This window comes from Scyliorhinus canicula, chromosome 21 (assembly GCF_902713615.1).
Source record: "Scyliorhinus canicula chromosome 21, sScyCan1.1, whole genome shotgun sequence".
NCBI lineage: Eukaryota > Metazoa > Chordata > Chondrichthyes > Carcharhiniformes > Scyliorhinidae > Scyliorhinus > Scyliorhinus canicula.
Genome location: NC_052166.1, coordinates 66564863 through 66702988, shown reverse-complemented (window position 1 = coordinate 66702988; position 138126 = coordinate 66564863). Strand labels below are relative to the sequence as shown.

General features: G+C 46.7%; 4 protein-coding genes across 4 annotated transcripts in view; 2 read left to right on the top strand and 2 right to left on the bottom strand.

Annotated features, from left to right (window-relative positions):
* Positions 1-6296, bottom strand: part of tbc1d13 (TBC1 domain family, member 13) — a 59225-nt gene extending 52929 nt beyond the window's left edge. The window contains 2 exon segments of the mRNA XM_038781788.1: positions 3716-3789; positions 6146-6296. Of these exon segments, the coding sequence (XP_038637716.1) occupies positions 3716-3789; positions 6146-6168 (97 nt within the window). The 5' untranslated portion in view covers positions 6169-6296.
* Positions 6297-6500: 204 nt separating this feature from the next.
* Positions 6501-39334, top strand: zer1 (zyg-11 related, cell cycle regulator). The gene is made up of 16 exons (XM_038781787.1): positions 6501-6704; positions 11990-12228; positions 14873-15032; positions 15870-16312; positions 17807-17983; positions 20166-20280; positions 20824-20970; positions 23176-23349; positions 23766-23981; positions 26545-26586; positions 28773-28892; positions 29730-29845; positions 31483-31671; positions 34572-34669; positions 37417-37519; positions 38740-39334. Exons 2-16 carry the CDS (start codon positions 12071-12073, stop codon positions 38795-38797), a joined length of 2316 nt encoding a protein of 771 aa, XP_038637715.1. The 5' UTR covers positions 6501-6704; positions 11990-12070; the 3' UTR covers positions 38798-39334.
* Positions 39335-66081: 26747 nt separating this feature from the next.
* On the top strand, positions 66082-78597 carry zdhhc12a (zinc finger DHHC-type palmitoyltransferase 12a). Its single transcript, XM_038782157.1, has 5 exons — positions 66082-66358; positions 70623-70759; positions 71165-71272; positions 72653-72819; positions 77469-78597. The coding sequence occupies exons 1-5, from the start codon at positions 66262-66264 to the stop codon at positions 77782-77784; spliced, it is 825 nt and encodes a 274-aa protein (XP_038638085.1). The 5' UTR covers positions 66082-66261; the 3' UTR covers positions 77785-78597.
* A 3525-nt stretch (positions 78598-82122) lies between these two features.
* On the bottom strand, positions 82123-137202 carry LOC119955565 (serine/threonine-protein kinase N2-like). Its single transcript, XM_038781883.1, has 22 exons — positions 137010-137202; positions 132356-132656; positions 130291-130445; positions 126102-126231; positions 124724-124863; positions 122045-122252; positions 120278-120460; positions 119588-119697; positions 112615-112758; positions 111249-111324; positions 110866-111052; positions 108903-109014; positions 108228-108313; positions 107085-107151; positions 100043-100134; positions 96289-96465; positions 93102-93164; positions 92425-92501; positions 89413-89555; positions 85510-85617; positions 85308-85388; positions 82123-85186 (listed from the first exon to the last, which is right to left on the bottom strand). The coding sequence occupies exons 1-22, from the start codon at positions 137028-137030 to the stop codon at positions 84986-84988; spliced, it is 2862 nt and encodes a 953-aa protein (XP_038637811.1). The 5' UTR covers positions 137031-137202; the 3' UTR covers positions 82123-84985.
* Between the last annotated feature and the right edge of the window lie 924 nt (positions 137203-138126).

Genomic DNA, 138126 nt, shown 5'->3' with positions numbered 1-138126 from the left:
CAACGAAGGGCAATTTATCATGGCCAATCCACCTAACGTGCACATCTTTGGATGGTGGGAGGAAACCGGAGCACCCGGAGGAAACCCACACACACATGGGGAGGATGTGCAGACTCCGCACAGACAATGGCCCAAGCCGGAATCGAACCTGGGACCCTGGAGCTGTGAAGCAATTGTGCTATCCACAATGCTACCGTGCTGCCCACTTTCTTGGTGGTGACTATGGCATCCCCAAGGTCAGCAGGAATTTCTTCCCTGTCCCAGATTTTCAGCAACAGCTGATGGAGATGACCAGGGATCCCTTCTCCTCCAAGTTTGAAAATCTCCGCTGATATCCCATCCATGTATTTAATGGGGGCTTCAATGTCATCTACGCTTGGTAGGAGTTGGAGGATTTCCTCAAACACGTCCTCATCTATGGCTGTATAGCTCAAGAGTGCTTTGAAGAGCTCTCTCCAGTGAAGGTTTGTGTGTCAAGAGGGTCCCGCCCTTACTCCATACCGGTTTGAGATCCAGGGTATTGGGTCCATATGTTGCCTTGGTGGCATTGAAGCAGCTCCGGTTGTCAATGAGGAGTTGCAGCTCCTTAGCTTTCAGTCCACCATTGGGTCATGATTTCCCGAGTTGTTCTTTGTACCTCCGCCGTAACCGATTGATGAGCTCTCCTTTTTGCCTTGCTCTTTGTCATTTTGTCAGGTGCAGAGAGCGTTCCTCTCGTCGAACCAGTATTAGTGCGTCGTGGTCTTACAGCCAATGGTTTCTTCACAGTTTGAGATGATGGTCGTCTTCAGCTCCACTCCACTGGAATGGACACTTTTGGCGATTTTGGTGAAGACATTGTTGGAGGTTCATCAGCATGCTTGGCTCTTGAAGCCGCTCAACGTTAATCTTTTTTATGAGCCGTTTCTTCATCTTCCGCTGCTTCTGTTAAGAGTTTGATGGACATGGAGGAGAGGATAAGCCGCTGGTCTGTCCAGGAGTCACCTGCCCCACTCATCGCTTTGGTGGTGAGAGCATCCTTCTGGTCTCGGGATCGGATGATGAAGTTGATCATGTGCCAGTGCCTCGATTGTGGATGCCTCCAGGAAGTGTTGAACTTGTCTTTTTGGCAGAACAGTATGTCAGTGATGGCAATCTGGTGTTCCACGCACTTGTCAAGCAGGAGAACCGGGTTGGAGGTGCAATTCCCATCTTCTTCCTTTCCGATCATTCCTTTCCAGATTTGTGAGTCCTTTCCAACCCTGGCATTGAGGTCCCCAAGGAGGATGATTTTACGTTCCTTCGGAATGTTGGAGAGTCTGGTGTCCAGGGTGGAGTAGAAGACTTCTTTGGACTCATCATTGGCATAGAGTGTTGGGGCGTAGGCACCCACGACCATTGCCTGCTGGTTCTTGGCAAGTTGTAGACGGAGGGTCATGAGAGCCTCGTTGATTCCAACAGGGAGCTCAGACAGTCAGGTGACGAGTTTGTTACAGATGGCAAAACCAATTCCATGCCTCTTAGACATAGACAGAGATGATTCTCAGGTTTTCCTCTCCAGAAGGTGTAATCACCCCCATCTCCCCTCAGCTGCTTGCACTTCGCATCTCTTACAGAGCAGCGATGTCAATGTTGAAGTGTCCGGGATCACAGGCAACAAGGGTACATTCCAGGATACAAAATTCAATTTAACTTTGATTTTCTGACCACAGGGAGATGAGCTGCTGGATGCAGTTTGCCAGCCAGGTCGGGGACAGAAGAGACTAGTTTTAGGACAACTTTTCTACCCTTACACACAGCTTGAAAGGGAAAAGAATGGATCCGGGGGCAACCATGTGGGCATGAAAGCTGAGCTGACTGCAGACAACTGGGATACGAGGCTGGGAGATACACCAGAAGAGAAGCAGAGGCAGACATTCATGGGGATATTTAAGAATACTCATTGGTTAATTCCTACAATAAAGGAAAATTCTAAGGGGAGGACACACCATTCGTGGGTAACTAAAGTTAAGGAAAGCATCAAACTTAATTTTAAAAAGCATATAACTGAGCATAGATGAGTGGAAGGACAGATGATCGGAATATAAAGAACTGCAGAGAATTGCCAAAAGGTGAAATGAGGAGAAAGAAATTAGAGGACGAGAGGAAGCTAGCTAGAAATGTAAACACAGACAGCAAGAGTTTCTACAGGTATCGAAAAAGGAAAAGTGAGAGTTGGTGTACTAGAGTGTGATAATGGGGAGTTAATAGTTAGTAAGGAAATGGCAGATGAGAGGAACAAATTTTTTGCTTGTCTTCACTATAGAGACGACAAAAAATATTCCAGTAATAGCTATGGATCAAGAGGTGGAAGGGAGGGGGGGGAATTTGGTGCAATTGCAGTCACTGGGGAAGCTGTACTAAGGAAACTGATAGAGCTGTGGGCCAGGCCCTGATGGACTCCATCCGAGGGTCTTAAAAAGAAGTGGGTAATGAGGACGATGTATTGGGATTTTGGAAAAGTTTCATCAGACTGGAAAGTAGCAATAGTAACCCCTCTATTCAAGGAGGGAGGCAGGCAGAAAACAGGAATCTGTAGGCCAGTTAGCTTGATCTTTATCTTGGGGAAGATGTTAAAATCGATCACGAAGGAGGTTATTGCTGGGCATGTGGCGAAAGTGACGGTAATTGAGAAGAGTCAGCATGGCTGTATGAAAGGGAGATCATGTTTAACTAATTTATTGGCGTTCGTTACAGGAGGAACATGTGCTGTGGATAGAAGGGAGCCAATAGACTTGTTGTGCTTGGATTTCCAGAAGTTATTTGATAAGGGTGCCACATCGAAGATTATTGCAGAAAATAAAAGCTCATGGTTAGAAGACTGGCAGGCAGGCAGCAAGCAGAGTATGCAGGGGACAGTGTCTGGGGCCTGCCTCAACTTTTTACTTGGATGAGGAGAGTGAAGGCATGGCAGCGAAATTTGCAGATGACACAAAGATCGGTAGGATTATGCTGGGAAGAGGTCATAAGAAGGTTGCAGATGGATACAGATAGACTGAGTGGGCAACAGTGCGGCAAGTGGAGTTTAACGTGGGAAGATGCGAAGATGTTAACTTTGGCAGGAAGAATTTTTGAAAAGTATGAATTAAACAGAATAAAATTTGGAGGTGCAGAGGGATCTAGGTGTTCTAGTGCAGAAGTCACCGAACTTGGTATGCAGGCATGAGGCCAATGGAACACTACCCGTTATGAGGGGATTAAGGATGTTATATTTCAATTATACAGGGCATTGGGGCCACCCTTTTAGCGCTGAGATGAGACGTTTTATTTTCCTCAGAGGGTTGTGCTACTCAGGAGGCCGGGTCATGGAATGGGTTACATTTGAAAGAAAATACTAGAAGCTGTGAGAGTCAATGAGAAATAAAAGCATCAGATTAGTTTATACATTCTAAATTATTCCGATGGGTAACTGACCCGTTTAGATAGAGCATTTGACAGTAGGAGTTGTGCATTATATTTTCATGCTTTTAAAATTCACATTCTTATATGATTTTTAAATTTTATATTCAGAATTCTGTGTTCTCACAGAAACGGCTTCCTGAGCTTAGTGCCAATCTTCCATGTTGTGGTGAAAACAGTTCCTTTCAAAACTGAAGACCAATTAGTGTTGGTTCTATTCATTCAGCAGAATCATTTACCCAGGCACCTCATCACCTGCTATATATAATCCGACTGAAAGGATAACCTTTCTCCTTACCACTGAAACAAAGTTCCTGTAGTTTGGTGAGGCTGATCTTGGGTTCATTCAGAGCAACTTTGAACTCTGCAATCCTAGCAACAGAAAATACGATTCTATCAGTAACAGTCATTTCAAACAGAGGCCCTCAATACCAGCCCCATCCACAAAGCTACTTTCTCCCCACACCCACTCTCTCAACTCCCTTCCTCCAACCCACCCTCGACACTCTCTCTCCAACCCCCCTCCACTCACTCTCTCTTCCCTCCGACACCCCCCAACCACTCTCTCCCTCCGACCCCCCCTCCACTGTCCCTCTCTGACCCCCCCATCCTCACTTCCGCACCATTCTCTTCCTCCGTCCACTCTCTCCGACCCCCCCTCCACTGTCCCTCTCCGACCCCCCCTCCACTGTCCCTCTCCGACCCCCCCCACTCTGTCCCTCTCCGACCACCCCCCAACTCTGTCCTGCTCCGACCCCCCCTCCACACTCTTCCTCCATCTACTCTCCGACCCCCCCTCCACACTCTTCATCTACTCTCCAACCCCCCCCCCCTCCACTCTGTCCCTCTCCGACTCCCCCTCCAACCCCCCCTCCTCCACTGTCCCTCCGGCCCCCCCCTCCTCCACTGTCCCTCCGGCCCGCCCCCTCCTCCACTGTCCCTCCGGCCCAACCTCCTCCCCTGTCCCTCCGGCCCCCACCTCCTCCCCTGTCCCGCCGGCCCAACCTCCTCCCCTGTCCCTCCGCCCCCCCCCTCCTCCCCTGTCCCTCCGACCCCCCCCCCTCCCCTGTCCCTCCGACCCCCCCCTCCCTCCACCACCCCCCTCCCCTCTCCCTCCAACCACCCCCCTCCCCCTCCCTCCAACCCCCCCCCCTCCCTCCCCACCACCCCCCCCTCCCCTCTCCCTCCACCACCACCCCCCTCCCCCCCCCCCTCTCCCTCCAACCACCACCCCCTCCCCTCCCCCCCTCCAACCACACCCCCTCCCCCCAACCACCACTCCCCCCCAACCACCATTCCCCTCCCTCCGACCACCCCCCCTCCCCCTCCCTCCGACCACCCCCCTCCCCTCTCCCTCCGACCACCCCCCTCTCCCTCCGACCACCCCCCTCTCCCTCCGACCACCACCCCCCCCCCCCTCTCCCCTCCCCCCACCACCCCCCTCTCCCTCCGACCACCCCCCCCCCCTCCCCCCCTCCCCTCCCCTCCACCACCCCCCCTCTCCCTCCACCCCACCCCCCCCTCCCCCCTCTCCCTCCCCTCCGACCACCCCCCTCTCCCTCCGACCACCACCCCCCCCTCCCCCCCCCTCCCTCCCCTCCGACCACCCCCCTCTCCCTCCGACCACCCCCCCCCCCCTCCCCCCCCCCCCCCCCCTCCACCACCACCCCCCCTCCCTCCCACCACCCACCCCCCCCCCCCCTCCGACCACCCACCCCCCCTCCCCGACCACCCCCCCCCCCTCCCTCCGACCACCCATCCCCCCTCCCTCCAACCACCCCATCCCCCCTCCCTCCAACCACCACCCACCCCCCCCTCCCTCCACCCACCGACCACCCACCCCCCCTCCGACCACCCACCCCCCTCTCCCTCCGACCACCCCCTCTCCCTCCGACCACCCCCCCCCCCTCTCCCTCCGACCACCCACCCCCCCCCCGACCACCCACCCCCCCTCCGACCACCCCCACCACCCCCTCCGACCACCCACCCCCTCTCCCTCCGACCACCCACCCCCTCTCCCTCCGACCACCCACCCCTCTCCCTCCGACCACCCACCCCCTCTCCCTCCGACCACCCCCCCCCTCTCCCTCCGACCACCCCCACCCCCTCTCCCTCCGACCACCCACCCCCTCTCCCTCCGACCACCCACCCCCTCCCCCCGACCACCACCACCCCCACCCCCTCTCCCTCCCACCACCACCACCCCCTCTCCCTCCGCCCACCACCCCCCCCTCTCCCTCCGACCACCACCCCCCCCCCTCTCCCTCCGACCACCACCCCCCCCTCTCCCTCCGACCACACACCCCCCCCCTGTCCTTCTCCTTCCAAGCCCCATACCCCGGGGCAGTCCTACCCTTGTCGCAACTCCATAATCTGCGTAATGGTTAAGAATTTTGGCCGGGTTTTTTTTGGGGGGGGGGGGGTGAATCTCTCCGGGGCCCCCGCCGCCGCCCCGGGCCGGTCTCCCGGGGCCCCCGCTGCCACCTCTCCGGGGCCCCCGCTGCCGCCCCGGGCCGGTCTCCGGGGCCCCCGCTGCCGCCTCTCCGGGGCCCCCGCTGCCGCCTCTCCGGGGCCCCCGCTGCCGCCTCTCCGGGGCCCCCGCTGCCGCCTCTCCGGGGCCCCCGCCGCCGCCCCGGGCCGGTCTCCCGGGGCCCTCGCTGCCGCCTCTCCGGGGCCCCCGCCGCCGCCCCGGGCCGGTCTCCCGGGCCCCCAGCTGCCGCCTCATTACCTGTTCTTGTAGAGCGTCGACATGTTGACTTCCTATTTCCCGGGAGGCAGCGCGCCACAGGAAGCGGGTGCGTCAAGAAATCAGTCCTACCGGAAGCTGAGATCACGTGATTGTCCGCCCGCAGCGGGTTAAAAAAAACACCTTCCGCAAACCCCCAGCCCCTCCAGCTGCTATTTAACCCTTAATATCTTTCCTTCCGGATTAGTGAATCGGCTGATTTAAAGAGATGTCTGCAAATTAAAAATTTTGTTCGGGTTGACAAAGGCAATCGCTAATCACATAATAGGAGGGTGACTAAATCCGCAGTTTCATCAATTACGGATATAAAGGATTAATCAGAGCGATGTTGTAGGGCCTGTGACGGATATTTTCTGTCGGGTTTTGTTTCTACCGGATGTTGTCAGGGACGGACCGGGGTCCCCCGGAAGTGGTTGCTGATTGACGGACCGGTTCCGGTGACCCGGAATTGGAGCCCGGGTTTGTTGACAGCCGCCGAACGGGTTCAATTCGGGGAATTAAAATAAAGGAATCGGAGCGACGGCGGGAGCGGGAGGAGCAGGTGGGCCCCGGGAGAACAGGGGGGTCCGCGGAACAGGGGGCCCCGGTGAAAACCTGGGGGCCATCACCTGATGTGCTGTCCGCTCCCATCATCCCCTCCCCCCATCATCCCTCCATCACCCCCTCCCCCCATCACCCCCTCCGCATCATCCCTCCATCACCCCTTCCCCCATCATCACCCCCTCCCCCATCATCACCCCCTCCCCCATCATCACCCCCTCCCCATCATCACCCCCCTCCCCCCATCATCCCCTCCTCCCCCACCCCCTCCATCATCCCCCTCCCCCATCACCCCCTCCCCCATCACCCCCTCCCCCATCACCCCCTCCCCCCCATCATCCCCTCCCCCCCATCCCCTCCCCATCATCCCCTCCCCCATCATCCCCTCCCCCATCACCCCCCCCCCCATCACCCCCCCTCCCCCCATCACCCCCTCCCCCCCCCCCCCCTCCCCCCCACCCCCCCCCCCTCCCCCCTCATCCCCTCCCCCCATCATCCCCCTCCCCATCATCCCCCTCACCCCCCTCCCCCACCACCCCCTCCCCCAATTACCCCTTCCCCATTACCCCTCCCCATTACACCTTCCCCATTACCCCCTCCCCATTACACCTTCCCCATTACACCCTCCCCCCTCATCCCCCTCCCCATCATCCCCCTCCCCATCATCCCCCTCCCCATCATCCCCCTCCCCATCATCCCCCTCACCCCCTCCCCATCACCCCCTCCCCCATCACCCCTCCACCCATTACACCCTCCCCATTACACCCTCCCCCCATCATCCCCCTCCCCCCATCATCCCCCCCTCCCCACCATCCCCATCACCCCCCTCCCCACCATCCCCATCACCCCCTTCTCCCCATCACCCCCTCCCACAATGTCTTTTCCCCCCACGATCCCTTTAACCCCACGATCCCTTTAACCCCACGATCCCTTTAACCCCACGATCCCTTTAACCCCACGATCCCTTTAACCCCACGATCCCTTTAACCCCACGATCCCTTTAACCCCACGATCCCTTTAACCCCACGATCCCTTTAACCCCACGATCCCTTTAACCCCACGATCCCTTTAACCCCCACGATCCCTTAACCCCACGATCCCTTTAACCCCACGATCCTTTAACCCCACGATCCCTTTAACCCCACGATCCCTTTAACCCCACGATCCCTTTAACCCCACGATCCCTTTAACCCCACGATCCCTTCCCCCCCACGATTTCTTCCCCTCCCCCACGATTCCCCCCCACGATTTCTTTCCCCCCCCCACGATTTCTTCCCCCCCCACGACCTCTTTTCCCCCCCCCCACGACCTCTTTCCCCCCCCCCGCCCTCTTTCCCCCCCCACGCCCTCTTTCCCCCCCCACGACCTCTTTCCCCCCCCCACGACCTCTTTCCCCCCCCACGACCTCTTCCCCCCCCCCACGACCTCTTCCCCCCCCCCACGACCTCTTCCCCCCCACCACGACCTCTTCCCCCCACGGTCTCTTTCCCCCCCCCCCCCCAGGATCTCTTCCCCCCCCCCACGATCTCTCTCCCCCCACGTCTTTCTCCCCCCCACGATTCTCTCCCACCCCACGATCTCTCTCCTTCCCCGCCCCCCACGATCTCTCTTCCCCCCCCCACGACCTCTATTCCCCCCCACGATCTATCTTCCCCCCCCACGATCTCTCTTCTTCCCCCCCACGATCCTCTCTTCCCCCCCCAACGATCTCTCTTCCCCCCCACGATCTCTCTCTTTCCCCCCCCACGATCTCATCTTCCCCCCCCACGATCTCTCCCCCCCCCCCCACGATCTCTCTCCCCACCCCCACGATCTCTCTCCACCCCCACGATCTCTCTTCCCCCCCCACGATCTCTCTTCCCCCCCCACGATCTCTTCCCCCCCCCACGATCTCTTCCCCCCCCCACGATCTCTTCCCCCCCCACGATCTCTTCCCCCCCCCCACGATCTCTTCCCCCCCCCCCACGATCTCTTCCCCCCCCCCCACGATCTCTTCCCCCCCCCACGATCTCTTCCCCCCCCACGACCTCGTCCCCCCCCACAACCTCTTCCCCCCCCACGACCTCTTCCCCCCCCACGACCTCTTCCCCCCCCACGACCTCTTCCCCCCCCACGACCTCTTCCCCCCCCACGACCTCTTCCCCCCCCACGACCTCTTCCCCCCCCCCCACGACCTCTTCCCCCCCCAGGATCTCTTCCCCCCCCCCCCCACGATCTCTTTCCCCCCCCCCCCACGATCTCTTTCCCCCCCCCAGGATCTCTTCCCCCCCACAATTTCTCTTCCCCCCCCCCCACGATCTCTTTTCCCGACCGATATCTTCCTTCCCAGCAATCTCTTATCCCACTGAGCTGATCTCTTCTCCTTCTCTCACCCCCCCCCCCCCCCCCCTCATCTCTCCCTTCTCTACCCCATTTCCTATTAAATGCAACTCAATGTTTAAAAAATAAACTTTCCTCTCTACCCCTCTGGCTCCCTCATCAGTTATTGAAAACTGTGTCTTTTGGCTACTAACCAGTGGAAAATGTCTTAATTAACTCGCATAATTTTGACCCTGTATTAATTCACCTCTATAACCTTTTGTAAATTAAATGAATACTTCCAGCATATTGGGCAGTATTTATCAGGGTACAGTATTATGATTCAAGTTATAACATGTGTTGTTGAATGGTGTTGTACAGTATGTCCAGGAACTTGATGTCTCTGCTTGTTCACTTTGTCCATTACAGCTCAGTCAGTAGTTTGAAGTTGTTCTAATAGTAAATAATGAAAGCCAATTAGATCAAACCCATCTAAATTAATGTTGGGTTAAATAAATACAATGCAACATCTTTCATTCAGCAATTTCCAAATGGATTGAATTATCAAGACAGCGAGTTCGTAGCTCACGTTAGGAGAGTCAGGGGCAACATCAATTCAAGAGAGCTGAGTGGGCTTTGGGGCAGTGATTTATCAGAACTGTCAAAGGGCAATGGTGGTTTAATGGGAGCCAAGAGGGAATGATTGTCGGAAGGTTGGGAGACAATAATTGGGTGGGAGAATTGGGGGAAGGGGACAATGATTAGTCAGAAGAGTCGAAAGATTTAACAGTACAGGGAGTCGGGAAGCAGTGTTGGGTGGGCAGGTCAGGTGCAGTTATTGATCAGGAGAAATGGGGGGCAGAGGTTGGTGGGGCAGCACGGTAGCACAGTGGTTAGCACTGTTGCTTCACAGCTCCAGGGTCGATTCCTGGCTTGGGTCACTGTCTGTGCGGAGTCTGCATGTTTTCCCCGTGTCTGCGTGGGTTTCCTCCGGTTGCTACGGTTTCCTCCCACAGTTCAAAGATGTGCAGGTTAAGTGGATTGACCATGATAAATTGCCCTTAGTGTCCAAAAAGGTTAGGTGGGGTTACTGAGTTACAGGGATAGGGTGGAAGCATGGGCTTAAGTAGGGTGCTCTTTCCAAGGGCTGGTGCAGACTCGCTGGGCCGAATGGCCTCCTTCTGCACTGTAAATTCTATGATTAAAAAGTAGAAAATGCTCACCAGCTCTGGCAGAATTTGTAGAGAGAAACAGAATTAACTGTCCAGGTCCATTATCTTTCTTTTGATGTGTGGCCACCAACCTGAAACATTAACACGGTTTCTGTCTCCACAGATGCGACTTAACCTGCTGAGTATTTCCAGCGTTTTCTGCTTCTATTTTGGATTACCAGCATCTGCAGTATTTTACTTTGGGATTAGTTGGAAGAGTCATGTTGGTAGTGATTGGTCGGGCTGCACAGTAGCAGAGTGGTTAGCACTGTTGCTTCACAGCGCGACGGTCTCAGGTTCGATTCCCGGCTTGGGTCACTGTCTGTGCGGAGTCTGCAAGTTCTCCCAGTGTCTGCGTGGGTTTCTTCCGGGTGCTCCGGTTTCCTCCCACAAGTCCCGAAAGACGTGCTTATTAGGTGAATTGGGACATTCTGAATTCTCCCTCTGGGTAGCCGAACAGGCGCCGGAATGTGGCGACTAGGGGCTTTTCACAGTAACGTCATTGCAGTGTTAATGTAAGCCTACTTGTGACAATAAAGATGATTAAGATTGGTTGGGAAAGCCCTGCAGGCAGTGATCGGTTGGGAAGAAGCTGTGATTGGTTGGAAGAGTGAGCCTGGAGAGTAACTGATGACCCAGATCCCATTCCGAGAATTCCTTTACCAATTCAATTCCCAAGGGCAGGGAGGAGGCATGAGCTTCAATGCGATGAATAGTGTTGTCTCTTCTCCAGTCATGTTCTCAAGTCCTGGACGATTGCTGGTGTTGGTTCCATGGGCAGCAAACGCTCAGTGTGGTCCCTCGCACCAGCAGCCGCGATTCATGCAGGGGCTTGACAGCAGAGATTTACTCACAGGATCAGAGCTTCACTGGTCTTATTAAGCCAGACAATATAAATGAGATGGTACCACTTTCAAAGAGGGTGGAGGCAGACGGGATTCTTGACATTTTAAATGGAGATGCAGAGTACAATAGCAAGAAAGTTATGCTCAACGTGACAGATCACTGGTCAGAGCTCACCTGGAGTCTTATATCCAGGTTTGGGCACCACACTTTGTCAAGGCCCTAAAGAAGGTGCAGAGGAGGTTTACTGCATTGGCGTAAGGAATGAGGGACTTCAGTTAATGTGGAGAGAACACAGAAGCTGGAGTTGTTCATCTTAGAGCAGAGAAAGTTAATGGGAGGTTTAATAGCGTATTGAAGATTATGAATCATAGAATCACTACAGAGCAAAAGGAGGCTGTTCGGCCCATCGGGCCTGCACCGGCCCTCTGAAAGAGCTCCCTATCCAGGTCCACTCCCCCGTCCACACTGTCCTATCCTCGTAACCTAACCTGCACACCCCTGGACACTAAGGGGCAATTTAGCATGGCCAATCCATCTAACCTGGGAGGAAAGCGGAGTGCCCAGAGGAAAACCACGCAGACATGGGAACGGTGTGCAAACTCCACACAGACAGCCACCCAAGCCGGTATCGAACCCGGGTCATGGCGCTGTGAGCACTGTGGCATCATGCTGTTTTGATAGAGTAAATGAGGAGTAACAGTTTCCACTGGCAGGGGAGCCAATTACCAGAGATCCCAGAATTGGGATAATTATGAAAAGAACCAGTGAGGGCGAAATGAGGAGAAATATTTTACACAGTAAGATGTTGTAATCTGGAATGTGTTGCCTGAATGTACGGTGGTAGCAAGTTGAATAATAATGTTCATTTGATCTAAAATTGCTAATCAGCAAGACTTTATGGAAATTGCCTGGTTTCCCTTCATTTCCACAGCTCTCTGTCAATGTCCATGTAGTTCCGGGCGGTATCTCACTGCTCAGCCAGCTGTGAAGGAGGCAAAGGGGGCTCCCAGACATGGCGTCGTACAGCCCCGAATCACTGATGACTCTATGCACCAAGTACTGCCTGCATAACCTGGAGGGAACCCTGTGCTACATGCAAGACAATGAGACGCTGAGACTCCACCCTGACGTCTTCCTTCCCAGCGAGATCTGTGACTGTCTCGTCAACATGTGAGTCCCAAGCACAATGTGGAAGTGGGGGGAGGAGAGGGAGGCAGAGTGACGAAAAGGCCATTCAGAGACTGATGTCCGAAAGCTCTTCATGCAAAGGATAGTTGAAATCCACAACACCCTGTTTGAGGGAGCTTGCAGTGTGTAAATTGGGCTGATGCTCTTATATTATATTCCTATAGCAACGGTACTTCAAAATTATTTAATTGGCTGTAAATCCCTTTGGGATGTCTTTGCTATATAAAGTCAGGTCCAGGGCAGCATGGTGGCACGGTGGTTAGCACTGCTGCCTCACAGTGCTGAGGACCCGGGTTCAATTCTGACTCCGGTCTGTGTGCAGTTTGCACATTCTCCCGTGTCTGGGTGGGTTTCACCTCTATAGATAGTCAACATCTTTTCCCAAAGGTAGGGGAGTCTAAAACTAGAGGGCATAGGTTTAAGGGGAGAGATACTAAAGGGTCCACAGGGTGGTGAGTGTCTGGAACAAGCTGTCAGACGCAGTAGTAGTGGCAGGTACAATTTTGTCTTTTATAAAGCATTTAGACAGTTATATGGGTAAGATGGGTAGAGACAGATATGGGCCGGATATGATTAGCACTGCTGCCTCACGGCGCCGAGGTCCCAGGTTCGATCCCGGCTCTGGGTCACTGTCCATGTGGAGTTTGCACATTCTCCCCGTGTTTGCGTGGGTTTCGCCCCCACAACCCAAAGATGTGCAGAGTAGGTGGATTGGCCACACTAAATTGCTCCTTAATTGGAAAAAATGAATTGGGTACTCTAAATTTATTTTTAAAAATAAGATAAAATAAAAAAATCTAAAGACAAGTCTTTCCCTTCCCCATCACCAAAAAGCTGTCGAGACTAGTGGTCAATGGTTAATTGCAAAATTGAGATTGAAATGTTTTGGGGCATTAAAGGTTAAAGAACCAATGCAGCTGGATGAAGTTAAGATACACATCAGCCATGATCTGAGTGAACAGCGGCAGAACAAAATCGAGAGTCTGAATGTCCGCCTGCTGTTAATATGGTTTCAGAAATTGGAAATGGTTCAACAGTGCATTGTGGCTGAGAATGCACGAGATACTTGTGGACAGGGAGGGCTGTAACTTGGTTTGCATTGCCTTGAGTTTGGAAGATTGAGGGGTGGTCTGATCAAGGTATTTAAAATGACTTTGCTCGGGTAGGCACAAATTTTCCGATCCATCCCACTGCGGGATCCCACTTGAAATGCCATGGCATACAATACGTGCTAAGTGTTGGAAACTGGGATTACAGTAGATAGGTGCTTGATGGCAGGCACAGACACGATGGGCCGAAGGGTCTCTCTCTGTGCTGTAAAACCCTATGACTGGGCGCCACTGGTAAGGCCGGCATTAATTACCATCCCAAACATTTCAGAGGAGCAATTAGGAGCAAGCAACTTTGCTGTGGATTAGGAGTCACATGTAGGCCAGACCAGGTAAGGACGGCAGATTTCCCTCCTTGAAGGACATTAGTGAACCAGATGGGTTTTCACAAACTGAGACTAGCTTTCAATTCCAGATTTACTAATTGAATTTAAAGTCCGCCAGTAGGACGACATGGTGGCGCAGTGGTTAGCACTGCTGCCTCACGGCGCCGAGGACGCTTTACTTAATGATCTGTTGAGCTGGCCGCAGAAAAATACTTTTAGCTGTACCTTGCTACACGTGCAATAAACAAATCCAATCCAACCCGGGTTCGATCTCGGCCCCGGGTCACTGTCCGTGTGCAGCTTGCACATTCTCCCCGTGTCTGCATGGGTCTGGCCCCCACACCCCAAAGGATGTGCAGGATAGGTGGATTGGCCACGCTAAATTGCCACTTCATGAAATAAAAATGAATTGGGTACTCTAAATTTATTTTTAAAATAAATAATTAAAATAAATTCCCCTGTTGCGTTGATGGGATTTGAAACCATGTCCCCAGAGTATGGGTCTCTGAATTACTCATCCAGTAACATTAAGACTGCACCACCATCTCTCCCATTCACTTCGCTCATCACTGGGATGAGGGGCCTATCTTATGAAGAAAGGTTCAACAGGTTGAGTGGGCCTCTACCCGGTCCTGACAGATCCCAGGAGGATGTTTCCTCTAAGGAGAGAGAGTAGAACTATGGGTGATAGTTTTTAGTCTCCCTTTTAAAACGGAGATGAGGAGAATTCTTTTCTCTCAGAGGGTTGTCAGTCTGCGGAATTCTCTTCCCTAGAGAGTGTGGGGGGGTGGGGGAGGGGGGGGGGGAGGGGGAGGGGGGGAGGAGGAAGGAGGGGAGGAGGAAGGAGAGGCTGGGTCATTGAATATCTTCAAGGCCAAGTTAGACAGATTTCTGATAGACGAGAGAGATAAGGGCTACGGGGGCCGGGCAGGAAGGAGGAGTTGCGACCACTACAAGATCAGCCATGATTGTATTGAATGGCGGAGCAAGCTCAAAGGTCCAAATGGCCTACTCCTGCTCCAAAGTCTTAACAATCAGGAAACACTTCTTAACACAAAGTGTAGTGGAAATCCGGAATACTTTGTCTTTTTGCTTTTCTGTCACCCCATTCCCCTTGCGATTCATTCTTCCCGCAGTCTTTTATCTGTGTCAGTTTAAAAAGACTCATCCCTCTATATGTGCATGTTCCAGGTACATGGAGCTGGTGAACACAGACAACAGCTTCCAGCCGCACGAGAGCTTCTTCAGCTTGTTCTCAGACCATCGGAGCACTCGACTGACTCACATACACCTGAGAGGGATTCAGGAGGATATCGTGCAGGACCAGGACTTGGTGGCCTTTTCGAAACAGGTATGAGTGCCATTACTCTTTTTAATACTCTTCCGTTATTCTGTCACCCTCGCTCCCCAGACTTTCACCTCCCAGTTAGTTGCCCAGTTGAAGTCTGTCACCTCTGTTCTCTGTCACAGTTACTGTGAGCTGAGAGACCATTAGATGGCTAGAAGATTTTTTCAACATTTAGAGTGCCCAATTCTTTTTTTTCCAATTAAGGGGCAATTTAGAGTGGCCAATTCACCTTTTTGGGGTTGTTAAGGTGAGACCCACACAGACACGGGGAGAATGTGCAAACTCCACACAGACAGTGACCCGGGGTCGGGATTGAACCCGGGTCCTTGGCGCCGTGAGGCAGCAGTGCTAATCAATGTGTCGCCATGCTGCCCTATGGCTGGAGGATTTGCATCTTATGAAGTTAATTGCCCCTTAATTGGGGAAAAAAAGAATTGGGCACTCTAAATTTATATTTAAAAAAAAAAGAGAGCAGGTTCCCTACTAATCCCAGCTTTTTATTTCAAGATTTCCTTTTAAACCAAATTCAGATTCTCAAACTGTCCCTGGATTTGTGTTCGCTAGGTTACTAATCTAGGCCTCGTGACATAGGAGGAGGCCATTCAGCCCATCAAGCTTGCTCCACCATTCAATATGATCGTGGCAAATCTACTTCAATGCCTATCCCTATATTCCTTTATGTCATTGGTATTTAGAATTACTCTGGATTACTAGCCCAATAACTATGGTGCGTTGTTTGCTGTTTGCAAGTTGTAAGGTCAGAGATCACAATGTGTCTTGTTGCTTGGTAACCCACTGCCTGTTTCTCTGGCGACTACCAAGTGTGCTTGTGTTCTTCAGGATCTGGTTGAACTACGCCTGGTTAACTGCGAAAAGCTGTCGGCCAAGAGCCTGCAGACTCTAAATAACTTCCGCAGCACCTTGGTTTCCCTCAGCCTGTTTGGCTGCAAGAACATTTTTTATGAGGAAGAGAACCCTGGCGGTTGTGAAGGGGACAATGAAAGCCTGGTGAATCCCACCCGGCAGGTCCTGGTCAGAGACTTCACCTTCACCGGTTTCCACCGTCTCTGCTTCCTCAACCTGGGCCACCTGACCGACGGAGTCAACGTAGAGCGACTCCTGCGGCCGCTGACCTCCCTCACCTCGCTCGACCTCTCCGGGATCCAGATCAACGACATCCAGTTCCTGCTACAGTGGCAGAAGCGGCTTGGGTCACTGGTGCTGTACAACATGGACCTCTCTGAGGAACACATCTGGGCCCTCCTGCAGCTCACTCACCTCAGGTAGGGGGAATGTACGCCTCGGTCAGGATCGTGTGGCAACTCAAGGTTCAGAATCTTAATTTCTTTTTCCCCACGCTTGTTCCCTCCCCACCACCGCATCTCAGTCGCAACAACTTGTGCCTTTAATAGAGTAAAATGTCCCAAGGTGCCTCACAGGAGCATTTTGAGACCAATTTTGCCACTGGGCCACATATAGAGATACGAGGACAGGAGACCAAATGGTTTGTCAAAGGAGTAGGTTTTATGGAGCGTTTAAAGGAAGAGGGAGAGATGGAGTGGCTTAGGGAGGGAATTCCAGACCTTGGGGCTCAGGCATCTGGAGGCATGGCTTTTGATAGTGAAGCCATTAGAATTGGGGATATGAGGGGCGGCACGGTGGCGCAGTGGGTTAGCACTGCAGCCTCAGGGTGCCGAGGTCCCAGGTTCGAATCCCGGCCCTGGGTCACTGTCCGTGTGGAGTTTGCACATTCTCCTCGTGTCTGCGTGGGTTTCGCCCCCACAACCCAAAGATGTGCAGGGTAGGTGGATTGGCCACGCTAAATTGCCCCTTAATTGGGGAAAAAAGAATTGGGTACTCTAACTTCACATTTAAAAAGAATCGGAGATTTGCACGAGGCCAGATTTAGAGTAAGACATGTGTCTCAGAGGATCGCAGGGCTGAAAGAGGTTACAGAGGTATAGAGGGGCGAATCCGTGGAGGAATTTGAAAACACAGACGAGAGTTTTAACATGGAAGTGTTGCCAGGCAGTGAGTTAATGTGGGTGGAGTGGGCACAGGGTTACTGGATGGAAGGAGCTCCATGCAAACTTTCCCCTGATGAAAATGTCGCAGTAATTCCACCGGGTTTCCGCTGATCCCCAGTGAGTGAGACTCGGGGCTGGATATTCCGAACCTCCCCAGCGGCAGGATGTTCCGGTCCCATCGAAGTTTAACCCCCTCCCGTTCAGCGGGACTGGTGAGCGACCATTCGGCCCATCGAGCCTGTTCTTCCCCATTCAGTTCAATCCAGGCTGATCTTGGGCTTCAACTCCATTTTCCTGCCCACTCCCCATATCCCTTAATTCCCTGAGAGACCAAAAATCTGTCTGTCCCAGGCTTTAAATCCACAACCAACATCCACAACCCTCTAGGGTAGAGAATGCCAGAGATTCACAATCCCTCTGAGTGAAGTAATTTCATCTCCTCTCAGTCCCAAATGATTGGCCCTCCTTCCTGAGACAGTTCGCACTCTGCCAGACCCCCCTCAGAATTTTGTGGGTTTCGAAAAGATTCCTGTGCTGTAATTTTCTTTGTTCTTTTCCCTGGAAGGGTTGGGGGTTGTAGTTCAGATGGGCAGCATGGTCGGCACAGGCTTGGAGGGCCGAAGGGCCTGTTCCTGTGCTATAATTGTCTTTGTTCTTTGAGATCATCTGCTGTTTATGTTGTAACCTGAATACATCCAGCTCAAAGTCTTGCTGTACTGTTACCCTCTACATATTGTTTATCTTCCACAGACATTTGGACATTTCCCGTGACAGAACTTCCAGTTTTTATAAATTCAAGCTGACCCGGAAAGTTCTCACTGCCTTTGCACAGAACCTTAAAAACCTCGTCTCACTGGATATCTCAGGTCACCTGATGTTGGACAACTCTGCAATCTCAAGCCACGATGAAGCCCTGGGCCCTGCAAGGTGAGATCTGAGACTGAGCCAAATATCTAAATCTAAAAGTACTTATACTGGTCGTAGTTTATACGTTTTGATTCGGACCAAGTCGCTTTCATTCTTATCAAGTTTTCAGAATGTTTCACAGCCTATATGCAGAGCCAGACCTCATATACCACAATGAGGTGAATGACCAGTTTGATGGGTTTTTGATGGTGTCTGTTTAGAGAGGAATTAGACATCCGGCGCACTCCCTGCCCCTCTTTGAATAAGGCTCCCATCTCTGAAACCGAGGGTTGTGAGTTCAACTTCACTCCAGGACTTGAGTGCATAATCTCAGCTGACACTCTACTGCGGCACCGAGGCATTATTCTATTGACAGAGGTGCTGTCCTTTGGATACAAGGTTAAAATGAGGCCCAGGTGGCCTGCTGTAGTGGTTCAGGTGCATGTTGAAGATCCCATGATACTCCTGGAAGAATTGCAGGGAGGGCTCTCCCAGTTTCCCAGTGAACACTCATCTTTTAATCAATAAATCCATTTAATTAGTCATGCATCCCTCTGGGAACTTAAGATAACAAGAATTTCCATAAATATTGTGCCTTTATCTCAGTGAAATATCTCAAGGTACTTCACAAGAGTATAAACGGACAAATATTGACACCAAGCCAAAGACGGAGATATTAGGACAGGTGACCAAAACCTCGGTCAAAGAGATGGGTTTGAAGGAGCGTTGTACAGCAGGAGAGAGGTAGACTATATTAGCGAGGGAATTCCAAAATTCAATGTCTAGATGGCTAAAGGCATGGCTACGAATGATGGGGCACAAAGTGGGCACAATTTTACGAAAAGGGAACAAAGTCCCATAGCGAGCGCGTTTAGCCGCATGTTTCCGGGTGCTCGCAGCGCCGAGAAATAAATGGCGCTGAGAAATAAATGGCTATAAAATGCCACTTGCGTTAGATAAGGGGCCACCGGGGGTAACCCGCAGCAGAGAACGTGAATACCCTGTTTCCTACACTGAGGAGCTCCGCTCGCAGGAACCCCTCAGTATAGCGAGAGATCGGGACCCCATTTTTAAATGCGTCCCAACATTTGAGGCCCTTAACATGACTCCTTTGAGGCCCCTGAAGCGAACCCCAAGCCCCAATGCACTAAGGGAGGGACCCAGGCCCTGCCCATACCTACCCCCCAACACCTGCACAGGGCACCCCCGGCTGATGAAATGAAAAATTAAATAAAAATCGCTTATTGTCACGAGTAGACTTCAATTAAATTACTGTGAAAAGCCCCTAGTCGCCACATTCCGGCGCCTGTTCGGGAAGGCTGTTACGGGAATCGAACCGTGCTGCTGGCCTGCCTTGGTCTGCTTTCAAAGCCAGCGATTTAGCCCAGTGCTAAACAGCCCCAGATGATTGTCAGCACACAAAAAATGCTGACCTGTCACCCTGGCAGTGCTACCTGGGCACTTCGGCAGTGGCAGGCTGGCATCCAGGTGGCACTGCCAGGGTGCCTGGGTAGCACCAGCAGTGCAAGTTTACCACGCTGCCTGCCCAGAGGGCAAGCACCTTGGGGCCTCCAATCCCCTGAGAGAACCCCATGAGTGCGTTTCCAGTCTGGTCCCCCTTTGTGGAGACCAGCACGAACGGCGCTCGCCCGAGGTCCATGGATGTGTGAGAGTTTCAAACAGGGCTAAATCGCTGGCTTTGAAAGCAGACCCAGGCAGGCCAGCAGCAAGGTTCAATTCCCGTACCAACCTCCCTGAACAGGCGCCGGAATGTGGCGACTAGGGGCTTTTCACAGTAACTTCATTGAAGCCTACTCGTGACAATAAGCGATTTTCATTTTTCATTTTCAGGTCTCTGAGGCGAAGGAGATTGATCCCCCCCGCTTTGGGTAACGGGAATCTGCACATTAAAGTGAGACTAGCTGTCTCCTTTTAATATGCGGATATGCCTAAAAGTGACCCCACCCATTTACATTGGAACGTTTTACGGGAGATCGCGTTGGATGTCGGGAGGCGGTGCGAACCGGGTTGACCCCGGGATTCTGTCGGCCACGTTGCACCGCAGCGAGCTGCTTTTCTTGCGCAGCGTGGCCATTTGATTGTGCCCAGTATATCATTGTGTGGGAAGTGCCTGGTGATGTTTCTGAGAGATGCGATGGGAATCCGTTACTGCACTAATTTGCCTCCCTTTTTTTGTGTTCAGCACTGAGCCACAGAAGAGCAGCATTGAACCTTTCCGCGCACTGAAGAGATCCTTTCAGTTCCTGGGACTGTTTGACACCACACTGTGTAATCTAACTCATATTCCTGCCTATAAGGTATGTGAGATGGGCCATTCCTCACAATTAGTCTTTATAAATTATTTACGATGCGCGTGTATATCTGTGCATGCATTTGTCCATGTGTGCATGTGTTTCCAGGTGTGTGCACTGCATCTGTTCATTCATGTAAGTCTTTGGGCATGTGTGTCCCCATGGTTCCCATGCACACGTATGTGTTTGTTATCTGCTATAATTGCTTGAGCACAGGCAGCACGGCGGTTAGCACTGCTGCCTCACAGCGGCAAAGACCCAGGTTCAATCCTGGGCCCGGGTCACTGTCCGTGTGGAGTTTGCACATTCTCCCCGTGTCTGCGTGGGTCTGACCCCCCGCACAACCCAAAGATGAGCAGGGTCGGTGGATTGGCCACGCTAAATTGCCCCTTCATTGGAAAACAAACCGAATTGGGCACTTAAAATTTTTTTTTAATTGCTTGGAGCTAGAAGAGGTCCCTACTAAGAATTTTCATGCCTGTGTGTGGGGTTTGTGTTTTTCTCTGGCTGATCTGTAGTCTGATTTACAGATTGTGCTTCTGTTGCTAGATAACTGGTGAAGCAAATGAGGATCAAATCCTGAACGCCATTGAAGCTTACACTGAATATCGACCAGAGATTGCATCACGCGCAATAAACCACCTCTTCGATATCGCACGGATCGAACAGTGTGACCAACCATTGCGTGCTCTACAGGTGAGGTTCAACGGTTAAGTTCAGTGACTGGGACTTGACAATTTTAAAATGGTATTGAGGCATGCTTTAATAATGTCAGTGACAAGATAACTGCTTCCTCCGGGCGAGGTTCTAAACTTAGTTAATCTGATCCACTTTGTGACATTTCCCTTTTTAGCACCAAGGTTGTCTTCCCTTCTAAAGATAAGAATTTTATTATTTCTTTGTCAGTTATTTGTTCCTTCTACAAGAGTTTACAATAATAACATAAGCTTCCTCCCGGCGTCGAGGTCCCAGGTTCGATCCCGGCTCTGGGTCACTGTCCGTGTGGAGTTTGCACATTCTCCCCGTGTCTGGGTGGGTTTCTGCCCCACAACCCAAAGATGTGCAGGGTAGGTGGATTGGCCACGCTAAATTGCCCCTTAATTGGAAAAAATTAATTGGACACTCTCAATTTATTTTAAAAAAGAACACAAGCTTATTGCAAGGAGACAGTTGGCCAGATGAAGTAATAAGAAACTAAGGAGCGGAAAAATGGCCCCTCCTCTCCCCCCTCCAAAAATGAAACTGAGGAATTCACCTGAGGAAGGAGCTGCGCTCCGAAAGCTAGTGTTTGAAACAAACATGTTGGACTTTAACCTGGTGTTGTGAGACTTCTTACTGTCCAAAAATAGATTGTGAGAAAACGATGGAGTTAGGAAACAGCCGCATGTTGCAAAGGGAAGACGGTGTAATTAGTACTCTGGAAGGATGTAATCAAAACACTTTGTCCACACCCTGCTTTGGGAGTTTGTGACGGTGCCAAACTTAAGAAGAGAAAGTGTGGTGAATGGGGAAGGAGTGATTAGGTGACAAAGCTTTTAACATCCTGTGATTAGTGGTTTCCATTTGTGGAAGATTGTTAGCCTGGAGATAGTTGGCTTAATCTCAGAAAGAATGAAACAAATAAACGATGAAACCTAAATCAGTTAGTGTGTTCTGGAATTCCCTCCCTAAATCTCTCCACTCGGTGCTCATAGAATCCCCACAATGCACAAGGAGACCATTCGCCCCATCGAGTACCAACCCTCCGAAAGAGCACCCTGGCCCACTCCCCCGCCCTGACAACACAACCCTGTAACCCCACCTAACCGTTGCACACTAAGAAGGATATTTCAGCATGGCCAATGTACCTAATCGGCACATCTTTGGACGGTATCGGCACATCTTTGGACGGTGGGAGGACACTGGGAGAGTGTGTAAACTCCACACATAGCCCCCCAAGGTCGGAATCGAACCTGGCTCCCTGGCACTTCGCCATCTTTCCTCCTTTAAGGTTTTGGCCACCTGTCTAATATGTATCCAATTTTATTTGATGACACTCCTGTGAAGAACATTGGGAAGTTAAAGATGTGACAAGAGTTGGCCCAGGATCTTGTTGGAATATACAGGAGGGAGGGAGGGAAGTAACTTATTCCAGGATTGTGAAACCCAAGGAAATATTGAGTTAGTGTTGGAGATACAAACATGAGAAAAGCTGAACTGTCAATCTATCTTGTACTTAGCACGGTAGCACAGTGTTTAGCACTGTTGCTTCACAGCTCCAGAGTCCCAGGTTCGATTCCTTGCTGGGTCACTGTCTGTGTGGAGTCTGCATGTTCTTCCTGTGTCTGCGTGGGTTTCCTCCGTGTGCTCCGTTTTCCTCTCACAGTCCAAAGATGTGCAGGTTAGTTGCATTGGCCATGCTAAATTGCCCTGAGTGTCCAAAAAGAGTTAGGTGGGGTTAGGGTGGAGGTGTGGGCTTGGGTGGGGTGCTCTTTCCAAGGGCCGGTGCAGACCCGATGGGCTGAATGGCCTCCTTCTGCACTGTAAATTCTATGATCGTGATGAAAACAAACTCCAACATCCCTACAGCCCCACCCTCGCACAGTCAAACAATGCCCTGGAAAAACAGGATTAAAGCCAATTTAGGGGGAAAAACTTTTGCAAGTTCCTCTGCAACCCTGAAAGGTGCTCAGACTGCGCAGGATTGCAGTAATAATGTGATGCAGGGGGATCTCAGTGCAGACTGGCATAGAGGGAAATACAGTGATGTCGCGAGGATGAGGGTGGTGCAGGGAAGAAGAGGTGATGGGATGGTTATTTGCAGAGAGCAGTGTTTTGAGATTGGCTTCCTACGTTGATATCGATAAAATAGAGAGATGGGGACCTGTTTGTTTCAAAATCTTTCCTGTTTCCTTGTTGCAGCTGGTGATCTCTGCGCTGAAGTATCACAAATTTGACAAAAGTGTCCAGGTGACAGGCAGTGCGGCTCTCTTCTACCTGACTGGCTCAGATTACCGGCATGAACAGAGCATCAAACTCCGCCGGCAGGTCATTCAGGTGGTGCTGAATGGTATGGAGTCCTACCAAGAGGTGACGGTACGAATATATCCATTCAATCCATAAACGTCTACTCGAAACGGAGTGCTTTGTATTTTGAAGGCTGCTCTCTTCACCGTTCTGTTCACCATAAATATTGTTTCTCCGTCACTGAAGACTTGTGCTAGATGCAGACTGGTGGCTGCTGTGATGTTCTGCTAGCGATGGCCCTGCCTTAACGCCTTTTGCTGCTCACCCCCACATTCACCATCCCGCTAGCTTCTGCTGATTCAAACTGCACTCGGTATCCTCACTCACATTAGGTGAATTGGACATTCTGAATTCTCCCTCTGTCTGGGCTCTTCCCTCTCACTCACTCCCAACACTGACAATCTCCTCGCCATTTGATTTTTATTGTGCGCTCAGTAATACTTTTTCTTCTGAATCTCACTCTCGGTTCCTTCCTGGCGACACAGGTACAACGGAACTGCTGCTTGACGCTCTGTAACTTCAGCATCCCGGAAGAGCTGGAGTTCCAGTACCGGCGAGTCAATGAGCTGCTTCTCAGTATCCTCAACCAGACCCGGCAGGACGAGTCCATCCAGCGCATAGCGGTCCACCTTTGCAACGCACTGGTCTGCCAAGTTGACAATGATCACAAGGAAGCAGTGGGGAAAATGGGGTTTGTCACGGTAAGTATGGTGATGCTGAGGTGATGCTGGTTATTATCAAACTCTGGGTCGCGACCCACGGCTTTTAATAATGCCGGCTGCGAGTGGTCTTCAAAATGGCCAGGAACTGATAAAAAAAAATTCGCCCGCACTGGAAAAAAAAGGCTGCGACCATATTAAAAAAATTGCCCGCCCTGCGCATGCGTGCGCGATGGCACTGATGATCGGGGACGCATGCGCAGTGCGGCCACATTTGTTTTTATATGATCGCAGCCTCTTTTTTTCAAGTTCGGGGGCCAAAGGGACCATTGGGGCCAAAGGGACCCAAAACCATTTCCTCAATTTTTGTCAGCAACAAACAAGGTACGAGAAAATGGTGGGTCGCGCAGGTCGGCCGGCGTGGGTCGCGCAGGTCGGCCGGCGTGGGTCGCGCAGGTCGGCCGGCGTGGGTCGCGAAGGTCGGCCGGCGTGGGTCGCGAAGGTCGGCCGGCGTGGGTCGCGAAGGTCGGCCGGCGTGGGTCGCGTAGGTCGGCCGGCGTGGGTCGCGAAGGTCGGCCGGCGTGGGTCGCGAAGGTCGGCCGGCGTGGGTCGCGAAGGTCGGCCGGCGTGGGTCAAGAAGGTCGGCCGGGTTGGGTCGCGAAGGTCGGCCGGGTTGGGTCGCGAAAGTTGGCCAGTTGGTAAAAACGGGTCCCCGGAAAAAAAGTTTGAAAAGCACTGGGCTATTGTATCATTGTCATTGTAACATGCTTCAAAAACTACTCATGACCTTAGTGTGGAGAAACGGATCCATTTGGCATATTCCAAAACGGCCCCTGCATTTATTCACCCTTCATAAACCCAACATAAGTACATGAAGAAAGACTTGCAAGTGTCTCAGCACTTCCCAAAGCGCTTTACAAAGTGAAGTCATTGTTTTAGTGTACGAGACGCAGCAGCAAATATGCACACAGCAAGATCCCGCAAACAGCAACGTGATAATCTGTTTTAATAACATTGGTTGAAGGTTAAACTTTGGCCGGTATAACAGGGATAACTCCCCTGTTTTTCTTCCAGACTACTGTGGGACCTTTTACATCTACCCAAGCGGGCAGACGGAGCCTTGTCTTAATGTTTCACCTGAAAGATGCAACCTCTGACAGCACATAGTCCTCTCAGCAGCTACACTAGGAGTAGAAACCTGGATTTAATGCTCAAGGCCCTGCAGTGAAATGAAGCTCACGGCCTTGACTAGAAGACAGTAAGAAGTCTTACAACACCAGGTTAAAGTCCAACAGGTTTGTTTCAAACACTAGCTTTCGGAGCACTGCTCCTTCCTCAGGATTCACCTCAGGATTCACCTGAGGAAGGAGCAGTGCTCCGAAAGCTAGTGTTTGAAACACACCTGTTGGACTTTAACCTGGTGTTGTAAGACTTCTTACTGTGCCCACCCCAGTCCAACGCCGGCATCTCCACATCTTGACTAGAAGAGGAAGTTAATTTGGCAAATCCCAACTCATTCATCTTGAAAGACTTTAAAAAATTTTTTTTTTCGATAATCCAATTAATTGTTCTCCAATTAAGGGGCAATTTAGCATGGCTAATCTATCGAATATGCACATCTTTAGGTTGTGGGGGTGAGATCCATGCAGACACGGGGAGAATGTGTAAACCCCACACAGGCAGTGACCCGGGGCCGGGATTCGAACATTGGTCCTCAGCGCCGTAGGCAGCAGTGCTAACCACTACGCCACCGTGCTGCCCCTATTCATCCTGAAAGGCTACTATCTAACTGTTTCTGAAATTAGTCCAAGATTCTTGCGCTCACTGTTCTTTTTTTTTAATAAATTTAGAGTACCCAATTATTTTTTCCAATTAAGGGGCAATTTAGAGTGGCCAATCTACCTACCCTGCACATCTTTGGGTTGTGGGGGTGAAACCCACGCAGACACGGGGAGAATGTGCAAACTCCACACGGACAGTGACCCAGGGCCGGGATTCGAACCCGGGTCCTCAGCGCCGTAGGCAGCAATGCTAACCACTGTGCCACCGTGCTGCCCTTGCGCTCACTGTTCTGCATGTTGATCACTTTATATGGCAAACCTCTTGATGTCAGTCCTATATCTGTCTTTGAGAACTTTGAATCTGTCCCCTTATCCTTTAGTTCCAGTCTAATTGAAGTAGCGTGTTGGATTTACCTTCTCCATATGCTTTTACTACCTTCTGCCAGGGCACCTCTCTCTTGCCCCTCTTTAATACTGCTAACAGTTGGTGCTTGAGGCCACAAGACCTAACGGAAAGGTTAAGTGTGGATGGCCTTGCCCTTTTTGTACATTTGTTTGGTCAAATAGCCAAAAGCTTCGAGAGACATTCCCCATTACCCGCGAGAGGTCAACATCCTTCGAAACAGCTTTTTACCGTTTTCTTCAGCCCGTCCTTCACCAACAAACTATTTGAACAGTAATTACACTGGATGCTCCTGGTGGTCATATCCGCTGAACAGCTGGGTCTGGGGACGCGTGAGGTGGGTTTGATTGGAAAACATCTGCAACAATATCTGTTATAGAGACGATGCTGCTGACCTGTTTTAACCTTTGTTTTATTCCAGACAATGTTGAAGTTGATTCAGAAGAAATTGACGGACAAAGTGGTAAGTTTAAAAAAAAAAGAAGAACCTTCATTTACATGGCGCCTGTCACGACCTCCGGATGTCTTTAACCACTTCACAAATAATGACGGACTTATGAAATGTAGACTCTGTTGTAATGTAGGAAACGCAGGTACCAATTTGTGATCAACAAATCCCACAAACATATTATTACCTATTATTTGTTATTTTACATTTTATTTGTTTTAGTGATGTCTGTTGAAGGGTCAATGTTGGGGATTGGATACTCTCAGTCGGCTGGGCAGCTGGTTCGTGGTGCAGAGCGAGGCCAGCAGTGTGGGTTCAATCCCCATACCGACTGAGGTTATTCTGAACCTTGCCCCTCGCCTGAGGTATGGTGACCCTCCAGTTAAATCACCATCTGTCAGCTCTCCCCCTCAAAGGGGAAAGCAGCCTGTGTTCCTCTGGGACTATGGCTACTTTACATTTACAATATTGTCCAGGACATGGAGGAGAACTCCCCTTTGCTTCTTCGCAACAATGGCCATGGAATTTTTTAATGTCCATCTCAGTTTAAAGTCTCATCCACAAAAATAATCGTACCTCCAACAGCGCAGCACCCCCTCGGTCCCACAATGTTAGGAATGGGTTAACAGACCTTCCAATTAAATACTAATTTGATGTCAATGATCCAATAGAAGTCACTGATATATAAAGGGGTTCCAGGTGGCATTGTCTGTTGGTGGAGATCTGTGTGTGAAGTTGGATCAAAGAAATGAAGGTGTTTTGTGGAGAAGCAGAACTTTACAGCAACCCAGAAAGTTAAACACACAATGGAATGTCAGCCTCAATTTTGTGCTTTTGTCTCTAGAGTGGGGCTTGAACCCACAGCCACCTGACTGGCAGGTGGAAGAATGCTATCCACTGAGCTAGAGCTTTCCTTCACCTGCGAGCTCGGGAATTAATGTGTGGGAGGGTTACCCAGTGCTGACTGTGTGGGTAAATGCATTGTTGAACTCAGCTGTAAGCCACACAGACCAAAAGGTCGCAAGTTCCAACTTCTTCCATCGGGCAGGAGATACGAAAGTCTGAGAACATGCAGTAACAGGTTCAAAAAGAGCTTCTTCCCTACTGTTACCAGACTGCTGAATGACCCTCTTAAGGATTGAACTGATCTCTTCATACACTTCTCTACTGAGTAGTACTACACTCCGAATGCTTCACCGATGCCTGTGCCTATGTATTTACATTGTGTATTTATGTATGTCCTATGTTTTTTCATGTATGGTACAATCTGTCGGACTGTACGCAGAACAATGCTTTTCACTGTACCTTGGTACATGTGACAAATCAAATCAATCAGTTCATTCCTCAGATTGCATGGTGCTCGCTGTTCTGAGCCAGGACCGGAGTTCCTGCTGGTGAAATCCAGAGTGGAAAGTTTTACATTGTCCCTGTTCCTGATTCCCACCGTAACGTGCACATTTGTAGCAAAAATTGGATGAAGACAAGATGGGGTTCAACTCCACACAGTTCAGTGGCGCAGTGGGTTAGCCCTGCTGCCTCACGGCGCCGAGGTCCCAGGTTCGATCCCGGCTCTGGGTCACTGTCCGTGTGGAGTTTGCACATTCTCCCCGCGTTTGCGTGGGTTTCGCCCCCACAACCCAAAGATGTGCAGGCTAGGTGGATTGGACATACTAAATTGCCCCTTAATTGGAAAAATTAATTGAGTGTTCTAAATTTATTTTTAAAAACTCCCCACAGTTCAGACTTAGTGCCAAGGATCGTATATACGTCACAAATTTGTGAGACATTTGGGGTCAAAATGATTGTTTCCACTAAGTTTTTCTGAGAATTTATTTTGCTTTCACCTCCCGAGCCCAGTACTCAAATCATAAGCAATCCGTTTGCTTCTGTCTTAAAAGCAGAAAATGCTGCAAATGTTCAGCAGGTCTGTTAGCATCTGTAAAGGGAGAAACAGAGTTAAGGTTTTGATGAAACGTCATTGGCTGAAATGTTAATTTTATTTCTCTCTCGGTCGCTGCTGCCTGACATGCAGACTATTTCCAATATTCCCTGTTTTTATTGAAGATTCCAGTAGCCGCAGTATTATGCTTTCATTGCTGTCCTATATTGGTCCATCTAACAGATTCTTCAGGGCATCTGTGAGCTTGAGTGGGAAACATTTCGACCATCTCCCTTGACCCCTTCTTTCTTTTTCTGGACAGTGTGACCAGGTTATGGAGTTTTCGTGGAGTGCCCTATGGAATATTACAGATGAGACTCCCGATAACTGTGAAATGTTCCTAAACTGCAATGGGATGAAGCTGTTCCTCGAGTGTTTGAATGTAAGTTTCTCCTTGGAGCATGTGACCCTGTGTTTACAAATAAGGTATGCATTTAGGGGGGGGGGAAATAATTGAATTGTTTCTCTGTTGTGTCTTGGCTGGTATCATGGCTCTCTGGATAGTCAGAGGTGACTGATGGTTCCTTCTACAGTTCTCACCTGTAGACTGTGAGAGCCTGGCCGTGAATGGTGGAGGATATGGTGGCCCAGCTGTGATTGGCTGTGAGGACCCTGTTGTCATTGGCCGTGGGGTCCCAGCTGTGATTGGCTGTGGGGTCCCAGCTGTGATTGGCCGTGGGGACCTTGTTGTGATTGGCCGTGGGGACCCAGCTGTGACTGGCTGTGGGGGCCCAGCTGTGATTGGCCGTGGGGTGACTGGCTGTGGGGACCCAGCTGTGATTGGCCGTGGGGGCCCAGCTGTGACTGGCTGTGGGGGCCCAGCTGTGATTGGCCGTGGGGACCCAACTGTGATTGGCCGTGGGGGCCCAGCTGTGATTGGCTGTGGGGGCCCAGCTGTGATTGGCTGTGGGGGCCCAGCTGTGATTGGCTGTGGGGGCCCAGCTGTGATTTGCTGTGGGGTCCCAGCTGCGATTGGCTGATGGGCCCAGCTTTGATTTGCCGTGGGGTCCCAGCTGTGATTGGCCCTGGGGTGACTGGCTGTGGGGACCCAGCTGTGATTGGCTGTGGGGGCCCAGCTGTGATTGGCTGCTGGGCCCAGCTGCGATAGGTACAGGGTATGGGAGCAGGTTACAGTTCCCTGAAAACTCGTGATTAACCGTACTCTGTATCCTGTTTTTCTTTTTGCTCCTACCATTCCTTTATCCTCCCATAATCCTAGGAATTCCAAGGAAAGCAAGAATTACACAGGAACATGTTGGGACTGCTGGGAAATGTGGCTGAGGTCAAGCATTTACGGCCACACTTGATGACCACACAATTCATCAGTGTCTTCAGGTTGGAGCCTTTATTTCCAGGGGACAAATTCCCTGTACATAACGCATTTAAAAATAATAATTTTCCCTTTCACCCCATGCAGCTCCGTTCCAATCACTGTTTTTACAGTAGTCAGATTAACATCAAACTATTTCTTTTATATTTCACCCAATTATTCTCGCTATAATGTCATCTTTCAGAGACTTGTAGGTAGACATAGAACATAGAACGATACAGCGCAGTACAGGCCCTTCGGCCCTCGATGTTGCACCGACATGGGAAGTCCAAAAACTAAAGGCCATCTAACCTACACTATGCCCTTATCATCCATATGCTTATCCAATAAACTTTTAAATGCCCTCAATGTTGGCGAGTTCACTACTGTTGCAGGTAGGGCATTCCACGGCCTCACCACTCTTTGCGTAAAAAAACCACCTCCGACCTCTGTCCTATATCTATTACCCCTCAATTTAAGGCTATGTCCCCTCGTGCTAGCCACCTCCATCCGCGGGAGAAGGTTCTCACTGTCCACCCTACCTAACCCTCTGATCATTTTGTATGCCTCTATTAAGTCACCTCTTAACCTTCTTCTCTCTAACGAAAACAACCTCACGTCCATCAGCCTTTCCTCATAAGATTTTCCCTCCATACCAGGCAACATCCTGGTAAATCTCCCCTGCACCCGTTCCAAAGCTTCCACGTCCTTCCTATAATGAGGCGACCAGAACTGTACGCAATTCTCCAAATGCGGCCGTACAAGAGTTTTGTACAACTGCAACATGACCTCATGGCTCCGGAACTCAATCCCTCTACCAATAAAGGCCAACAAACCATAGGCCTTCTTCACAACCCTGTCAACCTGGGTGGCAACTTTCAGGGATCTATGTACATGGACACCGAGATCCCTCTGCTCATCCACACTACCAAGAATTTTACCATTAGCCAAATATTCCGCATTCCTGTTATTCTTTCCAAAGTGAATCACCTCACACTTCTCCACATTAAACTCCATTTGCCACCTCTCAGCCCAGCTCTGCAGCTTATCTATGTCCCTCTGTAACCTGCAACATCCTTCCGCACTGTCTACAACTCCACCGACTTTAGTGTCGTCTGCAAATTTATTCACCCATCCTTCTGCGCCCTCCTCTAGGTCATTTATAAGACGATAGAGGAAATCAACTGCCTGTTTAACGCTGCACCCCCTTTGACTTTCCTGATCCAAACCCATCAATTATGTGCCATCAGTTGCCAGATGGGTGACAATCGCTTATTCTGCATCATTTTGCTCCATTATAAATGTGTCTTACAATTGTCCATGCACTGACAAAATCTAAAGCTATGTGACCATAATTCCCAGTAATCAGTGTTCACATTTTTTTTTTTTAATTTAGAGTACCCAATTCATTTTTTCACAATTAAGGGGCAATTTAGCGTGGCCAAACCACCTACCCTGCACATTTTTGGGTTGTGGAGGCGAAACCCTCGCAAACACGGGGAGAATGTGCAAACTCCACATGGATAGTGACCCAGAGCCGGGATCGAACCGGGGACCTCGGTGCCGTGAGGCAGCAGTGCTAACCACTGCGCCACCGTGCCGAAACAGAAAGTCACCATCCTCGCTCCAACCCCCAGCATTTTATCACATGTTTCCCTTACAGCCGTCTCTTAGAAAGCAACGCAGATGGGATTGAGGTGTCGTACAATGCCTGTGGAGTTCTGTCTCACATTATATTTGATGGGGATGAGGCCTGGGCTATCGCAGAACCACGGCGTGTGGAAGTGATGGATCGAATGTGGCGAGCAATTTCCAGCTGGGATGAAAATTCAAGAAGAAACATTAATTATAGGTGAGCAGCAGAATCATTCCCAGTGGCAGAGTTTTCTGGACGGTGGCTAGTGTGTTTTAAGTTTTAAATTATTTTGTCCAGTAGCAGCATGTCTTGGCCAGTGGCTGTGTATCTTGGCCAGTGGCTGTGTATCTTGGCCAGTGACAGCGAGCGTGTTTTGGCCAGTGGCTGTGTAACTTTGTACGTTTGCCAGTGGCTGTTTACCTTGGTCAGTGGCAGGGTTTCTTTTTTTTAAAATAAATTTAGAGTACTAATTATCTTTTCCAATTAAGGGGTAATTTAGCATGACCAATCCACCTACCCTGCACATCTTTGGGTTGTGGGGGTGAAACCCACACAGACCGGGGGAGAATGTGCAAACTCCACACCGACAGTGACCCGGGGCTGGGATCGAACACGGGTCCTTGGTGCCGTGAGGCAGCAGTGCTAACCACTGCGCCGCCTTGCTGCCCTTGGCAGGGTTTCTTGACCAATGGTGTGATGGCATGGCCAGTGGCGGGAGCGTCTTGGCCAGTGATGGGGGGGTTTTGGCGAGTGATGGGGGGCTCTGGCGAGTGATGGGGGGGTTTTGGCCAGTGATGGGGGGTTTTGGCCAGTGATGGGGAGTTTTGGCCAGTGATGGGGGGTTTTGGCCAGTGATGATGGGGTTTTGGCCAGTGATGGGGGGGTTTTGGACAGTGATGGGGTTTTGGCCAGTGATGGGGGGGGGGGGGGGGGTTTGGCCAGTGATGGGGGTTTTTGGCCAGTGATGGGGGTTTTTGGCCAGTGATGGGGGTTTTTGGCCAGTGATGGGGGTTTTTGGCCAGTGATGGGGGTTTTTGGCCAGTGATGGGGGTTTTTGGCCAGTGATGGGGGGTTTTGGCCATTGATGGGGGGTTTTGGCCATTGATGGGGGGTTTTGGCCAGTGACGGGGGGTTTATGGCCAGTGACGGGGGGTTTTGGCAAGTGACGGGGTTTTTTGGCCAGTGATGGGGGGTTTTGGCCAGTGAAGGGGTGTTTATGGCAAGTTATGGGGTTTTTTGGCCAGTGAAGGGGTTTTTTTGGCCAGTGATGGGGGTTTTTTTTTGGCCAGAGATGGGGGGTTTTGGCCAGTGATGGGGGGGGGGGGGGGGGGTGTTTGGCCAGTGATTGGGGGATTTGGCCAGTGATGGGGGGATTTGGCCAGTGATCGGGGGGATTTTGGCCAGTGATCGGGGGGGTTTTGGCCAGTGATCGGGGGGGTTTTGGCCAGTGATTGGGGGGGGGGGGCTTGGCCAGTGATGGGGGGGGGGGGGGCTTGGCCAGTGATGGGGGTTTTTGGCCAGTGATGGGGGTTTTTGGCCAGTGATGGGGGTTTTTGGCAAGTGATGGGGTTTTTTGGCCAGTGAAGGGTTTTTTTTTGGCCAGTGATGGGGGTTTTTGGCCAGTGATGGGGGTTTTTGGCCAGTGATGGGGGTTTTTGGCCAGTGATGGGGGTTTTTGGCCAGTGATGGGGGTTTTTGGCCAGTGATGGGGGGTTTTGGCCAGTGATGGGGGGATTTTGGCCAGTGATGGGGGTTTCTGGCCAGTGATGGGGGGGTTTTGGCCAGTGATGGGGGGTTTTGGCCAGTGATGGGGGTTTTTGGCCAGTGATGGGGGTTTTTGGCCAATGATGGGGGTTTTTGGCAAGTGATGGGTTTTTTTGGCCAGTGAAAGGGTGTTTTTGGCAAGTGATGGGTTTTTTTGGCCAGTGAAAGGGTGTTTTTGGCCAGTGAAGGGTTTTTTTTGGTCAGTGATGGGGATTTCGGGCCAGTGATGGGGTTTTTTTTTGTCCAGTGATTGGCGTTTGGGGCCAATGATGGGGTTTTTAGCCAGGAGGAGGGTTTTGTGGCCAGTGATGGAGGGTTTTGGGCCAGTGATGGAGGGTTTTTTGGCAAGTGATGGGGTTTTTTGGCCAGTGAAGGGGTTTTTTTGGCCAGTGATGGGGGGTTTTGGCCAGTGATGGGGGTTTGGGGCCAGTGATGGGGGTTTGGGGCCAGTGATGGGGGGTTTTGGCCAGTGATGGGGGTTTGGGGCTAGTGATGGGGTTTTTTGGCCAGTGATGGGGGGTTTTGGCCAGTGATGGGGGTTTGGCCAGTGGTGGGGGGGGGGGGGGGTTTGGGGCCAGTGATGGGGGTTTGGGGCCAGTGATGGGGGTTTGGGGCCAGTGATGGGGGTTTGGGGCCAGTGATGGGGGTTTGGGGCCAGTGATGGGGGTTTGGGGCCAGTGATGGGGGTTTGGGGCCAGTGATGGGGATTTGGGACCAGTGATGGGGGTTTGGGACCAGTGATGGGGGTTTGGGACCAGTGATGGGGGTTTGGGACCAGTGATGGGGGTTTGGGACCAGTGATGGAGGTTTTGGCCAGTGGTGGGGGTTTTATGGTCAGTGATGGGGGTTTGGGGCCAATGATGGGGGTTTGGGGCCAGTGATGGGGGTTTGGGGCCAGTGATGGGGTTTTATGGTCAGTGATGGGGGTTTCTTTGACCAGTGATGGGGGTTTGGGACCAGTGATGGGGGTTTGGGACCAGTGATGGGGGTTTGGGACCAGTGATGGGGGTTTGGGACCAGTGATGGGGGTTTTGGCCAGTGGTGGGGGTTTTATGGTCAGTGATGGGGGTTTCTTTGGCCAGTGATGGGGGTTTTTGGCAAGTGATGGGGTTTTGGCCAGTGGTGGGGGGGGGGGGGGGGGGGGGGGGGGGGTTGTGGCCAGTGTTGGGGTTTTTTTTTGGGCCAGTGGTGGGGGTTTTATGGTCAATGATGGGGGTTTTTATTGCCAGTGATGGGGTTTTTTTTGGCCAGTGATGGGGGTTTTTATGGCCAGTGATGGGGGTTTTGGGCCAGGGAGAGGGTGAAATAAGCATTGAGGTCAGTTTGAATTGAGGATTCCTTCCTTTCTGTAGGTCTTTTGAGCCAATCCTGCGCCTTCTTCCTCAGCGAGTGGCTCCAGTCAGCCAGCATTGGGCTACATGGGCGCTGTTTAACCTCACGTCTGTCTATCGTAAGTACCGAATAATAATCTACCTCTTAATCTGTAACATAGAGTGCACGTCGTGGGAAACAGAGGACTGGTTCAGCAAGGAACATACAGGCCTGTCACAAGCATCTTATTGTCTGTGTGTGCCTAAGATTGACAGCACAGTGCATCATTCTGTTAATGAATTCTGTTCGATAATAACTGGCCTTTGGCCAAATCATTGCTTCCAATGCTTTCTCATTTCAATTCCTCTATGTCTCCTCCTTGCACAGACCCCTACCCATTCACCCTCTGTGTGACTGTGTGAATGTCTGACTATGGTGCTCAATGTGTCCTGTGGATTAGGAAGTTCCCAGATTCACTGCCTCTGCCTGAAATGGGCTGAATGTCTTTCGGCCTGGTTGTGATTAGGGCTGTCTTATTGGCCTTGGAAAGTGTGGGACATAATTAGCTTTGATTCCCACTCCTCATGGTACAGCTCCTCATGGTCACTGTTACTGATCAGAGCTTTTAACTTCCAGGCTTTTTTTCATGGAATGCAGATTCTCAAGCTCTCTTGTGGTGGGATTTAAACTTGCGTTTTCTACAATGATCTGTTGAGCTACTTGCAGAAAAATACTATTCACTGCACCTTGGTACACATGACAATAAACAAATCCAAATCCAATCCATTGGCAGTTCAGGAATGTAACTTCAAAGAACATCACCCTCGCCCCCTTAACTTTCTTAAGCCCTGAAACCCTCTGGCAATAGCTGCAATCCTCCAGTTCTAGTCTCCTGCACTTCCCCAATTTCCATCGCTCCACCATTCATAGAATCATAGGATTTACAGTGCAGAAGAAGGCCATTCGGCCCATCAAGTCCGCGCCAGCCCTTGGAAAGAGCGCCTACCCAAGCCCATACCTCCACCCAGTAACCCCAGCTAACCTTTTTGGACCCTAAGGGCAATTTATCATGGCCAATCCACCTAACCTGCACATCTTTGGACCGTGGGAGGAAACCGGAGCACCCGGAGGAAACCCACGCACACACGGGGAGGATGTGCAGACTCCGCACAGACAGTGACCCAAGCCGGGAATCGAACCTGGGACCCTGGCGCTGTGAAGCAACTGTGCTAACCACTGTGCTACAGTGCTGCCCACTATGGTCATGTGCTATGGTCATGCTTCAGCTGACTGGGCCCTAAGCTCTGGAGTTCCCTCCCTAACTATTTCTCCCCATCTCTGTCCCCTCAATTAATGCACACCTGAAATTTAACCCTGGAATGTTTGAGGTGATGCATTTTGGAAGGGCTAACAAGGCAGGGGAATATACAATGAACAGTAGGACATGAGGAAGTACAGAGGATCAGAGGGACCTTGGTGTACATGTCCATAGATCCCTGAAGGCAGCAGGACAGGTAGATAAAGTGGTTAAGAAGGCATATGGGATACTTGCCTTTATTAGCCGAGGCACAGAATATATGAGCAGGGAGGTTGTGACGGAGCCGTGTAAATCGCTGGTTAGGTCACAGCTAGAGAACTGTGTGCAGTGCCGATTGCCGCACTATATGAAGGATTTGGTTTCACTAGAGAGGGTGCCAAAGAGATTCACCAGGATGTTGCCTTGGGCTGGAGCGTTTCAGCTATGTTGGGAGGCTGGTTAGGTTGGGGTTGTTTTCCTTTGAGGGTGAGGGAGTGGGGGCGGGGGGGGGGGGGGGCATGATTGATGTACAAAATTATGAGGGACATAGATAGCACTTAAAATGCCACAGGGGGCAGCACGGTGGCACAGTGGGTTAGCCCTGCTGCCTCACGGTGCCAAGGTCCCAGGTTCGATCCCGGCTCTGGGTCACTGTCCGTGTGGAGTTTGCACATTCTCCCTGTTCGCGTGGGTTTCGCCCCCACAACCCAAAAATGTGCAGAATAAGTGGATTGGCCACGTTAAATTGCCCCTTAATTGGAAAAAAAATAATTGGGTACTCTAAATTTAAAAAAAAAATGCCACAGGATACAAAGCTCTAGAAAATGGGATTAGAATACATAGCTGCTTGAAAGCCGGCACAGGTACAATGGGCTGAATGGCCTCTTTTTGTGCTTTGAAGCTCTATGACTCTATTAACTCTTTGACAAAGCTATTGTTCAGCTGTCCTAATATCTCCGTACTAGGCAAGGTGTGAAATCTTGTATGATTTATGCTCCTGGGAAGCAATTTAGGATGTTTTATTATGTTAGAAGCACTAGATAAATGCAATTTGTTGTTTAAGAGTTAACCACATGGTCTGGGCAGCAGTCACATATACCAGATCTGGTGGGGGCGGCAGAGTCCCGATCCTGAAAGACATTCACAGAATGATACAGCACAGGAGGACATTGCGGCCAATGTTCCTGCACTGGGATTAGTGAACTTGTTGGGTTTTCATGGCAGGATTTGAACTTGCAACCTTTGAATCACCAGCTCAATACTATAACCACCAACGCTAGAATACCCTGTGCTGGGGAATTTCAGTCTACGTTGTGTCCAATCCTGACACATGATGGCCCAAATGGCCTCCATTTCTACCATAAATATTCTGTGTTTCTGTGACATGTACCCATGAGGAATAGCGAAACCGATTCCCTGTACAACGCCCTGAACCCCAAATGTTGAATTTCAAGCACCGGGTTTGCAGAAAGGATTGAAATTGCGGTTGGGTGTAAAATGTTGCATTATAAAGTTCAGCGCTGTTTCAAATGTCGCACCTGATCTGAAGCGCTTTTGTGAACCTGCCGTTTAATGGTTTAAATCCTTAGCTGAGAAATATTGCCCGTTGCTGATAAAAGAGAACGGGATTGAACTGCTGAAAGGAGTGATCGAGAGCGATGCAGCTAGACCGGAGACCAAAGCAATGGCAAGGTACGTGAAGCACTCAAACTCATAATTGTCTGGCACGTCCCATTCAGGAAGCATCAAGCCAGCAGTCATAGGGCAGACATGGTTCGGTCCAATCCCTTAACCACTGATGCCTTGGTTTCAATCCAAACCAGATTTACGGTACTGATCTCTCAAGGTCCAAACTCTAAGAAGTGAAGCTCTGAAAATTGCCCTCAAATTGGCAGTTCCATTTGCACTAGAAGCCAGTTGAAGCTGCATTCACAGGGCTGGGGGAGCGTCCCAATCCCGAGAAATCCCATCTTTGAAACCCAGGGAACTCGGTCCTTTTTGTGTTGAATAATGCTTACTCACCTGGGTTTGCCCCATTGAATTTCCTGAACATATGGGTTTGGAAAAGGGCCGTTCCCACTACTGTTTTCCCATTAGCAGATAAATCCTAAATCAGAACACTGAGACGTGTGAAAATCATTCGCTTGGGATATGTGCAGATTAATGGGGGCAAGGATTCCCCCAGGCAAACATTTTATCATATGTACCTATTCAGCTTTGGTAATAAATGAAGGGATATTCCTGGATTAGTTAACTGGTGAGAGAAATGGAAATGTTGCTCATCCATAACAGAAGCATTTCTGAGATTGAATCTGCACAAACACGTTAATACACACGTGTGTGCGTGTGTTCTCTGTGCTGCGGTGACCTGGGACTTGCAGTCTCTGCTTTCAATAAGCGGCATGGTGGGACAGGGGCGGCACGGTGGCACAGTGGTTAGCACTGCTGCCCCACAGCTTCAGAGACCCGGCTTCAATTCCGGCCTCGGGTCACTGTCTGTGCGGAGTTTACACGTTCTCCCTGTGTCTGTGTGGGTTTCCTCCGGGTACTCCGGTTTCCTCCCACAGCCCAAAGATGTGCGGGTTAGGTGGATTGGCCATGCTAAATTGCCACTTGATGTCCAAAAGGTTAGTTGGGGTTATGGGGTGGAAGCGTGGGTTTAAGTAGGATGTTCTTTCAGTGTGTCGGTGCAGACTTGATGGGCCGAATGGTCTCCTTCTGCACTGTAAATTCGATGAAGTAGAGGCGAAATAAAACTCCTTTTGATGAGCAGCAACATTCAAACGCACTTGACAAATATTATTCAGACTATTCTAGAACTACAGAACAAAAACAAATATTAATGTGTAATTGAGGCTGTTCACTAAACTGTTTGAAGCCGCTCGTTGTTCTTCTGTTTCTCTATTCAACAGCCAGGTCATCAGTTTTTGCAAGAACTTTCGAGAGGAGCGGATGGACACATCCAGATAAAGGCTGAGGACGAGTTGTCACCGACTCTCAATACTTCCTGTCATGCGTGGCATCTATGTAAATAATGAGGAACCTTCTGTACTGCTACACAACAATGCATCAGATGCATCGTATGGAGGAGCCTCTGTGTGTGACACACTGTTTCAAGATGACACGCAGGGGAAACATTTGGTGTTGCACAAGAAAATGTTAATTCACATCATTTTTATTGAATGAGGCATTAACGTTTTCTCCCTCTCGCTCTTTTCCTCTCACTCTTTTGACTTCCTTTATCCTCTGTCATTTTTCCTTATCTCCATAGTTTCTCAATCTCTTTTCTTTTTTTTTCCCTTCCAACCTGTCTCCCTCCCACTCTCTCTTGCCCTTCATTTCCTCACGATCTCTCCGTCAATTGTGCTTCCATGGTTTGTCTTGAATCTTTTTGATTGTGAAACCCCTCAGATTGTGCCAGTTACTCAAATGTCAACGGTTATAAACTTTTAGGAGAAAGACAAACCGAATAATTAATAAATGACTTGTTGTTCAGGCACCTGTTAACTGTACACTTGCGTGGGGCGAGGTGTTTGGTTATTCAGTTCCTGTTGGTGGGCTGGTAACCAGCAGAGCAACTGAAGATACAGTATTTATCCAATTCTCTCGATAGGATTTGTTACGCTCAATGTTAATTACACGCCAGAATCTCACTGAAAGTACTCCGGCTATAAGTCAACCTGCAGAATTAATTCAATATATTTGATTCTTTAAATAATACATTGGCCTCAAAAGAGAAACTGAAGTTTCACCCTGGCTGAGAGTTAAACCGACTGCTTTGGGTTCACAGTCGGCGTGCTGGTTGTTACAATGGTGTGTAAGGAGCTGTCAATCACTTGGTTTAAACGCGTGCTTTACTGCTGCATTCTACCAATATTAGCTAATTGCTCTATTCTTAGGAGATGTTTGTTTTTGCCTCTTGATGCTTTCTGCCTGTCTCCCACTCCACAATTTCTCTATTCCCCCCTGCTCCCCTCAAATCTATTCACTATCTTCTGGATCTTATTTGAACAGTCAGTGAGGTCCAGTTCTTCCTTCACTTGCTGGAGCAGGTCCCACGGGCATGTTTCTGTGGCGTCCTGACTCGTCCCATGGAACTGCTGCAACGGCACTTTACACATCCTGTGGAACTGCAGTTCCAGTTTTGGCTGATTTCCCACGCAGCAGAGTGCTGAGCCAGTGCTGTTCTTGTTAATCCCTGTCCGTATCAGTCAGAGGCAGCAGAGTGCTGAGCCAGTGCTGTTCTTGTTAATCCATGTCCGTATCAGTCAGAGGCAGCAGAGTGCTGAGCCAGTGCTGTTCTTGTTAATCCATGTCCGTATCAGTCAGAGGCAGCAGAGTGCTGAGCCAGTGCTGTTCTTGTTAATCCATGTCCGTATCAGTCAGACAGCAGAGTTAAACAAGCTTGATAGTACCACTCATTCAGCGCCTAGTCAATGGACCAACTCTACCTTTGCCTAACTGAGTGACGTGATAGTTCCTTACCTTCAGGTTTGCTCTGTTCCTGCGCAGCCGAGAGTCTAAACACACTGAGAAGGCCATTCTCAACATGGAACATATGAACTGCTGCAGTCTGAGGATCTTTTTGCAACTCGGCAGGAAACTGCTGGCTTTCAGCCTTCAGATTGAGGGGGAGGCTGGAGGAGGTCAGAATCCATCAGCTGCATCTCACAATGGAGGTTTTGGTAGCATTGCACCCAGACACTCTTCTTAAAACTGGAGTCTCACTGACCAGGGCAGAGGTAGGGAAGTCCTATTTAACTTCCATTTGCCAAAATAACTAATCCAGCAGACCACTTCCCCATGGGACAGGATACACCCTGATAATATGGTCCTGCCTCTCAGCGGAATTGAAGACATGAGGGTGCACAGGAAATCTGACCAGTGCAAACCTCTGTTTACACTAGAAGAGCTGCCCACACCGTGGTGGGACTTCCTTTATTTTGAGAAAATAACATTTTCTACTTCATTGGCAGTGAAGTGCTTTTGGACACCATGGGGGGGGGGGGGGGGGGGGGGGGGGGGGGGGGGGGGTTGGGGGGGGGGGGGGGGGGGGGGGGAGAGAGATGGGGGGGGGACACTACTGTAACATGGGATGAGTCAGGACGACACAGAAGAGTTCCTCCTTTCTTAAAAGGCGAAGAAAGGAGATGAGTAGAAAAGGGCCGATATTGCCGACAGGGGTGAGTTAAGTGCTGTAGAACAGGCAACTTGTAGAACAGCCAATGAGCATTGAGAGCACAAGAATGGAGAGGTCAGATGCCACAGTTCAGAGGTGCTGCGTCTCTTTTTATTCATTGGTGGGATGTGGGCATCTCTGGCTCGAGCAGCATCTGTTGCCCACTGCTACTGGCCCTCAAGCAGGTGGTGGTGCGCTGCCTTCTTGAGGCACTGCAGTCCATGAGGTGTCGTTACATCCACAGAGCTGTTAGGGAGGAAGTTCCAGTGGGTCTGACCCAGCAACAGTGAAGGAACAGCGATATATTTCCAAGTCAGGATAATGAGTGGCTTGGAGGGGGAACCTCCAGGTGGTGGGGTTCCCATGCGTCTGCTGTCCTTGTCCTTCTAACGGTAGTGGTCGTGCATTTGGAAGGTGCTGTCCAGTGAGTGTTGATGAGTTCTTGTAGTCTTCTGCGACTGTTTGCCGGTAGAGGGAGTGGATGTTTGTGAACGAGATGCCGATCAAGCAGACTGCTTTGTCCTGCATGGTGTCAAACCTCTTGCCTGTTGGGAGGTTTTGACTCTTGCTGGACAGACATACAGGGATGTCATGGTACCCAACCGACCCAGCTGCCAATCCTCAACCTGGGCACCTGGTGTCTGTAGGATATAGAGAGCCACACAGCTCAGTTGACCTCACCCAGTCCACATGCTGAAGCTTTTTAATGATTAACGTGCAGGGGCCATGGCTCATTTCCCACTTTGCTCTCCCTGCTCCTCTCCCTTTTGTCCTTCCTCCCCTATGCCCCTTTTTTCCCCTTTTTTTAAAGAAATTTAGAGTAACCTTTTCTTTTCTTTTCCAATTAAGGGGCAATTTAGCGTGGCCTAAACCAGCACATCTTTGGGTTGTGGGGGTGAAACCCACGCAGACATCTCTGCCCCCTTCTCTCTCCTCTCAGCCGCCCTTCTCTTCTTCTCTGCCCTCTTCTTCTGCCTCTTCTCTTCCCCGTCTCTTCTGCCTCCTCCTCTTCTCTGCCCCTCTCCCTGGCCAGGCGCACTGAAACCAATCGAGGACTCGAGCTGAAAGCATCTGACTCAGTACACCAGAGAAGATCTGTGGATACTCTTCGTGATGTAGTTGAATGTGTCACAGGGAAATGTCCTAATCCACAGAGCCATCTAACAGCTGCAGGATGTGCTCAAACCAAGACTTTTCTGAGTTGCTGATGGAGATAATACCCGAAGACTAGGTTTCTTTCTAAGGGTGCAAGTATTTTAACATTTTATGTAATGTTTTTATGCATCTAGACCATAGGGGAAAGGTGAGACAACCGATCGTGCACGAATCCCGATCTTGTGTCTTTATAAATGTTAAATAGAGAGAGAGAGAGGACAGTGTCCATGCGTTTGAACTGTGGAGTACATACAAGCTTTTTCACATTTCTTTATCCTGAAGTAAGGTGTGATGTGCAGCTGTGAATTGCGGGGATGTTTGATACAAGATACATTCGACACCTCGGACACTCAAACTCTGCTCTCCCCCCTCAAATACAAAGCAGAGCTACAAAGAAATTCTCCAGCTGCAATCTCTCCCCGATGCAGCCTCTCCAACATTGGGGCTTCCTCCGAAGCTTCCTTCAGAAAGGACAAAGACAATTCTCCAACGTTAATCACGCTTGAACAAAAAGACCTTCCAGCCTTAAAAATCAAAGATAAGTTATTGGTTTTTTAAAAAAGGGCCAAATATTTAACAAGGACATTTGGAATGACAAAACTGAAGGGGTGTTAGGGTCCCTGTATCAGAGGTTAGCATCAGAGAGCATCAGGAAACAGAACCCCTCCCAATATCAGCTCAATCGGTGATGCGTAACCCAGGCTGGTGAGTGGGCCGCATGAGTGACCCTCCTATTTCTCAGTGGGCCTCAAGATTGAAATCGGGCTTATTTACTAACTGTGAATAAGATTGAATACATTTAATACACGCCAAATATTTCATATATAACAAGTTATAGAAAATGCTTAATCATTCATATATTAATAGAACTGTCATCAACTCCAAATGGTAAATATTTACGCTTGATTGGGCCAGAAGGAGCGCAGGGCTCTCACGGTCAATATTGTGAGCAATCGGCACGCACCTCTCTCCACATGCTCGCTTTATGTGCAGCTCATTTCAGTCACAGCGGTAGGAAAAATAGCCACACTGATGGAAACTAGGGGAATGTGGCCACCCTGGGCAATGATCAACAAAATGTCTCCTGGGCCGTATTTGGGCTGCGGGTGGCCGAGCACTGAGCTGAATCAATACAGCATTGGGCCACGTTCCAATCTGTACCCATCTCTTCACTCTATATGTGTTGTGTGCTTCGTTGAACAGCTCGGATGTACTGTTATTTCTGGAGCTCTTCTGCGTTTTAATGGATAAGCGGGCATCAGAGCTGTTCCAGTTCCTCTACATCAGCGGAGAACCTCCTCACTTTACCTCGTGGTCCAGGAATCACCTGCAGACTATTGTGTGGGTTTCAGCAGATGATAAGACCACAGGAGGTCCTTGTTAATTCTGTTGTGTAGGTTGCAATACTCATCCCTATGCCACATGGGAATCGATAAAGAAACAAATAACTGAAAATAGTCAGCAAGTCCAGATTTTCTATAAATTTCAGATTCCCAGCATGCACAGTGATTTTATTTTATTTTGGAATTGATTCAGAATTTAACTTCTATTCCCCCCCCCCCCCCCCCCCCCCCCCCCCCCCCCCCCCCCACATCTTAATTTATTTTCTCCCCCATTGAAACTCCACCTGACACAGGGCTACTGTCTGACCCACTGTGTCACCTATCCAAGGCACCTCCATCACACAACAGTCCTTTGTTCTTTCACCGTCACTTGATGCTCTACTGGGAAACATCTTGTCTGGATTGTTCCTTCGTCTACACAGACCATACTGCAAATGAAGCCAGCTACAGGAATCTAGTGGTGCTTAAGGAAAATAGTGAGCTTAGCCTTAGTCTTGCGGTTCAGTCTATCCCTCAAACCGGTCTTTTCCCTGCCCCGATGAGATATCGCAGATCACACATTGAGCAAAGTTGCATTTGGCCCAAAGCCAGAACAGCAAGACTACATTTGGTCTTTGAAATTATAGAACCTCTGGCTTGGGGGGGGGGGGGATGGAGAGGGAGACTTGGGATGGTTTCAAAAGAGAATGCTGGAAATTCAAAATGATATCACAGAAGCCTGCAGATCCTGATAGAGAGGAGGCAAGTTTTCAGGGACCCTGTTTTGTACAGAAATCAACAGCTCAGAACCATTAAGTCCCTCTTTAATCTTCAGACACTGATTGCATGTTCTCAGTTTGAGGGGAGGGGTCTGTCGCTTGAATCTACACTTGTCCACTGAACATGTGCTGTTGCGTAATGAGCCCATGGATATTGGCTGGTGTATTCTACAGTATCAATTGCCTTTACAATGTATCTTCAGGCTGCCCTTACCTATAGCCTTTGCATCTTACCTCCTTGATTTCACTGTTTTTTGTTTGAGTTGATTTATCCTTGTCTTTTTTGGAAAGTGCATGAGAAACTTGAATGAAGGGACAGGGTGGTGGTTTTTACTGTACAAAGCATTGAGCTCAATGAAATCTGAATTCAAATAGTTCCTACTCTGACTCCATGTAAAGTACCACACACGGATACATCTATATGGCGGATGCAGACAATTAAAACAAATACAAGAGACAAAGCAGAATTAGATTTGAGTTGTTTTGAAAGCCGTTGACTTGTTGATATCTGTTGTACGAACGGAAAAGAAAATCTTTATAGTTTTACATTGCCAAAGGGGATGTTGGAACTTCACCTTGTGTCAGTGCTGACTTACCTCTGGGTCAGGTGTTTGACCGATCGGAGGCATTGAAGGGGAGCTCAGCGGGAAGCAGCCTCTCACCTGAATCAGATATCATGGGTTCAAGTCCCCACTCCAGAAAATTGAGCACATAATCCAGGCCGACACTCCCAGTGCATTACTGAATGAATGCTGCGCTGCCAGAGGTGCCATTTTTCAGATGAGACATTAAACTTGGGCCCAGCCTGCCCTCTCAGGTGGACAAAAACGTTGCCTCTGGCACTGTTTCAAAGAAGTGCCCAGGCCAATATAAATCCCACAACCAACACCAGCAGAAACAGCTCAACCAGTGATTCATTCATTGGTTCTTTGTGGGAGCTTACTCAGCATTGAGGTTCCCAGTTTTGCAACGATGACAATACTTTTTTTTATTGTTTTTAAAATTTGGAGTATCCAATTATTATTTAGTGGGTTGTAGGGGTGAAACCCAGGCAGACACGGGGAGAATGTGCAAACTCCACACAGACAGTGACCCAGGGCCGGGATTCGAACCCGGGTCCTCAGCGCCGTAGTCCCAGGGCTATCCACTGTGCCACCGTGCTGCCCTGATGATGACACTTTTAAAGAACTCGGCTGCAAAGTACTTTCCTTGAGATGTTGTAAGTCTTTTTTTGGTGCAGGCCAGGAATCTGCCCTCCTCTGTCCCCAACCAAAGCTTAGTTGTTTAAGCTGCCAAGGACATTCTGTTGGTGCATTAATGAGGGAGTGCTGCACCTTCACAGATGCTGCCTGTTGGATGAAACATTCAGCTGAGACCCTATCTACTTTCAGTTGGCGGTGAAAGATCTCATGGATAACTTTCAAAGAACAGAGCGTACTCCCTGGTGTTCTGGTCAATATTTTGTCTCAACCAACATCCCAAAAACAAACTGGTTAGCATCATGTTGTTTGTGAGACAGTGCTGTCTGCAAATTGGTTGCCTTGTTTCTTGCATTATTACAGAGACTACACTTCAAAAGTACTAAATTGGCTGTAAAGTGCTTCGGAATGTTCTGAAATTTGAAAGGTGCTGTATAAATATAAATTTATTTCCTCCTTCTTCACTTGTTGCCAAATATATTATTATGTTGTTGGGTAGTTTCAATAACTCCTGAAGACTGACAGCTGCAAACACACTCACTTTATTCTAGTGTATTTACAGTTGTTATTATTTTTTAATTTAGCGTACCCAATTCATTTTTTCCAATTAAGGGACAATTTAGCGTGGCCAATCCACCTACCCGGCACATCTTTGGGTTGGAGGGGCGAAACCCACGCAGACACGGGGAGAATGTGCAAACTCCACACGGATAGTGACCCAGAGCCGGGATCGAACCTGGGACCTCAGCTCCATGAGGCAACAGGACTAACCCACTGTGCTGCCTGTGTAGCTACAATTATGAGAACTTTTCCGTACACTAGCTTTTTTCCATGCTGCTTTCTCCTAGATTCTCAGGTCTCATGAATATATGTCACTTCTATGACACTGCAGATCCGAGGCAGACTTTTGGGACCCTGAGCTCTCCCTTTTTGTGGGGCCCCCACATCTGGTGACCTGGCAGCCCGCCCCAAATGACATCAAGCACCTCCCATGATGTCAATGTCCTCCTTAACCTACACACCCTCAGCTCACCCAATGCAAGCCGCAAAAAAAAAAAATCACTGCTTAACTGCGTTAGTGCTCTTTAACTTATGAGAACAAGCCTGTATCTGGTAAATTGAAATCCACAATGTAAGCCATAACAACCCCAAAGTCAAGCCTCGATGACCACATGTGCTCCTGGCTGGCTGCTGGCTTTATCTGGCCTTCCCTGCCCACACTCCCTCCTCAACTATGGCCTGGAGGTGAAGAGTTGCCCCGTTTCTTCTGAAAAAATATATTTTATTTGTAAAATATCTGAAAGAACACAAAAAATATTTCAAAATGGCCATCACACAAAGTGCAATAATATTCAGGTTCTCTATGAACGTCATGTCTGTCAAATAAACATTCCAGACATTTCAAAATGGTCATTACAGAAAGTGCAATGGTATTTAAGTTGTCTACCTTATCAAGTTGCACTTTGAGGTGCTTCAATACAATTGTGATACATGTATTCACTGTATACATTCAATGTGAGTTATTCGAGGGAATTCCGTACAATGTCCCTCCACTCGGTTGACTGGCTGAAAGAACTTAGACAACAACCTTTCCCCATTGCACCTCCACAGCAGTTGACCCAAGCATCCTTTGTTGCTGCCAACAGCATCGCCAATACTGTGGGTATTTCTATTTATCTTACTGAACCACAAGCCTGCCCTTATATCGATCAAATGACCACACAACCAGTTAGTTCAAAAGATGGTTTATTTACACACACAAGAGTTATCTCAACATGCAAACACAATATCTACTACTAGTTAAACTACACCTATCAGCTACAATAACCTATGCTTAACTTCAGGGCAACCGGCACTGTGCAAATGGATAAGGCCATTATCTGGATTTCACTTGGCTGGTTTAAAGAAAGCGGCTCTGTCTCTGCTGGGCTCATCCGTCAGTTAGCAATCATTGGTCTTGAACTTGGCTAGCCGTTGCTGCTACAATTAGGTTGGCACAGGCCGGATCCAAAAGAGACAGAACACATGGCTGTGTCCTCTTTTATCCCTCTGGGATTTCGCGTTCTTTGGGGTGGTCCTTAACCTTGGACCAATAGTTCGACAGGGCTCTGATCACTGATCATCTGATCGATTTCGGCCAATAAAGGGGAGGGTGGCTGGGAGGGTCCTTAGCGGTCATTGACCTTGGCAGTTGTGCTTTCTGAGGAAGGGGGATGGCGCCGATCAGTCTGTGGCTGTACCAGTTGCTTGATTGGAGTTCTATTATCCTGGGAAAATGGGCCATTAAAATGCAAACTAGCGGGGGTTTCAATCAGGTCTGGTTAACTGTGTTTTAGATACACATAGGCTGTCTGAGTCCTGGGTTGGCCATAATTCCTATGGTCCTTTGCAGGTGGCCATCTTAGATGGCTACACCTTTAACACATAGTCATGGACTTTGGAATGTGCCAGTGTGCAACATTGGCCAGGGACAATTCTGCGCTGGTAGACCAACAAGGTTCGGGCAGACCAAAAAGTGCCTTTCACCAAGTTGATGATCTTCCAGCAACAGCTGGAGTTTGTCTCAATCTGCATGCCTGGGAACAGCTCAAAAAGCGCGGACTCCTGGATCACGGAGCTGCTTGGGATAAACCTCAATGAAAACCGCCCCATCTGTCTCCAGACTTTCTTTGCAAAGGCACGTTCCACCAAGAGGTGTGCAGCAGTCTCTTTCCCCCCCCCCCCCCCCCCCCCCCCCTCCCCCCCACAGTCACCTCAAGGACAACATGCGGATGGGGTGAGACGCTGGGCCTGTAGGAAGGATCTGACCGGAAGGGCCTTTCTCACCTCCATTCAAGCTAGATCTTGGTGCTTGTTTGAATGTTCTGCCGATGAGGCATTCTGCTCAGGGAACCATCCGACAGGATCCACCATCTCCTTTTCCTGAAGGGCCGTGAGGACGTTGTGGGCAGCCCACTGACTGATGGACTCGTGGTCAAAGGAGTTTCTCAGCATAAATGCCTCCATGAGGGACAGATGGTACGATATGGTCTAACTCAGGGGTGGCCCGTGGGCCGCATGCGGCCCGACAAAGGTTTTTATGCGGCCCGCCAATGAGGTGCCCGGAATCATAACCGGCATTTTTGAAAAGCCGCTGAAGTAAATGTGCTTATTCAATAAGTGCATTTACTTCAGCGGCTTTTCCCCGGCGGCTTTTCAAAAATGCCGGTTATGATTCCGGGCACCTCATTGGCGGGCCGCATAAAAACGCGCGTAGTGGGGTGGATGAGTGGGGCTGTCTCATTGGTCGGTTTAGTTGGGTGTGCGACCAATAGGAGTCCAGGTTACAAACAATAAGCCTTATTATTGTTTGTAACCTGGACTCCTATTGGTCGCACACCCAACTAAACCGACCAATGAGGCAGCCCCACTCATCCACCCCACTACGCGCGTTTTTATCGTTGACTCGGCCGGGCTGTGCTTCTGTCAGTGTTAAGGATCAGCACAAGCAACTTGACACCTGATTTCAACAAACTGGTAAATGACTGCAGTCAGATGCATCATTCTCATTGACATTGTTCTGTTACTTACTGAGTTACTCTGTTTTTCAAATAAATGTGCTTTTTTTTCTTTAAAGACCTTTTATTTTGGCTATTTAAAATATTAATTATTTTACTTAATATACTATGTGGCCCTTTAAAATTGTGAATTTCTGAATGTGGCCCTTGCACGGAAAAGTTTGCCTGGTCTAACTACTTGGAGCATTGCCCGGCAACGCAGCCAAACTATTCTTCACAACACTGGGGACATGTAGAACCTCAGCATGTCGTGACACGGTGTTTGTGTACTGAGGATTCAAGCATAATTTGATGCAGCCACACACAAAGGTGGCCACCAGGGTTAGAGCGATGTTGGGCACATTCTTTCCCCTTTAGAGGTTTGTACATCTCGCCCCGTCAAACCCGGTCCATTTTTGACACCCAGATGAATCTGAAAATGGCTCAGGTAACTGCACAGGAGTGAGGATTGGGTCAGACCAGGGCCAAGTACAGCAACACCAAGAGTGCCGCCCACCTGATGATCAGGTTCTTACCTGCGACTGGGAGGGACCGTTGCTCCCACATACTCAGTTTTTGATTCATTATATTTACTCGCTCTTTCCGCATGCCGTAGTCTGTCTGAACTATATCCCCAGCACCTTCAGGCCATCTGATCTGACGGTGAAGGGGACAAGGGATCGGTCAGTCCATTTCCCAAAGACAGCTATTGGCCAGGCCTCCTCCTCACCTCACTGAAGACTTTGCAAGCTCGCACCTCGATGTAAGGTCTCAACCTCACTTTTGCCTCAGGCTGTTGGGCTGAATGTCAGGAATCTGACTGCTGCTTCACTCAATTAATGTTCAGAAACTTCACACCAGACAATCAGGGGATCGGCTGAACTGCTTTAAGACTTCACCTCCTCTCAACATCTGGCACACTGTTTTCCCGTTCTACAGGGGAGTCTGCCAATGTTGTTCTCTATTGCCTGCTGATAGGTTGAGCCTATCAGGAAATTCAGAGCTATCAGGTTCTGATTGGTGCTCCCACACCACAGCGTCTGAGTATGGAGCCTCCCATTGGCTGAGGCCCCATGCTGCATTGCTGTGTGTTTCATTGTAAGTCTGCCTTTGTCACAGACTATTACAGTTAACCATTTATGGGACTTACTGTAACATATTCCATTATTCTATATCTCCTCCAAGTTTCAGACTCCAACATTCACTGACATTCCTGGAAACCCAATACTTCAGTCCCCTGGTCATTCTGAACATTTCAGTGCTTTGATGTCTCGGAAGAAATGTCGCCTCTTTTTGCTCTTAGTTAAATGTTGTTTTATTTTCTCTCTACATGTTCTCTTGTTCTCTTCACTCTCCTTCTTCTGGTCTTTTGAGATTCTCACCTTCTCTTATACCGATAAGCATTGTGGTGTCTCCACAAGTCTATCGCACCTCATTCTCTCGTTTGCAGAGAATAAGACCTTCTTATTCTGCCATTGAACCTCTGAATGCTGTTGAACAGAAGTCCAAAGATGTGCCGGTTAGGTGGATTGGCCGCGCTAAATTGGCTCTTTGGTGGGGTTTCAGGAATAGGGCGAGGAATTGGGTCTAGATAGGGTGGTCTTTTGAAGGGTCGGTGCACACTGAATTGCCTGAATGGCCTCGTTCTGCACTGACGGGATTCTGCGATTCTATAAGTCAACCTAGTTTAGAATCATCTGCTTTCTTTCATTTCTGATGATTGTGACCTCTCTGGTCTCTGAACTTCACCATGTTGATCAATTATACTCATAGCTCTTCTGTTTCTTCTTACTGTGCCCAGCTCCGTCTGGACAATCTGAGTTTTCTCACTTTCTTGTGGCATCAATGCAGGTGGGAAGGTCCGCAGCCTTCCCATGTGTCTTTGATGGTCCTTGGAAGATGGAAATTCTTTAATGACTCTGGTCTTCCGGGATCAACCTCACTATGTGACCAGGAAACCTGACTGTTGGATGTGAAAACTTGCACTTACTGTTAAGTGTCAACACTGCCTCTTATAGTCTTCTCAGCATTGCTCTCACTCTCCATAGGCTCGTCTTGAATGGATCCATGAATCAACAGGTCATCCATGTGCCAAACAGCTCTGTGAAAGCCCTCTAAAGGATTTAATATTATTTGTTGAAAGTTCTCAGGTGCTGATGTTATTCCAACGAGTAACCTGTTAAAACAGAATCTTCCAAATGGTATTCTGAAAGTTCCGAGTAGCTTGGACTCCTGTTTTTACATAGAATTTACAGTGCAGAAGGAGGCCATTCAGCCCATCTAGTCAGCACTGGCTCTTGGAAAGAGCACCCTACCCAAGGTCAACACCTCCACCCTATCCCCATAACCCAGCAACCCCACCCAACACTAAGGGCAATTTTGGACACTAAGGGCAATTTATCATGGCCAATGCACCTAACCTGCACATCTTTGGACTGTGGGAGGAAACCGGAGCAGCCGGAGGACACCCACGCACACACGGGGAGGATGTTCTTGAGATACTTGCCAGATTCCGCTGTTAGTGTTTAATTTGGAGAATATTGAGCCCTTCCCTAATTTTGCTAAACTCTCATTTACTGATACCATTGGATAGATTTCTCTTTTTGCAGCTTCATTGAGCTGTGTGAAATCAACACATATTCCCATGGAAACGTTTGACTTCGGAGCCAGTATCATCCCAGAACACCATCCCATTGGCTCTTTTATGGGTGAAATAAATGACTCCTTGTCTTACCACTGAGTTGATCTCTCCCATTACATTTGAAAGCAAAGGAAGTAAAGGGTGTGGGACATTTCTGGGTGTATGTAAACATAATGGTTTCATTCCTGGCCTTATTATAAAATACAGTTTTAGCTCTCCCAATCCTGTCAATAGCTTTGCAAATTCAGCTCTGATTGACCTTCACTGTTCTTTATTTCTTCTGTTCTCTGGATTAGATTCAATTTTGTATGTGCCTTTCTGCTTAAAAGTGAACAAGTAATTACTTCAGTAATTACTTTCTGCTGGTGCTGTAAAGTAGCTGTTCATTCTCCCAGAACCTTCAGCTCTGTTCCTCCTGGTCAGTGTAGGTTTTTGTACGATGTTTGCAGAACTCCCATGGTTCAGCATCTGAAAGAACTGAAACTGCTGCTCCAGTGTCTAATGTGTCCTTCCACCAGGATCTCTGCACTCCCAATAATTTGTGATTACTCCTTTAATCTCCGCTAAGGAGTGAGTCTCCGTGTCTTGTGAATCTTCAACCTCACGGGCTCTGTTTCCATTCAAAGCCTTTTCTTTTTACGTGTCCTGCCCATTTATTCTACTGCCACAAACTGCCTGAAAATGCCCCAGCTTTGTGCACCAGTGGTACAGCACATCTTTAACAGGATAATTCTCGCGCCCATAACTTTCCCTTCCACACCAGCAACTGGACTGGACTGCCACCACTAATCGCTTTTCATGCCACAATTATCCCCTTCTCTCTAATTTCCCTTTTTTTGTCTGATGAATTCAACTGGACCTGTTGCTTTGGGCTTTTGGATGACTCCCACACCCCTGAGTACCGATTGATGAAAATGAAAAGCGCTTATTGTCACAAGTAGGCTTCAAATGAAGTTACTGTGAAAAGCCCCTATTCACCACATTCCAGCACCTGTTCGGGGAGGCTGGTACGGGAATCAAACCGTGCTGCTGGTCTGCTTTCAAAGCCAGCGATTTAGCCCTGTGCTAAACAGCCCCGCGTTCTGGTGTCACCATGTCCACTTTGTTGAATTGCCTTTGGCAATGTTAAATCTTCTTGGGACACCAAATGAGCTGATAATGAGTCATCTGTTACTCCAACAACTATTCTGTACAAATTAGCTCCTCTTTCAGTCTTCTGCTAATTTCAGAGATCATTAATAAATGTGTTGTTACTTTCCTCATGTCTCAGTGTATGTTTATTAAACATTGTGTGTTCCATGATGGTGTTCTTGCGGAGGTTGAAATTTTGAAATATATATTGTCGGCTGCCTCACGGCGCCGTGACCCGGGTTCGATCCGGGCCCCGGTTCACTGTCCGTGTGGAGTTTGCACATTCTCCCCGTCTCTGGGGATCTCACCCCCACAAGCCAAAGGTGTGCAGGGTAGGTGGATTGACCACGCTAAATTGCCCCTTAATTGGAAAAGAAATGTTAAAATAAAAAAAGATTATGAAGGGCTTTGATAATAATAATCTTTATTATTGTCACAAGTAGGCTTACATTAACACTGCAATGAAGTTACTGTGAAAAGCCCCTAGTCGCCACATTCTGGCACCTGTTTGGGTTCACAGAGGGTGAATTCAGAATGCCCAAATTACCCAACAGCTCGTCTTTCGGGACTTGTGGGAGGAAACCGGAGCACCCGGAGGAAACCCACGCAGACACGGAAAGTGTCCGCACAGAAAGTGACCCAAACCGGGAATCGAACCCGGGACCATGGATCTGAGAAGCAACAGTGCTACCCACTGTGCTACTGTGCTGCCCATAGGGATATGATGTTTGCATTTGTGAGGCTACGTCCGAAACTAGGGGCCATAAATGTAAGATAATCATTAATAGATGTAAGAGGAATTCTGTTATGTAATTTGGACATTCTGAATTCTCCCTCTGTGTACCCGAACAGGCGCCGGAATGTGGCGACTAGGGGCGTTTCACAGTAACTTCATTGCAGTGTTAATGTAAGCCTACTTGTGACAATAAAGATTATTTGTTTATTTTAATTCAGGAGAAACCTCTTTAGCTGGTGAGTAGTTAGAATGTGGACCTCACTCCCACAAGGAGTAGTTAAGGTGAACAAAATCAGTGTATTTAAGCAGAAGTTAAGTAAGTATGCAAGAAAGGAATGCAGGGATATGCTGATAGGTTGAGATGACGAGGGTAGGAGGAGGCTCATGTAGAGCATAAAAACTGGCATGGGTTAGTTGGGTGAAGTGGCCTGTTATCGTGCTGTAAACTCTACAAGGGAATTAAGGCATATTCGGCAAAGGCATGTAGACGGAGTTAAGATACACGTCAGCCGTAATCTATGTGGTAGTATGACTAGAGGTACTATGGTACCTGGGAGTGTGAGCTACTATTGGTGGAGAAGGCTCACTGCTCATTGGCCCAAGTGTTGCTTTCTCACTGGTCAAGACAAAGGTAGCTCCGCCCAATGAGGCGGGGTATAAGAACCCGTGTTTTCCAGCAGCCAACCTTCTTTCTGTACTCGAGCTGCTGGGGCAACGTCTTGTAGATTAAAGCCTTCAATTCGGACTACTCCTTCGTTTCAGTGGTTATTGATCGCGCATCAATCTAATAGTAAGAAGACTTACAACACCGGGTTAAAGTCCAACCGGTTTGATGAAGGAGCTACACTCTGAAAGCTCATGATTCCAAATAAACTTGTTGGACTTTAACCTGGTAGTGAAAGACATCTTACTGCGCTCACCCCAGTCCAAGCCAGCATCGCCACATCATGGTTGTAATCTAATAGAATGGTGTAACAGGCTAGAGGGACTGGATGGCCTGTTCCTTTTCCTATGATGCCCCCAATAACCTGCTATCTCGACTTATAGAAAAAATGAGAAAAGGAGAAAAATATAAGAATGTAACCCTTCTTGAGGAGATGTGGCTGATAAACTGCTTTTTCACATTATGTAGAATTTACAGCATATATAAGGCCATTCAGCCAAACTGATCCATGGTAGTGTTTAAGCTCCACAAGATCGTCCTCCCACACTACCTCATCATTCCTATTCCTTGCTCCCTCAAGTGCTTATCTAGTTTCTATTAAATGTTTCTATCCTATTCACTTTAATCACTCCCACTGGTGAATGAAGTAATCTATACCCATCCTACTATCTATGAATCTGTGTTTTGCCTCTTGGCACAGTCCCTTGATGGAGTGTCTGTTCACAGCACACAGTCAATTTATTTTTAGAATGGATTCTGAATTAAGTTTTTATTATCAATCAAACTGCAGCTGAAACATTTCAATCTGGTTCAGTTGAATCCAGTCCTGCTTTTCTCCAGCACCAAATTGAGGATGAATTTCTCACATTCCCCAACTTGTAAAGACTGAACAGTTTAGAGGAACAAAAGGACCATCTTTAACCCATCGCCAGAACCCTCTCCACCAGAGCCAATAACCCCCCCCCCCCCGCCAGGTGAGTGTGGTGAGGTTAACAAGTTACCTGCTGCAGTTGAGGTTTTCTGTATGAGAAACAAACGGGGGGAAATTGGATCAAAGTTTGTTGAGGTAAGTGAACTTTTTTTTTGCTTGAACTCCTGAAAACTGACTCTAGCTTTACCATCGAGCCCAGGACCCAGTAAATCCCTGCCCACCCACCCCTACCAGGACCCAGTGAATTCCCCCCCCCCCCCCCCCCACTCACCCCCAGTTCTCTTGATGAATCTGCTCTCCCCATCGGGTGGCACGATAGCACAATGTTTAGCACTGCTGCCCCACAGCTCCAGGGACCCAGGTTCCATTCTGGCCTCGGATGACTGGCCTGTGTGGAGTTTACGTGTCCTCTCTGTGTCTGTGTAGGTTTCCTCCAGTTTCCTCCCACAGTCCAAAGATGTGTGGGTTAGGTAGATTGGCCATGATAGAATTGTCCCTTAGTGTCCAGGGATGCGCAGCTTTGGTTTGGGGGTTACAGGGATTGGGCGGGGCGGGGTGGGCAGGAGAGTGGACCTTGGGTAGGGTGCTCTTTCAAAAGTCGGTGCAGAATCAATGGGCCGAATGGCCTTCTGCACTGTGGGGATTCTATGATCCCAAAACACTATTACCGAAGGACTGTGTAAGTCTCATAGCAATTTATCTCCGATTATTGCCCAGAATATCAGAAAAGCGCCGCTTGAAACAGAGTTGACAGTAACTTTCAAAATGGCATTGGATAACTAATTGAAAAGAAAAAATTTACAGGGCATTGGGAGAAAAGCAGGACTAATTGGATAATCTTTCAAAGAACTTGCACAGGCATAGGGCTGAATAGCTTATTCTGTATCATTCCATGATTCTAAGTCCTGGCGAGGACCTTCAGCTCACATTTGGATGATTGTCAGCATCTCCAACATGTTGAATAAAATTTGGGTGCACTTTGCCCCCAGCTGAATCCCTGCTGTAAGCCTTGTGGGTTGTCGCAATGTCACTGAGAGAAAGCCTGAAGACTGATGAAACTCTGGCTCTGATGAAAGATCTGGAGGATCGCCTGAGGGCTCAAATCGACAAGCTGGAGCACTTGAGACTTTCCATCGCTGAGGTAACATGTATTTTATTTTCATATTAACCATTTAACTTGCTGTTTCTCGGGCGGCATGGTGGCGCAGTGGCTAGCACTGTCGCTTCATGGCTCTGAGGACCCGGGTTCGACCCTGGCTCCAGGTCACTGTCCGTGTGGAGTTTGCACATTCTCCCCGTGTCTGCGTGGGTTTCACCCCCACAACCCAAAGAGGTGCAGTTTAGGTGGATTGGCTATGCTAAATTGCCCCTTTTAATTGGGCAAAAAAAGAAATGGGTACTCTAAATTAAAAAAAATAACTTGCTGTTGCTAGAATCCTATTTGGAGATGTATTTCTGTGTGTTGGAAGAGGGTGTTGATTTAGATAGATAGAGAAATACAGCACAGAACAGGCCCTTCGGCCCACGATGTTGTGCCGAACTTTTGTCCTAGGTTAATCATAGAATTTTGGACACTAAGGGCAATTTATCATGGCCAATCCACCCAACCTGCACATCTTTGGACTGTGGGAGGAAACCGGAGTACCCGGAGGAAACCCACGCAGACACGGGGAGGATGTGCAGACTCCACACAGACAGTGACCCAAGTCGAAATCGAACTTGGGACCCTGGAGCTGTGAAGCAATTGTGCTATCCACAATGCTACCGTGCTGCCCTTAAGAAGAAGTTAATCTACACTCCATTATTCTACCCTAATCCATGTACCTATCCAATAGCCGCTTGAAGGTCCCTAACGTTTCCGACTCAACTACTTCCACAGGCAGTGCATTCCATGCCCCCGCTACTCTCTGGGTAAAGAACCTACCTCTGACATCCCCTCTATATCTTCCACCATTTATCTTAAATTTATGTCCCCTTGTAATGGGGTGTTCCACCCGGGGAAAAAGTCTCTGACTGTCTACTCTATCTATTCCCCTGATCATCTTATAAACCTCTATCAAGTCGCCCCTCATCCTTCTCCATTCTAATGAGAAAAGGCCTAGCACCCTCAACCTTTCCTCGTATGACCTACTCTCCATTCCAGGCAACATCCTGATAAATCTCCTTTGCATCTTTTCCAAAGCTTCCACATCCTTCCTAAAATGAGGCGACCAGAACTGCACACAGTACTCCAAATGTGGCCTGACCAAGGTTTTGTACAGCTGCATCATCACCTCACGGCTCTTAAATTCAATTCCTCTGCTAATGAACGCTAGCACACCATAGGCCTTCTTCACAGCTCTATCCACTTGAGTGGCAACTTTCAAAGATCTACGAACATAGACCCCAAGATCTCTCTGCTCCTCCACATTGCCAAGAACCCTACCGTTAACCCTGTATTCCGCATTCATATTTGTCCTTCCAAAATGGACAACCTCACACTTGTCAGGGTTAAACTCCATCTGCCACTTCTCAGCCCAGCTCTGCATCCTATCTATGTCTCTTTGAAGCCGACAACAGCCCTCCTCACTATCCACAACTCCACCAATCTTCGTATCATCTGCAAATTTACTGACCCACCCTTCAACTCCCTCATCCAAGTCGTAAATGAAAATCACAAACAGCAGAGGACCCAGAACTGATCCCTGCGGTACACCACTGGTAACTGGGCTCCAGGCTGAATATTTGCCATCCACCACCACTCTCTGACTTCTATCGGTTAGCCAGTTTGTTATCCAACTGGCCAAATTTCCCACTATCCCATGCCTCCTTACTTTCTGCACAAGCCTACAATGGGGAACCTTATCAAATGCCTTACTAAAATCCATGTACACTACATCCACTGCTTTACCTTCATCCACATGCTTGGTCACCTCCTCAAAGAAGTTAATAAGACTTGTAAGGCAAGACCTACCCCTCACAAATCCGTGCTGACTATCCCTAATCAAGCAGTGTCTTTCCAGATGCTCAGAAATCCTATCTCTCAGTACCCTTTCCATTACTTTGCCTACCACCGAAGTAAGACTAACTGGCCTCTAATTCCCAGGGTTATCCCTATTCCCTTTTTTGAACAGGGGCACGACATTCGCCACTCTCCAATCCTCTGGTTCCCACCCTGTTGACAGCGAGGACGAAAAGATCATTGCCAACGGCTCTGCAATTTCATTTCTTGCTTCCCATAGAATCCTTGGATATATCCCGTCAGGCCCGGGGGACTTGTCTATCCTCAAGTTTTTCAAAACGCGCAACACATCTTCCTTCCTGACAAGTATCTCCTCGAGCTTATCAGTCTGTTTCACACTGTCCTCTCCAACAGTATGGCCCCTCTCGTTTGTAAATACTGAAGAAAAACACTTGTTCAAGACCTCTCCACTCTCCTCAGGCTCAATACAAATAAGATAAATATTTTGTCAGTCTGATTCTCCTGGCTTTGGGAAAGTTGACTGTACTTTGGTTGTAGTTTAGTGTCAGCCATGGTGACATCTTCCCTCTTAATCGGAAGATTGTGGGCTCAAATCCCGCCATCAAGATTTGAGCGCATAATCTAGACTGTCACCTCCAGTGCAGTAGTGAGGGAGTGCTGCACTAGCAGAGGTGGATGGACCAGCTGGGCTACAATTGCCCATTATTTGAAATGAAAATGAAAATCCTTATTGTCACAAGTAGGCTTCAAATTAAGTTAATGTGAAAAGCCCCTAGACGCCACATTCCGGCGCCTGTTCGGGGAGGCTGGTACGGGAATTGAACCATGCTGCTGGCCTGCCTTGGTCTGCTTTCAAAGCCAGCGATTTAGCCCTGTGCTAATGTTTGAAAGCCCTGTGCCGTGTGCTTGGAATGTAGGCCCTGTCGCCCAGCAGCGAGATTGGGTTCGATTTTATCCAGGATGCCAATGATGACTTGAAGCTGGCAATTGTGGATCACGGGGATTGGCTGGCAAGAATGAACGAGCGACTGGAGACGCTTCAGATGAACACGGCTGTGTTCGTGCAGGTGAGCGAGAGTTACGATTACTTGCAGTCGCTGTACAAATTTAAAAATAAATTTCTCCCAAGCCGCCACTCTAAATTAGCTGCTGCATTTTGTACAATAGGGACTACATTTCAAAAGTACTTTATTGGCTGTAAAGGGCTTTGAGATGTCCATTGTTCAGGAAAGGTGCTATATAAATGCAAGCCTTTTAATGCCTTCAGTGTTTTATGTAATCTCCACCAGTCAGAATATCCAGCTGTTACATTTTAGATGGTAAGACACATGTATGATGCGGCTGTACATCATATATGTAGGGTGTATGCATGTATAATGTACATACCTATTCATGTGTAGGCATTATATGTGTGTATAAGTGGCATGTAGAATGAATAAATGGTATACAGGGCGGGATTCTCCATCCCGCGGCTGGCCAATGGGGTTTCCCATTGTGGGCCATCGGGAAACGCACGGGTGTGGATGCGCTGCCGGTGGGGCGGAGCTTCCCGCCGACTGAGAATCCCGGAGATGATGTATGAATATCGTGTGTAGACGGCAGAGGCTTTTGCTTTCAAATGTGTCCTCAGAACTGGGTGTCTGCTGTTTTCCTTGATCGAAACTCTTGAATTTCAGATGAACACAAAGCCCCGGATTTGGAATAACAAACAATCCAGCAAGCGCTACAGCCGCTGGCCAAAGTCCATGTACACGGACGACACGAGGTCAGAGGTGGGATGGTCTCCAGTGCGGACCCGCCGGAACAGCGATGCTGCGTCCGAGATGTCGTGCGCCTGGTAACAGCGACCTGAAAGCCTCGAGTTCGGGATCTCCGGATTCACGATATTTGCTGACACATTATTGCTTGTTTGGCTCAACATTTCTAATTTCCCAGATTCATTGCTCTAAATACAATCGTCTCCAATTCCACCAGGCTCCTGGTTCCAACGTCCGTTCGCGTTGTGTGTGCAACACGTGGTGACGGGGAGGGCTGCTCCATCTCTTTACAGTGTTACAGCACTCGCCCATGATCGTTTATCGATGCAGTTGGCTGATCAAATGTGGTTCTTGCCCGAGTCGGAAGGTGGTGGGTTTGAAACCCACTTCCAAGACTTGAGCAGATAATTCAGGCTGACAATCCCAGAGCCCGCACTGAGGGGGTACTGTACCTTTCAGGTCGAATATTAAACCGAGAGACCTCGTAGGCAGATATAAAAGATTCTACGGCCACTATTTTGAAGAGCAGGGGAGTACTTCTCGGTGTTAGAATCACAAGATCAAAAGAAATGAGGAGTAGGCCATTCTGCCCATCAAGCCTGTTAGCCCGTCTGCCGTTCAATAAGATCACGGCTGATGTAACAGTGACCTTATTACCACTTTCTGCCTGTATCCCATAACTCTGACTGCGATTACAGGCCCAGATTTTATTCTTGCTGCCACTAATCGGAGAATCAGTAATCAGAGGACAAAGCTTGAAAATATTTAGCAAAAGATCCGAGGAGGAGACAGAATTTTTTTTACAAGTGAGTTGTTGTGATCTGTAAACATTCAGCGAGGGAGCCTCAACTGCTTCACTGGGCAGGGAATTCCAGATTTACAACCCTTTGGGTGAAGAAGTTCCTCCTCAACTCAGTCCTCAATCTGCTCTTGTTTTGATGCTCTGCCCCCTAGTTCTAGTTTCACCCGTCAGTGAAACCAGCCTCCCCGCTTCTATGCTGTCTATTCCCTTCATAATTTTATATGTTTCTATAAGACCCCCCATATTCTTCTATGGACCCTTTTAATTCTGTCTGTACAGTCTCCAGGCCAGTTTCATGACCGTTTGCCAGGCGTTTTGATGTTCAATGGCAATATGCATCTGACAAGAAAAAAGGCATTTAACCATAAACAATGCTGTGATAGGGCAGCACGGTGGCACAGTGGTTAGCATTGCTGCCTACGGCGCTGAGGACCCGGGTTCGAATCCCGGCCCTGGGTCACTGTCCGTGTGGAGTTTGCACATTCTCCCCGTGTCTGCGTGGGTTTCACCCCCACAACCCAAAGATGTGCAGGATAGGTAGATTGGCCACTCTAAATTACCCCTTAATTGGAAAAAATAATTGGGTACTCTAAATTTAGAAAAAAAAACAAAAAAACAATGCTGTGACCAAGTATTTAAACGCTGTGTTTTTCAAATATGTACAACTTAGTGCCTTGAATATGTTTACGACATGGTAACGGCACAATGCATGTAAATTGCTTTCAATTAAAGATACAATATGGATGATGGACTCATATTTACAATTGCTAAAATAAAGTTTATACCACATCATTGTTGCTGATCTTTAAAAATGCAACTAGCGCACAATGCCGACATTCCCTACACGCTCCACTGAAATTCCATCCCAGCTCCCTGGCAATTTCCCACTGGAGTTAGAGCAGGAATCTGAAAGGGGGGGGGGGTGAATAAGCCATGCCCCAGTAGAAGTCTTTGTTCATGGAGTGAATTCAGGCGGTCAGAAGCTGAGCTCAGAGTTAAATAGGGCATCTGGATTGTGAATCGTCTGGTTCAGACAATGGCCCGGGAATGGGTTTATACTACTTTTGGGTTAAACTAATTTGAAAGAGCGTTAATATACGTCCCTCATTGTGAGCAATTAACTGCTAACCTGGCCTGTGAATATTACTACTGACAACAGTTGTACATCGAGACCTTAGAGCGATATGGCGACAAGGGAGAGGAAACTAGATGCAGTGAATTACTGTTATAATTCTGTCTGACATTCTTTGCCAATCAGTTTGATGGGCATATCCAATATGACTGATAAGGCTCCAGAGAGTAAAGGTATAGGGATTAGCAGTGACAGATGATCACTAACAGACTGAGAGGATGCTACCACTGGGGTCTGTACTGGGATCTCTAGTTGGATATTGCACATTTCATTCAGATAATATTTTGGGCTGTAGTTGGAGTAATTCAAAACATGCTGGGTGGGATTCTCCATCGGCTAACACAGGAATAGGGAACTGTGATTGGACAGGGAATCGGTTTAGTTCCTGGCTCTGCGGTTGTATCTCCACGATCGGTGGGACTGTCCGTTCCAGAAGCCCGAATCCTGACTGGACGGCAGCTAGTCCCTGGGGTCGGCCTGACCTACGACCATCCACCCTCCCTGGGGTCGGCCTGACCTACGACCATCCACCCTCCCTGGGGTCGGCCTGACCTACAGCCATCCACCCTCCCTGGGGTCAGCCTGCCCTACAACCATCCACCCTCCCTGGGGTCAGCCTGCCCTATGACCATCCACCCTCCCTGGAGTCAGCCTGCCCTATGACCATCCACCCTCCCTGGGGTCGGCCTGACCTACGACCATCCACCCTCCCTGGGGTCGGCCTGACCTACGACCATCCACCCTCCCTGGGGTCAGCCTGCCCTACGACCATCCACCCACCTCGGGAGTTCCAACCTCCAACTGCTGTACCAGAGCATTGGTGTGGTGGGCACCAGAGAGTGCCCCGGAGCCTCTTCACTAAAGTGCCCAACCGAGGTGAGGGTCTCTGGGATGGTGGAGGGCGTTGGAGACGGCTGGGATGGTGGAGGGCGTTGGAGAAGGCTGGGATGGTGGAGGGCGTTGGAGACGGCTGGGATGGTGGAGGGCGTTGGAGACGGCTGGGATGGTGGAGGGCGTTGGAGACGGCTGGGATGGTGGAGGGCGTTGGAGACGGCTGGGATGGTGGAGGGCGTTGGAGACGGCTGGGATGGTGGAGGGCGTTGGAGACGACTGGGATGGTGGAGGGCGTTGGAGACGGCTGTAACGGGAAATCGGTCTCAACATCAGACTTGAGCTCCGGGGTGTCCTGGATTTTGGAAATATAGGACCCCCTCCATGTCATCGTTGCTGCGCGGCAAACGGGGGGCGTTCTGGCTGTGGGTAGGGGAGGGTCAGCCCATCACCAGCAGGTCCGGCAAGACAAGACGCATGATTAGACTGCCGGCCGGGGGTGAGGGTGGTGTTTGGGGGTGGGGGGGTTTATTGATGCACATGTCACGGGGAACTGCAACTCAGCAGGGTCTCACTCGACGGAGGCTGATCTCCACCCCGGCGACTGCCCTTTCCTCCGGCCTGCTGACCACATCCAGGGCCCGCTGCTCTGCTGTGATGAGGGGATGCAGGTCCAGTGGCCCTCCTCCAGTCTTCCCCCGCTCCCTCTGGGTATAAGCAGACTTCTCGGGTGGGAGGGGAGGGGCTGGTTTAGACACTCCGACACATACAGGCCAGGGCGGCCGGCATGTGGTGCAGGGTGGGGATTTGGACGCCGTCCAGGTTAGTGGGGGGTAGGGTTACGGGTGTGTGGTTGGGACAGGCATTGGTGTCAGGGACACAGTGCTGCCTATTCATTCTGGCCATCCTGAGGAGGTTATGCAGTTTTTTTACAGCACCGTTAGCCGGTGCAGCTGGTGTTGCTCATGGTGCTGACTGCCTCTGCCACCTGCGCCCAGGCACGGCGAATGGCAGCAGCTGGCAGCCTCCATCCCAGCCGGGGTACAGGGCGGCCCGCCTCTCCTCCACAGCATCCACGAGGATCTCACGCTCAGTGTCGGTGAATCGTGAGGCCGCTCTCCTTGTTGCCATCTTGTTGGCTGGGATGAGTGTGTGTGGGGGGGTGCAGTGTGTATATGAAGCTGCAGCTTGTCAGCCTCCTGAGTGTCAATCGCGAATCCGTATTGGTATCGATTGTGTTCCACGTGGCGCCGGTGCTAGCCCCTTAACAGTCGCTGAATTGTTTCAGGTTCAACACCGGTTTTACTGTCGTGGAACTCCACGAATCCTGCCCCAGCGTCAACACTTAGTCTCAGGAACGGAGAATCCTGCCCCATGTGTGGTGGGTGTAGCGCAGCTCAGGCGGATCAAGTGACTTTGGACCTATTGTTCCTAAAGCTTTCCGAATTGTACTGGGGTCAGGTAGAGTCCCTCGACACATTTCTGGGTCTGTTGTAGACTCTCAGTAATACTGATCACTGTGATTAGTCAACAACTCCACTTTATTACGCTGCCTGATCTGCTGAGCAGCTCCAGTGTTTTCTATTTAATTTAGACAAAGCTGACAGGATCCCTCGGAGCTCAGCTACCTACAGGTTTAGCTTCCAGCTTTAATTACAGGCTCATTCTATTTTAAATAGAAGCACATTCAAACAAGATTTTTGTTTTGTATTTTTGTACCATGGCTGATCAGAGTTCAGTACCCTGATCCCACCTTCCCCCCACATCTCTTTAGTCCCAAGACCTGTATCTAATTCCTTCTTGAAATTACACAACGTTTTGGCCTCAACTACTTTCTGTGGGAGTGAATTCCACAGATTCACCACTCTGGGTGAAGAAATTTCTCCTCACCTCAGTCCTAAAAGGTTTACCCCTTATCCTCAAACTTTGACCCCTAGTTCTGGACTCCCCCACCATCGGAAACATTTTTTCTGCTATGCATATGCCCAACCTGTCCAAATCCCGCTGAAGCATCTCTATATCCGTAGCACACTGGGCTAAATAGTTGGCTTTTAAAGCAGACCAAGGCAGGCCAGCAGCGCGGGTTCAATTCCCGTACCAGCCTCCCCGAACAGGCGCCGGAATGTGGCGACTAGGGGCCTTTCACAGTAACTTCATTTGAAGCCTACGTGTGACAATAAGTGATTTTCATTTCAGTTCACTCTCACCCAACTTTGCATAATTTACAAATTTGAAGATACATTTAGTTCCCTCGTCCAAATCATTAATATTTCATGTGAATAGTTGGGGTCCTAGCACAGATCCCTGCTAGTCACTGTCTGCCAATCGGAAAAAAGACCCATTTATTCTAAGTTTTTGCTTCATGTTTGCTAACCAGCTTTCTATCCATCTCAAGACACTACCCGCAATCCCATGCACATTAACTTTACATTGTAATCTGCTATGTGCGGCCTTGTCAAAGCCTTCTGAAAGTCTAAATAAACCACATCCACCGGTTCTCCCTGGTCAACTCTTCTAATTACAAAGGCTGCACGGTGACACAGTGGTTAGCACAGCTGCCTCACGGCACTGAGGTCCCAGGTTCGATCCCGGCTCTGGGTCACTGTCCGTGTGGAGTTTGCACATTCTCCCCGTGTCTGCGTGGGTTTCACCCCCACAACCCAAAGATGTGCAGAAAAGGTGGATTGGCCACGCTAAATTGCCCCTTAATTGGAAAAAATAATTGGGTACACTAAATTTATTTTTTAAAACTCTTCTAGTTACATCTTCAAAGAATTCTAGTAGATTTGTCGAGCATGATTTCCCTTTTGTAAATCCATGCTGACTTTGTCTGATTACACCACTGCTTTCCAAATGCTGTGCTAGGAAATCCTTGATGACGGACCCCAGCAACTTCCCCACTACCGACGTTGGGCTCACTGGTCTATAGTTCCCAGTTTTAGTTCTTCCTCCCTTTTTTTGTGAATATCTGCAAAGGGTTTCCACTGGTTTAGAAACATAAGTGAATAGGAAGGAGCAAAAGGAGGCCATTTGGCCCATTGGGTCCGCTCCACCATTCATTATGAACAGGGCTGATTGTCCAACTCAATAGCCTGATCCCACTTTCCCCCCATATCCTTTTATCCCCTTCACCCTAAGTGCTATATCCAACTGCTTCAGCACGGTTCAAGCCTACTTGTGACAATAAGTGATTTTCATTTCTTGCTGACATGCAATGTTGTGGCCTCAACGTCCTGTGGTAACGGATGCCACCGGCCGACCACTCTCTGGGTGAAGAAATTTCTCCTCGTCTCTGTCCTAAACAGTCCACCCCGTGTCCTCAGCCTGCCCAGGTTAGGGGACGGGGATGTGGGCGCCCCGCTGTCAGGGGGCTGCTGCAGGCTGGACGGGCAGAATGGACTTGGATTCCCTGCTCCGGATCCCCGCAGCCGCCAGATCTACTCCTGGGTTTCCACCCAACCGGCTCCCAGCTCCGGACCAATCAGGAGGCGGTTTACTGTCTCCCCGGAGACGGACGGACGGCCGCTCGCTCTGGGGCTCCGCTACTTTCCCTCTCCGCCGGCGCGGTACCGGGTAGCACTGAACCGGTACCGGCGGCGCCACAGTGGGGAGCACTGAGCCGGTACCGGCGGCGCGGCAGCGGGGAGCACTGAGCCGGTACCGGCGGCGGCTGAGGAATGTTCCCGAACCTTCTCTCCGCCGGCTTCCTGATCCGGGTCTTTCACGCGGCGCTGACGTGGGCGGTGACGTTCGTTCTCTTCCTGTTTGAGACAGGTGAGGTCATATTGGACTCAACCACCTTCCCCGGGGGGTGGATAAGGCAGGACAGAGACACAGAGTGTTGATCAGCCGGGGATTATCACAGCTGTTCAACATTATTAATGTAAAATCTGCTATTGATATAATTATCAATGTAATTACTGCGGTTAGGCTTTCTTATGGCAATTCCGTTTTTTCAAAGAATTGTGTTCTACCCTTCAATAGAATGGTAGATCCTGTGAAGTACAACAACAACTTGGAAAAGTGACATAAATGTCCCAACAACAAGTTGGACTGATGCCAAAAGTAAAACATTGCAGAAATCTGAAATAAAATTGTTGACAGGGTGAGATGAAGTTGGATGGGAGGAGGTTCTTTTGGGCCTGAACCTCCAGGCTGGACCAAAGGGACCTGTTTCTGTTAAATTAAAAATAAAATATTGCGGGTGCTGGGAATCTGAAATATAAACAGAATGCTGGATAGACTCAGCAGATCCGGCAGCTTCTGGGGAGAGAGAAACAGAGTTCATGTCATACGGACTTGAAACATTAACTCTGATTCTCTGCACAGACACTGCCAGACCCTACAGTGCAGAAGGAGGCCTTTTGGCCCATTCAGTCTGCACCGACCCTCTGAAAGAGCACCGTACCTAGGCCCAATTCCTCAGCCCATCCCTACTTAATGCCTTCTTGTGACACTGCAATGGAGGGAAAATACCTAATCGCCACACTCCAGCGCCAGTACGGGTACTCAGTGGGAGAATTCAGAATGTCCAACTCACCTCATTATAGGAAGGATGGGGATGCTTTGGAGAGGGTGCAGAGGAGATTTACCAGGATGCTGCCTGGACTGGAAGGCATGTTTTATGAAGAAAGGTTGAGGGGGCTAGGGCTTTTCTCACTGGAGCAAAGAAGGCAGAGAGGTGAATTGATAGAGGTGTACAAGGTGATGAGAGGCATGGATAGAGTGGACAGCCAGAGACGCCCCAGGGCGGAAATGGCTGTCACAAGGGGACATAATTTTAAGGTGATTGGAGGAAGGTATAGGGGAGATGTCAGAGGTAGGTTCTTTACACAGAGAGTGGTGGGTGTGTGGAATGCACTGCCAGCAGAGATGATGGAGTCAGAGTCATTAGGGACATTTAAGTGACTCTTGGACAGGCACATGGACAGCAGTAAATTGAAGGGGTGTAGTTTAGGTTGATCTTAGATTAGGATAAATGGTTGGTGCAACATCGTGGGCCAAAGGGCCTGTACTATGCTGTGTTGTGCTATGTTCTAAGTACGTCTTTTGGGGGTAAGACCGGAGCACCTGGAAGTAACCCACGCAGACACGGGAGAACGTAGAGACTCCGCAGTCACCTGAGGCAGGAATTGACCCGCATTTTGTGGGTTTTTTGGTCTGTTTCTGTGCTTGGAACGCAAAGTAATTCTATCTACTGTGTTTTTTAAAATAAATTTAGAGTACCCAATTCATTTTTGTTGGGCCGAATGGCCTCCTTCTGCACTATGGATATTTTTTCCCCCCTTTTTTAATATAAATTTAGAGTACCCAATTCATTTTTTTCCAATTAAGGGGCAATTTAGCGTGGCCAATCCACCTACCCTGCACATCTTTGGGTTGTGGGGGTGAAACCATCGCAAACACGGGGAGAATGTGTAAACTCCACACGGACAGTGACCCGGAGCCGGGATCGAACCTGGGACCTCGGCACCGTGAGACTGCAGTGCTAACCACTGCGCCACCGTGCTGCCTTCTATCCACTATGTTAAATATAATATTAGGGTTTCCAACTGTGATTAAATATATTCCTGCAAATGTAATCACTTGGCTTTCCTCCATGCTTCAGCCATTTGCTGGCCAACATATCCATGTGAGGTACTGCTTTCTTACGCTAATTGAAAAGCAAAAAGCCTCATTGCCCAATTGGATGTTGCTTAACTGTCAGCCCAACAGCTTTTTTATTTCCCTTTTAATATTTTAATATATGCAAAGAGAAATGTTCATAGAAAAAGACAAAGAAAAATGACCTTTTTTAAAGACCCTATGATTTTTCTCCATGGCTTTGCTCGCCATAGCATCCTGGAGATGGTTCTTCAATTCCTGGAGACTCCGGGCCAGTCCTGGAGGGTTGGAAACCCTGGATGCTATATCAATGTAAGTTGTTGTAGAAACAGGAAAGACTGATGGAAGGTCATTGACACGAAACCATTAGCATTTGTTTCGCTCTTCACAGATGTTGCATGACCTAAGTATTTCCAGCAATTTCTGTGTTCATAATAATCATTTATGTCGCATCTTTTACCAGAGAGATTTATGTTGAGGCTAGAGCACAGAGTGAGACCATTCGGCCCGACTGGTCCCTGCTCGTGTTTATGCTGCACACGAATCTCCGCCCATTCTTACAGTCCCACTTCAGCTCACCCTGTCAACAGAAGTATTTATTCCTTTCCCTCCCTCCCCACGTGCTTATTCAGCTTCCCTTTAAGTCTCAACCATTCCGTGTGGTAGCGGATTTCAAATTCTGGCCATTCTCTGGGTTAAAGAAATTTCCCCTGAATTCTTATTGGATTTAATAGTTGCCATCTTATATTTATTGTCCCTACACTTGGCCTCCGTTGCAAGCGGAAAGATTTTCTCTGAGCCGAAAATATTTTTCTTCGTTTACCTCACAGAGAGGAAAAGGACGCGGAGGAGCTGCAGCAGGAAAAATCTGAATTTTTGAAACGATCATGATTTAAAGCACCATGGTACATTCTTCTAACGTCCGAACGTGCATTTATATAGCGCCGTTTATAATCTCAATTGGATGCAAAAGATCCCATGGCAAAACATTAAAGAATCGTTAGGGTATTCAGGCCAGCACTTTCCCCCGCAAACAATGTCACACAAACAGATGAGCTGATCATTATTGCATTGCCATTTGTGGCATCTTGCTGTGCCCAAACTGGCTGTCGTGTTTCCTATAAAACAAAGGAGACAGCTTTAAAAGGGCGGCACGGGGGGGTGTGGGTCGGAGAGGGTAAGATCTCGGAGATATACCAGGAGCTGCAGGAGGCGGAGGAAGCCTCGGTGGAGGAGTTGAAGGGCAAATGGGACAAGGAGCTGGATGAGGGCCTGTGGGCTGACGCCCTGGACAGGGTCAATTCCTCCTCATCTTGCGCCAGGCTCAGCCTGATCCAGTTTAACGTGTTACACAGGGCGTATATGACAGCGGCGAGGATGAGTAAGTGTTTTGGGGTGAAGGACAGATGTGTGAGGTGTTCGAGGAGCCCAGCAAACCACGCCCATATGTTCTGGGCATGCCCGGCCGTTGCGGAGTTCTGGAAGGGCTTTGCAAAGGTCATGTCCAAGGTCTTGGACACTCGGGTAAAACCGAGTTGGGGGATAGATAGCGTTATTTGGGGTATCGGAGGATCCTGGAGTGCAGGAGTCGAAAGAGGCCTTTGCCTCCTTGGTAGCCCGGAGAAGGCTCTTGTTATTGTGGAGGGACACGAAGCCCCCAAGTGTGGAGGCTTGGATCAATGACATGGCGGGGTTTCTTAGGTTGGAGAAGATAAAGCTTTCCTTGCGAGGGTCCTTGCAGGGGCTCTCCGGGCGGTGGCAACCATTCCTTGACTTTCTCGCGGAACGTTAGGTGGAGGTCAACAGCAGCAGCAACCCGGGGGGGGGGGGGGGGGGGGGGGGGATTTCTTTTCCTTTTTGAAAGGGGCACTTGCCCTATTTTGTTTTGAGTTGAGTGTTAATTTGTTAAACTGTTTATCGTTTAGAGGGTTACGTTGTTCTGTTTGGTTGGCATGTTGCCCGTTTCTCTTTGTATTATTTTTGGAGTGTTCTGTAAAACTTTTAGAAAAATTTTGAATAAATACATTTTAAAAAAGGGCGGCATGGTAGCACAGTGGTTAGCACTGTAGCTTCACAGCTCCAGGGTCCCAGGTTCGATTCCCACTTGGGTCACACTCTGTGCGGAGTCTGCACGTTCTCCCCGTGTCTGCGTGAGTTTCCTCCGGGTGCTCCGGTTTCCTCCCACAAGTCCCGAAAGACGTGCCGTTAGGTGAATCGGACATTCTGAATTCTCCCTCTGTGTACCCGAACAGGCGCCGAAATGTGGCGACTATGGGCTTTTCACAGTAACTTCGTTGTAGTGTTAATGTAAACCTATTTGTGACAATAAAGATTATTATTATTTTAAAATATTTCAGTGGTCGTAAACACTTTATCTCCTGAGATGGTTGCAAGGTGCAATATAATTGCAAGTCTTTGTTATTGTTGGTTCCAGATTTGAGGAGGAGTGAGAAACGTGGTGAATTTCTCCAGCCAGTCATCTTTCTGCTGCTGGTTTTCTGTTCGATGCTCCTTTACTTTGTCACCTCCCTCATGGACCCAGGATACGTCACATTTGACGATGAACTAAAGGTAAATCAATCGCTGTCCAACACCAACTCTGAGGGGGGTAGGCAAGGCTGCAATTTTCCTCAGAGCAGCCGAAGAAAATCGTTTTCTCCAGATAAAACTGTTACGGATTAGCAGAATTTATAGCTCAGAAACATGCCGTGCGAGCCAACTGTCCAACCCTACTTCACCTCAACCTCTCAGCATACCCTCTCTTTTCTCCCTCATGTGCTTGACAGGCTTTCCTTTGAATGCATGTCTTCCATTTGCCTCAACCAGTCCCTGTGGTAAAGAATTCACCAATGTTCAGTGGCTTGTTTGAGGTAAAAACCCGCTTACAAAAAAAGGTAAAGTGCTCTGAATGTTATTTTGAAGATTTTGACTTTTCCCATTTCCTGATTTGTTATTTTTTTTATTGGTTGCTCCCAGGGTCGGGTTGCTCGATCGAATCGGTGTGTCGTGGATGAGAAAGAGCAGATGCTCCCCGTGAAACAGAAAGCGCATAGACTGAGGCGCTGTGGATACTGCATGGTGCAGGTGGGATTCCTTTCTTTGGGAGCACCTTTTTTTCCAAAAATGAAAGTGCCTGACCCGACTGAAGGAAGTCCCAAAGTGCTGAGCAGCCATAAAGTTCTTTTGAAGCGGAGTCATTGTGATAATGTAGGAAATGCGGCATCCAATTGGCACACAGCAAGCTCCCACAACAGCAATGTGATAATGACCAGTTAATTTGTAGCACTATTGGGTCCAGGACACTGGAGAGAACTTCCCTGCTCTTCTGTCCTAGGCACAATTTAACTAAATTTGAACAAAGTCCCATAGCGAGGGCATTTAGCTTGGTGCTCGCAGTGCCACAAAACACCCTGCTATTAATCGCATATCCGGTTAGGTAGGGGGCCTCAGCAGGGAACGCCTTCCCGAGGCCGCACATTGTCCCCCTTTCTGCATTGAGGAACTCCGCTCGCCGGGAGGATGTGAATGGGTTGGAAGCAGCTAGAAAAGATTTACTAGTCTAATACCTGGAATGGGCAGGCTGTCTTATGAGGAAAAGTTGGACAGGCTAGGCTTAGATCTGCTGGAGTTTGGAAGTGTAAGAGGTGACTTGATTGAAACATTAAGATTCTGAAGGGGGGGGGGCAGCACGGTGGCGCAGTGGGTTAGCCCTGCAGCCTCACGGCGCCAAGGTCTCAGGTTCGATCCCGGCTCTGAGTCACTGTGTGGAGTTTGCACATTCTCCCCGTGTTTCACCTCCACAACCCAAAGATGTGCAAGGTAGGTGGATTGGCCACACTAAATTGCCCCTTAATTGGAAAAAAAGAATTGGGTACACTACTGTGTAAAAATAAGGAGTCGCCCATTTAAGAAGAGATGAAGATAATGTTTTGCCTTGAGGGTGATGAGTCTCTGGAACTCTTCCTCAAAAGGCAGTGGAAGCAGAGACTTTGAATATTTTTAAGGCAGAGCTGGATAGATTCTTGATAAGCAAGGGGGCGAAAGGTTATCGGGGGTAGGTGGGAATGAGGACTTGAGGTCACAAACAGATAAGCCATGATTGTATTGAATGGCAGAGCAAGCTCGAGGGGCTGAATGGCCTGGTCTGGCTCCTAATTTGTACATTCGTAAATGAGACAAAATTTGACACTGTTAGCTAAGGAGCAAGGAGCGGTATGTTTTTAAAGGAAATTAAAAGGGTAGAGAGTCAGAGAGGTTTAGGAAAAGAATTCCAGTGCCGAGAGTTGCAATTGGTGGAATGTTTCTGTAATTACAGAATGCCGGAGATTCCAGAATTGGAGGGGGGCAGCAGTGATTTCAGACGATCGTAGGGGTGGAGAAGAGGTCCTTGAGCAATTTGTAAACAAAGATGAGAGTTTAAAAATTGAAAGAACAAACTTTCACCAGTTTTCTTTGTTCCAGTAGCAGCCCATGCGTTCCAAGCACTGCCAATCATGTCAGCACTGTGTGCGTCGATATGACCACCATTGTCCTTGGATTGAGAACTGCGTGGGGGAGAGGAACCATCGCTTCTTTGTGCTCTACCTGGCAATGCAACTCGCCGTCCTGCTGTGGGCCTTCCACATTGCGTGGTGAGTCTTTGAGTTTACACCATGGGGGGGGGGGGGGGGGGGGGGGGTTTGGTCATGTGGGTGGCTTTTAGCGCACGAGAGGGAGACGGCTGAGATATCATCTGCAAATCTTCCCTTTGGTAAGGAGGTGGCCAACTCCAAGTTATTCCGAATCCCAGAAAGGAAACTCAAAACAACTACCCTCAATTGTATTTTTTGCAATTTGGTATAATGTGGGAAAAGGTTTGAAATCCAGAGAACCATGTCCCAGACGTTTTGTGATGATTTCAAACCTTTTCTCACATTATACCAAATTGCAAAAAATACAATTGAGGGTAGTTATATATAAACAGGAGGAGGTTATTCAGCCCATTGAATCTGTTCCACTGCCAGTCAGTTAAAGCATGACTGATTTGTGGCAAGCACGGTGGCGGAGTGGGTTAGCCCTGTTGCCTCACGGCGTCGCGGTCCCAGGTTCGATCCTGGCTCTGGGACACTGTCCGTGTTTGCGTGGGTTTCGCCCCCACAACCCAAAAAGATGTGCAGGCTAGGTGAATTGGCCACGCTAAATTGCCCCTTAATTGGAAAAAATGAATTGGGTACTCTAAATTTATTTTTAAAAAGCATGACTGATTTGTACCATGACTCCATCTATCCCTTTCTCATCTTGATTCTGTAACCTTTAAGCAAGAAAAATATCAAATTCAGTGTTGAAAATTTCAATTGAGCCCCATCCGTAACCTGTTCAGGGGAGGAAGTTCCAGATTTCCATTTCCCTGCAGATTGAGATGGACTCTATGGGCCAAATGGCTTCCTCCTATGTGATAATGACTCAAGAATCATTATAATATTATGCCAACCAAACCTCTATCCATGTACCTCTTCCTACAAGCCACCTCAGCTGCCCACTCCCCTTCACATCCCTTTTTTCACATAACTACTTCCTCATTAAAATAAATTATGTACTCTGCTTCAATAACCGTTTGTGTCAGAAATTCCAAAAACATTCTATCAAGTCATGGAAAGGCGTTTTGAATAAGCTTCCCTTCAATTTGTTTTACATTTAATTTTGTGCTCTCTCTTTACAGTCCAGTAACCAGTGGAAACACAACCAATACTATTGTCTTAATCACAGTCCACCCTGATCTTAATGGGCTTGTCTTATGAAGCATCTTAACCTTCTCTGCTGCTGTGGGAGGGTAAATACTTGACAAGTTTCGGTTACGAGCCCTCAACCCTGATACCACCCTAATCATTCTACGCTGCAACGTTCCCATTGTTTATTCACCTTTCCTGGAACAGGGTCCCAAAACTATATACAATTTTCCAAGCAGCGGCCTGACTGAAAGTCCGTTCAATAGTTCGAAATGGAGTTTGGACATTCTGCCAGTGTCTCACACCCACAACCCAAAGATGTGCAGGGTAGGTGAATTGGCCATGTTAAATTGTCCCTTAATTGAAAAAAAATAAATAATTGGCACTCTAAATTTATTTTTAAAAAATAGTTCAATATTACCCCCCTTGCTTTTGTATTCTACATTTCTTTGTCTCTGTTTTCAGTCTTATTGGTTTGCTTGTAGGTTCAGTCTTCTAGTTTCAGTAATGTCCTTTAGGGAAGGAAATCTGCCATCCTTACCTGGTCTGGCCTACTTGTGACTCCAATAACATGGTTGACTCCCAATTGTCCTCTGCAATGGTCTAGCAAGCTGCTCAGTTCAAGGGTAATCGGGGATGGGCAACAACCACTGCCCTTGTCAATGACACCCACATTTCATGAAAGAATAAAAAATATTTGGAAGTGGAAAATGGCAGCATTACTGAGCTACAATTATACCCTTGCTCCAAATAAAAATGATTGCAGCAATTTGTACAGAATCATTTGTGGCAATGTTTCCTCAATAAGGTTTTACAGTTGCTGTAAATCTGCATTTTCACATGTGGAGGAATCCAAAACTAGAGGCTTGATATACGAGTCACTAATTATTGAATTCAGGAGACACGTCTTTACCCAGAATGTGATTAGAATCTGAACCTCGTATCACACGTAGTGGTTAAAGTGAATAGTATTGATACATCTAAGGGAATGCTGGATAAACACACGAGGTAAGGAATTGAAGGACATGCTGATAGAGAGAAGGTAGAAGGAAGCACTTGTGGAGCATAAACGCCAGCAAGGGCCAGGTGGCCGATTGGCCCGATTCTGTGTAATTCCACTTTGAATTGGGCCAATTCAAACTGATTCTGGAAGGCTAGTGATGGGAGATGAGGAAATGGCTGGAGAACTTAATAAGTACTTTGCGTCTGTCTTCACAGTGGAAGACGTTAGTAATATCCCAAAAATTATAAAGGGTCAGGGGGCTGAGTTGAGTATGGTTGCCATTACAAAAGAGATGGTGCTAAAAAAGCTAAAAGGTCTTAAAATTGACAAATCTCCTGGCCCCGATGGGCTACATCCTAGAGTTCTGAGGGAGGTGGCTGAAGAAATAGCGGAAGCGTTGGTTGAGATCTTTCAAAAATCACTGGAGTCAGGGAAAGTCCCGGACGATTGGAAGATCGCTGTTGTAACCCCCTTGTTCAAGAAAGGATCAAGACAAAAGATGGAAAATTATAGGCCAATTAGCCTAACCTCGGTTGTTGGTAAAATTCTAGAATCGATCGTTAAGGATGAGATTTCTAATTTCTTGGAAGAGCAGGGTCGGATTAGAACAAGTCAACATGGATTTAGTAAGGGGAGGTCGTGCCTGACGAACCTGTTAGAATTCTTTGAGGAGGTGACAAGTAGGTTAGACCAGGGAAACCCAGTGGATGTGGTCTATCTGGATTTCCAAAAGGCCTTTGATAAGGTGCCACACAGGAGGCTGCTGAGTAAGGTGAGGGCCCATGGTGTTCGAGGTGAGCTACTGGCATGGGTTGAGGATTGGCTGTCTGACAGAAGGCAGAGAGTTGGGATAAAAGGTTCTTTTTCGGAATGGCAGCCGGTGACCAGCGGTGTCCCACAGGGTTCAGTGTTGGGGCCGCAGCTGTTCACCATATATATTAATGATCTGGATGAAGGGACTGGGGGCATTCTAGTGAAGTTTGCTGATGATACGAAGTTAGGTGGTCAGGCAGGTAGTGCTGAGGAAGTGGGGAGGCTGCAGAAGGATCTAGACAGTTTGGGAGAGTGGTGCAGGAAATGGCTGATGCATTTCAACGTGAGAAAATGTGAGGTCTTGCACTTTGGAAAAAAGAATCCAAGCATAGACTACTTTCTAAACGGTGAGAAAATTCATAATGCCAAAGTACAAAGGGATCTGGGAGTGCTAGTCGAGGATTCCCTAAAGGTAAACATGCAGGTTGAATCCGTGATTAAGAAAGCGAATGCTATGTTGTCATTTATCTCAAGAGGGTTGGAATATAAAAGCAGCGATGTGCTACTGAGCCTTTATAAGGCTCTGGTTAGGCCCCATTTGGAGTACTGTGTCCAGTTTTGGGCCCCACATCTCAGGAAGGACATACTGGCACTGGAGCGTGTCCAGCGGAGATTCACACGGATGATCCCTGGAATGGCGGGTCTAGCATATGAGGAACGGCTGGCGTTCCTGGGATTGTATTCATTGGAGTTCAGAAGGTTAAGGGGAGATCTAATAGAAACTTACAAGATAATACATGGCTTAGAAAGGATGGACGCAAAGAAACTGTTTCCGTTAGGCGAGGAGTCGAGGACCCGTGGGCACAGCCTTAGAATTAGAGGGGGTAAATTCAAAACAGAAATGCGGAGACATTTCTTCAGCCAGAGAGTGGTGGGCCTGTGGAATTCATTGCCGCAGAGTGCAGTGGAGGCCGGGACGCTAAATGGCTTCAAGGCAGAGATAGATAAATTCTTGATGTCGCGAGGAATTAAGGGCTATGGGGAGAATGCTGGGAGGTGGAGTTGAAATGCCCATCAGCCATGATTGAATGGCGGAGTGGACTCGATGGGCCGAATGGCCTTACTTCCACTCCTATGTCTTATGGTCTTATGGTAACCCCTTTTTATTGCCATCTGTTAGTGCAAAAAAACCTTGCATTTCTGTAGCACCTTTCACAACTTTGGGCCATCCTAAAACACTTCACAGCCAATGAAGTGTAGTCACTGTTGTAAGCAGCCAATTTGTGCACAGCAGGACCCACACAGCAATTATGATGACAAAATAATCTGTTGCGGGATAAATATATTGGGTTAGGACATCAGGGAGATCTCCCCAGCTCTTCAAATTAGTGTCCTGGAATTTATTACATCTACTCAGGGCGATAATGGGGGCGGGATTCTCCACCCTCTCAGCTGCATGTTTCTTAGAGACAGGAGGCAGCGCACCGTTGTCAATAGGCATTCCCATTGATGCCATCCTATGCTGCTGGGAAACCTGCAGGCAGGGGTGCTCTGCCAACAGGACCAGAGAATCCTGCTGCCAGCAAACAGCTGGTCAATTCCAGCCAGGATCCCATTTAAAAGACCCCCCCCCCCCAGTATTGACCCTCCAACAGTGCAGCAATCCCTCTGAACTACATTGGGACCGTCAGCCTCAATTTATGTGCTCAAGTCTGGAGTGGGGCTGAAACCCACGACCTCCTGATTTGGAGACAAGAATGGTAACCACTGAACCAGAGCTTACACCTGTAATATTCTTCAATGTTGTTGTTATTCACAGGTCAGGGTTCCGTACTGAAGCAGCATGGAATGACTGGCTCCGTGTCAACACGTTTCTACTGTTGGCGTTTATAATCATTGTCATTTGCACTGTAGTGGTTATGTTGCTGCTGGTGTCACACTTGTACCTGGTGTCCAACAACACCACGACGTGGGAGTTCATGTCTCATCATCGGATCTCTTACCTCAAACACTGCGGCTCGGAGGAGAACCCATTTGACCAGGGCATCCTTGGAAATCTGTGGACATTTTTTTGCGTGTGCAAAACAGTCGTGTGGGAAAGGATTTATTTTCGAGCCGAGGAGGAGCTGGTTTAATCAGTGGCACTTTTTTAACACTGACTCTACTCTGCAATTCCGATCTGGTCTTTCTCTGCCTCACCAGGATTGTATTATATATGATGGGTGATATCATAATGTATACATTTTCTCTAAAATGTCAGGCACAGAGATTGTTCCTTTCTTGAGGGCTGAAGGGTGGGTGATGACATTCTTCAAACATAAAGGCAGTAAAATGTCTCAGAGAATATGGGGGTCGGTGGGGAAGAGAGGAGAGATATTGATAGTCCCTCTCGGCTTTCTCCCTCTTTTTTTTAATATCTTGAGCTCTGTGAGACTAACTTTTTTCTGAGGGGTAGGTGGCAGGCTGTTAGTGGGGAGCACATAAAAATAAAATGAAGACAAAGTTGTTACTCAAGATCACCGACTCCCAATATGAGTAAATGCAAAGTAGGAGGCAGGGAGTGAGGAGCATGGAAAAAGTGATCTTGAGGAATTCGGACCCAGGGTTATGGAAGAAAACATTGTTATGAAATAATCCTTCATTACTGCTGTCAGACGCTTCAAAGATTGAATTTACACATTGCTAATTTATCTAACAAAATGCACTTTTAATGCTGAAGTCTTTTGATACTTTATAATAAAAATAAGAGTAGCTCAGTGAGTTTCTTCCAGATGTTCTGAAACATGTCATCCAATGAACTATTTTGCGGTCGTCTTGTGTCTGAAATTTTGATGATAGCTGCATTGAATCATGTGATCCCTTTTCAGGAACACCTTTGTTGATAGCTTAACATGTTCAAAAGGTAATGAACATCCACCATCAAACCTTTTGTAAATTATTTCAATGAAGCCTGCTGACCATGTCTTACGCTTTATATTTTTTTCAAAATCCCTTTATATTTTTACCTAAATGTACTAAAATCTATCTTACTACTCCAGTCATATAAATCTATAGGCTGTGTTCATTTGCAATATTTAGAAATTGTGATGTTTGAAATGGTGTGGAACTCCAAAATTGGGTAATTTTTGGTGGCAGTGTCAGTTTGTATCTTTTTACTTTTAATTGTCTGTCTTCCCTAAACTGCAAAGTTACTTCACATCTGCAACCTTCTGTGGCAACTGTACTCTTGTACCTCCTTTGAACAGGAGTTGGCAATTTAGCCACTCCAGCCTATTCCATCATTTAATTTTTTTTAAATATTTTTATTCAAAGCATGTCCAAATGTTTTACAAAACACAAAGCACCCATTTAAACCAAGACATACAAAGAATACACACCATTCCATCTTCAGTGAGATTGTGGGTTGATCAGAAACATAATTCCATATCTCTACCTTTGCCCTATACCCGTGTGTGGAACTTGTTCATAAAACCCATTCAATAGTCTCTTTCAAATCATCTTAATGCAAATTCAAAGATTTTTTTTTTTTAAGCCACTTACCACTGCTGCTTCAAAACTGCTCCAAGAGAATCATCATTTTCAGCCAGCTGAGACCTCTTCACTGCACCAACACCTGGTCACCAATCACACCCTTGGCTTACATTGGCAAGGAAAATTCTCATTGTTTTCAAATCCCTCCAACCCTAGATATCTGCACTCCTCCAATTCGGGCCTCTTGTCCATTTCCAACGCTGCGCAATTGGCAGCTGCACCTTCGGCTATCAGACTCGAAGGTTTGGAAACTTGAACCTCGGTCTTGCTTTTACTTTAAGATGCTCCTTCAACCAAACCTGATCTAATATCTCCTTCTGGTTAAATGTTACATTTTGACTTATTACATTTTGGTGAAGGCCCTCGAGAGGTTTTACTATTTAAAGATACTGTAGAAATGAAAGTTGTTGTTCCATATAGAATACTTTTTTGTGATATGCTTTGCCTTTCAAAACTGGATTTGTTCCTTTAAGTCATTCGCTCCTCTCCGCAAATGTATTCATTTTAAGCATTGCACTTTTCCCTCAATCTTCTGTGCAAGTAAATGGGTTCACATAGTTGAGAAAGTCTGCATTGAAATCCAGAGTCATAGGGCAGCACGGTGGCACAGTCGTTAGTACTGATGCCTCATTGCACCGAGGACCTGGGTCCGATCCCAGACCCGGGTCACTGTCCCGTGGAGTTTGCGATTCTCCCAGTGTCTGCGTGGGTCTCACCCCCACAACCCGGGTAGGTGGATTGGCCACACTAAATTGCCTTTAATTGGAAAAGTAAGTAATTAGGTACCCCAAATTAATTTTTAAAAATCCAGAGTAATGTATTGCTGTCAAGTAGAGAGGGTTCTTTTATTTTAAGTGCAGTCATAAGATCAGAGAAAATTGGCCAGTGCATTTTACCCAGTAATGAGGAATTGGTTTCTCACCAGCTAATGTATCGCTATCTAATAATAATAATAATCTTTATTAGTGTCACAAGTAAGCTTAACACTGCAATGAAGTTACTGTGAAAATCCCCCAGTCGCCACATTCTGGGCTGGTTTAGCTCACTGAGCTAAAATCGCTGAGCTAAAAGCAGGCCAGCAGCACTGTTCGATTCCCGTACCAGCCTCCCCGGACAGGCGCCGGAATGTGGCGACTAGGGGCTTTTCACAGTAACTTCATTTGAAGCCTACTCGTGACAATAAGCGATTTTCATTCATTTTTTCATTCTGACGCCTGTTCAGGTACACAGAGGGAGAATTCAGAATGTCCAATTCACCTAACAGCACGTCTTTCAGGACTTGTGGGAGGAAACCGGAGCACCCGGAGGAAACCCACGCAGACACGAGGAGAACATGCAGACTCGCACAGACAGTGACCCAAGGCGGGAATCAAAAGCGGTTCCCTGCCTCTGTGAAACAACAGTGCTACCCCTGTGCTACAGTGTCACCCTTGGTCACGCCTCAAATTTAACCATTGGTTAGTAATTAGCTTTTAACCAGTTGTAATTCAAGCCTGAACTCATCCAGTTAGAAATTAGTGAAGAATGATTATGTGCCTCAAAATGTGTCACTACACATCCAATCTCCAAATAAATGAGGCCTCTGAGTTTACAATATACATGGTGAAAAATCAGGGACCAAATTGTGTAGATTGATTTTAACCACTGGGGTGAGAGTCACTACTTTTCCACCCATACAGCAGGGATTAGACATTTTAGTTTTATGTTAAATGGCACAATGTGATTCACAAACTAGCAGATCTCCTTTGTCATAATGCACAAAATAGTTTGGGGTAAAATTCTCAGGAGGCCGATATATGATTGGAGCTAGTTATATTGTACTACTACCTGATGCCACTAGGTGGTATCACTACCCAGCTCATTCCGTTTGGATTGGTGCAATAATGCAGTAACAAATAAACTTGAAATTACAGGCAGGCGAGTCAAAATATGAAAGTTTGACTCCAGTCTGAACTGTACAATCCTGGATATGTAATCCCTTAATGAGATTAAACCTGTTGTAGTTCTAAGCAGTTATGTTTTTTTTTAAATCTCGAGCTACTGCCCTATTGATGCTTTTGGAGAGGTCATTAGAGATAGGGCAAGGAGGACAGACTAATTACAAATCTCACCATAATTTATATAATTAATAAAATTCAGCCAATAAAAGCAACACGTGTTGTGTGAAAATAGAGCAATCACCCTTCCTATTAACAAATGGCAAAACGCCTAATACAGATAATGTAAGATATCTTGGAATTCAATTAGGCTTGTTGAACAGGAAAGAGGCGACTATAGGGAATGTAAATTAGATCATTGTTTATAATGCAGCATCACAGAGGTATTTTTTTAATACTTTAAGACAAAGAATGATTAAAAAACATCAAGGTTGATTGTATTCTTATTCAAATATTGGACTTTTATTTTTGGACTGGAATCTTTACTGTAGCTTTGAGCTGTCCATGTTCTGGGAAAATATTGATTAAAAAAGTTAACATGTTCACTATTTTGTTTTAAAAAGTCATTTGCTTATGTTTCCACAAATGCAACTTGGGGTCAATAACTAGCAGAGCTCATGGTGGTTAGCACTGCTGCCTCACGGCACCAAGATCCTGGGTTTAGTCCCAGCCCTGGGTCACTGTCCGTGTGGAGTTTGCACATTCTCCCAGTGTCTGTGTGGGTCTCACCCACACAAGCCAAAGATGTGCTGGGTGAGTGGATTGGCCATGCTAAATTGTCCCTTAATTGGAAAAAATAACTGGGTACTCTAAATTTATTAAGAAAAATAACTAGCAGAGCTTTCATGGTACTAACAATAGGTTTGTGGAAATACATTTTGAGCCAATGTATATAGGAGTAGTCTAAATAATGTCTGCAAGGGATAGCATATAGACAAAGAATGGACAATTGGAATGCATTGAAAAAGCTTCTGCGAGAAGAGAAACCATTTGGCAGCACTCTATTTTCAGTGATTCAGGCAAGAGTTGAACCACGGTACGCAATGCTCGAGATGGACTGGGGTGGAGAACGTAAAGGTCAGTGGCGTCAAAAGTGACATGTCAAGGAGGAAGATGAGGAGGCCACAGTGCAAACATCGTGCTTCACATCTTGATTATCCCTCTTGCTACTGGCAGTTGATTATAGCTATTGGTAGGTCTATGAAATAAGGAGCTGAATGATATGCCTATTGAAATTATTTCAGTTGGTGCAGACGTTTAAACTGCATTATTGGACAAATAAATTAGATGTTGGGTGGTTCTTTTCTCAGAAAGTAGAGAGCCTCTGAGACAATGTCCTGGCTAACATGGGGGGTGTTAACTATCTGTCTTCAAGGGGTGGCACAGTGGTTAGCACTGCTGCCTCACAGCACCGAGGACCCTGGCTTGATCCTGGTCCCGGGTCACTGTGCAGAGTTTGCAAATTCTCCTGTATCTCACCCCCACAACCCAAAGATGTGCAGGCTAGGTGGATTGGCCACGCTAAATTGCCCTTTAATTGGGAAAAAATGAATTGGGTGCTTATCTAAGAGGGCATTGGACTGATTCTTGAATGTAGAGATCACATCAGAACTATTTTTATAGATAACAGCTGGTCTGGTTTCAGTTACCTGAGGGTTTGAAGATGCATCTTCAAACTCTTATTGTCATTCTTTTTTCTGTGAAGAACCAATGTAGCTGCAGCTAATTGTTATTTGCAGGCCTATGGATTTAATGGTAACTCAGGAATGCATGGTTAATTCTTTAATTTTACTGTAGTGAATTTATCATAAAATACAAGTAATAAATTACAATATGAACAATGCTATGTTTATAACATGAATCAAGTTCCTGTCAATCTCCCTGGTATTTTTCATACAAAATTAATCTTTAATATATATATTTATATAAAGTACATTGTTTAAGCAAACAGCTAGGTATTTTTCCTTCATAATAAAGCAGTACTTCTGGTTTTCAGAATTTCATGTTTTTAATTCTTATGAGGGATCAAGTAGTTCTACTCTTACTCCATCCCTTGGACTATATGCCACCTACGGCTAGAAGAATGACTAACTGCCTGCTCCCAAGCCTTTGCTAATGGGAGTATTTAACAGCAATCCAAAGTGAATCTGATCCAGTTTTCTTTTGCTTCAATGGAGAGTACTGAGTCTTCCACTTGTAGGTGATCAAGATCAGAAAATACAAATACAGGGAAAGCTTGAGATCATATCCTTCAATATTATCAAGTCTTCATCTCTTGTCATTTAATATCAGTGCTTTTAACTTTCCTCTGTTAACTTTTGATGAGTTATAAACATATTTATGAACTAAATAAAAGATACAATGAAGAGAAGTGCAATAAGTTTAAAAATGACTTGTATCCCCCACAAATCCCAAGTTATATGAACATACTCAGTGGGAATTAAAATTGGTGTTTGAACTGTGAGCGAATACAATTCCTGGAGTTAAGTGCTGCTGTGGAGGTGGGCCAGACATATTCCCCACAAGTAGAGGACAAAAAGAAGAGGTCAAAAGGAAAAGGTCAGAGCAAGCCATATACACACTTAATTATCCTCACTGCATCCACAGAAATCTGGGATCAGCTGCCTATCCCGTCTTCTCCGCTCAGGAACATGACATGCAAGAAAGATAAACAATAAAATTTCCATTAGTTTTTACAAAATAAATTTAGAGTATCCAATTCGTTTTTTCCCAATTAAGGGACAATTTATTGTGACCAATCCACCTACATTGCACATCTTTAGGTTGTGGGGTGAGACCCATGCAGACACGGGGAGAATGTGCAAACGCAACATGGACAATGACCCGGGGCCAGGATCGAACCAGAATCCTTGATGTGGTGAGACAGCAGTGCTAACCACTGCACCACCATGCCACCCTCGTCACAAAGTTAGTTAAAAGGCTACTGAATATATCCAGAAGAGAAAAGGCAGAATATACTTCCCAGTTTGCTGGTGGGGGCAGGCAGAGGAAGTGAAATAATCCCTTACAACGATTTAACCCTTCACTGGACAAAACAGTACATTTTATAATTGACTGTGAATCTTTACTGTGGTTATCAAATGATAAATTTCGCCTAATTCACTTCAAAATTTGCCTGCAATCATTGGTAATTTAGTCGTCACTGCATGGCACTGTACATGGAGACGGGAGAAAATCGATGGGGCCAGTCTTGCTCCAGAGAACAATCATCTATATCCCTACTCGCAGAACGGCAGCTTTAAGAGATGGACAGTTGGATGAGGCAGTTGTGTTGGGAGCAGGGAAATGTATTGCATTCAACTTATTCCCACAATCACTTCCCAAACAAATATCAAAACGGTGGGAAAATGCTTGAAAGAGGAACTTCCCATTCACAATGGGAATTTCTTTACAGCAGGAGGCCAGTGATGCGCTTGCTTTTGCCAAACACCAACAACAGTGTATATCTGAATAAAAAAACTCTAACCTAGCAACCCTGGTCTTGAATTATTTAACATGATGATTCATCCCATTACAAGTGCACTTGTTGCTATGGGACCTAATCATCCTAATGCTTTAGTGTATAGTTCATTACCAAATCGATGAATAATTGCATCAATTCCCTGTAATGATTAAGGTTAATGCATTGATTCTAGAAAAGGGTAATAAAATGCATTCATAGAATGAAACTCAGAGGACTAGTGTTCTGGTCACCTTGGAAATTAAATGTCAACATTTAAGTTATAGGAGTGAGCAGCAAGTGTTTCAAATGTTGTGGCCACAAGAGCTTCAACTTGCCCGAAAGCAAGCTTTCAGCATTCTCACAAGTTATGGCAGCACATTTGAGCCTTAGACGTCCGTCATCTTGTTAAAGATCAGCCACATAGTCAAAGCCTTCAAACACTGCTTGTTCCTGTGCAGTTAGTGGGCGGAAGTCACAAACTAGCGAAAGGATTGGTCTCTGGGATGTGAATTCTTCATCAAAGTTCTGGACATCACACGGGCTGCTTAGTTTTGGGACGAGTGGTGGTTTTGCCCTTCGAGCTAACAGGGCTTCCCAGTCCACTTGCTGTAAAACAAAGTTACAGATGATAATTTAGGTGCACGGTGAAAACATTTAAATATAAAATGAAAACTACACAAAGTAAAGGCACCAAATTGCATGCAATGCACATGCATTTATTACTCACCCTGAAAAACACCTCCTTTTTCACCTCTTCTGCATCCTGATCTCCAGCTCCCAGTCGACGTTCTGGATTCTTTCTCAGAAGCTGAACAATGAGGGAGATAAAAATGTGATCTGAAACTCCTTGTTAATTTGGGTTTGTGTTAACCACCTTCTCTTTGGATATGCTGTTTGCAGATAAAGAGCTGCAATCCTGGCAGACTGACCTTTCTTATGACTGAAATAGCCTCTGTTGAAAGGAATCGTGGGTAGCGGACTTCATCATTGACAATACTATCAAATATCTCGTCATCATCATCTCCCGGAAAGGGGCACTGCAAGTAACCAAAAACACACGCTCAATTACTTTCCAGTGTTAAAATGAATGAGCAAGGCCCAATGGTGTAAACTAATTAGTACAATGGAAATGCAGAATTTTTTATTTCTTCCATTTCCTTTACTATATGTTTAACTGCTGATGAGTTTAATTCATAAATATATTTTTTAAAAATAGAGTAACCAATTTTTTTTTCCCCATTTAAGGGGCAATTTAGCATGCCCAATCCACCAACCCTGCACATCTTTGGGGTTGTGGGGTAGAAACCCATGCAGACACAGGGAGAATGTGCAAACTCCACACGGACAGTGACCCAGGGCCGGGATTCGAACCTGGGTCCTCAGCACCATAGTCCCAGTTCGGTTTTGGTGGCCAGGGGGGGTTTAAATTTTAAATCAATCTTGTTTAATGGAATAAGGTGGGCCAGTCTGGCTCCAGAGAACAATCTATATCCCTACTCGCAGAACAGCAGTAATAGCAGCTTTAGGAGATAGACAGTTGGATGAGGCAGTTGTGTTGGGAGCAGGGAAATGTATTGCATTCAACCTATTCCCACAACCACTTCCTAAACAAATATCAAAACAGTGGGAAAATGCTTGAAAGAGGAGGTGGCGCTGAGAAAACACAGGGATGAAAAGCCTGAAAGTAGAAGTTGTTTGACTGAATCAGAGGCTTCTCAGAGCTCCGGTGGAGAAAATGTCGAGGCAGCCTCTGTGACTCCAGCCACTCCACTAGCGGTCGAGATGCTTACTAGCACCATGGTGACAAAATTTGACAAATGCTGACGGGTTGTGTCGGACAAATCGATGGGGCTTTTCACAGTAACTTTGAAGCCTACTTGTGACAATAAGCGATTTTCATTTCATTTCAAGATGCTTTAGTTCCCATTTGTTTGTCATCGGAGAGGACCAACAAAATGGTAAAAGAACATGGTGACACGATTCAAGGCACGGAGGTGTCCCTTTCGAGGCTAAGCGACCAGATTGCCTCTCTGGAAGCAGAGATGTCACTGATGGCAGATTTGAATGATATGCTGAAGGCCCAAAGTGAATGATATGGAGAATCGTTCCAGGAGGCAAAATATCTAGATTGTGGGGTTGCCAGAGGGGATGGAAGGCCCAACTCAGAGATACAAGATGGTGAGGGAGGGTAGACTCACGTCCCCTACTGAGCTGCATCGAGCCCACCGGACACTCCGACAGAACTGGATAAAGCCCCAACGAATTGCCGTGAGCAGTAATCATGAAGTTTCACAGCTTCCAAGAAAAACATTGGGTCCGGAGATGGGCAATTGAGCATTGCGACTACAAATGGGAAGGCCACACCATCTGTTTTTAACCTGGATGAGTGAGCAGAGCTGGCAAACAAGCAGGTGCCGTTCAACATGGCCAAAGCTGCCCTGTATAAAAGCAGAGTCTGGTTTGATGTGGTGTACCAGGCACAGCTAAGAGGAAATTTGAGGGGAAACATTACATTTTTGATGTGCTGGAGGAGGCGGATTCCTTTGTAAAGAAGCATGGACTGGTTGTGGGTTGAGTGAGGAAGAGGGGGTGGGAATCAGGGATAGTTTGTTGATGGTGATTGCAGATTTTTCTTTGTTTAATCTTGTTAATGAGTTTGGCGGCCATCTTAGTGGCCCTGGTTGCTGTACTTTCTACGTAACTGCTGCATTATCCCTCATGGTGGAAATGGAGTCTCCAGATCGAGGGGGGTGGGAGGCCCCTAATTCGTTTGGTTACCTGGAATGTCAGGGGATTGAATGGCCCAGTGAAAAGACAGAGGGTATTTGCTGTAAAAATTTAAATACCAATGTGGTGTTTCTGCAAGAGACATCAGACTAGGGTGGCACAGTGGTTAGCATTGCTGCCTCACAGCGCCAGAGACCCAGGTTCAATTCTGGCCTCGGGTGGAGTTCGCACTCTCCGTGTCTGTGTGGGTTTCCTTTGAGTGTTCCGGTTTCCTCCCACAGTCCAAACGTGTGCAGGTTAGATGGATTGGCAATGATAAAACTGTCCCTTACTGTCCAGGGATATGCAGGTTATGTGGCGTTACAGGGATCGGGCAAGAGAGTGGGGTAGGGTTATCTTTCGGAGGGTCGGTGTGAACTTGATGGGCTGAATGGCCTCCTTCGGCAGTGTAGGGATTCCATGGTTCTAAGTTTGCAGAAAGGGATATTTCCTTTTTCTCCCATGTTCACCAGGTATAATCACATATCGACTCTTTTGTGGTGGAAAGGTTTCTGCTTCCTTGGTGGACGGAGCAGGTTACTCAGGATTGTGATTTTAGATTATGTCGCACATTTTGATTTGACACTGGAGTCAGGTCCCTCCTAGCATCCATGGAGATTGGATACAGCATTATGATGGTCCTTTCCCCACGACAAGTTTTGATTTCAACTATGTGCAGTGCTGGATAAACTATTAACACTACAAAGAAGGTGCAGGAAAATCAAGTTATCTGGTGCCTGTCTCTCACGGGTTATTTGCAAAATGGAGTAACGGGAGAAAAGTTCCTGTATTCCCCTGTGAATATAAATTAATTCCAGTCAATATAATATTGTTGGATATGGTAGCATAATGGCTATCCATAGAATCCCTGCAGTGCAGAAAGAGGCAATTCAGCCCATCGAGTCTGCACTGACCCTCTGAAAGAGCTCCCTAACCTAGGCCCATTCCCCCACCCTGTCCCTGTAACCCCACCTAACCTACACATCTTTGGACACTATGGGGTAAATTAGCATGGCCAATCCACCAAACTAGATTTTTGGACGTTTCATGTCCAGAGACCTGAATTTATAATCCAGAGATGAAAGTTCAAATTCCACCACAGCAGCTGGAGAGTTTTAATTTGAGGAATTTAATAATAATCTTTATTGTCACAAGTTGGCTTACATAAACACGGCAATGAAGTTACTGTGAAAAGCTCCTAGTCACCACATTCCGGCACCTGTTCATGTATACTGAGGGAGAATTCAGAATTTCCAAATTACCTAACAGCACGTCTTTTGGGACTTGTAGGAAGAAACCGGAGCACAGGTTTTTGGTGAAATTATTGCATCAGAAATGGTCATAAATGAAACTTCTAGATTATTGTAAAAATCTCTTTTATCCATTAGGGGAGAAACCTGCTGCATTTGCATGGTCCATCTCCTCCTAACTGCCCTCTGAAATAGCCCAGCAAACTAGTCGGCTCTGACAGAAGATGGCTCACGATCACCTTCTCAAAGGAAATTGGGATGAGTGCTAAATGCTGACCTTGGCCTTTAATGGGATGTGGATGTCGCTAGAAAGGCCAGCATTTGTTACTCATCCCTAATGCCCTTGAACTGACCTTGCTCGGCCATTTCAAAGGGGCAGTTAAGAGTCAACCACATTGCCGTGGGTCTGGAGTCATATGTAGGCCAGGCCAGGTAAGGATGTCCGATTTTCTTCCCTAAAGGACGTTAGTGATTCATATGGGTTTTTCCAACAATTGCTAATAATTTCATGGTCACCATCACAGAGTAGCTTTCAGTTCCAGATTGATTAAATTATTTCAAATTGCACCAGCTGCTGTGGTGGGATTTGAACATTGGTCAAATTGGGGCTAGTTTAGCACAGTGGGCTAAATGTAATCCAGAATAAGGCCAGCAGGGGTTCAAATCCCATACTGGCCTCCCTGATCAGGCGCCGGAATGTGGCGACTGGGGGCTTTTCACAGTAACTTAATTGAAGCCTACTTGTGACAATAAGCGATTATATATATATTATATATGATGTGTACAGCACAGTGCTCTAGGAAGCAAAGATCTCACCTCTCCCACCAACATTTCAAAAATAAGGACGCCCAGACCCCACCAGTCAACCGCTCGTGTGTACGAGGTCTCAGTCAGCACCTCTGGAGCCAAGAACTCAGGGGTTCCACAAAAAGTGTTTGTGTAATCTCCAGAACCCATTCCTGCAAAAAGATATATTTCAATTCAATGCAAAGAAAACTTGCAAGTTACATGTATATAAGACAACAGCCTAAGAGGGTCACTCAATCTCTAAAATTCTGACCCTTGAAGACAAATAAAGCAAGCTTAAAGAAACCCTAATGACTGGGAGTGCCCCGCTCTCACCAGCCACCAAACGAAAAGCATCAGCAGGTAGAATTATTAAAACAGTTTTTGCTGGAGCCTTTCCTTGGTTTGGTCGTGTCAATCAGTGAACAAAACAACACAAACGATGGTTGCTACTTGTTGAGCATCTGGCACAGACCATACTTTCCATTCCAGAGAACCCTGGTAAAGAGCTCCATCTGGAGGTTTGAATGGGGCATGATCCTGCATCAGACTCCGGCTGAGGGCATGATCCTGCATCCCTCGGGTACCTCCCTCACACACATGCTTGTTCTGCGTTTTAGAGCCTGGACAGCTGAGTAGCGCCTGGCTAATCAAAACTGGGGACATACCAATTCTCTACTCATTCAACACTGACTGATGGATGCCAGCTCAGTAGGAGTCACTAGCCAGAAATGGGACCATTGACTGATTTTACAACCCCACCTTTCCAGAAGCTGGCACCATTTGTACCCCACTGCCAGCTTGGTTGCAATCAACTAACTGAGAATGAAACTGGGAACTTTCCCAGTGAGTGTATTTTAATACTGCTACTCAACAGTCAATTAGGGATCCGATGAACCATTATTTAAAATTAAAATGGAGAAACAGAAAATGGTAGAAATGCACAACAGGACTGCATCTGTGGAAGAGAAAATAAAGTTTTGGGTCTGAACTCATCAGAACTCTAAACTAAACAAGCCATGATATCAGAGCAGGAGGAGCCCACTATTTGGCCCATAGCCTGCACTGGCCATCAGAATTATACCTCGTCCCACTCGCCGTATTCCTGTAAACTCACACTTCTGTCTTTCCAGATAGAAATGCAATCCCCTTTTGAAAAATTGGATCAAACCTGCCTCCACCCCCAACTCAGGAAGTTCATTCCAGACTCCAACCACACTGGGTAAAAAAAAAAACCTTAACTCACATCACTTCTACTGATTAAGCCCATTATTTTGAATCTGTGCCCTCTTGACACTGGTGTCCCAACTATCTCCTCCTCACCCTCTCCTGCGCTCGGCTGCACTTGACCCTCCTTTCTATGAGCTGGTTCCCCTGTTCATAGCGAGGTGATGTAGTCTTCTCAATGCACTTGTCCTCATCTGCAAGGGCAGTAAAATAATGTTCCTTGGCCTGATATGTTACCCAGAGCTGGGAAGAGCATCCTGAATCAGATTTTGTTTTTATATAGGGCCGACTTTGCTTGATTAAATTCCACCCAGCGCTTTGCCAGGTCCGCCCCAATGTCCGGGGTAGACTGATTTTATGTCCCTCCCAGTTACATGCCTTCAACTGTCTGGCCCAGCGAAAGAATCTTTCCCGGTCCTGGTAACTGTGCAGCTTGGCCATTACCACTCTCGGCTGCTCTCCCGCCTTTGGTTGGAGCGACCTGTGAGAACTGTTGATCTCCGGCAACATGGGGAAGCTGTCCCTCCCCATTAGGTTGCCCAGCATTTGGGCCACATAGTTGGTTGGGTCCCTGCCCTCAATTCCCTCCGACAGACCCACTATTCGGATGTTCTGCCACCTTAACCGATTTTCTTAGTCAACGACCTTCCCTTGCCAGCCACCAACCGCTTGATTTGGCCTCCAGGCTGAGGATTCAGCTGCTCTGGTCCGTCAATGTCTTTGCAAGCTGCCTTATTGTGCTCCCCTGAGCTTCCAGTCTCTTTCCCATGCCGATGAGAGCCATCTGGCATGCCAGCTAGTGCCTCCGCCTCCTGGCCTTCATGTTGTCCCTCATTGCCTTCAGATACCTACCTGATGAGGAGCGTCTTCCATCCATCACCGGGCCGGGGAGGGGGGTTTAAATCGGGTCGCCGATCTCCCTCTCTTGGGGACCCCTGGCCTTGTGGGTCCGCTGACCAGCTTGCTCACCGCTCTCGTCCCTTGTCGCAGTTCTTGGTGTCCCTGCGGCCTCTTGAACTGCTGCTTCCTAGCATTTTTGCTGTATTTATTATTGTGGAGGGGGGAGGGGATGTTTTAGTCCGATTTTGTGGGCCAAATTCAGTCAAAAGTGTCTATTTTGTTGTCTTACGTAGGAGAGCCACTCTGCATATTCCCATCTCCGGAAGTCCCCCTTGGTACTACTTTTGAAAATATCCTCACCAGTTAATACTCTACTTCCCACTGCCAGTTTTTCTCCTCACCTCACTGAAATTCCCCTCAGATTGCCATTCCATGCCAATCTAGTTTAAACCGGTCCCAATGCCTCAGAAATCTAAAGCTTTGAAGCTGCATGTGGCGCAGTGGTTAGCACGGGGACTGTGGTGCTGAGGACCAGAGTTTGAATCCCGGCCCTGGGTCAATGTCTGTGCGGAGTTTGCACATTCTCCCCGTGTCTGCTTGGGTTTCAGCCCCACAACCCAAAGACGTGCAGGTTAGGTGGATTGGCCACGCTAAATTGCCCCTTAATTGGAAAAAAATAATTGGGTACTTTAAATTTAAAAAAAAGAAATCTAAAGCCTTATTCAATTTCTTCAGCCAAGTTTCGAATTACTCAATCTTCCTGTTATGCTCACCAGCGTGTGGCAATGGTAGGGACCTGGAGACAACTGCTCAAGGACCTGATTTTCAATTTCCTTCCAACTCCCTAAAATCTGCTTTCAGGACCTCGTCCTTTTCCCTACCTGTGACACTGAGCCCAATTGGACCTTGACCTCTGGCCGTTTGCCCTTCTCCAAAAGAATGTTTGCTTGCTTCAAGGGAAACAAGGAAGTTTACCTTCTTTGCAGAGCCCAAAGTCACCAATTTTAATATAACCTTCAGCATCCATCAATAAGTTGTCCAATTTCAGATCCCTGCGAGAGATGGAGGCAAAAATAAGTTGCAGATCTACAGTCATGTTTATTGCAGGTAGAATTGAAAGAAATTAGTTACATAAATCACATACATTTTGGCAAGTCTTCAATCCCCTCTTGGGAAAATATTTTCAGCTGTGTTGTGCCAACTTAAGTGTATTTCTTTGCAGCACTGATTATACTGCGAAACTACAAGCACACATACTATAACAGGCAGCAAAACTAGGATGCAGACTGCAATCTGCAATTCCTCAAATGTCTCTTTTTTTCAATGGTTTCCCCCAACCTCTTTCAACTTCAGCCAGAAAAATAGGAGTTGGTTGATAGGGCTGGGCTTCCCATATTCAAGACCAATAAATCTTTGTAAAACTGATTCCCTTTCCTTTTTCGACAGAGTTCCAACTCAGCAAAGAGATCACCATCTTGTGGCTGGTTGGGAATTGCCATGAGTCGCTCAATGATGGCAAATAAACTGCTACAGTAGACTAAGCAAGGGCATAAACTTAATCCTACAGAATAAGAGTCTAATGTTCCAATGAAAGAGTTCAAATATAATAGTTATTGAAGAGTTAAGACCGATATTTTTAAGCCATCAGTTACCTGTAAACTATATTTTTTTCATGTAGAAATTGCAATCCAAGGATAACACAGGCTGCATAAAACCTGGAGAGATATCACAAAATATCAGTCACTAACTAGAAGACAATTTGATTATGATAATAAATGCACAGATTAAAAATAAATAAATTTAAAGTATCCAATTATTTTTTTCCAATTAAGGGCCAATTTAGCAGGCCAATCTACCTACCCTGCACATCTTTGGGTTGCGGGGGTGAGACCCACGCAGACACGGGGAGAATGTGCAAACTCCACATGGATAGTGACCCCGGGCCAGGATTCAAACCCGGGTGCTCAGTGCCATAGGCAGCAAATCTAACCATTGTGCCATGTGCCGTCCTATGCACATAGATCTGATCAAAGTCAGCATCCTACTCACAAATAAGACCGTGACTTTCCTGCGAATAACGTCTAAGTAAAGTCAATTTACGAATTCCATTCTGCCCTAGGACTGTGTCCGAGAAGCTGAATGTGGAAGCAGCTTTTTATCTCTAATTCCAGTTCTCCACCCTTTTCCATTTCCTGAATGCTCCTTTGTGATGAGAGATGTATATTTGTATGATTACGTTTTGTGTGCAATTAAAGAAAATGGTGTGAGAGTCCATGGTTAATAGGGGACGGTTACTAGAGACAGGTTGTCTGTGAGGTCTAAGAGATGAAAGGTTAAAAAAAGTGTTAGGTTTAAGGTTATGGTGGGATTTAGTTACAGGTACGACACAGTGGCACACTGGTTAACACTGCTGCCTCAGGTAACTGTGTGGAATTTGTATTTTCTCCCTGCGTTTGCGTGGGTTTCCTCCCAGTCCAAAGATGTGCAGGTTAGGTGGATTGGCCATGCCAAATTGCCCCTTAGTGTCCAAATGGTTAGGTTGGGTTATAGGGATAGGGTCGGGATGTGGGCCTAGGTAGGGTAATATTTCCGATGGTTGATGCAGACTCAATGAGCTGAATGGCCTCCTTCTGCACCGTAGAGATTCTATAATTCTAAATAGGTTGGATCTGAAATTTGCATCATGAGATAAGTGGGAAAATTGTTTTTTTTAATTGTAGAATTTCAAACGAGATCAACAAGAGGTAACAAGGAACATTTGCATCTTACAGGGTTCCATGAGTGAACAAGGGGAGATATATTCAATTTGATTGACCCAAAAGTACAGACAAAATAGAAAATATTTGGAGAAGTTGAGTTCAAAGAGGTGTTTAAGGACAGTGGAACCAGCAATGAAAGGAGGGAAAGCTATTTAAGGAATTTGATATTTAACTGAGTGGAGCTGCTGTGGATGAAAGCCCTGAAGACCAGCTCCTTTGTGTAGAATGCTAAGAAACTGAAAGTTGAGGCAGCCACCCACTATTAAACTGGGTCTTTGTTTAAGGAAAGTCTTTGTTTAAGGGAACAGTTCATTTCTGAATCTCCTTTTGGAATTTCACACTGTGTCTGAGCAGTCATGAGATGTATCTCTATTTAAGTAACAACAATTCCTAGACTTGGTAATGTTTACTGGATTTTTATGGTTAAAATTGTTAAGGGATTGTTGTCAAAAAAGGTAGTTAAATTGACTGAGCATGGGCAGCACGGTGGCCTAGTGGTTAGCACAACTGCCTCACGGCGCTGAGGTCCCAGGTTCGATCCCGGCTCTGGGTCACTGTCCGTGTGGAGTTTGCACATTCTCCCCGTGTCTGCGTGGGTTTCGCCCCCACAACCCAAAGATGTGCAGACCAAGTGGATTGGCCACACTAAATTGCCCCTTAATTGGAAAAAATGATTGGGTAATCTAAATTTATTTAAAAAAAAATAAAATTTGACTGAGCATTTTTTGAGGAGGGGGGTCTGTTCTGCAAGACTGTTTTAACTGTGTAACTATTATCTTGCATTCTCAAGCTTTTTTTAAATGAATCATTTAATGTATCATCTGTGGTCATAACAGCTTACATTATGATTATCTTTTAAACATCTCAAACTTACTCTATGTCCAATATCTTGAGATGTGAATTCCAACCATTTTTTTTTTTTGGAAAGATGGAATTTAACATTCCCTAGTTCTGGATTCACCACTAGAGCAATCACTATTCACTAACTTATAATTTCCCTTAATTACTTTAATCGCAAATCTGATCACCTCCCGGAATGTATTTTTATTTAAATTTGTTCTTGGGATGAGAGTCTCATTGGCAAGGCCAGCATTTATAGTACATCCCCATCTGTCCTCAAGAAAGGGGGTGAGCCACCATTTTGAATCACTACAGTTCATGTGGTGTAGGTACATCCAGTGCTTAGGGAGGGAACGTAACACATTAGTGTGAAACATAACGAAGACTGCTTAGTCTCTCAGTAGCTAAATAATTTCATCCCATCATTTGGTCTGTGCGGAGTCTGCACGTTCGCCCCGTGTCTGCGTGGGTTTCCTCCAGGTGCTCCGATTTCCTCCCACAGTCCAAACATGTGCAGGTTAGGTGGATTGGCCAGGATAAATTGCCCTTAGTGACCAAAAAGGTTAGATGGGGTTATTGGGTTACAGGGATAGGGTGGAAGTGAGGGCTTAAGTGGGTCAGTGCAGACTCGATGGGCCGAATGGCCTGCTTCTGCACTCAGGCTACCAACGACCGCTCTGGGCCACTGTCCGTGTGGAGTTTGCACATTCTCCCTGTGTTTATGTAGGGTTCACCCCCACAACCCAAAAGATGTACAGGCTAGGTGGATTGGCCACGCTAAATTGCCCCTTAATTGGAAAAAATGAATTGGGTACTCTAAATTTTTTTTTTAAAAAGAGAAAAAAAAAGTTATATTCGCCTCCTGGCTATTAAGCGAAGGCAAGAACACCCGGTCTCACTCCAGAGTAGAAAGAGAAGGACAGGGTGTCCAACCGGTTCGGGTAGGCCAGTACGGGAATTGAACCCGCGCTGCTGGCATTGCTCTGCATTGCAAGCCAGCTATGTAGCCAACTGTGCTAAACCAGCCTCTTGGGTTCTCGGGTTATCTGCAAATTCCCGGCTATTGTGCCGAGAAAAGAAACCCGGTATCCAGCAAGCTTCGGACAAGACCAAACTGCATGTGTGTGGTCAGCCGGTTTAAGTGAACAGCGGTCACACTTGTTCTCCATGTCTCGAAAGAATCCACTAATATCCACATCACAAAGCAATCCATGGGATCCAAATCTTATGGATCACTTACCGAGTTTGTGGTTCAGAGAAGACATTGCAACGAATGTGCATCATTAAGTCTCCTCCAGGTGCATACTCCATCACAAAGCAAACGTGATTTGTGGTTTGAAAGCATGCAAAGAGGTTCACAAGGAAGGGATGCTGTGTAGAGCTCGCTGTCTCAAAGATTCGCTTCTCACACATTAGGCTAAAAATAGAAGACAGTAACAGACTTAAGGATACAGGAGGATTCAGTGGTGTTCAAAAATCTTCATTTCTGTAGGCTCACATTTCAGAGAAGCAGTAACAATTAATCTAATCAAGAAATTATAATCTGTTATAATCACGAAGAGGTCACTTTATGAAGTTCCAGAGGGTATTTTTAAATTTTTTTTTTTTATATACATAATTTACTATAAATTTTCACTGTTAAAGGACTTTTCCCCCTTTCTGCATATGGTTTGCAAGTGGTTTTCATTTTACACGATTCTCACTTCCCCCTTTGTAGCTATGCCAAGACAGCTATAACTTGCATCTACCCAACAATGTCCTGTCCACAAAAAGCAGGACAAATGCAATCCAGCCAATTATTGCCACAGTCTATTCTTAATCAGGGGTGCCCGCTGTCACCGCTACTGTTCATATTAGCGAAAGAGCCCTTGGCAATGGCCCCTAAGGGATTGGTAGAGTGTCAGGGGATTAGGTGGGGAAGCAGGGAATACCAGGTGTCGCTATACGCAGATGACCTGCTATATATATGTTTCAGACCCGCTGGAGAGCACGGGGAGGTTTACGGGCCTACTCGAGATTTTGGGGCTTTCTCCGGTTATAAGCTGAACGAGGGGAAACAGGAGGTGTTCAGGGTGAACGAGTTGGGTAGGAGAGCCAGCTTCAGGGGGGAGGGGCTACCATTCAAGTTAGCCAGGATAGGTTCAGCTATTTGGGGATCCAGGTGACCGGAGAGTGGGCAATGCTGCATAAATAGAACACAACAGCAGCATGTTGGAGGAGATCAGGGTGCGATACAGTGCATCTGACTCTGGCAGGGAGGGTTCGAGTGGTGAAAATGAATGTCCTGCCAAGATTCTTATTCAATATTCCAGATGCTCCTGATTTTTGTACCAAAGGATTTTTTCAGAAGCTGGATACAATTATTTCAGAGTTTGTGTGGGCAGGGAAGGTGCCATGGCTAAAGAGGACCCTATTGCAGAGGCAGGTTGGCGTTATCGAATTTATTGCATTATTATTGATCGACGATGTGGAGAAGGTGAGGTATGGTGGGAGGGAGAGGGGACAGAATGGGTTAGGATGGAGGGAGAATCCTGAAGGGGGTCCAGTCTGAGGGCTATGGTGACAGCAGCGTTGCCACTGGCTTCAAGGAGATATAGAGAGCCCAGTTGTACAGTCCACGATTAACGTGTGGAACCATCTGAGGAGGCATTATAGGATAATGGGGATATTGGTATTAACGCTGCTATGTGAGCCAGGGGGGACGGACGGTATGTGTAGGAATTGGAGAGAGGAGCAGCTGGGATGAGAGATAAATTGGGGAATGTGGAGTGAGGCATTAAACAGGGTGAACCTGACCTCCTCGTGTGCGAGGATGAGCCTGATACAGCTTAAGGTGGTACATAGTGGGCAGCACAAGTGGATAGTATTGTGGCTTCACAGCGCCAGGGTCCCAGGTTCGATTCCCCACTGGATCACTGAGAGAGTCTGCACGTTCTCCCCGTGTCTGCGTGGGTTTCCTGCGGGTGCTCCGGTTTCCTCCCACAGTCCAAAGACTTGCAGGTTAGGTGGATTGGCCATGCTAAATTGCCCTTAGTGACCAAAAAGGTTAGGAGCGGTTATTGGGTTACGGGGATAGGGTGGAAGTGAGGACTTAAGTGGGTCGGTGCAGACTCGATAACCAAATGGCATCCTTCGGCACTGTATATTCTAATAGGGTGCATATGACTCAGGTGAGGATGAGTGGGTTCTTTCAGGGGGTGGCAGACGAGAGAGAGAAGTGTGGGTGAGGACCAGTGAATCATACACATATGTTATGGTGCTTTGAGAAGCTGGAGAGATATTTGGGTGGAGTGTCTAAACAAAGATTGTGGGGGAGGTGGTCGGGCCAGACCCTCTGGTGGCGATCTTCGGGATATCGGAGAAGCCGGAGCTGATGGAGGAGACAAAGGTCAATGTCATGGCCTTCGCCTCTGTTGCCTGGCGGAGAATTTTATTGGAATGGCGGTCGACAACGCTGCCAGGGGTGGCGGCCTGGCTGGGGGACCTGTAGAACTTCCTCCGGTTGGAGAAAGTCAAGTATGAACTGAGGGGCTCAGCGGAGGGCTTTGAGACAAGGTGGGGGGTGTTCGTGGCCAGGTTTGAGGAGCTGTTCATCGGAGGGGGTGCGGGTGAGGAAAGAGGAGAGGGAGGCATGGGGTGAAAATGGGAAAAAAAAATCTGTACAGACATTGGGAGATGGGGAGCATGTTCCCCAAATTATTTATGTTTTGTAACTGTTTGAATAAATGTGCAAAAAAAAAAGCAGCTCCCAGACCAGGAGAAAACTTGAGCTTCGAAATACGTTACAGCTAGGCACAACAGGTGATCAAATGTATTTCAACATTGCCGCCATCCCTCCCTGTGGGGAAACCCTTGCTCACTCAATGGCTTTCACACCATTCCTCACTGTGGGGAAACCCTTGTTCACTCATGGCTTTGACTCCATCCCTATCTGTGGGGAAACCCTTGCTCACTCAATGGCTTTGACACCATTCCTCCCTGTGTGTAAACCCTTGTTCACTCCATGGCTTTCCAACAATCGTACAGCAGGGAATTCACCAAGTGAGGAATTATTGCACAAAGTTGTTAGAACACTTGAATCAGTAGCATCTTTGAATCAAGGGTTTATGTCTTAGGGCTAGATCTCAAACATATTATTGACCAGAATTGGCCGATACTCAAATCCACAGACATATTTTTTTTTTTAAATGATTAAATTACAACCCCTAGTGATAAGGCACAAAGGGAGATGTGATAAACAAGTGTTCATGGAGCTCCAGGGAGTGTGAACTGGTTCCAGATTACAGTCACACAGAAGTATTTTTATTTTTTCTAAATTGCAATGTTCCCTATTTCCCAGTAGATCAGCGAGTTTATCCAGCATGTAACGGAGCCATACAAACCAGGAAGGTCCAGATTCCACTCCCAGTCAGTGTTGGCTGTCCTGATCTGTCAGATTCAGGAGAAACATCAGCAAGGAATTTTCTTCCCCAGTTATCAGACTCCTAAACGACCGTCTTATGGACTGACCTGATTAATACTACACTCCTGTATGCTTCACCCGATGCCAGTGTCTATGTATTTACACTGTGTATCTTGTGTTGCCCCATTATGTATTTTCTTTTCATGTACTAAATGATCTGTTTGAGCTACTCACAGAAAATACTTTTCACTGTACCTCAGTACACATGACGATAAACAAATCCAATCCAATCAAAAGTACACATGCAATAGCACCTGCTTTAAATGTGATGCTGCTGCAGTCAAATAGCTTTCCAAAATCAAGCCCGACTCCAGTACTGATGTATGTTGACTTTCCAGTAGGGATTACAAACTAGAGTCAGGCTGTGAGAATGGCAGCCAACACGTTCATAAGAATAATGGCCTAAGGTCACTTAATGCCTTTGGTAGCATACCCAAGTTCGTTTTATGGGGGTCAATACTCTCAGTAAAGATGAAGGAAATGTTTTTTTTTAAAAACTGTCCTTGTTACACAGATAGCAAACAGCACCTACCTGTCTATTTCATCTCGAGAAACTACATTTCCTTTCTTCAAAGCTTTAATAGCAAACAGTTTCTTAGTCAATTTATGTTCTGCTAGCAGCACCTAGAATAGAGCAAGTTAGTTAGAACAGAAATACAGCAACCCACAGGTTTCTGAAAGTGAAGCCCCAATAACTGCTGCACCCCCACATCCAACCCACCCAGAGGATCCCAGGATACCAAAGATAATGGGCAGGATTCTCCCGCAAACCGGCGGGGTGGCCCTTACCGGCGCCAAGAGCGGCGTAAACCACTCCAGCCTCTGGCCGCCCAGAAGTTGCGGAATCCTCCACACTTCCGGGGGCTAGGCCGGCGCAGGAGGGGTTGGCGCCCCACCAACCGTCACCGAAGGGTCGCCACGTGTTGGTGCATGCGAAGGACTGCCAGCGTGTTCTGGCGCACACGCAGAACCGCCGGTGTGTTTCCTGCACATGCGCAGGGGGTTTCTTCACCGCGCCGGCCATGGCGGAGCCTTACAGAAATCGGAGCGGAGGGAAAGAGTGCCTCTACAGCACAGGCATGCCTGCAGATCAGTGGGCCCCGATTGCGGGCTAGGCTGGGGCCGGAGCCCCCCGCACCTTCCCGAGGACCCCGCTAACCGCCTTCCAAGCCAGGTTCCGCCTGGAAGGACCATGTCCATTTCACGCCGGCGGGACTGGCTGAAAATGGGCAAGCTGCTCGGCCCGGGGGGGGGGGGGGGGGGGGGGGGGGGGAGAGAGAGCGATGCCAACGGCCTCCGACCGGCACGGCGCAATCCCCACCCGAAAAGTTGCACCGGAGAATTCGGCAGCCGGCATGGGAGTGGCAGGGCGGGATTCACGCCGCTCCTGGCAATTGTCCGACCCGGCAGGGGGAGCGGAGAATCCCACCCAATGTTTCAGGCCCTACCAAGGTTTTTCATAGTCATACATTCTGCAGGGGGTATACAAAATCGTAATAATTTTTCCCTACTAAATCTATGGACAGGAGGCTGGCTGTAGTTCTTCCAAATGACCACGCTCCTTCTCTTAACTCAACACCATCCAGGCAATGAAAATGGGGACCCCTGTTACACCTGCTCACTGGGTAAACTGGAGTCTTGCATAGCCAACTTTATCCTGGGCTGAATGAAAGGTTCAAAGACTTCGGTTACTTTAGTATGTATTGATTTTACACTTTCTTCTTTATTCTTTCAAGGACGTTGGTATCTCTGGGCCAGTATTTATTTCCCATCCCTAATTACCCTTGAACTGAGTGGCTTACTTAGTCAGATCAGTAAGGATGGCATATTTCCTTCTGTTGTGGGCCAGGGTTGAGAAAACCCCAAAGTGTATCTTGGAGTTCACCTGACCCACAACTTTGAATAGATTGTGGTATGGGGAGCACACGGGCCTACTCTGCAAGTGTGATGCAACAGAGATGTACAGTACTTTTAAATTAAAACAATGTTTATTTATGAAACCAGTTAACACTTTATAAACCCACAATAAACATCTTAACAACTATCAACACCAACAAATCCCCCAAAGAATACAGTACTCTATTAGTAACTCTTAATCTTGCCCTGTAACATCCATAAGACATAAAAAAAACCTTTTTACACAAAGGCATCAGGTTTAAATTCTCTGCAGAAACAGGTATTATTTTTAAACCACCAAAGGATCTGGAGACAGTCTTTACATTGCAGAGAGAGACTAATACACCTTCTTGCTGTGACTGCAGCTATCCAGCTCTCAAAACAAAACTAAAACACACCATGTAGCACAGTGATTGTCAAACTCAGGGCCGCGACCCAAGGGTGGGTCGCGGAGCCGTCCTTCGCGGCGCTCCCGATCAAGCAAATCCGAACGCAGCAGTCGGCTTTTAGAAACGCTGGCTGCAAGCGGCCTTCAAAATGGCCGTAAACATGTAAAAAAAAACTATGCGCATGCGCCCCAGTGATGGGGCACGCATATGCAGTGCAGCTGCTTTTTTTTTTAAACGGTCGCAGCTTTTTGTTTTACAAGTTCAGGGGGGATTTTATTCATTTATTTTATTCATTTAATTTTTATTTTTTCATTTATTTTTATTTATTAATTTAATTTATTACACAAATTCGGGGGGGGGGGGTTTATTTGATAAAATTTTACGGGAAAAAAAATGCAGAACTTTAGACAGATGGAGACTCTATACTTTCCGACACTGGAAGGCTTCACCTTCATCCAACAGGTTCCATTGGAGGAGCGTGTACGAGGGCCAAAGGGACCCAAAACCATTTCCACCATTTTTGTCAGCAGCAAACAAGGTAAGAGAAAATGGTGGATTGCGCAGGTCGGCCGGCATGGGTCGCGAAGGTCGGCCGGGTTGGGTTCCGATGGTTGGTAAAAATGGGTCCCCGGAAAAAAAAAAGTTTGAAGAACACTGATGTAGCAGACAGCCCAAAGCAAAAGTAAAAGCAGACAGCCCAGCTCCACCCACTCTGACATCACTGATAAACACCCATTTCTTAAAGGTACATCCACTACAGCTATTTTATAAACACCCATTTCTTAAAAGTACTCACATGGCACTTCCCTAAAGGTCAATAGTGAACTAGGTGGATAGTTTCATGGTCAATTCCAGATGTATTAATGAAATTTAAACCCATGCACCTGGATCATTAGCCTAGTCCTCTAGATTACTAATCCAATGACATTACCACTACCGTACCCTCTCCCCAGCCAAATTTCTCAGCTTTAGAATGGGTTTTCACACCAGATATTTCACATGGATTCCACGTCCCAGTGCCATTCCAACCTGCAAGTGTCACTTGCCTAAAAAAACTCAAGGTGTTGAACAGAGAATACCTATTGTGGCGTTTCAGCTTGCTGGATATATGCCAAAAACCTACAAGCACTTTGTTTAACTTCAGACAACAGAAGAATAAAAAGATCTCTAGATAAAGAATAACCACTATTTGTATTTCATTTTAAATGACATAAATCCACGGTATCAAGCCTTTACTGTTTGAAAATTAAAACAACTTCTGCACAAATACTCAATATAAAACACAACCTTGAAAATGTCCTTTTATAAGAACATAATTAAGAGCAAGAGTAGGCCATTTGGCCCCTCGAGCCTGCTCCGCCATTCAATGAGATCATGGCTGATCTTTTGTGGCTCCAGCTCCACTTTCCGGACCGAACACCATAACCCTTAATCTTCAAAAAAACTATCTATCTTTACCGTAAAAACATTTAATGAAGGAGCCTCAACTGCTTCACTGGGCAAGGTATTCCATAGATTCACAACCCTTTGGGTGAAGAAGTTCCTCCTAAACTCAGCCTCAAAATAAGGGGAAGTAGATTTAGGACTATGCCCCCTAGTTCTGCTTTCACCCACCAGTGGAAACAACCTGCCCGCATCTATCCTATCTATTCCCTTCATAATTTTATGTTTCTATAAGATCCCCTCTCATCCTTCTAAATTCCAACGAGTACAGTCCCAGTCTACTCAACCTCTCCTCGTAATCCAACCCCTTCAGCTCTGGGATTAACCTCGTGAATCTCCTCTGCACTCCCTCCAGCGCCAATATGTCCTTTCTCAGGTAAGGAGACCAAAACTGAACACAATCATCCAGGTGTGGCCTCACTAACACCGTATACAATTGCAGCATAACCTCCCTAGTCTTAAACTCCATCCCTCTAGCAATGAAGGACAAAATTCCATTTGCCTTCTTAATCACCTGGAACCAACTTTTTGTGACTCATGCACTAGCACACCCAGCAGCATGTTTTAATATTTTGCCATTTAAATAATAATCCCTTTTGCTGTTATTCGTATCAAAATGGAGAACCTCACATTTGTCAACATTTTATTCCATCTGCCAGACCCTAGCCCATTCACTTAACCTATCCAAATCCCTCTGCAGACTTCCAGTATCCTCTGCATTGTTTGCTTTACCACTCATCTTGGTGTTGTCTGCAAACGTGGACACATTGCCCTTGGTCCCCAACTCCAAATCATCTATGCATCCAGATGCCTCGCTATTTCTTCCTTGATGATAGATTCCAGCATCTTCCTTACTACCGAAGTTAAGCTTACTGGCCTACAATTACCTGCTTTCTGCCTACCTCCTTTTGTAAACAGTGGTGTCATGTTTGCTAATTTCCAATCCGCCGGGACCACCCCAGTTTCAGGATACATATCTGTCAATGACTTGTGACATTCTTTCGCAGAGCGCCTTATCGGCAAGAGAGTCGTGTTCAGCCCCTATGGGGGCTGCTGGTCCTGGCCAGTATCCAACTTCACCTCCACGTAGCATGGAACATGATCAGAAATTACTATTGAGGAATATTCCACCCCACCATCTGCTCCATACAGGCCGCTGCTTGCTTCCCTAGTTTGGGGCTGGATTTATCCGTCCATAGGTCCTTTATGCAGTCGATGTCTCCCCCCAGGATAAGTAGCTGGGTATCTCGGTCGGAAGTTTCTGGCATGGTCATTTTGATAAAGTCTGCGTTGTCCCAGTTTGGGGTGTACAACCCCTTCCACAACACCATGGCATACCGTCCCTCCAGGTCCTTTACCGTATTTGTCGCAGGATGGCACAGTGGTTAGCACCTCAGTGCCAGGGACCCAGGTTCAATTCAATTCCAGCCTGTGTTTGTGTGGAGTTTGCACGTTCTTTCATCGCAGGTTACATTATGGGGTTACAGGGATAGGATGAGGAAAGTGGACATGTGGAGTGTTCTTTCGAAGAGTCGGTGCAGACTTGATGGGCCAAATCGCCTCCTTCTGCACTGTAGGGAGGCTATGATGGTTGTCCTACTATTCAACAGTATGGCCACCCCCGCTAGCCCTCGTCTCTCCTATCCTGTTCTTTCTCTTACCTTCAGTCGGTCCTTCTCCCTCAGGTATCTCTCCTGGAAGAAGATTATGTTGGCCCTTAGGCTTTTCAGATGGGCGAAGACTAGATCTTTTCACCAAGCTGTTAAGACCCCTGATGTTCCAATTTGACTATTCTGGTGGGGGATTTCGGTTTTCCCCCACCCCCTGCGGGGTCAGCCATACTCACCACGTGGGTACGTGGAATATTCCTTCATGCCGGTGTTTCCCTTTGTCTGGGGGCCATCCAAGTTGGTCACTGTTGTCTTTTTTGTTCCAGCGTCCCCAGGTGCAGGAATAAAACATTTTGATTCAAGACCAAGCCTGGTCATATTTAATGTTAAATTGATCCACGTTAAAAATAATTTAAGAAATAACTGTGCATATTTTACAAATAGCTGCCCATATCATATGGGTTTCCAGTGCTGCAACCATGGATTCTGTTATGATAGAAGTAGATACAGGGCAGTATGTGACACCTCCCAAGGAGGTAAGATGCTCAGTCCACTTATGTGAAGGACTGATACCGTAGAATCCAAGGAGATATCTATACCAGACACAAATCTATAAACACCCAAGAGGGAATCTCTGGTTGTTCCTTTTGCTGCCTATCTCCGAAGTACAGCCCAAGATAAAGCTCTTAATATATTCCGGAATAAAAATAAAATCAATGTTATTTGTCCAACTCAGGGTTGTCTATCAGATACTTAAAAGAAAAATTACCATGTTAAATACTAAAGACGTTTGCTGGCGAGGGAAAAATCAATTAAATTTCGAAGCCCATGAACTTATCCAAGCAATTATAAAGGTAAGTTATTGATAATATGGGACTAAGACATCAGCAAATTAAACCATTTTTTGTTCCATGAAAGTAAACTATAGATGCACAAGATAGAGATGCATGGCATTAAGGGTAAAGTAGTAGCATGGATAGAGGATTGGTTAATTAATAGAAAGCAAAGAGTGGTGATTTATGGATGTTTCTCTGGTTGGAAATCAGTAGCTAGTGGTGTTCCTCAGGGATCAGTGTTGGACCCACAGTTGTTCACAATTTACGTAGATGATTTGGAGTTGTGGACCAAGGGCAATGTGTCCAAGTTTGCAGACGACACTAAGATGAGTGGTAAAGCAAAAAGTGCAGAGCATACTGGAAGTCTGCAGAGGGATTTGGATAGGTTAAGTGAATGGGCTAGGGTCTGGCAGATGGAATACAATGTTGACAAATGTGAGGTTCTCCATTTTGGTAGGAACAACAGCAAAAGGGATTATTTAAATGGCAAAATAGTAAAACATGCTGCTGTGCAGAGAGACCTGAAGCAGAGAGAGTGCATGATTCGCAAAAAGATGGTTTACAGGTGAAACAGGTGATTAAGAAGGCAAATGGAATTTTGTCCGTCATTGCTAGAGGGATGGAGTTTAAGACTAGGGAGGTTATGCTGCAATTGTATAAGGTGTTAGTGAGGCCACACCTGGAGCATTGTGTTCAGTTTTGGTCTCCTTACCTCAGAAAAGATGTACTGGCGCTGAAGGGTGTGCAGAGGCGATTCACTAGGTTAATCCCAGAGCTGAAGGAGTTGGATTACGAGGAGGGGTTGAGTAGACTGGGACTGTATTCGTTGGAATTTAGAAGGATAAAATTATGAAGGGAGTAGATAGGATAGATGCGGGCAGGTTGTTTCCACTGGTGGGTGAAAGCAGAACTAGGGGGCATAGCCTCAAAATGAGGGGAAGTAGATTTAGGACTGAGGTTAGGAGGAACTTCTTCACCCAAAGGGTTGTGAACCTATGGAATTTCTTGCTCAGTGAAGCAGTTGAGGCTCCTTCAATAATTCTAAGATAAAGATAGATAGTATAAAGGGATTAAGGGTTATGGTGTTCAAGCCGGAAAGTGGAGCTGAGTCCACAAAAGATCAGCCGTGATCTCATTAAATGGCGGAGCAGGCTCGAGGGGCCAGATGACCTACTCCTGCTCCTAATTCTTATGTTCTTGTAAATGCAAGTAAATTCCATCCACATATCATGCCTTCGAAAAGTTATTTTCCATACTAGAAGGGATCTGTACCACCTGCCACTTACAGAAGCAAAGCAGAAATAGGCATTTAAAGAGATGCCATGTTTAAGACACTGAACAAAATGTAGATTCTGAGAAAGGTGATGAAAACTCCCAATTTATCACAAATTCCCCCATACCTTTCCAAAGTGACCTCGTCCCAGTAAGGCAACACAATAGAAATCTTCAATACCCAAGGTCTGATTTCTGCAAAAAGATATTAGAATATACATTTTATTGGCTGCAACTGCAACTAACTAGTTTTGACAGAAACGGCTAGAAATGCACAAAAAGTCAGTTAACACCTCAAAAGGAGTAATTTTATGAAGAATGAACTTTTTTTCTCTCCCCAGCCAAGTACACAGAAACATAGATAGAAAATAGAAGACCCTCATGCCTACTCCACCATTCGTTAAGATCATTGCTAATCACCAAATTCAATACCCTGATCCCACCTTCCCCTCCCACATCCCTTTAGCCCCAAGAGCTATATCCAATTTCTTCTTGAAAGACCCCCTGCACAGCGCTCGCACTTGTCCTCCACTCTTGCAAAGAACAGACTCATCCTGGACCTAGTCAGGTGAGCCCTATACACCACTTTAAAATTGTATTAAGCCAAGCCTTGGCATACAAGAATGTGGAGTTTACCCTTCACAGCGCCTCACTCTACATCTCATCATGAAGGCCTTATCTTATGAAGAAAGGTTGAAGAGGTTGGTTGTGTTTGATGTACAGGTATTTTCTAGCCCAGAAAATAGTGGAGGCTGGGTCACTGAATTTATTTAAGTCTGAGTTAGACAAATGTTTGGTAGAAAAGAGAGTCAATGGTTCTGGAGGGACAGACAGCAAAGTGGAGTTGAGACCACAATCAGATCAACCGCGATCTTATCGAATGGCAGAATAAGCTCGAAGGGCCAAATGGCCTCGTCCTGCCCCTATATAATGGAAGCTCGTACACCAACTGCTCACTTGGATGAGATTGAGAAGGTTTGCAGAAATCCATGAAACCACACCTTAATACAGGCTAGAGCTCTCATGGAATAACATTTCAATATTGACCATGTTCAATCCAGAGGTAATAAAGTACAGAGGAGTAATTCTGTAATCAGGCCAAGACAATTTACCATTTAAAATTGACCACTTTAGGAAGAAATAAGATCAAGATCCAAGCTAATGAAATCCCACTTACAGTGCTGAAATGGTGTTCAACGTCTTGTAACTTGATTTATTTAAGCTGCTTATCCGTTCAGATATACAGAAGATTGATAATGGTCAGTCCTTACCTGGGTGTAACCCAAACTGGATTTTGTATCTCTGGGGCTTGGCAAGTCTGTCGAGTTGTCATCTCTGTACCACTTCCAATTGCACTCTTTAAAAAAAAAAGACAAACACAGAATAATTAATCTGAAGAGCACGCAAAAATTGCGAGAGGGGTAAGTGAACAAGAAATGGTTTTACACAAGATTATAGATCTTGCATTCCACCATTATACATTACTGCACATGGATACAAGTGGTTGCTTAACATTTAAAGCAAAGGTAGTTAGTTAGTACCTTATCTACCAGCAATATTCCAAAGCACTTTACAAACAAACAATGAAGTATTTCAAAGTGGAGTCACTTATGTAGGTCAGTTCAGTAGCCAATTTACACCCAGCAATGAGATGAAGTGATTGTCTCGCGCGTTAAGTGGTATCAGTTGATTGAGAAATATTGAGCAATATCCTAGCCAATGTCCACCTGGATTCTTGCACGTTAATATACAGCTGCAATCAAAATCACTTAAACCCACAGATTTATCGCAAAATGCACACATCACAAAAGTTCCCAATATTTTAAATAGACATTTTTTATCTGAAGAACATTTATAAGCCATTTTCTTATTTGACAAACCAATTACAACACCATTATTACTTTGTTCCTCACTATGTCGCTTCTCCGAGAACTTGCAGTACTTACTTGACTGTCAGCAATTGAAAGTATCCTTTCCTCTGAGGCGCAATTTATAAAAAGCCGAGGTGGCTTGGGAGGCGGCTCTGGACTGAAGTTTAGGTTGATAGGTGTAAAGTCCCTATACATATAAACACACACACACACACACACAATTAATACATTTTTAAAAAGACCCAGACAAACAAGATTTTCCACATGGAAAAGGTGTTTACTATTACTTAGAAGATTCAAGTCTAGGGTGCATATTTTAGAAACTACAAATATAATTAATTACTCTGGTTAATCTTTTCAGCAGATCTTCACCCCAACTACATTGTATTTCTTTGTAAACCATAGCTTTTATTTGAATGGCAATAAATTCTGATATCTCCTCTTTCCTGCAATAATCTGGATAATTGGCCATGTTAAATTGCCCCCTTAAACGTCCATAAGGTTAGGTGGGGTTACTGGGATAGGGTAGGGGCTTGGGTTTAAGTAGGGTGCTCTTTCCAAGGGCTGGTGCAGACTGGATGGGCCAAATGGCCTCTTTCTGCACTATAAATTATATGATTCTATGATCACATTTGGGAGGCTTAACCCCTGCCTGCCGTCCCCTCTTCATAATCCTATCCACCTTCCCCATCCAAACAAACAAAAGAGCCTATTATCCACACCCCCCAAAACAAAATCACTAAGTGAAAAGACCGGCAGACATTCAAACAAGAACAAGAATCGCGGCAACACATTGATCTTCACTGCCTGCACCCGGCCCGCCAACGACAGCGGGAGATTGTCCCACCTCAGCAAATCAGCCTTCACCCTCCCACCAAGCTAGTGAAATTAAACTTCCGAAGCCCTATCCAATCACGTGCAACCTGGACCCCTAAATACCTAAAGTGAGACACTGCCAGACAAAATGGTACTCCCTCCACCCCTGGAGGGGAGACCACAAAGTACTCACTTTATCTAAATTCATTTTCTACCCTCAAAATGTCCCAAATCTCTGAAGCAACCCCATTATGCTCCCCACCGACGAACCCGGCTCCGAAATGTACAGTAACAAGTCATCTGCATGCAAGGACACCCTATGTTCCACTCACTCCTCCACAACCCCGAGCTCCTCAGCACAATGGTCAAGGGATCTATAGCCAATGCAAATAGAAGAGGGGGCATGGGGCCAGTCAATTTGATATAATCCTTTCCGAATACCAACCCTGCAGCCTTCCCATTTTTCAAATGCTCAGATTCATTAAAGTCAAAACAAGCGGGCTGACAGACCTATGCATCAAACCATCCAAGCAACTCATTTGAATTAATGGGTCACAAGAAGTTTTCCATTTGTAAATATTGTCATGGGAATGTCCCTTTAAGAAATGTGTTTATCATCAAATAGCTTGTGATGTCATTGTGGGGGTGGAGCTGGGCTGAGGTTCTGGCTTTTACTTTCGTTTTGAGCTGGGAGCTGTTTGTGGCTCTGTGTTTTACCTTCATTCTAGACAGTTGGGAGCTGCATTTAGACAAAGGTGGTTTATTTTGGTCTCTCTATATGTTAAAAGGTATCAAGATCACTTGATAATTTAAAAGTGATATCCGTTTTCTGTAAAGAATTCAAACCTACTGTTTTGTGGAAAAAGGGATTGTCTGATTTATGGATGTTTTTACTTGAGCGAATCATTAAAGGGAAGTTATTAAGAGTTAAATATAGAGTCCTGCAGCTGTGTGGGGTAGGTATATTTGTAGTTGATAAAAATACTTATTGTGTGCGTTTATAAAATGTTAACTGAATTTGTAGAATAAACTTTGTTTTTTGATTTAAAGTGCTTCAGGCCTCTGTTGCATAACACCTGAGGAGTAGGCCCTTGTGCTTCTCATAACCAAAATCTATAAACAGTTGTAGGTCAGGTGAACTCCATGATATACTTTGGTGTTCTCTAAACCCTGGCCCATAACAATACAAAGGAACAGGAAAGTTTTAGATCATACAACTTGCCTTTGTTCTGGTGACAGGGTGCTGAAAGTGCATGGTGCTCCAGATGGGGATGTGAAACTAGAATCAGGTGGAGGCAGTGGTGGACTCATTGTTGCCATGCTGCTACAGGGAGGCAGTATACTCATCATTAGACGCCCCCAGGTGGCAATATTAATATTCATCTGTGATGCTCTCAAAAAGTTTCTCCCTGTGAAAGACAAGGTGCTTTAATTAGAAAATGTTCAGCAACCATCCCTCGTGCTTAAACATAGGCTGATAAAGAACAGTAAAAACACACTATTTGAAATTTAACAACAAAAATCTGTTTTAAAACAAATCTCGGGTACACGTGAGCTCAATAATATTTTGCCATCCAGTGAGTAAGCCTGATAGAACCAACCCACCTTTCTCTTTGGGGAAAATTCGATTCTGTCTTCGTAGTTTTGGGTATCGGTCAATAGCAGGGCTACAGAAGATCACCTGTAATGATTCACACAATTGTTGGGTCTCAGAATATATTTAGAATACAAATGAACATCATCGCTATTGCTGGCAAAAAAGATTCATGGTGTCAAAGCTTTTGTCTTGCACTCAGAGCAAATGAATGCCAAATTAAAAACAAAACAAGAATTTAATCTGCATGATTATTTGACAAATTGGCTCAGATTGGTCATGGCATTGCCATGGAGCATGCATGAGGAAGTATTGTCCTCATGCTTTTGTTTAATTAAAAAAAGGGTGCATTGCCTGGATACAAATCTTGTGCCTAGAGGACAGGTCTCTGGATAGGAATACATGTAGCTTCCGGAAAGCGTACCTGAGCCACTTTGCAAGCCCGACTTATAGTCTTAAAGTAGGTTGCTAGTGTAGTTATAGCAACAGCTGTCCAATTGCAGAGTCACATCTAAGATACCTGCCAACAACTGGTGGATTGTATCATTTGCTCTTCACGAGAGGGAGAGTACGGAAAGTACTCTTGTTCATGAGAGGGAGAGTACTGAAAGTACTCAACCAGCCCATGCTTCCAAAACTCAGAACACAATATTAAACGTTAGGTGATTTTGCGACTGGACAGCACTTACTGAACAATTCTAAGCCTGCCCAGAATTACACTAAGAAATATGAGATTATTAGGCTTGCAATGTAGTTCACTTACGCCTGAGACCAGTTACATACATTCCTCCGCAGGCAAAAATAACATATCCAGGCATTGCTTCTTTTTTTGAATTAAACAAAAACCTGGGTGGGGGGGGGAATAGTTTCCTTGTGTATTCACCATGGCAACACTTCAACCAGTGTAGTCTTGCCTAATTAGCACCTTTTTCTCATGCAGTATGAGATTTGAAAATTGAATTCTTGCATCTATCCTGTGAGTGCAAGACAAGAAGCTTCAACAGCATGTCTCTCTTTTTTCAAAAATACTCAGGTTCTCTGCCACCAACTGACTCCAATACTTTCATGAATGAAGTATCATTGTGAAAAGTTGTATACTGTAAAAAAAGATTCAATTTCAAGCACAACATTCTATAGAATATTGGAACTGAAGTCATACAAAATCTCAATTGTTCCATTTTGGACTTGAACAGAGCAAAGGACAAGTACTCACTTATAGAAAAGGAAAGTCATAAGTCCCCCAATTTGCTCTCAGGAAAAAAAAACTATGCAGTAGCATATGAATTATTTTGACAAAAGGGTTAGCTGCCTTCCCCTATAGGGCAAGGTTTATTACACAATGTGCTGTACAAGCATAAAGAGGAATAACAGACTCACCTCGGCAGAAAGCACCCCATGTGGCTCCAAGCACAGATTCATCACATGGCACTGGTTGTCCAGGAATTCCTCAAGCCGGAGAAACTTCACTGCACATAGCTCTCGCCAGTCCCGCCAGTAAACAGCAATTTCCAACTCACGAGACTACATAGAAGGAAAACCAAAACCTGCAGAATAAATCTGAATGCTACACTAATAATTAGTATGGACACACACTGCAGTCAGTCAAATTTTTTTTCTTTAAATTTAGAGTACCCAATTCATTTTTTCCAATTAAGGGCCAATTTAGAGTGTCCACCTACCCTGCACATCTTTGGGTTGTGGGGGTGAGACCCATGCAGACAAAGGGAGAATATGCAAACTCCACACGGACAGTGACCCAGAGCCGGGATCAAACCTGGGACCTCGGCGCCATGAGACTGCAGTCAGTCAAATTGAATTAAATTATACAGTCAACCAATAAGATCATCTATTTCTCTACGCTTTCTTACAATTCTCGTGTACAAAAATCTTGTACTCAGCAACTGAACAGACACAACCCTCTAGGGTAGAAAATTTCAGAGATTCGCAACCCTTTAAATTAAGAATATTCTCATTGCATTCCTAAATGGCTGACACTTTATGCAGAGACAATGGGTGGGAATTTCCAGCCATTCATGCTAGTATGATTTGACGGCTGCAGAGCACGCCGCAGAGGGGGACGAAAGTACCACCCAATAGCTCCAAGTTCCAGAATCTACAGTCAGGAGAAACATCTTTCCAGCATCAATCCTGTCCAGCCCTCAAGAAGTTTTTAATGTTTTAATGAGATCACCTCTCATTCTTACACCAACTATTTGAGCTTCAGATCTCATTAATAGTTGGCAAGTTGGTTTGGATTTTTTGGTTGGAACATCTGAAGTAAGTGGTCTTTATGCATTGCCAGTTTCCCAAAGTGTACTCGCTGATTAATCCAAGTGTAGAAAAAGCACCATTCATTGTGAAGTGTTTGTGCTGAAGTCAACACTACCTGTGGATTGTTGTGATGGTATTGACATAGGAAACTCAAAAACATGTAGATAAAATTCTCTAAATTTAAAGTACCCAATTCTTTTTTTTCCCCCAATTAAAGGGCAATTGAGCATGGCCAATCCAACCATCCTGCACATTTTTTGGGTTGTGGGGTGACATCCACGCAGACACGGGGAGAATGTGCAAACTCCACACGGTCAGTGGCCTGGGGCCGGGATCGAACCAGTGTCCTTGGCTCGTAATGCAGCAGTGCTAACCACTGCACCACCGTGCCGCCCTCATCATGTAGATAAAATTCATTGGTTGTGTAAATTACAGAATTGTTACAGCAGAGGATGCCATTCGGCCCATTGTCTCTGCACTGGCTCTCCAATTGAGCATGACTAGTGCCCCTGCCTTTTCCCCATACCCCTACACATTGTTTCTATTCAAATAATCATCTAATGCCTCTTGAATGCCTGAAATGTACCTACATCACACTTCCAAACAGTGCATTCCAGACCCTAACCACTCATTGTGTAAAATAGTATTTTCTTACATCACATTTACTTCTTTTATTATCACTTTAAATTTGTGCCCACTCATTCTTAATCCTTTTACCAACAGGAACAGTTTTCTCCCTATCTACACTGTCCAGCCCCCTCATGATTTTGAGCATCCCTTTCAAATCTCTCCAAGGAGAACAGTTCTAACCTCTCCAATTTATCCTGAGAACTGAAGTTACTCACCATTGGAACCGTGGAACCATTCTTGTAAACCTCTTCTGCACTCTCTCCAATGTGTTCATATCCTTCCTCGTGTGGCACCCAGAACTATACACACTACTCCAGCGGAGGTCTAACTAGGGTTTTGTACCAGTTCAGCACAACCTTTTGGCTTTTGTATTCTATGCCCCTATTAATAAGACCCAGGATACTATATGCTTTATTAACTGCTCTCACCACCTGTTATGCTCCCTTCAATGATAGGTGCTGTTGCATGCCCTTAGTTCACCTTGATTGGAAGTTGTGATGAATGAGGAAATTGGCATATATATTGTATTTTATATGTTGCAATAAGGTTTTTATAAGCCTGGGTTAAGGTATAGATTTGTTGCAGTATTATTAAATAATCTAGGTTAAGATATCCAGACTGTCTGCTAAAGCTGTAATTAAGGAGTCATAAAAGGTGATTGTTTCTAAACATTTACTTCTCTAGAGGGCTAAAGCAACATTGTTATGATTGCTGGAAATTCCCTGGAGAGCAGATAATTTATGGTGGAGTGGTGTTTAGTCCTAGCTAAGTGGGTCATGGAACGTAGTGGGATACAAATGATTTAATTAATGGGAGGAGCCAGGTACATCAGTAGTTTTACAGCTTGCCTAAGGATTTAAATCTGACAAGACAGAAGGATTCGAAGTTGAACAGCAGTTTTGCCAAATGCTGCTAGGTTGAGCAGAAATATACTGGTGTTGCACCTGAAAGGGTCTCTGTCTCTCCAAGTCTCTACACAACTAAGCAAGTAATCGGTTTGTTAACTTTATTTATAAATGACATTTAAACTGTATTGAGTTGCTTAGTTGGGAGTTAGTAGCACGGTATGAAGTTTTTCCTTGTGTTTAAGAACTGTTTAACTGATAATTGTAAAGCTATTTTCTTAAATTTGAGCACCCAATATTTTTTTCCTCCCCAATTAAGGGCAATTTAGCATGGCCGGGATCAAACCCAGGTCCTCAGTGGTGTGAGGCAGCAGTGCTAACCACTGCGCCACCAGGCTGTCCTATTTTCTTTGATGTTAATGTGGTTAATTTTGTGTTTAAATTAAAGTTTGTTTTAAACATAAAAAATGCCTATTGGTCAGAGTCATCACTCCTGAGGTGAAGTATCCTTTCTTCAGTTTTACAAATTTAAAATAATGTTTGGGGCTCTTGTCCATTATCCTAACAAATTTTGGGGTCTGGTCCAGTATCCTAACAAAATCAATATCTTAGGAAGTCAATATCTTCTTGCTATACAGAGTTATTCTTTATAACGTGAACGGATTGATTGCAAGTTTATATTGATTATTTGTCTTCAGACCAAAGCATTTTGCAGACAATCTTGACCTAGTAGCCATCTGTGAATTATTTTTAAATGTACAATGTAGCAAAAGAACAGCTATGATTATCACTCAGCAAGACCATGGCAGATGATGGTGCAGTTGCACTATTATTCAAAACATGTTCAGCGACCTCGTGTGGCTTCAAATGGAGTACTTTTTAACTTCAAGGAGAGAGGATCCTTTCTAGCAAGAGTTTTATTATTTATCAAGTATTGGAATGGCGGAGTTAGGAGCACTCTTTCCTTCAAGTTAGAGGATGTTGATTCAAGCTCTACTTCAAGACATCAGCACATATGGTGGGGCTACAGGATAGGACGGGGGAATGGGCCCAGATAGGGTGCCCTTTCAGAGGGTTGGTGTAGACTCAATTGGCCGAATGGCCTCCTCTGGGCTATAGGAATTCTATTATTCTAGAATTGACGGGCAGCACGGTGGCACAGTGGTTAGCATTGTTGCCTATGGCACTGAGGACCCGGGTTCGAATCCCAGCCCTGGGTCACTGTCCGTGTGGAGTTTGCACATTCTCCCAGTGTCTGCGTGGGTTTCGCTCCCACAACCCAAAGATGTGCAGGGTAGGTGGATTGGCCACGCTAAATTGCCCCTTAATTGGAAAAAATAATTGGGTACTCTAAATTTATTTTTAAAAAGCATGACTGACACTATAATTGACACTCCACAATGAATACTAAAGATCCCATGGCTCCATTCAAATATGATCATGACGTTCTCCAAATGTTCTGGTTCACATTCTTTTTTTTTTAAATTTAGAGTACCCAATTGTTTTTTTTTCCCAATTAAGGGCCACCCAGTAATAATGAAGCAAGTTTGGCAAAGCCAATCCCCCCTGCTGCCTCTGTAGCAGGGTCCTCCCCAGCCTCGGCACCTTCCCTGCCCATACAAAGTCAGATGATTGTGTCCACACAAGCTTTAAGTTCTACTTATGGAGCCCCATCCATTCCCTCACTACCCGAAACCTTTTTGGACACTTGAGGGAAGTTTAGAATAGCCAATCCACCTAACCTGCACATCTTTGGACTGTGGGAGCACCCGGAGGAAACCTACACAGACACGGGGAGAATGTGCAGACTCAGCACAGACAGTGACCCAGCTGGGAATCAAACCTGGGGCCTGGAACAGTGAAGCAACTGTGCTAACCACTGTGCTACCATGCAGCCCTGGTGAAGGAAATACCAAAATAAATAGGTAGAATTCACATAAATTTGGATATTATTTTTCAGAACTGAGAAAATGGATACAGGTTAACCGATAGCCGTATTTACCCAGAACCCTTGATACACCGAATGGGTAGCACTACCCTGAATCACTGGGCCCCTTTCCTTTTTTGGAAGTAATGGCCTTCATCAATAGCAAAGGAATTTTAAGGAAGATTAATGATGACACAGCCTGAAACTATTGCCATCACCTATTAAGAAATCATCCCTAAAACAGCTTAGCAAATTTGAATTGGGCATCAGACACGAGTTACAAAAATGAATACTATAGGAATACAGCTCTATTTAAACTGGAACAGGTGGTGCCCATAGCTGCTAACGGTGATGTAACCTGGTTTTAGAAGAGTATAAACATACAAGTGTCATTTCAGAAAATCAGAAGTATTGAATTCATAATGGGCAACAAAGAGATGACAGACCAGTGAACAAATACTTTGGATCTGTCTTCAAGAGGACACAAATAACTTTACGTAAATATTAGGGGGACCGAGGATCTAGCATGAAGGAGGGACTGAAGGAGATCTTTATTAGTAATTGTATTGGGAAAATTGATGGGATTAAAACCCGATAGGTCCCCAGGACGTGATGCTCTGCATCCTAGTGTACTTAAAGAAGTGGCCCTAGAAATAGTGGATGCATGGTGATCATTTTCCAGCATTCTATAGACTCTGGAAGAGTTCCAATGGATTGGAGGGTAGCTAATGTAACTCCGCTTTTTAAAAAAGGAGGGAGAGAGAAAACAGGGAATTATAGACCGGTTAGCCTGACATCGGTGGAAGGGAAAATGCTGGAGTCAATTATTAAGGATGAAATAACTGAGCATTTGGAAAACGGGACAGGGTCGGTCCAAGTCAGCATGGATTCACTAAAGGGAAATCATGCTTGACAAACCTTCTGGAATATTTTGATGATGTGACCAGTAGAGTGGACAAGGTGAAGCAATGGATGTTGTGTATCTGGACTTTCAAAAGGCTTTTTAAAAGGTCCCACGAGAGATTAGGGAGCAAACTTAAAGCTCATGGTATCGGAGGTAATGTATTAGCGTGGATAGAGAACTGGTTGGCAGACAGGAAGCAGAGAGTGGGAATAAACGGGTCCTTTTCAGAGTGGCAAGCAGTGATTAGTGGGGTACCGCAGGGTTCAGTGCTGGACCCCAGTTGTTCACAATATACATTAATGATTTGGACGAAGGAATTGCAATATCTCCAAATTTGCAGACAACGCTAAGCTGGGTGGCAGTGTGTGCTGTGAGGAGGATGCAAAGAGACCCCCTTCTGCACTGTAGGGGTTCTATCGATAAAACAGTGAATGTTGAGAGGAGAATTGATTGGGATAGGGCAGGATGGTAGGTGTTCAGTGGGAGGATCTTGTGAGAAATTGGGGTGAACTATTTTTGCTGGTCAAGGGTCAACAACGAGAATGCAAAAACCTAATATCACTAAAAGTCAGAGGATTGTTGCCTGTGCCATGCTCTTGAAGTCAAAATTATTAGAGGGCGACATGTGACATGTGGCGCAGTGGATAGCACTGGGACATCGGCACTGATGACCCGGGTTCAAATCCCGGCCCTGTGTCAGTGTGTGTGTGGAGTTTGCATATTCTCCTCATGTCTGCATGGGTTTCATCCCCACAACCCCAAAGATGCGCAGGTTAGGTGGATTGGCCATGCTAAATTGCCCCTTAATTAGAAAAAATAATTGGGTACTGTAAAAATTTGAAGAAAAAAAATAATAAATCCTAGCCCCAATTGGGGACTATCCCAGATCAGGAGCACTCCCTCAACAATCACCCTCATTTGAGTGCAAAACAGCAACCTCACACAGGCACTTATTTTAGGTCTGAGAAAATGAACTACCTCTCTCCCAAGGAAAATGAGAGATACTTTATTCTGCAAGATAGCCTGGTAAGTAATTTATTGGCCAGATTATAATTACCCAAATTTCATAATGGTTTGGGGGGAGGGGGGGGGGGGGGATGTCTTTTTGTTTCCACTTGAAAATAATGAGAGAAGGTGAGCTCTTAAAACTGCTTACAGAAAAACTACAAGGGATGTCATACTTTGCGAACTTATTTATAAATTTATTGAGGAATCATTACAGGGATAGGGCGGGGGAGTGGGCCTTGGTAGGGTGCTCTTTCAAAGGGTTGTGCAATAACTTCAAAGTGGATAAGTACATTGCAATACTAATGACTAAAAGATAGAAAACAGTCTTAGTTCTAATGGGAATCCAATGAAAAAGATTTTAAAACATCTTAGCTGAGCTATGGATATCCATCAAATATTCAAAGTAATGTTACCTTAAATCCCCTTCAAGAAGCAATTTTAGCATGGTCAATCACCTAACCGGCACATTTTTGTTCTAGTCAAATAAGCCTCAGTTACTTTAATCTGCTGCATGACTAAAGGTTCTCATAGATGATATCTTCTTTGCAAATATTTTATGCACCCTCTCCCTGCCCAGAGATCCCTCCTAATATAATGTATCTAAAAGGCCTACAATATTCTAACTGCAGCTGAAGCAAATTACTTCCAGTTTTACCGTTACATCTGCTTTTGGGCTTTATTAATTTATAAAATTGAGTGTCCCAAATTTAGAATTTAAAACATGCTGACCAACAAGGCAGATTCCAATTTGCATTGTTAATATACCCTGTCAAGTTCAATGCTGAAGGTCTGATCCCAGGATTGATTCTTCACTGAACGCCAGTGTGTTTGTCCCACGATGCGATTGTCCAGTCTCAGAACAGCACTTGCTTCAGCTGAAAAACAGAATTGGACAATTAACTCAAGCTCATGATAACTTTCACTACCTTCTAAATCATGCCTCTGTAGTTTGCACACTCTTTCCCCCCTCCCCCCCCCCCCCCCCCCACACACCCAAAGATTTGTGGAGTAGTGGGTAGCACAGTGGCTAGCACTGCCGTCTCACAGTGCCGAGGTTCCAGGTTTGATCTTGGCTCTGGGTACCTGTCCGTGTGGAGTTTGCACATTCTTCCCGTGTTTGAGTGGGTTTCAACCCCACAACCCAAAGATGTGCAGGATAGGTAGATTGGCCACGCTAAATTGCCTCTTAAATGGAAAAAATGAAATGAATTGGGTACTCTAAATTTATTTATTTTTTTGAATTTAAATCATGCCCCTTCCTATTGTAGATATCTGGGGGGAAATATGTGAAAAGCGCAGACCAGCTTTGATAGCGCTCAGCACTTCCCATCAGCTAGGAAGGGCTGGCAGGTGTGTGGCAGCAGATTATCTATACGTAATCGTGTGGCATTTACAGACACAAGATATTGAAAAGTGGCTTTGTATACAAATACACATCAATAATTAAATACTCACTACTTGGCTCCTCTGGTTTTAAGTATCGGCGTGCTGTATTTCGCCGGTGAATATTCATTCCTGTCCATGTCTTAACAGTTGATTGGGGAGTTCCTGGACTGGGTGATGCATTCACCATCCACGAACGACCTGGGACATTTTCAAGAAGATGCTGGCAACCTATTAACTTTACTTCCAATGTTCCTGGGGGATTAATAAATTAGGGAATATTTGCATTATGTTTGGAGGCACAGGCATATTAGGCTGGGATACCATTGTCTTTGTCCGGCGGGTACAAAATGTGAAAAAAATTCTTCAAAACAATATGCTTCCAGCATATAGGATAGAAGCACATACATTGCTGAAGTAATTTAGTAAATGGACAAAATCCAATTCGACTTCAAGGTTTAAAACAAAAATGACTTACATAGGTTCCCCGAGCCTGTCCCTTATTGATCTCTGTCCTAGTCTTCCATTTCCCCACCATTCCAAATAAAAGTATTTTCCTAGCAACTGAAGTCTTTTCAGAACTGGAGATGTTCACTGATGATTGCAGAGTGTTCAGTAAGTACCATACGCAACGCATCAAATAATGAAGTGGCTCCTATCCGCACTCAGCAAGGCCTGGACAACATTGGGCTGCTAAGTGCTAGGCAATAACCATCTCCAACAAGAGAGAATTTAACTAACTCTCCTTGATGTTCAACATCATCATCGCTGAATTCCCTCACCATGCTGGGGGTTACCATTGACCAGAAACTGAACTGGATCAGCCATATGAATACTGTGACTACTGTGACATTATTGGAAATGTTCAGAATACAAAGGGTTAATGTCATATCAATTAACCACTAGGTGGAGCAGAACTATATAAAGCACTGACTCACAGACTTCTGGGAGAAGACTGGAGAGCAGAGCATAGGAATAGTGAGAGAGATCAGAGTACAGTTATAGATAGAGACTGGTGTTAGTAAAGTGTAGATTACTAAATTATTGCTTGCTATAGGAGTAAGTGGTCGAGCTTTAATAAATAGTGTGAATAAATGTTAGCTTTGTTATTAAACTTGGCTTCTGTGGTCTTTGGAAACACTGACATCCATCCTGATAATAAGAATCACAAAAAACACCACAGCTACAAGCAGCATAGGCTGGGAATTCTGCCGTAAGCAACTCACCTCCTGACTCATCAAAGCCTATCCACCAACCACAAGGCACAAGTCAGGAGCGAGATGAAATACTTTCCACTCGCCTGGATGAGTGCAGCAGAAACATCGCTCAAGAAGCTCAACACCATCCAGGACAAAGCAGCCCTCTTGATCAAGATCCCATTTACCATTTGGCGGTTGGGGAAGTAGTAGTCTGCAGTTTGTTATACTGGGTTTTGAGAGTAAACCCATGTTGAAGAAAGACTGGCTCCAGCCATCTTTGAGCAGATGCCTGCTCAGCATAACAACAAGTGCATGGGTTTGAACTATATCACCATTCCTTCACTGTCACAGGGTCAAAAACCTAGGAAACGTGTTTTAATAGCACTGTAGGTTGTTCTACACCGTATGGGTTGAGTGGTTCAAGGCAGTGTCTCACCACCACCATTTCAAGCATCGAACGGTGGCCTTGCTGGCAAATTTCTCATCCAATAACTGATTTATTTATTTATTTTTTAAAAGCACAGTTTCTTGCATCACTCAGCAGCTGGTCAACAACAGTGGTTACTGTACCAGCTAGTACTTTTCCTGACAACCAAAAAAAAAAGATTAAATGGCACAAAGAAAACCAAGTTCCTTTTACCTGTTAATGCTGCAGATTTGATAAAGGCCATAGAGAGGTACGATGCACCAACATGGGTTAGTGCTACTGAGGGTGAATTCACCATTTTCAGCTCTTCTTTGATAGCATCATGCTTGGGGTGACCATTAGGGAGCTCACGTAGGCGGCATTCTAGTGACATGCGAAGCAGATCCATTTTCTGGGCTGACTCCTGCAATTGCGACTGTGCCTGACATCAAATGCAAATAAATTCCTTTAAAAAGATCTTGCTGCACATTATTTCAAACTGTTTGTCAACAGGCTTTTACCTCCCCAATTTTTCCTTCATTTCCTAAAGACTTATGCCAAGGCATAAGTTAAGAGTATAATTCTGATCGTTTGAGCATGGACAGCAGGTGTCAACAAGCTTTGCCATAAGTGCAGATGACATCTTAAGGCATACCATGAGGGAGAAATAGAGGGAAACAAAAGTATGGTTCAGAAGATAAATTTCAGGAGGCTACAAAAGTGACAAGAGGATGAATAAATTGAGTACAATAATCCTAGACAGCTGGCAGCTTGCCACTTGTTGTGAAATGGAAGGACAAAGGGGTTGAACAGTAGGCCAGAGTTGGAGGATCAAAGGGTTCAATGTTCGGCTTGTAAAGAAAAGGTGGAGCAAGACTAAAGACATATTTATAAATGAAGGCAACAATTTTGAAATTGAAGCACTGGAGAGTAGAGTTTAAACAGTCAAGGATCGAAATGTGAAGCTTGATGTGGCACAAGCTATTACAGGGCACACATTTGAACAAGTTGGAATTTGTGGGCTTAAGGGGAAGAGTCAAAAGGCAACAAAAGCAGGGATAAGGGTTTTAGCAGCACCGAGAGTGGTCTTACCCTTAATACTAAATCGATGGTCCATCGACCTATGTAGGCAGGCATGAAAGATCACATGGCATAACTCAAAAGAGCAGGAACTGTCTCCCATCCATCAACTATTTTTTTTTTTCAATTTAAAGTACCCAATTGTTTTTTTCCAATTAAGGAGCAATTTAGCGTGATCAATTCACCTATCCTGCGCATCTTTGTGTTGTGGGGGTGAAACCCACACAAACATGGGGAGAATGTGCTAACTCCACACAAATAGTGACCCAGAGCCGCGATCGAACCTGGGACCTCAGCACCGTGATGGAGCAATGCTAAGCACTGCACCACCGTGCAGCCCCTAGCCATCCATCAACTTTTAAAAAATCAACTAAATCAGTTATCTATTTGCCAGAGTTTGCTGTGCAAAGATTGGCTGCTGCATTTGGCTGCACAGTAACTCTACTGCAAAATTATTTAATGGTGTTTGGATGTCTTGAGAAATAAGCTGTATAAAATGAAAATGAAAATGAAAATCACTTATTGTCACGAGTAGGCTTCAATGAAGTTACTGTGAAAAGCCCCTAGTCGCCACATTCCGGCGCCTGTCCGGGGAGGCTGGTACGGGAAATGCAAATGCTTAAGCATTTATCAAAGGTTGCATAACATTCCCCACACAAATACTCATTATCTGGATCAATAAAACATATAGATGTTAACTTTTTAACCCAATGATGCAATGATGAAATTGACCATTTTATATAGAAAATAAAACATACAAGTTTTCAAAATTCAAATTGTAAAATCAGTCATGGAATCATAGAATTTACAGTGCAGAAAGAAGCCATTTGGCCCATCTAGGCTGCAACTGCTCTTGGAAAGAGCATTCTACTTAAGCCCACTCCTCCACCCTATCCCCATAACCCGACCTAACCTTTTGGACACTAAAGGGCAATTTTGCATGGCCAATCCACCTAACCTGCACATCTTTGGACTGTGGGAGCAAACCGGTGCACCCGAAGGAAAGTCACGCAGACAAGGAGAAAGCAAACTCCACAGAGTCACCCGAGGCTGGAGAGTCACCCGAGGCTAGTCATTTACCATTTTAATTCTCTTCCCTATTCCCACTCTGCTTCTCTGTCCTTGGCCTCCTATTGCAATGAGGTTTAAGGGACATTTGAGGAACAGTATCTCGTCTTTAAATTAGTTCCTTTACAGCCTTCTGGATTCAGTACTGAGCTTAACAACTTCCTTTGCATGAACCATTATCATTCCTTTTTTGTCTTGTACAATCATCCTTTTTGTCATATACTCATTCCTGCCTTCCAGCCCATATATTTCCCTTTGTTCTTCCCCCCCCCCCCCACCCCACCCCACCCTATTTTTCCCCAAGTCTACACTACTTAATCTTTAACTTCTTCCAACTCTCATGAAAGGTGATCAACCTTAACTGAATTTCACTCTCCATAGATACTGCCTGATCTGTAGTATTTCCAGCAATTTTAAGAACTTTTGTTTCAGGATTTCCAGCAATTGTGGTATTTTATTTTTACAAAACTTATTCTAATTAAATCAATTTTTCCATAACAGAGTTAGAAGTCACTTTTTGCAAGTTCCCCAGTCTCACCCATAGCACAAATTGTACTATTGTCCGACAACAACTTGAGGGGCTGGTTTAGCTCAGTGGGCTAAATAGCTGGCTTGTAATGCAGAACGAGGCCAGCAGCGCGCGTTCAATTCCCATACCGGCCTCCCCGAACAGGCGCCGCAATGTGGCGACTAGGGGCTTTTCACAGTAACTTCATTGAAGCCTACTTGTGACAATAAGCGATTATTATTAGAATATTATCTTACCTCAGCCAGAACTTTCTTGTCCTGGACCTTCCGTCCTTCCAGCAACTTCACTGCATTTTTTGCACCTTCTGCTATCGCAGATTCAACCCAGAGATGATGCCTCAGTTCTTCAATTTGTAGCTCTAGAGGGCTGATGGTTCCTTTGTTATAACCCACAACAGATAGAAAGATCAGTCTCAGTGACAACATATGGTTTCTGGAGATGATTAAAGCTTTTTAAAACAATTTAGTTATCAAAAGACATTTGGTCAGGATAGCAGATCACGGGGCAGGATGTTGGCGCAGTGGTTAGCACTGCTGCCTCACGGTGCAGAGGTTCCAGGTTCGGTCCCGGCTCTGGGTCACCTGTGTGTGGAGTTTGCACATTCTCCCCATATTTGCGTGGGTTTTGCCCCCACAACCCAGGGTAGGTGGATTGGCCACACTAAATTGCCCCTTAATTGGAAAAAATGAATTGGATACTTTTTATTTTAAAAAAGAATAGATCACAACCAAACTGCATGGTTACTACAATATAATGGCCATATTGCTGTTTAAACATAGTTACCCAAATTTACTTTTGATGCATTTTGAGAAGTTTGTAATTTTGTATAGTTTTAAATTAATACAGTATATAAAGCAGCAAGAAAGATTAAGACTACAGAAGACATGGTAGCACACTGTTGCATCAAAGCATATATCTTGATTTGATCTTGGAATAACCCAGAGTCAAATTCACAACTCTTATCATGCCATTGAAGAAAGATGCGCTGTCAGACCCCACAGGGTACAAGAAAGGTTGGATGGAAAACTACTAAAGGCCACCTACCAACAGTCTCAGTAATGTTAGATCCTGTGAGAAAGTCGATTTCCCATTCTCTTTTGAGTGTTAGAACATCCCCAAAAAAAGATACATAATAAAACAAAGTGACATTTGAGCATAGGTAGAGCATTGGTACAATGCAGCTACAGCCCCTGGATTGGATTTGTTTATTGTCACGTGTACCGAAGTATAGTGAAAAGTATTTTTCTGCGAGCAGCTCAACAGATCATTAAGTACATGGGAAGAAAAGGGAATAAAAGAAAATACATAATAGGGCAACACAAGGTATACTATGTATACCCTGCTGCGGTGAGAGCAGTTTTGCAACTTGTGCCTCAGAGTTGACAGTCTCCCTTATGCTGCATGGAGACACTAAATTAATCAGTCACTTCATCGCAAAATAAAGTTCTGGGCTACTGCTTCAGAGCAATATGAACAAATCTTTCTGAGCAAGGGTCCCATATACTGAAGTGATTTAACAACCAAGAGAATCAAGAACAAAACAGACCCCACCCATACAAATATAGGTCGAAGTACTACATTTTCTGGCAGATATTTCTCGTATCTGGCACTAACCTATAGTTTCATTGCTGTCCTCAGCTGCTCCAATGTTGCGAGTTACTTTAAGGATCTGCATTCGGATTATATCAATCTTTATTTTACTGTCTTGTAACATCTGTTGTGCTGCTGCTAGCATTTTACGATCCTGGAAACAGATTTTTTTTTTTTTTAAGCACTCTATACAGAGAAGAGGAAGCAAGTTCTATTAACATTAAGCTGTCTTGATTAGACATAAAATAAAAACTTCTTGGAGCCTCTTTTTTATAGAGCAAGGAAAAAAAGAAATAATGTTCAAGTAAGCTTTCAGAAGCTGTAGAAAGGTGAAAAAAACTTTGGTCAGTCCCCAACATTAAGTTACTGAGCATTGCTATGCAAAATATAGCAGACACTTCTTTCACCATACAGGAATGGGGCAAACAACACCCGAGTAATCCCAGGGGCATCTAATAAAAGCATAGGCAGATGCATTAAAGTAGGTAAACCACTATTTCTCTGTCACTCAATCTGCTCATCTTAGCAAGAAACAAGGGAAAAGAGCAGAAACAAAATATCTTCCCAGCAGAATGTTGTAGCACTAGTATCTTGTGACGTGGAATACTGAGATTTTTCCCATACTGCTGACTCACTGGAAATTGCAGCACAAATGCCTGGTGATTCCTTACCGTGGAACTAAAAATCAATGATGGGCCAATCTGACAAAGTAATCATGAGCTATCACAAAGGACTTTAAACGCACTCTCCTATCTATTTTCTCTAATATTACTATTTTAGATATTTTTTTGCAGCTGTGCAACCTTAAAATTTTAAAATTACAACATTTCAACAGTTCATAAAATATAGAAATAATTAGTTTCAAAATCAGCCTCATCAGCTGTGGCCAGCACGGTAGCACAGTGGTTAGCACTGTGGCTTCACTGCACCAGGGTCCCAGGTTCGATTCCCCGCTGGATCACTCTGTACGGAGTCTGCACGTTCTCCCTGTGTCTGCGTGTGTTTCCTCCGGGTGTTCCGGTTTCCTCCCACAGTCCAAAGACGTGCAGGTTGTAGCCACCTGGGGTGGCCACTGCCCAACACAAAATGGAAGATTGCAAGGAATGCAGGGAAAATGGACATGTTGTAAAGCAAGCAGCTTGCAAAGCGCTTGTATATTTGGACTGCTGCAGAAACCAGACAGCACTGTGAAAAGAAACCAGTTAACATACTAATGAGGCGATACCGGGCGATCCCGATACAATGGAAACAAGTTAAACACAGATCGATACATTGAATGGAAGGCCAGACTTTTCGGCGCCAAAGAAGCCCAAAACAATAAGTCCCAAGAACCGCCCCAGTGACCGAGGAACTGCCCCATTATTGGGGGATTCAAACATATCAATTGGGAAGAGACCCAATCAATTCCAAGCAGGTAAGGGAGTCCGCCCAAAGGGGCGCGGATCCCCTGGGACCTAGAAAAGACAGGTCCCACACATGGTTCAGTCTTCTGATCCAGCCCTCCTCTCTCTTTGACAAGCACTCCTCCGTGGACTAGCACCTCGACCAGCTTTTGCCAAGACCTTGAACGAGAGGGAGGAGGGGGTTCGGACAGCAGCCGCCAGCAAGTAAGTGCCTCACAACGATCGCTACCAGAGATAGACACTCCTGACCCATTTTAACTTATACCAACCTGAAGTCTGCAGACCAGAGCAGAGCAAGAGGCCTTGTTCCCTGACCCAGCAGTTCCTTCGTGATAAGTATTAGTTTATTTAGCGGTAGGAATAAGTTTAATCCTTTTAGCGTGTGCATGGGTAGTTATTATAATTGTATTATAATAAACTCAGTTGTTTGGACTTACTAATTGGTGTATGGTTTTATTGCTTTGAACTTCATCTTGACCTTGTGGCGGTGTCTTAACGACACCTGGTGACTCCAGAGCTAAGTAAAGAAACAGAGCCAAATTGAGTGTTAAGCACACTCACCCAGAACGGCCAACAAGGTTAGGTGGATTGGCCATGATAAATTGCCCTTAGTGACCAAAAAGGTTAGGAGGGTGATGGAACTATCAATTCTTCCCGCAGCTGCTGCAGGTTGCGGGTCGGGCTGAGCAGTGCTGCTGCGGGTGCTGGCTTTGTCCACAGAAGTGGCAGGCTGGAGCAGTTGAATAACTGGTTTGGGGAGCTGAATAGTGGCAGGCTGGAGCAGTTGAATAACTGGTTTGGCAAGCTGAGTAGCTGGCTGGGGGAGCTGAGTAATTAGCTGGAGCAGCTGGATAGTTTGAGTAGTTGACTGGGACAGTAGGGCGGCCGGCTGTGGCAGCGCGATAGCTGGGGGGCCTTGCGGCACAGGCTTGGGGAGTCCTCAGGTCGGGGGCCCATGCGGGGTTAGCGGGGTCCGCGGGAAACGTGTTGAGGCTGCGGAAGGAAACTTCCATCGTGATAGCAGCCTCTACGGTAGTCTCTAAGCCCTGGGCCCCATTTTCTAATAGTCTCTGGCGTACATAGCTAGATCAAAGGCCCGCTACAAAAACATCCCGCACAGCAAGCTCCCTATGTTCGGCCGCGGTTACGGCCTGGTAATTGCAGTCATTTGAGAGATTGTTCAACTCGCGTGCAAATTCAGCTAAAATTTCTGTAGCCCGTTGTCGGCGAGTCGTGAACACATGGCGGGCAAAGACCTCGTTCATGGGCCTAATATACATTTTGTCCAAAATCGCTAGCGCTGCAGTGTAGGAACCGGCTGGATTTAGTTGTGTAGAAATTCTGTGGCTTACCCTCGCGTGCAGTAGGCTGAGTTTTTGTTCCTCCGTAGTTTCAGCGGTGCTGATTTCGGCCAGGTAGGCCTTAAAACATTTCAGCCAGTGGCAGAAGGGCTCTTTCGCCTCTGCATCCTGCGGATCGAGTTCTAGACGTCCTAGTTTTAGAGCGGATTCCATGCTTTACTTCGGCAGCTTCTTAAGTGTATTAAATTGATGGAACCATCAATTCAGCGAACACAAGTAGTTGGATCTGAACAGAGGCTTTAATACACTTACAACAAGCGCCAGCCTATTCGTCATTGAACTCCATGAACTGGCAGGCTGGCTCTAAGGCACTGATCTTTATACATCGGTCCCAGGAGGAGGAGTCCTGGGCGAAGCCAAGGGAGGAGCCCAGTACAAACTCTCGCGTACTCCCAGGGCGACTCCCCCTGGTGGTCGGATAGTGCAACTGCACTTACAATGGTGGATAGTGAACATATATACACACGGAGTTATATTGGCAACTATATACAGCATTGATCTTACAACGGGTAGATAACGAACATATATACATGGAGTGATATTGGCAACTATATATAGTGTGAATCACATTCACCAGAGGGGTTATTGGGTTACGGGGATAGGGTGGAAGTGAGGGCTTAAGTGGGCTGGTGCAGACTCAATGGGCCGAATGACCTCCTTCTGCACTGTATGTTCTATGTTCTTTCCCTCATTCCAAACCAAAAAGAAAATCAAAATGAGATCACTGTTTGTCTTGAAACTGTCATAAACATTGTCCTTTATTTTATCAGTCATTGTCTTCCTTCGAAGATTGAAATAGACAAGCTAACATATTAACCGCCTTCCAAACTCCTAATGTTTAACAATATCAGTATTATTCAGTCTTTTATTCTAATTCACTGACCAATTCCACCTCCCTACACAGGTCTCAAGTCCCACGCTATCAAGTATCCATCAAATCTCAACATCTAGGAGATACCAAAGAGAGATCAAAACTAAACAAGAGCCTATGATTATATTTGCAAGGACAAGGTGATGTTATTTCTAATAGAACATAGAACAGTACAGCACAGAACAGGCCCTTCGGCCCTCAATGTTGTGCCGAGCCATGATCACCCTACTCAAACCCACGTATCCACCCTATACCCGTAACCCAACAACCCTCCCCTTAACCTTACTTTTGTTAGGACACTACGGGCAATTTAGCATGGCCAATCCGCCTAACCCGCACATCTTTGGACTGTGGGAGGAAACCGGAGCACCCGGAGGAAACCCACGCACACAGGGGGAGGACGTGCAGACTCCACACAGACAGTGACCCAGCCGGGAATTGAACCTGGGACCCTGGAGCTGTGAAGCATTTATGCTAACCACCATGCTACCCTGCTGCCCCTTTCCAATGCACCATCACAAGGTACATAACTTCTTTAAAATTCACAATGCTTGGTGAGCTTGGAACAGAAGTCTTACTTTTGAAGGTCCATTTGAGTACATCTGGATAATGTTTGCAGCTCCCTGTTTCACCTTCATTTCAATATTTAGCTGTTTCTTCAGAGCTGTGATTCGACTGCTGAGAGGAGTCAGACATTGCTCCCAGCAACAGGGGTTCGGAGACATTCCATCATCTGGAAAAATTAATAGAAGCGCTGGGTACTTTTTGTTTATTTACAAATGCAGACATTATTATTGCTTATTGTCACAAGTAGGCTTCTATGTTATTGTGAAAAGCCCCTAGTTGCCACAGAATTAAAGGAAGCCAAATAACTTATTGACCTCCGGTGGACCGATGATTTGGTTCCACTCACATTCCCACATACAACAATTGTGACCAATGCCATTCCATCTATTTTTAAAGCTTTTGTTTCTTTAAAAATTACAACTTTTTGAGAGTGATTCACTGTTAAAGTTTGACCTCAATAAGGCCAGTAGCTGCATGTGTCTGCCCAGCATCAGCTCAAGTGGATAGGAGTACATAATAATCTTTATTAGTGTCACAAGTAGGCTTACATTAAAACTGCAATGTAGTTACTGTGAAAATCGCCACACTCCACCGCCTGTTCAGATACACTGAGGGAGAATTCAGAATGTCCAATTCACCCAAGAAGCACATCTTTCGGGACTTGTGGGAGGAAACCGGAGCACCCGGAGAAAACCCACGCAGACACAGGGAGAACGTGCAGACTCTGCACAGACAGTGACCAAAGCCGGGAATCAAACCTGGGTCCCTGGTGCTGTGAAGTGACAAGAGGTAACCACTGGGCACATGCGAGTTTTCAAAGAGCAAGAAATTCTGGAGATCTAACTAATATCACCCCCTCAGCTTGTACTGAAAATAGATGGACTGGCCATTCTTTTTGCTATTTATTTCACTTCATTGTCTTTCAGAATAACCAATTGTATAGGAGATGTTTTTAAGATGTTCCCGACACAGAAGATGCAATGCAGATTCAGAGTTTAGGTAGAAATCTCTTCTAATGACTGTTCAACATAAATCATGTCCTAGTTTATCATAGTCATCCTTACATTACCGTGTTCCTTCCTTTCTTCATTAATGTGGAGATGCCGGCGTTGGACTGGGGTGAGCACAGTAAGAAGTCTTACAACACCAGGTTAAAGTCCAACAGGTTTGTTTCAAACACGAGCTTTCGGAGCACGGCTCACCTGAAGAAGGAGCCGTGCTCCGAAAGCTCGTGTTTGAAACAAACCTGTTGGACTTTAACCTGGTGTTGTAAGACTTCTTACTGTTCTTCATTAATGACAGGCCAGGAATAGTTGTGTTGTGTAGAATACTCTTTAAATGTCACAGTTCATCATACTTCTAAGTAGAAAATATTAAGCCAATCACAATAGCAGAACTTAATTGTGAATAGGGAAAACCAAATTAAATTTACAAATCTCCAATAAGTAGTACTATGGGTCAAGGATTGTTTTTTTTTAAAAGGGCGGCTTGGTGGCGCAGTGGTCAGCCCTGCTGCCTCATGGCGCCAAGGACCCAGGTACGATCCCAGCTCCGGGTCATTGTCCGCGTGGAGTTCGCCCATTCTCCTCGTGTCTGCATGGGTCGCACCCCCACAACCCAAAGATGTGCAGGGTAGGTGGATTGGTCACGCTAAATTGTCCCTCAATTGGAAAAAAAAATTGGGTACTCTAAAAATTTTTTTTATTATTTTTTAAAAGTATTTCTTTTATTAGCAGCTCCGTATTATTTTTGCTGCAGAATTTGGGAACTAAGTAGGGGCTTATTTATTACTCTTACTGCAATTTCATTGGGCTTACAACACATGGGTCATAAGTTACTGTATAATGGAATAGTGAATGAGCCTTGGAATGGCATTTGTTTGCACTTCCAAGTATCCCATCATTGGGGCAGCAGTAAAGTTGGAGGGATAATCTTGTCCTTCCCTTTTGAATCAAGGGCTGTAGCATCTCAGTAATGCCATCATAGTCTCATAAATTAAGCATAGTTAGGGTGAAGTGCTCTTTAGCTCCACAGAAAAGGGTCAGGTCTTCTTATCCAAGGCTCAGTTGCACTCACCTTTCCAATTATCCCTGTCTGTGACAACAATTCGCGCATTCAGCTCCTGAAGATCCCAATGCAATTGTTCTAATTTGCGATTTGAGGTTTTCAAAATGTTTTCCACATGTGCCAGATTTTTTTTGTCTGTCGTCACCTTGCGCAAGTTCTCTGTTCCTTCTTTGATTTTCAGCTCCTTTTGTATTTCACGTCGAATCATCTCCTTCACTCCATCAAGTTTCTGCTGCATGTCTGGGTCCAAGAGGTCAGTTCCCTCTGCCAGGTCCAGCCTCTGGCTGATCAACAGCTGGTATGCATTGCTCTGAAAAAAAAGTTATGATTTTTAATTGCTGCAAATTAAATTGTAATATTCAATAAGTTACTGCAGAGGTTGCAACAATAATAATGAAGGAAGGACTTTTAACTACACTTTTAGCATCTTGCTCAACAGGTTTGGTTTAATACCACTATAGCTAAATGACCACAACACTGACTCAAAGTCTAGCTAAATTATATGATCAAGTCCTGGTGTGGCTCTCACACTACACCTTCCAACCACAACCTTTTGACCAGACAAGAATGTTATCAAGTGAGTCAAAGTTGACAGCAATTAGATTAGGGATTTATTATAGCGTTAATGTCTTAAAAGATACCCTGCATGATAGTTTACACTCAATACCTGAACATAATCAAAAATTCATGTAATCAGTCACTACAATCTGAGTAACATACATCAATCATTATATTGAATGACAGATCATGCTGAGCAGTTGAATGTCCCATTCTTATGCCTCATGTTCCATATGCCCATAAGCCATAGGAGCAGAATTAGGCCACTCGGCCCATCGAGTCTGCTCCTGCCATTCAACCATGGCTGATATTTTTCTCACCCCCATTCTCCTGCCTTCTCCCCATAACCCCAGATCTCCTTATTGATCAAGAATCCCTGATCCTCTAATCAATCATGTTTTGTTTGTTTTTTAAAAATAAATTTACATTACCCAATTTTTTTTCTCCAATTAAGGGTCAATTTAGCATGGCCAATCCACCTACCCTGCACATCTTTGGCTTGTGGGGGCAAGACCCACACAGACACAGGGAGAATGTGCAAACTCCACATGGACAGTGACCGGGGCCTTAATCAAACCCAGGTCCTCGGTGCCAATTTTAAAACTCTAACATTCCAATTACTGTAACATCGCCTCAGTTAAGTTGCAGGTTACTTTTTTAAAAATATATATTTTTATTCAAGGCATTTTCACATATATGAAAAAATCAGAAGAACAGAACAATTCAATAAACAAACGCACTCCACCTGCTCCCCAGACGCCACCCCGTATCCCGCCTACCTCATTAACTCCCTTACCCCTCCCTGCCACCCACCCCTCCTGCTGATCCCTCAAACCTCCTTTAAGAAATCAATAAACGGCTTCCATGTCCAGGTGAACCCCTCTGCCAACCCCCTCAAAGCAAACTTGACCTTCTCCAGCCTCAGGAACTCTGCCAAGTCGCTCACCCACACTCCCAAAGCCTGCAGCTCCGAGTCCCGCCACCCTAGCAAAATCCATCTTCGGGCTATCAGGGAGGCAAAGGCCAAAACATCAGCCTCTCACCCCCTGGACTCCCAGTTCAACACTCCAAATATCGCAACCTCTGGTCTCGGAATCACCAGCACCAGAGGAGTGTTACCTTCCCCAGGCACACCTGTACTTTATGCTCTCAAATGCAGTGCCCTTATGGAAGGGAAAAGCAAAAAAAAATCTGCCTCGAGTCAGAGCCACCAAATGTACAACCACACACTCCACAGCCACCACCGGAAGTTCCAAGTTGCATGTTACATTTACTATACTTTCTAAAATTTGATGTAAAAATCTAAATTGTTCCCATATATTAAAGAGGTTAAACAGTTATAGGGAATACACGATGAATGAGAATATACTAGGAGGGGTAAATGAAGTCAGATCTTAGCGTACCTAAAGGCAGCAGTTCAGCTAGAAAAAGTTGCAAAGAAAGCATACGGTATGCTCATGCATTGGCAGAGGTATAGAATATAAAAGTAAGGATATAATATTGGGAATTGTATAAAACACTGGTGAGGCCACAAGTGGCATATTGAGTGGAGTTCTGGTCAGCATATTACAGGAAGGATGTAACAGCTCTGGAGAGAGTGCAGAGGAGGTTTACAAGAATGTTGTCAGGGCTAGAAAAGTGGAGAGATTTGATAGGTTGGGGTTATTTTCCTTGGAATAAAAAGACTGAGGGGTGACTTAATTGAGGTGCACAAAATTACAAGGGCGAAAAGACAGAGTGGACAGAATAAAAGGGTTTCTCTTGGTGGAGAATTCTAGAACCAATGGATGTAGATTCAAGATAAGTGGCAGAAGTGTAGAGGGGACAGCAGGAAGAATTTTTTAAAAATATATAAACGCAGCAGGTAGTGGGAGTCTGCAATTCGCTGCAGACGTTGGTGATGGAGGCAGAGACCATAAACTCTTTTAAAAAATTTAGAGTATCCAATTTTTTTTTTCCCAATTAAGGAGCAATTAAGCGTGGCCAATCCACCGAACCTGCACATCTTTGGGTTGTTGGGGCAAAAACCACACAAACATGGGGAGAATGTCCAAACTCCACACGGATATTGACCCAGAGCCGGGATCAAAACTGGGACCTCGGCGCTCTGAGGCAGCAATGCGAATCACAGTGCCACCGTGCTGCCCGTAAACTATTTGAAAGGATTAGCCGGGGGGGGGGGCATTAGCCAGGTGACGGGGGGCATTAGCCAGGAGATTGGGGGGGCGGGGGGGCATTAGCCAGGAGACTGGGGGGGGGGCATTAGCCAGGAGACAGTTGGGGGGGGGGGGGGGCATTAGCCAGGAGACGGAGAAGGGGCATTAGCCAAGAGACGAGGGGGGCATTAGCCAAGAGACGAGGGGGGCATTAGCCAAGAGACGAGGGGGGCATTAGCCAAGAGACGAGGGGGGCATTAGCCAAGAGACGAGGGGGGCATTAGCCAGGTGACGGGGGGGGGGGGGGAGTGACTGGCAGGGGGGGGGGGTGGCATTAGCCAGGAGAGGGGCATTAGACAAGAGACAGTTGGGGGGGGGGGGGGGGGGGGCATTAGCCAGGAGAGGGCATTAGCCAGGAGACGGAGGGGGGGCATTAGCCAGGAGACAGAGCGGGGGGCATTAGCTAGGAGACGGGGGAATTAGCCAGGAGAGGAGGGGGCATTAGCCAGGAGACGGGGTGGGGGGCATTAGCCAGGAGACGGGGGGGGCGGGGGCATTAGCCAGGAGACGGGGGGGGCGGGGGCATTAGCCAGGAGACGGGGGGGGCGGGGGGCATTAGCCAGGAGAGGGGGGGGGGCGGGGGCATTAGCCAGGAGAGGGGGGGGGGGCGCGGGGGCATTAGCAGGAGACGGGGGGGGGGGGGGGGCGGGGGCGGGGGCATTAGCCAGGAGACGGGGCGGGGGCATTAGCCAGGAGAGGGGGGGGGCATTAGCCAGGAGAGGGGGGGGGGGCATTAGCCAGGAGAGGGGGGGGGGCATTAGCCAGGAGAGGGGGGGGGGGGCATTAGCCAGGAGAGGGGGGGGGGGGGCATTAGCCAGGAGCCAGGGGGGGGGGCATTAGCCAGGAGACGGGGGGGGCATTAGCCAGGAGACGGGGGGGGGCATTAGCCAGGAGACGGGGGGGGGGGGCATTAGCCAGGAGACGGGGGGGGGGCATTAGCCAGGAGACGGGGGGGGGTGTGTGTGTGGCATTAGCCAGGAGAGGGGGGGGGGGCATTAGCCAGGAGAGGGGGGGGGGGGCATTAGTCAGGAGACCGGGGGGGGGCATTAGTCAGGAGACCGGGGGGGGCATTAGTCAGGAGACCGGGGGGGCATTAGTCAGGAGACCGGGGGGGGCATTAGTCAGGAGACGGCTGGGGGGGGGCATTAGCCAGGAGACCGGGGGGGGCATTAGTCAGGAGACCGGGGGGGCATTAGTCAGGAGACCGGGGGGGGGGCATTAGTCAGGAGACCGGGGGGGGGCATTAGTCAGGAGACCGGGGGGGGGGCATTAGCCAGGAGAGGGGGGGGGGGCATTAGTCAGGAGACCGGGGGGGGGCATTAGTCAGGAGACCGGGGGGGCATTAGTCAGGAGACCGGGGGGGGCATTAGTCAGGAGACCGGGGGGGGGGCATTAGTCAGGAGACCGGGGGGGGGGCATTAGTCAGGAGACCGGGGGGGGGGGCATTAGTCAGGAGACCGGGGGGGGGGGGGCATTAGTCAGGAGACCGGGGGGGGGGCATTAGTCAGGAGACCGGGGGGGGCATTAGTCAGGAGACCGGGGGGGGCATTAGTCAGGGGGGGGCATTAGTCAGGAGACCGGGGGGGGGGCATTAGTCAGGGGGGGGCATTAGTCAGGAGACCGGGGGGGGCATTAGCCAGGAGACCGGGGGGGGGGCATTAGTCAGGGGGGGGCATTAGTCAGGAGACCGGGGGGGGGGGCATTAGTCAGGGGGGGGCATTAGTCAGGAGACCGGGGGGGGCATTAGCCAGGAGACCGGGGGGGGGCATTAGTCAGGGGGGGGCATTAGTCAGGAGACCGGGGGGGGCATTAGTCAGGAGACCCCCCCCCCCCCCAAGATTGGAACTCCTTTCGCTACCGGCGCTTCCCGCCCGCTGTCTGTTCCTGACCTGCTGGCTGTCACCCGCCATCCTCCTGCCGCTACTTTCTTTCCGTTCCCCTTTCTTTTCTCCGCCCTCCCCACAGGCCGGTATTATCGGTTAGCCGGTGATTCCTGTCCCTGGCCTCCGGCCGGTTAGCCGTTAACGGCCGCCTTGTTTGAAATGTTTTTGAAGCCGGCGCGCGCCCTTCCCGCCCCCATTTGAACCGGGCGCTGCAAACCCCGTCCGCCCATTGGGCAACCCGGCTGGCGCCAGCGCTGTCAATCAGCTCGCTGCTGGCCAATGGGACGAAGAAGGCGGGGCTCGGATAACGTCATCCATCCCTCTGGCGCCGACGTCATCCATCCACCCCTTCCCATTTTAAATAATTAGAACCAAGGAATCCTTGCAGTGCAGATGAGGCCGTTCGGCCCATTGAGTCTGCACCATCCTCTGAAAGAGGACCCAATGCCCCCCCCCCCCAGCCTATTCCTGTGGATGACACAGTGGTTAACACTGTTGCTTCACAGCTCCAGGGTCCCAGGTTCGACGGCGGGAGGAAACCAGAGCACCTGGAGGAAACCCCGCAGTCACGGGGAAAGCGTGCAGACTCCGCACAGTCAGTGACCCAAGCCGGGAATCTGGGACCCTGGAGCTGTGAAGCAACGGTGCTAACCACGGTGCCACAACCATAGCTACAGCTTGAGAGGTGCCATTCTGCATCAAGCATGGCTGGCCAGGAAACTGTCCCGCTCTTAACTGAGTGCCATAGGTGTATCGGAAGGATTTCTGGGTTGATAAACAACTGTTTGGCTACGTTATGGATGCACCCTCTGTGGGCATCAAGTTCTGGAGTTGGACCCGGGACCAGATCTTCTGTCTCAGAAACACTATGCCACAAGATCCTGTCCCCTTTTGAGAGAGGTACAATTAATTGAGAACCAAATCAGAAATCAATGGAAACTTATTAAATTAAATTAAATTGCATCTGGCATCCAGTATGCCCTCCAGTCCCAGCAGTGACCACAGATTGCAGAAGTCCTTAAATACACTGACAGACACCACATGCTCCCTTTCAAAAGCAATGGGTCAAAGTGTGTTTTGTACTTATAGAACACTTGGTTGTTCAAGAGTTCTGCCCAAGGCT

What these genes read in the sequence shown, in the direction of transcription:
- zer1 (XM_038781787.1), top strand. Translation starts at nt 12,071, where the DNA reads ATGGCGTCGTACAGCCCCGAATCACTGATGACTCTATGCACCAAGTAC. An exon ending in CTGCAGCTCACTCACCTCAG is followed by an intron (nt 16,313 to 17,806) that starts GTAGGGGGAATG and finishes TATCTTCCACAG; the next exon opens with ACATTTGGACATTTCCCGTG. An exon ending in AACCATTGCGTGCTCTACAG is followed by an intron (nt 20,971 to 23,175) that starts GTGAGGTTCAAC and finishes TCCTTGTTGCAG; the next exon opens with CTGGTGATCTCTGCGCTGAA.
- zdhhc12a (XM_038782157.1), top strand. Translation starts at nt 66,262, where the DNA reads ATGTTCCCGAACCTTCTCTCCGCCGGCTTCCTGATCCGGGTCTTTCAC. An exon ending in CATTTGACGATGAACTAAAG is followed by an intron (nt 70,760 to 71,164) that starts GTAAATCAATCG and finishes GGTTGCTCCCAG; the next exon opens with GGTCGGGTTGCTCGATCGAA. An exon ending in GTGGATACTGCATGGTGCAG is followed by an intron (nt 71,273 to 72,652) that starts GTGGGATTCCTT and finishes TTGTTCCAGTAG; the next exon opens with CAGCCCATGCGTTCCAAGCA.
- LOC119955565 (XM_038781883.1), bottom strand. Translation starts at nt 137,030, where the DNA reads ATGGCGGGTGACAGCCAGCAG. An exon ending in AGACAGGGATAATTGGAAAG is followed by an intron (nt 130,446 to 132,355) that starts GTGAGTGCAACT and finishes TAATTTTTCCAG; the next exon opens with ATGATGGAATGTCTCCGAAC. An exon ending in GGACAGCAATGAAACTATAG is followed by an intron (nt 124,864 to 126,101) that starts GTTAGTGCCAGA and finishes GTTATAACAAAG; the next exon opens with GAACCATCAGCCCTCTAGAG.